At 42.8% G+C, this 144,179-nt stretch overlaps 3 protein-coding genes and 1 long non-coding RNA gene across 8 annotated transcripts in view; 2 read left to right on the top strand and 2 right to left on the bottom strand.

The window, feature by feature from the left end:
• Nucleotides 1-10,190, top strand: part of ACAD9 (acyl-CoA dehydrogenase family member 9) — a 22,775-nt gene extending 12,585 nt beyond the window's left edge. For all 3 annotated transcript variants that reach the window (XM_028718958.2, XM_028718955.2, XM_028718956.2), the window contains 7 exons: nucleotides 356-484; nucleotides 4,917-4,996; nucleotides 5,879-6,005; nucleotides 7,462-7,539; nucleotides 8,131-8,259; nucleotides 9,527-9,599; nucleotides 9,934-10,190. In XM_028718958.2, the coding sequence (XP_028574791.2) occupies nucleotides 356-484; nucleotides 4,917-4,996; nucleotides 5,879-6,005; nucleotides 7,462-7,539; nucleotides 8,131-8,259; nucleotides 9,527-9,599; nucleotides 9,934-10,034 (717 nt within the window). In that variant the 3' untranslated portion in view covers nucleotides 10,035-10,190. The remainder of the gene's footprint in view (nucleotides 1-355; nucleotides 485-4,916; nucleotides 4,997-5,878; nucleotides 6,006-7,461; nucleotides 7,540-8,130; nucleotides 8,260-9,526; nucleotides 9,600-9,933) is intronic.
• Nucleotides 8,271-64,018, bottom strand: CFAP92 (cilia and flagella associated protein 92 (putative)). 3 transcript variants are annotated; one of them, XM_077924853.1, is made up of 20 exons: nucleotides 63,543-64,018; nucleotides 60,175-60,434; nucleotides 59,047-59,240; nucleotides 54,748-54,810; nucleotides 52,266-52,473; nucleotides 51,196-51,321; nucleotides 48,894-48,996; nucleotides 35,643-35,821; nucleotides 31,393-31,557; nucleotides 27,068-27,252; nucleotides 25,051-25,934; nucleotides 21,884-22,078; nucleotides 20,385-20,667; nucleotides 18,821-18,985; nucleotides 17,936-18,148; nucleotides 15,509-15,653; nucleotides 13,551-13,708; nucleotides 12,113-12,279; nucleotides 10,940-11,040; nucleotides 8,271-9,317 (listed from the first exon to the last, which is right to left on the bottom strand). In XM_077924853.1, exons 1-20 carry the CDS (start codon nucleotides 63,566-63,568, stop codon nucleotides 9,289-9,291), a joined length of 3,849 nt encoding a protein of 1,282 aa, XP_077780979.1. In that variant the 5' UTR covers nucleotides 63,569-64,018; the 3' UTR covers nucleotides 8,271-9,288. The 3 variants fall into 3 exon arrangements, with proteins under 3 accessions (XP_077780979.1, XP_077780980.1, XP_077780981.1); XM_077924854.1 differs by lacking the exon at nucleotides 54,748-54,810; XM_077924855.1 differs by lacking the exon at nucleotides 63,543-64,018 and having other exon boundaries at nucleotides 60,171-60,301.
• Nucleotides 64,019-76,099: 12,081 nt separating this feature from the next.
• EFCC1 (EF-hand and coiled-coil domain containing 1) lies at nucleotides 76,100-140,230 on the top strand. Its single transcript, XM_077924852.1, is given in 9 exon segments — nucleotides 76,100-76,182; nucleotides 76,184-77,008; nucleotides 79,712-80,121; nucleotides 115,537-115,676; nucleotides 122,187-122,322; nucleotides 123,290-123,455; nucleotides 131,342-131,500; nucleotides 136,004-136,073; nucleotides 139,152-140,230. Coding segments are annotated over 9 exon segments (2,091 nt in total). The 5' UTR covers nucleotides 76,100-76,131; the 3' UTR covers nucleotides 139,286-140,230.
• Nucleotides 107,247-143,909, bottom strand: LOC114591652 (uncharacterized). Its single transcript, XR_003705308.2, has 3 exons — nucleotides 143,802-143,909; nucleotides 143,591-143,697; nucleotides 107,247-107,419 (listed from the first exon to the last, which is right to left on the bottom strand). It is a non-coding gene; the product is annotated as an uncharacterized LOC114591652 (long non-coding RNA).
• Nucleotides 143,910-144,179: the final 270 nt, after the last annotated feature.

Raw genomic sequence — 144,179 nt, 5'->3', positions numbered from 1 at the left:
ATGTGTGTGTTGGGGCAGGGTGGTGGTAGAAAGCAGTTGTGGCAGGTGATACAACTGAGTGTTCTGGAAAGAAGGCATGGCTTGCTAGCTGGAACCCTGGACATTTTGCTGCAGGTCCCTACCCTTTTTATATAGCCTCACAAGGGCTCAAAACTGGGTGGTATAAGGTATTTACATTTTCTTCCAGAGAACTTGACATTGGCGCTAACGCTTTTGCATAGCTCCAGCTTGGGCTTCATTTTTTGGTCATGCTACAGTGTGACAGCCGTTGAGGTTGACCAATGAACTGGCTTTTTATATTGCCAAGTTTAGAAATAAAATAACATTATTTAATAATTTCAATGGTTGTTGACAGGTGTTTAGTTCGGAAGGCGCATGGGTTTGTGTGAGTGAAGCTTTACAAATTCTTGGAGGTCTCGGCTACATGAAAGATTTTCCGTATGAACGCTATCTCCGGGATAGCAGGATACTTCTGATTTTTGAGGTAAATATGAGTTCTTCTATAAGTTGCATGCAATCTCAAACCACTAGTATAAAACTAGTTACAAGTAGATGGCATTCTGAGGGCCATCTGAGTGGCTTTGAAGCATTGCCTCAAATAGTCACAGTTCTTTGCATCACTACCTTTATGATATGTGGACTGCCTAGTGATATATTTTAGATAAATGTGGAAAGGAGGATATTCCTATTCTATATGCATTAATGTTAGAAGTAACTGTTTTTAAAATCTGTTTAATGGCACATTATTATTTTTTATACTGATTGCAGTAAATAGAATACAGTTGTACATTGGAAGTCGAATGGAATGCATTCTGGAAGTCCGTTCGACTACCAAAACGTTCGGAAACCAAAGCGCGGCTTCTGATTGGCTGCAGGAAGCTTCTGCAGCCAGTCGGAAGCCCTGTCGGACGTTCGGGTTCCAAAGAACACTCACTTCTAGGCTTGCGCCGTTTGGGAGCCAAAGCGTCCGAGTACGAAGGGATCCAAGGTACGACTGTAGTCCATTACATTGGAAATGTCAGTCTCGGCTGGGTAAATTTTATACATTTGTTGAACTTGTCCTGTAGTAAAGTGCAAAAGGGTTGGACTGATAATGCAGTACAAACGAATTGGGGTGCTGCTCTATGAAGGGGACTGTCAACAGATACCAGAAATAATGAACATACAACAGAAAGGAAATCCCATTACATGATCATGGAATAATCCTGCTTGGAGGCTTCCTGTAGCCATCTGGTTGGCCACTGAGAACAGGCTCCTGGACTAGGTGGGCTTTTGGTCTGAACCTTCATGGCTGCTGTGCCAACAGCAGTATTATCCACCTTTTAAAAATATAAAATAAAAATAAGGGGACTTGTCCTAGCAAGTAGAGTATGTGAGACCGCTCCACCTCACTGGCAATGGAACAATTGTGTGTGTGCTTATGTGTGAGATATAAACCAGTGCTTGCTTTGCCACAGCAGTCGGAGCACGCTATTTGGTGTTGATGTGCCTCACATTTTGAATTGGCGTCTGTGCATTTCCCTCCAGTCATCTAGGCTGACCTGGTCACTTTGGAAACATTCTGCCTTGCTTGTCAGAACAAATATAAGTAAGCCTGCCAAGGGAAATTTCTGTTTAAAATGTGTTTGCTTTTTACAGATTCATTTAGATAAGTAGATAACAGAATGAATAGCGTAAAGTTGGGGGTAACCCTCCCACTGTTGTGTGACTGCAGCTCACGTCAAGCCCAAACAGCATGGTCAGTGGTCAGGGATTATGGGAATTATAGTCCCAACATGGAGGGCACCATGTTGGCTACTGCTGGCATGGAAGATGAGCACTATGCCACACCCAATGGCCAGAAGTTGTTGTCTGGGGCAATTTTCAGAGGACTGGTATATGTGGTGGTGGTGGTGTTGCATGCCAGCAAGTTACTTTGTAAGTTGGCGAAAGTGTGGCAATGTTTAGAAGAGAGAGGTCAGCCTTCTCTTCCATAGCTGAAACATATACTGGGTTCCTGTGACCTTCCACCATAGAACTTCTCTTTCCGTACTGAGCCATCTTCGTTGCCCTCCTGTTTTACTTACTCCAGTTTATATTCTTCCTAAACTGTAGCTTCCAGAACTGGACTTAGTGCTCCAGATGGGGTCTGACTAGTACAGAAAACAGTAGAACTATTGCTTCATTTAGAAACTATGATTCCATTAATGCAGCCAAAGATTGCATTAGCCTCTTCCTCCCTCCTCCCAGTTGCATCACACTGCGGACTTGCTTTTAGGTTGCAATTGGCTACAACCCCAAGTCTTTCCTCCATGTTCTACCGCCAAGTGTCCCTTGTTCTATACCCTGTGTATTTGGTTTATTTGCTTTTGCTTTTATTTACTGCATAAATGCAGAAACTTTGCAATTCTCTCTGTTAAGAACACAAGAGTAGCCCCTGATGGATCAGGCCAATGGCCCATTGAGTCCAGTATCTTGTTCTCACATTAGTGTTTCCGGCCATGGAGGCAGAGCATAGTCATCACGGCTAGTGACCACCAATAGCCTTACGCTACATGAGTTTATGTATTCCTCTTTTTAAACGACTCAGATTGTTGCCCATCACTACCTCCTGTGCAAATGAATTTGTCGTCCACAAGTTTTAGTGTTGGGAAAGAGAAAGAAAAACGTTTCTCTATCCGCCACTTTCTCCATGCCATGAATGATTTTATGAATTTTGATCATGTTACCTCTTAGCCGTTATCTGAACTAAAAAATTCCCATATGCTACAGACTTTCCTCAAAGGGGAATTGCTCCATCCCCTGTATCATTTTGGTTGCCTTTTTCAACTAAGCAATATCCCTTTTAGGTGAGGTGACTAGAATTGTACAAAGTATTCTAAATGCAGTTGCACCATAGATTTGCATAATGGCATTGTGATGTCGGCAGTTTTATGGAATGGAAGGTGCCTTTTTCACAGCTGCTGTGCACACCGGGCCAATATCTTGGTTAAGCTATCCACTGTGACCCCAGGGTCTCATTTCTGGGCAGTCACTGCTCATTCAGATCCCATAAGTGTGTTAAGATTAAGAAATTGATAATTTTTTGCCCTGACTTTCATCACTTTGCATTTGTTTACATTGAATTGCGTTTGCCGTTTTACCACCTATTCAGTCAGTTTGGAGAGGATCTTTTGAAGCTCTTCACAATCTTTTGTTTTGTTTTGTTTTAACCACCCCAAATTGTTGAGTATCATCAGCAAGCTTGCCCATCTCACTGCTCACCTCTAACACTTGATCATTTATGAACAAGTGGAAAAGCACAGGTCCCAACACCAAGCCTTGAGGGACTCCACTGAATTTCATTTTCTTAGTCTTGACCTAGTTATCCTTTCTATCATGATGGTTTTGAATTTTATCCCTGTCTTCTAAAGTGTTTTAGTTTTTCTCCCAGTTTGTCACCTGCAAATTTGATTCCTTCCAGTCCTTTATCAAAGTTATTGATAAAAATGTTGAAGGGCATCAGGCCCAAGACAAAACCATGTGTCCCCCAACTCAAAACCTTTCTCCAGTGGTGGACCTAGATATAAGACTATACTGGTTTACATAGAAGTATTTTTCATTAAATAAGGTGAAAGAATGCTCTAAAGTAAGTTGATAATACATTCTGATTTGGAGACGGCTAGCACCTCGGCTCATTCTTTACTCTCTGCTACAGCAGTAAGGTGAACCTGCAGATTCTCCTATTGTTGATGATCCACTTTAAAAGGTCATTTTTTGCCATTCACATATCTAGTTCTGAATGCTAGTAAGCTCCACTTGCTGCCAAAGAGTGATCCATAAAGAATGGTGTTTATAATTAAAACAAAGTATGCAACATTTATGCATTTAATTTAGCATCCCCAGTCAATGTATGCAGTGATTTTAATTAGCTTGTTGTTTAGCCATCTGTTCATTCTGAAAGCTTTAATTGCTAAGCAGCACCTGCTTAAAAGCGCAGCGACTACTCTTAGTCCATCAGCATTTTTTTATCTTTTTAAAATCAAGCACTTCTAAAATGTAGGTGCTTTGCTTTCAGCTGTGCAGATGTCGGATTTTTCTTTCAGCCTCCAAAGAGAGCGGTGTAACACTTCAGGCTCACTTTTCTGCATGTAAATTGCAATTCATGATACGCATTACTGAGAGAGGAGCCTGTTCTTGAAACTTTTCAAAACTACAGTTTTCATCTTGTTTGCTAAATAGTTTTGAGCATTTGTTGTAACTAGTTTGTAAACTTTACAAAGGCCATTACATCAAATGGAATTTAGCTAATGTTCAGGAGCTGAAAGGTTTTTCCCCACCTCAGCTTAATACTGGTCAGTGTGGCTAGGAAGCCTCAAGGGCCTGGTGTGGTGCTATTAAGGCTATTTCTGTTACTACGTACAAGGTGCAAAGGCTTACAGAATGTGTTTTGTGGGAGGAGTTTGCAGTGCTGTGCAAGCTAGCCCTATTCCTGATGTCTCCAACATATACACACTCTGCTGTTCATGCATTTGGTGTGCGTGAGAAGTGGCCATACACACATACCAGAGCATGCAGATTTTGGTTCAGTCAGGAACCTTCTTCACATGAAAGTACTCTATGTGTGTACATTGGTATTGGTGTAGAGCCCTTTATTGGGTGTCCAAGGTGCAAACCTTTCCAGCCCTATGTTCCTCCTGTAGTCCTTAAAATTTTGGGGCTGGTGGATGATGACTTTATTAAAGCTTTCAGGTGAATTAACAGTGCAGCTATAGAGATATTCCTAGAATTTTATAATGACAATGGAATTTTCATTCTTGAAGATAAAATAAATATGCCTCCACCTTAAGCTTTAATAGGAAACTTACACTTGCATATAGAAAAAAAGAAAGGTATCTGTCTGGCAAATCCATGTTTAAGTAGCCTAAAAGAATCTCTTTTTTTCCTTTCTGTTTCAGGGAACAAATGAAGTTCTGCGAATGTATATTGCTTTGACAGGCATGCAGTATGCCGGCAAGATCTTAACTGAGAAAATAAAGTATGTGCTTTTTTTCCAAATAGCCATTTTTGATAAATGATTACTGACTACAGATTGAAAAGTTGTAAAGGGGAACAGCATAGAAAGGGGGGTAGCAAGATGAAATTTTATTGAACGTTTCAACATGAGCAGAAATAAGGCATTTCTTTATTTAAAATGCCGATACAGTGGTACCTCGGGTTAAGTACTTAATTCGTTCCGGAGGTCTGTTCTTAACCTGAAACTGTTCTTAACCTGAAGCACCACTTTAGCTAATAGGGCCTCCTGCTGCCACCACGCCGCCAGAGCACGATTTCTGTTCTCATCCTGAAGCAAAGTTCTTAACCCGAGGTACTATTTCTGGGTTAGCGGAGTCTGTAACCTGAAGCGTATGTAACCCAAGGTACCACTGTATATTGTGTAGATCTTAACTGTGCTTTTAAAAACCAAAACACTGAGGTTATTTTAGTATGTTCTCATCTCTCATTTACTATGTGGTGATGATACCTACTTAAACTTTATTAAAAACGCTTCCGAATTGGTGTTTGGTCAGTTAATCACTGCTGCTCTGTGAACTCCATTCATTTCAATGGGTGAGGGAGTATGCAAGCTACATTTAAAATCAAGGCAAGTTAGTTATTCTGCAGTCTTTCAGGCTGTTGGTCATACTTTGATGGCTATCACTAATCACATCATTGGTAGCTGTTAATGTAGCTCTTTCCACTCCCTGTAGTACACAGCATCAGAAAATTACAAAGAAAAAAAAGCATAATTTTTAGGGGGGAAATATTTAGAAGTTCAGCTACTGTCTCTGGGGCGGATGGGGAATTGACTTGTTGGGGAATGAAGTGATATTGGATAAATGGCCTAGTACTAAGGCAGCCTATGTATCTAATCTCACAGGGAAATCAAGAAAGGAAACGTAGGTCTGGCATTGAACGTGTTTGTGAACAAGTTCCGTGACAGCATGGGCCGAACAGTAGACTTAGGATTAGTTGGTCAAGATGGAGTGGTGCATCCTAGTCTAGAGGTAAGTACTCAGTGCAGATGCTGTAACACTTTCAGCCGTGCTTGGAAAATTTGCTTGTGTTGCATTATAAAAGAGGGGTTTCTTTAGGCTTCTTGGTCCTGGTCCAGTGTCAAATCCTTTCCGTGTAGAAACATAGGAAACGACCTTGTAAGATGTCGGACTACTGATCCATTGAGCTCAGTACAGAGTATGTTGACTGGTTCTTTAGGGTTTCACACAACACTCTTTACCAGCTGTGTACATGCATGTGCAGAAAGCTGAACTTGGAATCTTCTGCATGAAAAGCGTGTGGAGTACCAGAGAGTTATGACTCATCACACACAACTGCTCTCAGAAATGCTAGTGTGAGCTGCACTGTATTGCTGTGCAGCCAGCTCACAATACTGCATTTGTGTGGGATTGTATACCTACACCTATACATGGAGAAATTTTACACTGCGGTCCTTTTTTGAGTTTTATTCATGTAGCCCAAATAACTGCTTAAACTTTGAAAGTATCAGTATTCACTAAATCAAAACAAAACTTTTTGGATTTCATGGCTTAAGGAAAACCTGAAGCAAGCCCTGTGAGAACCCAAGTGGAATGCCATTTAGGTTGCTCTGTTAAACTGTACCTTGCAATGCCCCTGTTGCCTCGGTCACGCTTCCTTCTGACGCACTATGCACTAATCCTTATTATGCACACTATAATCTGTAACGGCATGGGACTTAGTATGGAAAACAATTTGGATCTTTCAAATGCTGTGATTGGGAAAGGGTACAAGGGGAAGTATCCAATGTTGTATAAGTGGACTTTCCCTTGGATACAGCTCAAGGGTTCCAGAAATTAGGGCTGAACTGGCTGCAATTCTAAAGCTGATAATGCACATGTGAAATGCTTGCCTTGCCAACTCTCCCAGTTGTTGAACCTGTATGTACAAGTGTGTGTACATGCATCTTCAGTGCCAGTTAAATAATACAAAGAACTGCCTCTTGGAAAAGGCTTTGACACTTTGCGTTCGTCTTCCTTCCAAAGAATGCCAAATTCATTATCTAACGCCTATTTTTGTTTGTGCTCTCTTTCTCTTTTAGAAAATCACCATAAAGCACAGTGTGGGCATTTTTGTTTTGTTCAGTCTCCCTGAATTAGTTCAGTCATGGCGCTAATTCATTAAACCACTATCAGGTGGAATCTGAATATTTAGGACTGAACTTGACTGCCCATCTTACGGTGTGAATTCTAGTATATAATGTAATCTGGGGTAAATTACCAAGTCATTTGTTGGACTCGGCAACTGGGAGCTCCAAAGTGAAACCCCGTTCCTCAAGGAGTACCAGCTGGCTCCACGGTTGCAACACATTTAAAGATTGTGTGTGCATATATTATTTATACATAGAGGGAATGATTAATGAATTGTTTGTGCAGAATTGACAAGTCTAAACCTGTAGTGCACTAAATATATATTTTTTCCTTGCAGGAAAGTGCCAAGAAACTTGAACAAAATATATATTATTTTGGTGTTGCTGTAGAAGGCTTGTTGAGAAGATTTGGCAAGGTAGCTAGAACTTTCTAATGGATAATTAAACCAAAGTTGTTTTCTTTCTTTCTTCTCTGCCCTTCCTTCCTTAGAGCCTAATCAAAGTGAGTGTTTGAAACCAAACTCATTTCTAGCCTAGAAATTGTCTTCAAGATGTATACTGAGGAGCTGTCAGGGAAGATAAATATTTAAAGATCATGTAGAAGCAGATGAAATGCACTGTGAGTATCTTTTCTTCCCCCAGCAACCTGAAAGACACTCTGCAGGTTCTGAGACTGTCTAAATAAAAAGGCACAGTCAAATGCTTTGATTTAGTACAGAGCTTTCCAAACTTTTCACGTTGGTGACACACTTTTTAGACATGCATCATTTCTTGACACAGTAATTCAGTCTTACTAGCAAACCAGGTTAAACTTTCCAGCCCCAGGAGGAGCACGGGGAGCGTTTGCGCAAGTCGTGACACACAAGAGTTTGGAAAACTGTTTTAGTACATGTGTGAATACTGCCAACTGAGGGCAGCTGTCTTCATCTGTTGAAACATGTTTTAGATTGATCAGGCAGTTCAGGATAAATCACTAAACTATTTGTGTGTTCTTTGTTTGGCATTAGACTATTGTGGATGAGCAGATGGTTCTCAAAAGGGTAGCAGACATCCTCATCAATCTCTACGCAATGACAGCAGTTCTTTCCAGAGCTAGCCGATCAATCAGTATTGGTTTGCGCAATCATGATCATGAGGTGAGTACCTAGAGGTTTTACGCAATTTTAATTAATGTTGTAATCATGAATTAAAATCAGTATTAAGCAGACTGGTCAAGAAGGGGGAAAAACAGAATTGCTTTTGAGAGTATTATGATACTTTTGGATTCTGACAAGGGATATTTTGGACTTGCAATTATAGTTTCTTATGTCTGAAAATGTATTTTGTGTCAAAAGGAACCTGGAAAACCCTCACCAGATTATTTCTATTCTTGTGCTCCAGGGGAAAAAAATTTTTGGCAGAGTAAATACATGGTGATGCCATTGGCTTTTTAGAAACCATTAGATGTATTCATGATGAAATGTCCATTTTCAAAGCTATTGGGTACATCCACTGTGTTGTGTCAAAGGGTGAGGACAAATAAGGCAGGTTTTACTAGCAGGCCCTGTTTCTAAGTCTTCTGGGTGCTAGGGCTAAGCAATGTCAGCTTTTCAACTTTGCAATGTATCACCAGCCAAACATGGTGATACATCACAATGTTGAAACAGAGGGGGTGCAACACAGACCGTTAGGAGAGGGGGGGAAGGATGAATGCCGCCTCCCCACTTTGCATCGCTCACTAGCCTCTCCAGCGCCACAGTCCTTTCCTTTCAGGGCAGCCGATTTCCCCTCTTGACTCCTGTCTGATTTTAAGCACCCTTCACCCATCCACCCAATCTCAAGGCTGGGGCCACCTGTTCCTGCCACCAGGCTCGGAGGTGGTTTCACTTGCAGTATACTGCCGGTTGAAGCTGCCTTTGCACTCTGGCCCTCATCAGTACATCGCCCAAGCCTACTGGGTGCAGCAGGAGATAGAATGTTGTTAGCCTTCTAGTCTGAACCACCCTGCCAATGTAAGTACCTAGGCACGCTCTGTAAACTGCTGGGCCATGTGTATTTCAACATATTTCACAACAGCCAGGTATCAAACAAGTTTTGTATAGCATAAAGCTCTTTAGAAAGTCTGCAATCATGATCAGGTTCCAGCTATTCTGGTGCCCATGGTAGAAAAGTCCCTTTTGTTAACTTCAGCCATTCAGCTCTGGGGCAGCCGTTACTGTGAAAAAACAGAGGGAGGAGAAAGGATTATTAACGTCTACTTAAAGTCTTTTGCTGAGTAAGTATGTAGAACAGAAGCTGGGTGGTTTTTATTTCCATGAATTTATAATACAGAAATAAACGATAGTACATGGAGTTGAATTCCAGTGGTCTATTTTAAAGACAGGCCTATTTTCCAATTTGCTAATGATTTAACTGACTTCCTAGGTGCTGCTTACAAATATTTTCTGCACTGAAGCTGGCTTCCAGAATAATTATGCTCTGGCAGAATTAGAAAAAAGTAAGTGTTGCACTCGAGTCAAATGTTAACATCTTATATTGCCCACCTTGATACCAAATAAAAACTTGCTTTTAGCAAAGGCACAGGAAACCCAGTCAGTACTCCTGCCACAGTTTGTTCATAGGCTACAGCTTCAGTTTGTGCTAAGAATCTAGATGCCAAGGCAAGCCTCGATAGTCCCATGGTTTGCTTGTTCCTATAATTAGTGATAATGTGGCAGATGCTGCTAGTAGCTCAACAGCTTGTGTTTAGTGTCTTGGATCTTAAAAAGTCTGTTGCTCTCATTTAGATGTGACGCTAAAGGAATTGTTACTTCCGTTTCCATTATTCCTAGATGCTCCTGAAAACATGGATGACAGCATTAAAAAAGTGGCAAAGCAGGTGCTGGAAAAGAGAGCATATATCTGTTCCCATCCACTGGAAAGAACATTTTGAAAATTAGGAAATGGTGACCGACCTGCTGTGGAGCAAGATGCTCTGCGGCGCAAGTGAACTTTGGGGCAGAATGTGCAACTGGCAACTTGCTAACAAACCATATTATTTTCCTCAACGGATGTGTTGGTTTTATAAAATAAAACGTCTTTGATTTTATGTACCTGAATGAACGTGAAAATCCCAAGACAAAATCCAGGCATATGGCTTAAGGAGAAGTGCACAATCAACCTACTTTCTAGTCTTATATTTCATTTTAGAAACCCTATGCTGCATAATACTTGCTAGAACGCCCTATCCAGCTAGAGATAAATGAAAATGAGGCTGTAATAGCAAAAAGGGGGTTCTACCCCCAGGAGCCTCTCTGTTTCCCTACACTTAAGACTTAAAGATTCAGTAGAGGGCCCTGCCATTTGTGCCTGAGTAGCCAGTTGAAGCGCCCACGAACAATTTGCACCCATCATTTGGGTGCTTCTCACAAGCAGAGGGACACCTTAGCACAGCAGATTGGACCTCCAACACTACAGGGTAAATTTTGCTGTGGTAAGCCAAGCATAGAAATAGCTCTGGAAGAACTGAAAACGCAAAATAAGAACTTGCACTGCGTCATTATGAGTAATCTTTCCCCCCTAAATTACTTTGAAAGGTAATGCTTTGCTTCAAACAACTGACTTCAGTCTCACCAGACAGATCAATTCTTTTGATTCCCATAGCAATATTTCCAAGTGCAAAAGCTTAATGCTATCTCTGTACCCTAGCTCTTCTTCAAATTAACTTTAGCATTGCACACAGAAAAAAAGCAGAGTGACTATCACTACTTTAGCCTATTAAACTCCTTAGCAAGACACAGGAAAAAGATCATTGGTTTGTGTACCACACTGTAATCAGTGCTTAATTCCCCTCATTACCTGCAGTCTGTGTATCCTCTGCTATTTGGATTTCTTCCTTAAAGACCAATTTCTGCAGAGGCGGCCCCCTGTACCGAAATGAACGCTTACGACAAATCAATCTGCAAAACAGAATAGACTTTTAAAAATGGGTGAAAATTTACGATTACGGTATCTTTATTGTCATTGTCCCTTGCGGAATAATGAAATTGAAAAACTACATAAAACCACATAAAAACTGCATAAAACTACTACAAAACTACATAAAACATTCAAAAACCCCTAAAAATTCTAAAACCCCATTTTAAAATACACTATACTGCAGAGACCCCTTATGCTGCGTTTAGAACCAGAATTGCATTAGCGTAGAAACTGTTTCTCAGGCGGCTAGTCCTGGGTTGTATAACCCTATACCTTCTTCCAGAAGGCAGAAGCTGAAAGAGATCATTTCCGGGGTGCATACTATCATGTGCTATCTCTGCCGCTTTCTTATGGCACCTGGCAGCATAGATTTGATCTAAGGTGGGAAGAGTGCACCATGCTTAAGAGTATAAGCTTTCATATTTATGTGCTAAGTTTTTATTTAAACATTCACGGTACAAAATATGCATAAAATAATGGCCTGACCCTACTGAAAGAGAAATGTCAAGCCTTGCACTGTAACAGATTAAAGCTTACTCCCCTACTCTTCCAATATATTAACTTAATTTACACATGTTTTTAGCAAGGTGGAGTATCTGGGTTATTCAGGTCTCCCAACTCCAGGGATGAGAGACCTCTGGCCCGCCAGCTGCTGAACTACATCTCCCATCATCCTTCACCATGCTTGCTGGGGTGGCAGGAGTTGGAGTTTTAACAACATCTGGAGAGCAACAGGTTAGCTACCCCAGCTTACTCTGTCCAAAGCTAAAAAGAGAACTCTGGATGACAGTTCAGAATTTCTGCAGTAATTTCCGATGGCTAATGCCTTTCTATGATTCGATCTGCAATCCTGCACAACAGGGCTGGGAAACCTGTGGGGCTTCACATGTTATTGGCAGCATGGCCATGGCCAGAAATTGTAGCATAGTAATACCTGGCGGGCTACAGGATCTTTACCTTTGCTGTACATACATCCTAAGTACATGTGCCAGTAAACTACCTGTAACATCATCTTGCCACGCCAGTGTGTGGTACAGCAGCTAGATGACTTACCGGAAATCTTCTCCCTTCAGCGTTTTAAATGTATCATGTTGCCTGTCATAGCATGGAATTATATTGTCATTCCTCTTCAGGCTGAGGAGTGGATCAGCGCCAGGAACAAATCCTTTGCAGATCCTGTTCTCTTCCATTTGGTCTGCCATTCCAGCAACTGGGGTAGGCTAGTGGAACAGGAATAACAGGTTTCAGAACATTGCTTCTAAATATACAGCTCCATGTGTGCGTTCCCAACACTAGGAATCAGAAATACAATTCAGATCAAAGCTGCATTGAAGACACTGCAAGGTCATGTCCATAGGCTGGTACAGTGACCTGAAACAGCACTGAAATGAATAAATTCAGGACTGGTGTGTCTTTGAAGTATATTCAAAGAGTAATAGTGTGTGTGTGTGTGTGTACACACACACACATATACACACACACACACACACACACACATATATATGTGTGTGTGTGTGTGTGTGTGTGTGTGGTCTTTTTTTATATACTTATGCATCACACAAACAAGCATTAATTAAATTAAATTAAATACCAAAACGGGTGGGGGGGGATACAAAAGCAAAAATACAAGGATATAATCATAACATAAACTATAATAAAAAATATAAACATTATATTCTCCTAAAAAAGAAAAAAGAAGAAAATTAGAAAAAAGAAAAAGTGACTTCCAACTAACTCCATGCAGATCTTTCTTTCTCATATCACTGGTTATCTGTAATGATTACATTTTTTGAGAGATATCCTAATTACCTGTGAGATTTTTATTCTAAGCTAAACCAAGTATGAATCTGGCAAATATATTGATGCCTTAGCAAATATGTTGATGATGGGGGGGGGGGGGGGAGGAATGCAAAGCATATCACCTTAATATGAACTCCGTATGTGCTACAACAAGGGTATGGACTGGATCCAGCTGGCTGGCCAGATCCTGGGTTCTCAAACCTTTGGGCCATTATACAGGTGGATGGGGCCAATCACCAAATGTCACACCGTCTGGTGACCCATTTTCCTTTGTAGTGTGGCAAGCCCAAGCGGGGCTTGAAGTTACTGCCCTTCAGCTGACAGGCATTGACTTAAACCTCCTTTCTGCTGTGCTAACATCTTCCCCTCAATGGTACAATTGTTCCCAACCTGCTTGCTCTCACTGCCTATCAGCTGATGGGCAGTGACATCAAGCCTCCCTTGCCAATGCACAGGTAAAAGCAACCTTATGGTACCAGATTGTGCGCTAGCAGCAGCATTTTTCTTTGTTCTGGACCTGCCATCGCATTTGATGATGTGTGTGGTTTGGGGAAACCAAACCTTGAGAGCCAAATTGGGAGCCATGCCAGGTCTGACTAGGCATGTAAACTGGCGGTTCCCCATGACTTTGGCAGAAAATCTGGCTCCTTTAGGACTGCCAGCTTTAGGATTTCTAAAAAGTCAATGTTACCAGCATTCTTAGGGACAGCTTGGCCGGTGCATCTTTCAGGAGTCCCTGGAGCCGGGCTAGCTGGCAGCTGGCTTTGGGTCCACTTGCAGTGAGCTCTGTCGATGGGCAGCATCGATGAACTTTCAGTCCAGTGTTGCATCGTATCTCTTTTGGAGGCTCTTTTGTTCAGAAACATGCCAGTTGAAAAATGATAAAAAAGAGAACTATATTATGACAAATTTATATCCTTAACCCACTTCTAATTACTAGCTGTTAACGACTTTTGCCTCATCAGTTCTGGAAATGCATCTCTAAATCATAAGCGTAGATTCTTTAGATTACATGATTAGGGACTTCCGCTCTGCCACGGACCACAAAGGAGCGCGGGTTTAGCCCTCCGGGGAAAGCCCAAGCTTTGTAGAGAAAACAAGGTCACACAAAGGCGCTGTGGACCTCAAAAAACCTGAAAGTGTTAATTTGAGGTGCAGGGGGATCTGGCTGTGCCATTCATGATCTCTCTTGCCTCCCGGATCGCTCCGAAAGGAGCAGAGAAGGAAGGTGAGATTGAGGTCTGGGCGCTTGGATTCATATTTTATCTCTGCAAAAGCGAAGGCTCTGGCTTCTTGTGGATTATAGCAATAGAGTCTCCGTGATTTAAAAACGGTAAAGGTAAAGGGACCCCTGACCATTAGGTCCAGTCGTGGCCGACTCTGGGGTTGTGGCGCTCATCTCGCTTTATTGGCCGAGGGAGCCGGCATACAGCTTCCGGGTCATGTGGCCACCATAACTAAGCCGCTTCTGGCGAACCAGAGCAGCGGACGGAAATGCCGTTTACCTTCCCGCCGGAGCGGTACCTATTTATCTACTTGCATTTTGACGTGCTTTCGAACTGCTAGGTGGGCAGGAGCTGGGACCGAGCAACGAGATTCGAACCGCCGACCTTCTGATCGGCAAGTCCTAGGCTCTGTGGTTTAACCCACAGCACCACCCACGTCCCACCGCTTTAAAAAAACCCAAATCCTTAAAAAGAACTTGGAATCGATTGGATGTAATTTGTTTTGGAACAATTTGGTTAGCAGCAGGGTCAAAAAAAGAGGTCCGTCCCAACTGCAGTGAGATACAAAATGCATGGAAACTACTTACAAATTGTAACGTCATAATAGAAGTCTTCTCTACTGTAAGATTTAAAACTAAAACTTACTACAGAAATCTTTTTATACTCATTTCCATACCGCTGTCCGTAATTTTTGGGAGGCTCTCCTAAAATTTCATTAGCTCAAAGGCTTACTGCCAAAATCATCAATTGCATTTGTTCAGACAAATACATATTAAAGGTTGCAGTCCTTTTTACTGTAGGACTGTTGCAACCATTTCCCTCCCTCTCTGCCTGTGCAACCACAGAAAATACAACCTTTGCAATTTCATTAAAAAGGTTAGCCAGCCTCTCCAGGAGAAAAGCCTGTTGCTGAAGTCATTGGTGACATTTCCCCACCTCCATCACAACACATTCAACAACAAAGATCCTCATGCATGACAGCCTTCTCTGGGAGCTGCTGCAGCATTTGAAAGCTTGCAGTTGTGGGGTGCAGTAATCTCTGCAGGCCATTCCCACAAAATTGTTATTTTTACACATAACAGCTACTGTAGGATGACCCCCTGGAAAAGTAGCTCCTGCACCACTGCTCTCAATTATGTAAAGAGAACCTGGATTTCCTGACAAACAATGGCTAGGACCTCCTGTAACTGCGTAGTAGAAACGGGTATTTTGCATCAACACCCTTACCTCAAACATGTGCCTTGTGTTAACACACACTTTTTGAGATGCTGGATTAAGATGTAAAAGCAACTGACTGCATGCCAAAGTAGCTCTTTCGAACCTGGACAGTATTTCTATATACTGAATGTGTACTTGCAGAGATGCACCACTTCTTAAAAGAGCTAAAGCCGCTCCAAGGAAAGGTATGGAAGCTAGCATATACCTTCTCTCTGAGTATCAAGAAGCACATGGGCACATGGAGGGTTCTTTTTGTAAAGCTCAAAATCTGCATGTCTCTTGTCCCAAGGCCATCTGTCCCGGTCCGGAATTGTCGTCATGTCACTGGCTTTCACGTGCTCCTGCCATGTCTAAATGAACATTGCAAATCTTTTAGCACAAAATCTGTCTTCCTGAAACTTCGACAGTATAAACTTCAAATCACACAGCAATATATGAATATGTCAAATATACCATATTGACGGAGGACAAACGTCGCTTCCGTTCAGCAATTTCCTTAAGATGAAAAAGAAGAAAGCCAGCACACAGATACCAATATTTTGTATGCTGAGATAACGCCTGTGATCTGTTAGTTCTTAGGGTCCACTTGATCTTGTTTCTCAAACAGCAGGTCCCCATGCCAGATGGCAAATGTCTTTTGAACCTGAGGGGACTTTCCAAACCAGTTTGCAAAATAGCATGGGTGAAAGCTAGTCAAAGCAAATGGTGTCTTTTAAAAAAACCCACCAAAAACCCACCTATTTGATTATCACAGCTCCTGTTGTTATTTTAATTTATTACCCACCTTTCGGTCCAAGGGTTACAATAATGTAAAATGCAGTTTAAAAACTTAAGAATTAAAAAATACAGTTTTAACGGTGGGTCCCAGTCAGTGTCAGTGGTAGATAACACTACTGAATACATGCTTTAGCTGATTAATCAGCAAGGACAAATTTTAATTACCGTATTTTTTGCTCTATAGGGCGCACTTTTTCCCCTTCAAAAATGAAGGGGAAATGTGTGTGCGTCCTATGGAGCGAAGATGCCATAGCCCCGCGACCCTCTCCCGGCTGGAGAGGTGACGCGTGGCTATGGCAGCAGCCTCTATAGCCGCATGCCACCTCTCCAGCCGGGAGAGCGTGCGTGGGGCTAAAGAAGCCCCGCTTACCCTCTCACGGCTGGAGAAGTGAGGCGCAACTATGGCAGCAGCCTCTCCGCTGCGCCCTTCTGCTGCTCCCTGACCTGCTCTTTGGGGCTGGTGGTGGGCTTCCCCCCGCCAGCCCCAAAGAGCAGGTCGAAAGGAACCTGAAGCCTGGAGAGCGAGAGGGGTCGGTAGCCTTCCAAGGTAGCCGCCTGAACGCACCTTAAACGGCACCTTGTTTTAGAGCGGGAAAACAAGATGGGGAAAATTCTCCCCCTCACTGCGCAGCGCCTCCTACAACTACGCTGAAGGGGCGCTGGGCAGAGAGGGGGAGAATTTTTTTTTCTTGTTCTCCCCCCTCTAAAACAAGGTGCGTCCTATTGTCCGGTGCGTCCTATGGTGCGAAAAATACGGTACTTGACCTAAGATTAGAAGATGCATGACTAGGCAAAAAAAATCTTAATTTCACGAATATACTCATGGGATCTTCTCACAAGCTACCAGCAGGATGCAGAAATGCATGTGCAGTTCTTTTTCACAACCAAAGCTGTTTTCTACCCCGCCTTTCTACTATATAAAAGTCTTCAAACCAGCTTAGAATAAAAATGGGCAGAGTAATTCTACTGGATCTGGGCCAGGAGCACTATGGCAAATCCAGAGCTCTGTGGAGAAGCGTTTTGCCAGCATCTTTTATTCCTTGGCTCTCTGTTTCTTCTTTAGAAAGTGTTTATTCTTCTGCTGGTTATCTCCCTCCGTTCTGGGAGTGTTGAAGGTACAGGAGGGATATGGATTCAGCAGATCCAAAGCCGAGTCTCCCATTCACCTCTGGTACACAGCCTTCCTACTGATTACCCCAATTTTTGCCCTCTCTGCCGGTAGAGACCTAATGGTAAAGAAGTGATGGCAGCCAACATTTTTATTGTGGCTGGATGAGATTCCAGGGGCAGACCCCTTTCGCTCTCTCTCTCTGCCTGTGGAGAGGGAGAATCTACGAAATGCTATAGTCCCTTGGACAACCTCCCAGGACCACAGGACTGCACCAAAAAGTCACAAAAATAAAAAAGATCTTAAGGGTGCAATCCTGCGCATGCTTATCTGGACGTAAACCCCATTAAACACAGCAGGGACTTGCTTTAAAGTAAACATGCACAGGGTTGTGCTGTAAATCTACCAATAAACACAGCAGTATTGTTTAAAATACAGCATATACCTGGGAGAATAAAAGCAGCAAGTTCACACTGTTCAAGGACACGCAGAATGTGCCTAAATGATCACAGAATCATAGGATGGTAGAGCTGGAAGAGACCCTGATAAGAAGATGTATGGTAGTGGAGAGTGAATACTGGGCCTTGATCAGAGAGACGAGTGTCAAATTTGCATTTGCCACAAAACTCACTGGATGGCCTGCAAGAAGACCCTGTCTCTTAAATCTTCCTCACAGAGTTGTTGTGAAGATAAAATGCCACATGGAGTAGATTACAGATGTGGCAGGAATTTAAAATCCGCCATTACCTCATGCAGCTCCCTCACTCGTGCTTCGTCAGGCTTACGAGGATGCCGGTTGGATTCCATGCTGCTCTTATATCCAGGATACACAAACCCTCCTGGTGAGAGCCACATCATCTCCGATTGGTGCATGGACTCCTTTAGTTCGCTGTCTTCATCTACTGGGTCAAACATGGCTGACAGATATTCATGATTGTAAGCAAACCTGTTGCCTGGATTCTAAGAAAGAAAGACAAATGTTTCCCTCAGAAAGAACTCTCATCCTCTATGTTTCTCCACAGAGAAACAAGTTTTGCTAAAAAGAGCAAAGCCTGAACTTTACAACAAAATTCTGTACATGTTCCTAACACAACAATGATAACTGGGTTGGATTTAGAGTGTACAGAAAACACTTAAGAAACATGGATGTCTAGAAATCCCATAGATACTTAAATTCACTTAAGAAACCTGGATGTCTAGAAATCCCATAGATACTTAAATTCACTTTAGAAGATAAAGCAATATTATCATGAATTCAACGACAAAAATCCAGCCCTCCAAGTAAGACATGAGGGATGCACTCCCTTAAAATGCAAAAAGGTGAAATTCTGGAGTATTTTTAATATATATATGTAAAAAATTAAAATATAAATATAATTATATATATATATATGTAAAAAATTAAAAATACTCCAGAATTTCACCTTTTTGCATTTTAAGGGATTGCATCCCTCATGTCTTACACATATACACACATATACACACAAAACACTATGAATCTGAACCACTGGACTCCCAAAATCTTCACAAAATTCTTAGAAAAAAATTCCAAAATTTTACCAGACATACCAGAAATCATTAGATCAATCTTTTACTCTAGCAGAAATCCAAAATGGGATGTACTAATCTCACCTCTGCCATCTCTTGACGAAGCAGCTTCTTTGCAATTTCTGCAGAATTTAACGTCTGACAACTGTAATTAAAGATGGACTTGCCATCAGAAGGGAAAGCCCTGATGATTTTGCTGCCTTCCTTTTTCACCATCTTGCTGAGCAGATGTATATTCTCAATATTAGACTGGAAGAAAAGTTAACACATGTAGTTATTCTGGTCTTGTTAGACAAAAAGAAATGTACTTTTGAAAATAGACACAGGACTTCTGCCATGGAAAAAGTCGGTAGCTGGACTGGCAGGTAAGTCAAATCAGTAAGCTGTAGCCAAGTTTTTCCAACTCAGCCCACTGTCAGATCTTCTAATCCAGCCTTTCTCAACCATGGATCCTTTCACCCCCAACCACTGGTCCTGCTAGCTAGGGATGATGGGAGTTGTAGTCCAGCAACAGCAGGGGACCCAAGGTTGAGAGAGGCTGCTCTAAACAGTCACCAGGCAGCACATAACTGAAGGCGAAGATGTAAATGGAGTTGGAGCTCTAGCTGTGGGGTCCGATGTCTTCCTTCCCTTGGGGGAGGAGAGCTCACCTTGCAGATTGCCAGCTGCCAACCACTTTTCTTTGGAGACATTCAGCTTCCTATTTCCCACTATCAACCAAGCTAATTTATTCACTGTAATAACGTTCATATTTTAGAAGTGAATACTTGGAACTTCTAGAAAACATACAGGGCACTAAAGACCATCACCTGCACATCTTTCACAGAGGCTCTAAAACCCAGCTGCTTGCTTAGTCTTTGTTGCCCTAAAGGTGTCAGAATCCACAAAGGGCTCCTTCCCTTATGAGCTGGCTTTTTAATGAACCCTCAGGCCTACTATCATAGGGCTCACACAAGTCCAACTAACAGCTCTCCTTTCTGGGGGGCGGGAGATCCTTGTATCCATTTTGTTCCTTTTCCTTGTTAAATTTGCTAAATAAATAAATCCTCTATGCCTGTGACCTGGTTGCTGTTCCTAAGGTGTGAGTCCCACTTGATTCAGAGGGACTTTAACCAGCTTATGATTTCTGAGAGGGAACAATGCAGGGATGGGGAACCTGCTGGCTGTCCCATTGTCCCTGACCACTGACTATGCTGGCTGGGGCTGATGGAAGCTGGGAGCCCAACAGAAAATGGATGGCTGAAGATTCCCCATCCCTGATATGTGTATATGTGAACCACAGGATGACAGAAGACCTCTTCACATGAGCAAACTGTGAGAAGCATCAGGAGCTTGCACCAAAAATAAATGTGGCGGAGTGGGGAATTTGAGCATTTTCTCGCTTTCAAACTAAAAACCCCTCATGTGCATGCTATAATATCACAGCTCCAGTAAGAAGGCACTTTGTTATACATAGACATTATCTGAACAATCTCTTTAGATAGGAATAGGCAATCTGTAGCACTCCAGATATTGCTGGACTACAACTCCCATCATCCTTGGCCATGCTGGCTAGGGCTGATGGGAGCTGTAGTCCGACAGCATGTGGAGGGCTACTGTTTCCCCTTTCCTGTCTTAAGGCAACCTTTCATTGCTGCAGCACACACACCTGGATAAAGTCTTCTGGTGTCTGGCTTTCCATTTCCCTTTTTCTAAGTAGATACTCTTCGTTGTGGTTATCTAGAGGGAAACGCCTATATTTTCTCACATACGAATACTTTGGTGGAATATCAAACATCCCTGAGATATCTGGGTGTTGCTGGATGAACAAGTCATCCTTTTTCAATGGGATCCCAAACTCTTGGCTCAACACTGTGATCATTTCTGCAGATGGCAAGAGATCATGATGGACCACATCTCTTAACCTCATACTGCGGCAGATAGAATCAAGCCTGAAGAACAAGGCAGAGAGAGAGAGAACATAAGCATGTGAATAAGGGTGACCCAGCAGACACTGTGTACTTGGCTTTCAAAAAGCTTTTGATAGACTCCCTCACCAAAGATGATGATGATGATGATTTGTTGAATTTATATACCACCCTATCCCCTGGGGTCTCAGGGAGGTTCACAGAATAAAATTAAGATACAAAATGCATAATAAAAACGACAACACAGTAACACCCACCCACCCAAAAAACAACATTCGTGAGTATGCTTAGAAGACATGAAGTAGGAGGATCCTCTTATGGATCATAATCATCTAAACAACAAGAAGCAGAGAGTAAGAATAAATGGGCAGATCTCATAATGGAATAATATAAATAAATAAACAAACAAATAATTAAAAAACAACACACAGTATTCCAAGCATAGTTGCACCACAGACTTGTATAATGGCACCATGTTATTGGAAGGTTTTCCCCCCTCAATCCCTTTCCTCGTGATCCCTAATACGGATCAACAACGGGTCAACATGCATCATAAACTCAAGAATCCTTTCCTAGTCAGTCACGGCCAGTTCAGGTCCTATTAAGTTCAGGACCTATTAAGGTCCTATTAAGATGTAAGTGAACTTGTGCATTGCTTTACAGCTGTTTACACTGAACCACATATGCCATTTTAAGGCCAGTTCACCCAATTTGGAGAAATCTTTCTCGATTTCCTTACACTCAACATGTGATCAGGGACCCCAATACCGTAGGAGCCCTGATTACGTGAAGTACCGGTAGTTCAAGGGAATGAATGGAAGTAGAAGCCCCCTGCAGTCCTTCTCCGTGCAACACAGGGAAGTTTGGGGACTCAAGGGTATCTGCTATGGGCACAACGACATTGGGGACAGGCCCTGTACATCTGCTCTTCCCCCATTTGCATATTCAGATGACTTCCTGAACATACCCTGAAAGGATTATATCATTATGAAGCACATTGCCAGAGCAAAGGATCTCAAAACTGAGCCAAATCCAATTATTAAGGAAGCATAGTGTGATGAGACTATGGAGAATCAGATGATTTCACACACACCCTCTACATAGAACAAGATAATCAAAAGTGCTATGAAAATTCTCTCCAAAGGATCTAGTGGAGGTTCCTCCACAACCAACAAAGATATATACACCAAACTCTAAATATGTACAGAACAGTAAGTCAGAAATCCAAGAACAATCTAACCTGATGAGAGCTTCAAAACACGGAAGGGGAACCATGTCCCTGATATATAACAAAGGCTGATTCACGATATTAGAGAGTGGCTTGCAGAGACGGATATGAAGAAGGATGGCTTCAAGGTCTACATACAGGCGCTGATGAAAAGAGAAGTGTGAGTTATAGAATATTTGTAATCTTCCAATTTTAGATTCACGCAACCTGTAAGAGAGAAGAAATAGGACAGCATTGGCCAAATACTTCATAATCTTGTGTGTCCTGACATTTCATAGCACCTTTCCCCTTTCTTAGTCAAGGGTTTTTGATTTTAAGTATTATAAAGCTCAGATTAAAACCCTGTATGATAAAGAAGAGAAGCAGGTATCATATCAAGAGCAACTAATGCAAGAAAACTTGCATTGTTTTTAGATGCATGCATGCACTGCAAGAGGAATCATTTTAAAGGAGGCATTTCCTCCTATGGGAGAGATAAAAGGAATGTCTAAGACGGTGTTTATGAGAACTTGTAGGTTTAAAAAAAACCAACAACTTAAAAGTGCTAACTTGAACCAAGCACATCTTGAATCAAGCGAAAGGTTTTTTTTTTTAAAAAAATCATGAATACTGCTCCAATAACATATCCCAGTACTGGAAAGTTGACCCTACTATATCACCAGTAAGGTAAAATTAGCCAGTCTCACAATTATCTTAATTCCTATCTTTCCTATGTGTTAATTTTAATAGTACTTTAGTTGCAAACCTATAGAAGACTCATTTGGAGTAAGTCTCACTGAACTCAATGGAACTCCCATCTCTGTAGGATTGCACTACCAAGCATATTTAAGAGCTCCATGTCAAAAGGCAGTCCTAAACATTTTCTTATTCAATTCAGATTATGCTTGGCATATACACAGATGCTGACTTGGAAAAACTTGAGTGACTCCTGCTTTGCTGTTTTGGTAGCGCTAGTCCTGTGCTGTATAGAAATCTCATGGGGTGGGGAACCTGTTTGCTCTATTTCCCTCTTTCCCATTTGCAGCGGCATCCGTAGTCCCATGAGTTTCAAAGGAGATGTGAGACTGACGACACCAGACTACAAAAGGGCTTTGATTTATTTTGTCAGGTCTCTAAGACCTAGCCCTTTCTGAAAAACAGCTAGTGGGGTATACCATATCTGGAATCCCCAGTTTGGGTTGGGAGCGTCCCTTGTCTGAAAGCCTGGAAAGTCACTGCAAGCTAGGGAGGGCAATCCTGAGCTAGAAGGACCAATGGCCTGATTCAGTATCAGGCAGCTTCCTATGTTCCTATATGTGGAAAGGCACTCATCCATCCACAGACAAAGGAAGGGGAAATTTGGAGGAGGGGTAACGTGCTACTAATCCAACAGGCATCCTTAGCACTCCCACCTGTATTTCTGGGGATTTTCTAGGATGCAGCTTGTAGCGCTCTGAAAAACTCCAAAACCAGCCTGAAGCAACAAGCATAAATTAACACATGGGTAAGCAAACAATGGCCTGGGGTCCCGATCTGGCCCAATCGTCTTCTAAATTCGGCCCGCGGATGGTCCAGGAATCAGCGTGTTTTTACACGAGTAGAATGTGTGCTTTTATTTAAAATGCATCTCTGGGTTATTTGTGGGGCATAGGAATTGGTTCACCCCCCCCAAAAAAAAAAAATAGTCCGGCCCCCACAAGGTCTGAGGGACAGTGGACTGGCCCCCTGCTGAAAAAGTTTGCTGACCCCTGAATTAACATATGAGCCCTTTGATAATGAAACCTGTTCTCATTCTGCCTCCAAGTGCATGAAATGACTTTCACATAGCCTCGGCCTTCTAAATTCTTTTCCTCCATCTTGCATTCCACTAGGTGACTCCTTTAAAAGTGACTGGCACTGTAACGTGTTAACATTTGTACATTATGACGCTAGCAAGGAAGAATGAAATTAAAAGTGCTCCACAACTTCTTAGTATTGTCTGTGAACTCCGATTATTTGGTTTAGGAAAGATTGTTGGAAGTGAAAGAGAAATAAACCAGTACATCACTGAAAATACAGTTATAAAACAAAATTAACATTAAAGGAAACAGTTTGATTACAAACAGCTCAACTGGCTGTAAAGCCCTTAAGGGCCAAACTAGATGAGATACCATTAGAAACTGCATGGCTGGCATTCTAAAAGTAAGGAGAAAGACCCAGTGCAGATCAGAATCCCCCTGGCGGCTGAGGGGAGTTAATTATTTGCCCCGCAGTGTGGTCCCAGGTCACATCAAGTCCCCGGCACCTGCAATTTACATCAGACATATACCCCAGGTTGCTGCAACCTGTTGAAGTCCATCTTGCAGCAACTTGGAGGACACTCTTTCATGGAACAGCCTTGCCTCTGAAATAAGGCAAACACTTGCTAAAAATGTTCATGTTCATGGCATTTCCTAGCCATTGAAACTCGGGTTGTGGCAATTGTTATGCATTCTTGTTTTTAATGTTGTTTTTATCAGATTCTTTTATATTATTGTGACAAGCCACCTTTGAATTGATTTTAAATGAACGGTGGCAGATTCATTCCATTAGCATGAAAGGGAATTCTTTCAGTGCAAAATAGGAGGCATGCAAGAACTCTGCCATGAGGGGAAAGAGCTAATGCCTTCCTGCAAACACACACACCACCTGCTATTTACTTTAAAAAGATATCCACAGCAACTGCTAACTGCATAAATTACCATCTAATCTACTTTCTCCCTAGGAAGCAGGAACTGTAGCTCAACATCAGACATAAGGTGTGTGCCTCTTCAGTGCCAAGACAGCATTGCACTAGCAAACTTCTAATGGGCAAAATGGGAACGAGGAAAACCAAAGTGCTGCATTAGACTAGTCTCATTATTTTCATAATTTGACTGGTGCATTTTTATTAAAACATAGTGAAACAACCAAAGTACCCCAAAATCCTGGCGCTGAAATTTTGGGCTAACTTTCAATTTTGAAAGCATCTTTGAACAGATCCTGAAAGTCCTGTCTTCTATCCCTACGTAAACTAGTCTGATCACGACAGACCAGAAGCACATTGTAAGAAATAAGAAGCAAATAAACAAATGCTTCTCTATATACAAAACAGTTATATGAGGTTGAGTCTGACAAATCAGCTTTATAAAAAGATCACAGCAGAGGAAAATAGGCTTTAATTGCAAAATGTTTCTGGTTACCTGTCTATTCGCTTATTCCATAACCTCTTGAGGGCTTTGTTCTTTAAGCCTTCCACGATAAGAAGGTGAATGGATCCGTCCAGAATATGAAACCCAGTCAGAACGTCCAGCTGAGAAATCTCCTCATAAGTCATCCTGTTATTCAGTTTTAACGCATTAAGAGATTTATGAATGATGCGTAGAGGGTACGAATCCAGTTCTAGAGCCTCTGCGTTGATCTTTGTAATCTCCTGCAGCAAGTAACCTATGAGAGAAGTGTTTTTAAAGTCGAAAACATAGATGATGCAGCCATAGGGGCAATAATCATCTTTAGTGTCCTCTGCTTCATCTTCGGGAGTTAACGGTACAGCTATTTCAACTCTGACTTTAAGAAAGGCCCCTGAGCACACATAATGCCCCACTGGCATCTGGGCCACCGGAGAGCCGTCGGCAGCCTTAGCCTTCCTAGTGGCACTCGTATCCTGAACAGAGCAGTTGTGAATTGGAGCACAAAAATTCAAGGCCTTTTCCCCTAGCAGTAGTTCAGCCAAGCGGATTTTGGCTACCCCATATGGGTGCCACACTTCCTCCATGCCTTTCATGGGATTCTGGGCCACGTATTTCGAAGTGACCGAGCTCAAATGGCTGAGCCTGCGGTCTCCTGGCTCCTCTCCAAACAAGGAAGGCTTTACATCGACATCTTGCCATTTTTTGTCCCGATCGTGAACCTCGATTTCCAAGGGTGGCCCTCTTAGATACTCATTCAGTTCGTCACGTCTTATTGTTCCTGCAAGAATCACGTTGGTATCTTTAAAGAAGACATGAGAGCCATGATCCCGGTCTTGCGTTCGATGTGGCTCCATATTATGGAATTTGTACTTGCAGTAAATAGGAAGGCATGAACGCTATCAAAAGGAAAGAGCAGACAAGAAAGGTGGGAGGGGCTGTTTCGGTCTCCTTTATCTCTCAGAAAATATATATACACCTTCTTTCAGTAAAATTAATCAAGTATGAAATAAAAATGCACCTTTGATTGAGGTCAGTTTAGGCTAGCCCAGTACATTTTGCTGCCCAAGACACAGCAGCATAGTGTCAGTTGCCGGTGCCCAGGGCAGGCAGGGGCAGGCACATACAAAGCAGATAGGGGGCGCCACCTCAGCCCTCACCACCGACAACGATGGAGCAACCCCACCCCCACCAAAGCAAAGTGGGGTTGCACTAAGCTGCCTGCCCACCCACATGGGGGAGCCAGCCAGCACAGCCCTTGGCGGGTGGAGAGGAGCGCCAGACCATCCTGGAGGCACCTAGTTCCACGGCCCCCCTGGCACCCCCATGCTACGCCATTGCCAAGGCCAAGCAGCAAATGACCCACCCCACCCTATCATGGGTACCCAAGGCTGATTAAAACTATTTTGGTACTCAGGGCAGGAAAATCCCACAAGCATCTCTTCTCTTCCCTGGCAGTAAAAGCACAATAACAAATTAATTATCAATTTGCTGTCTTTCATGTTGCCCAGATAAGTTCTGCCTGAGGCACCCACCTCATTCTGTCTAGTGGTAGGGCTGTCCCAGCCATGTAGCATAATCCAAGGCAGATTCGTGTCAGGGATAGGCAATTTGGAAGCAGCAGCAACAACCTGGTGGGGTCAATGGCAGTGGCAGCAAGAAGGTGAGAGTGGCTGCCCTCACTCTTCTGTTTCCCCAGTCCACTGCCTGAACTTGCATACTTTGGGAAGGGCCTGCCTTGAGGCGAGTGGGCAAACATGCTTCCTCAATGATTCTATGTGTATATAAAAAGTGCAAACAAGAGTTCTGGATGGGGGGACTTAAATGCGCTAGGTTTTCTACCACCACACGTTACGTAAATGCAGCGATCCAATATGGCCACAAGCTCACTTCCGGTTGTCTTTAGATTGTAACTGTTTTGCAAGTAAGAAATGGGGAAATTACAAATGTGAGAAGCAGGAGCTTTTCAGAATTCAATTGTTTCCCCCAGAATGTCACATGTAAGTTACTTGAGAAGAATGCTCTGAATTACCTGTAGCACTTTAATTGGAACAGGGGTGTCTGGTAAGCACCTTGCAGAGTTAATCTTAATGATCAGTGGGTTTAATTCATGTTTCTGTTTCTCACTCATCAGAGTCCCTTCAACAGAAAAGCTAAGATATGCGTCCCAAAGTTTAGGGGATTTCTCTCCTAGCTGACTGACCACGCAGTGTTGTCCTGGAAGTGGAATTACATTATTTATATAATCATTATAGCAGCAGTACTAAAGAAGCAATATGTTCTATGTCATTGCCTAATAGGCTTATTAAACCTCTTGGGCTGGCTGATCAGAAGGTCAGCAGTTCAAATCCCTGCAATGGGGTGAGCTCCCGTTGCTCTGTCCCAGCTTCTGCCAACCTAGCAGTTCAAAAGCACACTAGTGCAAGTAGATAAATAGATACCGCTGTGGCAGGAAGGTAAATGACGTCTCCATGTGCTCTGGCTTCCGTTGCGGCAGAAATGGTTTAGTCATGTTGGCCACATGACCCAGAAAGCTGCTTGTGGACAAACACTGGCTCCCCTTGGCCTGAAAGCATTATGAGCACCACACCCCATAGTCACCTTTGACTGGACTTAAACATCCAGGGGTCCTTTACCTTTTTTAGGCTTATTCTCTGGAGAAACCACACCACATCATTTGGTCATTTGTGCCACTTTAAGAAATGCAAGAACCTGCAGAGAAAGAAGCAAAGACTAGGGCAACCTAGCAGTGCGTTCTGTTCAACCCGTCACAATTGCAAAGGAAGGAGGGAGCTCCTTTGGGGAAGGGCCACAGCTCAGTGAGAGAGCATTTCCTGAGCATGCAGGAGAGCCTTGCTTCAATCCCCCTGCTTCTCCAGGCTAGAGAGCTACTGCCAGTCAGTGTAGACCATGCAAAAATGATGGACTCATGGTCCTCCTGTCTCAGTATAAGGCAACTTCCTATGTATGAATATGACCACCATGTATGACCATGAGTGGGACACATGGTATTTTTTTTAAAGGTTTCCTTGGCCTAGACCTGACCTGCTCCCTCCCTTTATTGCTCATGTGTGCCCAACTCTCTAAAAATGCTTCCAATCATTGCAGTTCTGCAACGGAACAACATGTGAAATCAACAAGAAGCATCGAAGAGCATCTCTCCCCACTCTCCCCCATTACTACCTCCTTTCCAGCTCTCCTGTTGCCAACACTTTTAATACTGAATTTTAAATTGATGTACCCTGCTTTGACACCTGCTGGTGAAGGGCGGGCAGTAATTTTAATAATGGTGGTGGTTGTGTTAGTATCTGATAAAAACATACTACTTAGGGGGAAATGACACATAAAACTAAATTGCTTCCATTTTGTAAGCGTGATCTTCCCCCCTGCCCCGTTGCTCTTAACCTTCTGACTGGACCATTTCTTACTCATCTGCAGTTTGTAATTTTGTCTTCCATTCCCCTGCTCCAGCTTGCTTATTTTTACCTCTCCAAAGTTAGTCCCTAATTCTTCTCTCCATTATGTCAGCTACTGGCTTAAAAAGAACCCAACTGTCCATTAGCATCGGTCTCTCTCTCTCTCTCTCTCTCTCTTTCTCTCTCTCTCTCTCTCTCTCATTGCCCCTGCCACATATTTTCAGCCATCTCCTTATCATCAGTCCTCACATTCAATGAATGGACAGGCCTTGAACTCAATAGGGAATCCTATCTCTCAAGGGTCATTTTTAGAAATTGTCACTGGAAGTACTGCAGATCACCAGCAGGGGGAAGGGAAGGTAAAGGACCCCTGGACAGTTAAGTCCAGTCAAAGGCGACTCTGGGGTTGCGGCGCTCATCTCGCTTTCAGGCCAAGGGAGCCGGCGTTTGTCCACAGTCAGCTTTCCAGGTCATGTAGCCAGCAGGACTAAACCGCTTCTGGCGCAACAGAACCCCGTGACACAAACCGTTGCACAGCAACACCGTTTACCTTCCCGTCACCTATTTATCTACTTGCACTGGCATGCTTTCAAACTGCTAGTTTGGCAGGAGCTAGGACAGAGCAACGGGAGCTCACCCCATTGGAGGGGCCAGCAGGGGGAGCCCACATGCCAGCAGCAGAACTTCATATTGCACATGAAAACAGGGTGCCAGAAGAGGGAGCACTCCAAAGGAGAAATAGAAGGCAAAGGCTTTGCAAACCTCACTTGCAACCACAAGGCATGGAATACTTTTAGCATTCATTGTACTACATCTGTTACAAGTATGCACTAATCTGAACAGAACTGAAGGGAAACAGCCTGTATCAGTAGTAGTGCAGATTTGCTGAACAAAATTACAAAGCGCAAGAGAAACTGAGAGGAGCTCTGAAGGTGCCAGAGTGCCGTCCAATTAATGCATTAATGCCCTTGAAGCCTCAGCTTCAATTAAAAGCAAAACGTCCGGAAGCATGCAGCAAAAAGATAATTTGTATGTAAGCTGTCAGCTGAACCAGCAAAGCAGCATGCAGTCTCAGGGGGTTGCTGCTATGTACCTTGCATTCCTAATAGAAGTGAAATCACCATGAGCTTTTACCTTTCAGGCTTTTGCAGTTTGGGCAGCAGTGATGTCAAAAAAGAAAGTGCACATCTCTGCAAATTGTATTAGCTGAACCGTTCAACAGCACAGCAGGCAGGCAGAATGTTCCTATCACCCAACATGCAACATTTTAAAGCCTTATTGAGGCCGTATTTCCTGTAAGCTGCTATATTTTTCCTACATGGAAATATACAACAGTAGCTAAATTGCATGCACACTGGCTGCAGGAAGAAGAAAAAAACCTTGTGCTCTGTATGTGTGTTTTTCTATACAAAGAATTGTTTGGTGGGGGATATATGAAGCAGCTCTAAGATTAACCTGCACTGATCAGAAAGAAAGAAAGAAAGAAAGAAAGAAAGAAAGAAAGAAAGAAAGAAAGAAAGAAAGATTCTTGAACTGCAGCCTTTTAACTATATTTAAAAATTTAAAACCCCACAGACAATGAAACCTTTTCCTGACATTTTATTTTGACAGATACCAGACTGTTTTTGCAAGAAGAGTTATGTTTGCAAACACTAAGAAAAACCAAAGGGAGAAATCTCAGTAATTTTAATGTCTTTCTTAATTTGCAATACAACAAACCCTTATGAGGGCCAGTCAATTCACAAAACCACAATTCCTGTTACTGGCTGAGTCCAGACAGGAAAATGTACATTAGGAAATGGCAATCTGAATCCTTTGATCATAGATCTCCCATGCCTGTTATCCTTCTAACCAATACAGCAGCTGTGCCTGTACCTCTATGCCTTAACCTTCTCATTTCTAGCCTCTGAGCATGCACGATTCCACTTCTGTACAGCGCCTGGCAAACTGCCAGCACTAATTAAATACTGACAGGAGTAACATGTTCAACATCATTCATAAGCAGTATCACAAAGGCAGGGGTAGATGATAACGTAGGAAAAGTGTCACTCAATTGTCTACAGCAGCTTTCCCCAATCTTGGAGTCCACAGATGTTGTCAAAGAGCACACATACCCCAATCTCCACTCAGCGTGGCCAACTGTCAGATATGATGGGAGTTGTAGTCCAATGATATCTGAGGGCTCAAGGTTAAGGAAGTCTTGTCTACAACATGAGGCAATATTTCCACCCCCAAGCCTCACCTTTTGACTTCCCCCCTCCTCCAGCTATTTTAAATTTTGAAAAGTTTGTCCTTCCTTTGCCTTATGGGGGTCAATTACTAACCTAAGTGTACACAGATGGGCTGGTAAGTCAGTTCATGCTTGTGGATTTGTTTACAAGGCTGGTCTACTTCAAATCCACAGCAGCTTTCAGAAATCACTAGATTTTCAGCACAACAAGATGCCACCCCCTTTTCTACTCACAGATATATGCATGTTATGTTCTGACTTTACAGACAGGACCGCTTCGGGCTATCTGAATTTGTCCATTTCGCACACTCTCTTGGCAGAGCCAGCATTTGTCCCAGCACTTAAATGCAGCTTCTCACAATAAAACAAGCCACCCTCTCATTCACCTCTGCGACAAGCTGCTCAAGCATTTGACAATACCAAACTACATAACATCTAACCCAGGCTTCCTCAACCTCGGCCCTCCAGATGTTTTGAGACTACAATTCCCATCATCCCTGACCACTGGTCCTGCTAGCTAGGGATTATGCGAGTTGTAGGCCAAAAACATCTGGAGGGCCGAGGTTGAGGAAGACTGATCTAACCATTTCGCCCTGCAACCTTACCCCCCCCCAAGTAGTGGGGTGTGAGGGTGGGGGTGTGAGGGTGGGGGTGGGGGTGTGAGGGTGGGGGTGGGGGTGTGAGGGTGGGGGTGTGAGGGTGGGGAAATACCTGACAAGAGGGGCATGAGGTTCAGCTCTAAAAAAGCTATTCCAAACTTCTTTGTCAGAGATGTTGAAGCTGCAGTTTCTTTAGTAGTTGATTTCTGGGTGCCCGATGCAGATCTTTTTTCTAAAACTCGTGAGGGTTTCTTTTTTTCTGGTAACTGGTGGTGCCCTGAAAGAGAACATATATTTCAATGGTCAAGTGTCTGATAGAGAACAGAATTTTATCCGATACCATCCATCAACATTAAACAGTACTGGTTTGATATATTTAAGAGAGCAACTGCTTGACCCGAAAAAAGCTGGGGAATTAATGCCTAGGCCCATTAGCCAGGTTCAGCTATAGGTGACACAGTCACACAGAATCACCTGCACTGAACACCTTGCTGCGCTTGGGTAAAACAGCTTCATCCAGTCTGCGACCAATTTCCATGCACTTGCAGCCTTACCCACTGCCCTTGCTTCGCAGGTAACCAGTGTGTGCCGCCATGCACAGGCTTTTCCTTTCAGCAAGAGGGAGGGAAGAGAATGATCTCGACACACAACTTGATTTGCCTATCTCTGGATTCTGCTGAATGCATTGTGAACAGGTGTATGGATCTGAACTTATTTCTACGGTTTATCTCTATAGATCATAGCATAAGTGTAAAGGTTGACATAACTTAAATACAGTGGTACCTCAGGTCAAGAACTTAATTCGTTTCAGAGGTCCGTTCTTAACCTGAAACTGTTCTTAACCTGAGGTACCACTTTAGCTAATGGGGCCTCCCGCTGCCGCCGCGCGATTTCTGTTCTCATCCTGAAGCAAAGTTCTTAACCTGCGGTACTATTTCTGGGTTAGTGGAGTCTGTAACCTGAAGCGTCTGTAACCCGAGGTACCACTGTATGCTGTGAGATTCACTATCATGAAACTTGCTTGACCTTGGTAGAAGCCCAATACCTCATCTCAAAATGTGCCATCACACTTTGTAAAGATCAGCACATGCAAATTTAGTTGCCAAGCACAGCCTATTCAAGCTCCTGAATGAGGGCCATCAAGACAAGGGTAAGGCAGAGAGCACACAAAAAGATGGCCATGTCCTGTCTGGTTCATTTCTCTCTAGGAAATTAAGAGTTCTTTCAAACTCTTAAATCTGCAAAATAGGCAAGGTGAGAAATGGGCGTGGGGGGGGGGGGAGAGAGCCAGGAATGAGTCACCTCAAAGCCCCTCCCTCCCTTCCCTACTAAGAGACATTAGCTAAAAAACCCAGACTTTCAATAGTTAGCTGGCTATCATAGCTATCCCTAGCTCCAATGAGAAACTCTCTTTTTCTCTGTGATCTCAAGGAACAGCACATGCCCGCTTCACTTTAAGGACAGGTGTACTCTTCCCTTTCCATTTCTTACTCTTAGTGTGGGTGCTGCTGGCAAAACTGTCTCACCCACATTTCTGTAAATAACTTCACTCCTTAGATAAAGGGGTGTGGGTGGGTGTATTGTAGGAGTTGCTGCTTGCTTAAATTGCAATTTTGCTTTCTGAAGTAGCATTTATGTACTCTATTTCGTATAATAATCCAATCTTTCTTTATTCCTTTGGTGTGAGATGTTCTTGCGGGAATAAGGTTAAGGGTTATTCATAACAAGCGCATGTTGTAATTCCAGCAAAAGACCTTAAATTTCTCTTTAGCGTATGCGTACTTGCACACACATGTAGGTTCAGACACATACTGTTGCAGTGTTAATTTACAGGAAGGAAATAAACTTTGAAGAAAGCTACAAAACTTATTCTATGCACCTGTAGCTGTCTGTCGTTTGTAGCGAAAGTTAAAAGATTTTGCTCTCTACATTTTCACATTCGTTTGAATTTTACTTTATTTTATTTTCAAAAGAGTCCTCATGAGAATTCACCAGCATTTTAGTGTGAATTTTTCCTGATATGCATATATTTATATGTAATCTTGCCCCATAGACACATTTTTGGAAGGAAATTATCCAGAGCACAATGGATTTTTGAACGCCATTTTCACTAATATATGACTCTATATGCATCCTTTACCCAATATATACAATTTGCACACATTAATTGGTTGAAAACCCGCATTGTAAGTTTCAGAGAAGTGTGCCTTTCAAAGCATGGGTGTGCTTCAGTTCACATGTTGTTTCAGAAAGTCCAAATTAAGTACGTTCTCCTTTAAATATGAACAGAAATGAATTTCCTCCCCATCCCCACCCTACGATTCAGATGAAGAACCGTGATGTAAATTATTATTGTATCTTTTTTATTTTTATTTTTAAAAAGTGAAAACTTGGGGGAAATAACTACAGCACGGTAAGCAACTCTGGGAGAGAACCGTCCAATCATGTCTCAGCAGGCTTGAATATAACAAGCAAGCAAAACTCCCCAGAAAAGTGTGTAAATGCTTATCAAAAGTGTATAGAAGAAAAGGCTCCAACTGCCTTCGATGTAAAGGAAATAGCAGCTTGAAGATTAAGACACAATGTGTGGAACTGATCTCATAAGTCACGGGTCCCTGGAGTCATGGGAAAGAGGGACTTAAACAGAGCCACAAAACAAACAAGGCAGACATGGCGAAGGGCTGAGCTTCTCAAGCAGAGACCCTGCTGCAAATCTGCATGCGTGAGAGCAGGCTACAAAATGCTCTCTATTCTCTTTGCTTTTGCGTCAGATAAAGGAAGTGTCTGACCCACAGCAATACTGAGTTCTCCAGCGTTAGCAAGCTTCAACACTGACTCTCGGGTCAGGAATCAGAGCAGGGAAAGTGTCACTGAGAAACAGAAAATTGCAGGGAGATCCCACACAAAAAAACAAAAAACCAGTTGCATAGAATGGGCTATTTGACAGGATCACCACAAGAACAGATTTCTAGATTATTCAGGGAATGCAGTAGTCACTCACAAAAGTGTGTGACTATTTGTCTGATTGTAATATAAATAACTTGCACCATAATAAGCTGTCAGACTATTTGTCCAATTAGCCCTGTATCATCTACTCTGACTGGCTGTCCAGGGTTTCAGGGAAAAGTCTTTTATATCATCTGATCATTTTGAATGGAGATCCCAGGTATTGAATCTGGGGCTTTATGCAGGCAAAGAACATGATCCATCACTTTAGCTACTAGCCTCCATGCACGAGGTGTTGGAACTTTTAAGTTTTAAAGTTAGGGGCAAGTTCTGCAAGTGGATGAAGATTCCAAGGTCAAGAGTCTATGGTGTCACAGCTGGGGGATTCCTAATCAGCGGTCTCGGAATTACAACAAGCCCTGGATAAGGTTCAGGATTGGGGCAAGGGACCAGGAGCCTTAGAGGAGGCTGAGGACAAGCCGTAGGCACCATGGGTGAGTATGGCCTCTGATGCTGAGGCTGAATGAATCCTGAGCCCAAGGGAGAGATGGCACCTCAAATGCCAGACAGAAACCCACCCTATCAGAAGGCAAGGACACCATGGAAGTAATATCCTCCTATTGAAGACAACTGGCAGCAGTCAGCTGGATCTACTGTGTTGTTCCAGCAGCTCCAGCTCAAAAAAGCCCAGTGCCTGGCTGGAACAGGAGCTGGAACAAATGTTTTTTTCAGCAGCACTGTGACCAATCTGACTGGTTAGATTGCATCTGACCTTGGACTGCCCAGGACCTGGTCATTGCCTATGCTCTCGACTGTCCACAGACCAACTTGAACATGACTTTGACTGCCCTGACCTTGCCTCTCACCTCAACTCTTATTTTGGACTCTGATGACTTGGGCTCTGACTCCAGACCAGCCCTGGATACCACTTTTGCACAGCACAGTCACACTTGAGCTTTTAGTACAGCTCTTCAAATCCTACTCATTACCCCCATTTCTACACCGCAATCTGACTAAATTAGTTGAGCTAATGTTAATTCCTATGGGGTAGGGGGCAGGGAACAGACCTAAAATATTTTTCTTTTTTACGTTCTACCACCCAAATGAAGGCATGTAACACAAACAATTTAAGAATATTTCAGCAGGTGTTAGCTTGTGGGAGAATGCATTGTTTTGAGGTTTTGCATTATTTGTTGAATACCCCTTATTAAATGACCCAGTGTCTACCTATTGCATAAAACATTTGTCACCCATTACAGGCAAACTTTCCTCCACCGCTACCCTATTATCTTAAGTGGTTTGCTATTTCGCCTAAAGCTACAATCCTATATACAGGGTTTTGGGAATAAGTCCCAATGAACTGAGTGGGACTTTAAACATTCATAGGATTCCACTTCACATCCTTTCTGCACTCACCTCCATCTGGTGTCTCCTTCCTTTCTGAATGCTCCATTTTTCCTATATTAGTTTTCATAATTGCCGAGGCTGTTGCTTTAGAATGAGGTTTCGAATGCAATTTCTGCTTTATAGCTTTGGCTTCCTGTAGAGTTCTTTCTTTCAGAGAAGAGGGTATGCTCCCAGAAATACTGACTGCACTTGAAGAAAAATAATTGTTTTTTGAAGAAAAAAAACATCAGAGGCATTTGGAGTATTAAAAAAATATACACAGCAACGATAGAAAAATGAAATTAAACTCAACACAGCAAATTATACAACCAAGGGAAACATCACAAACTTTTAATTATTTTAAAAGATGTAGCTGCCGTTATAAAACTATGTACATTGTAAACCAGGGATGGGGAATCATACACATGAGATACAACAGCTTTTGTCTGCTTTAGGACGGGCGCATGTGAGATGGCTGCCAGTTGGCTTTAAAGTTCTCTCCATGTTTAGGGCCTTCATGCAGCAAACCATCTGCATACAGTGATGTGCCAAGGGGATTCTCTCTCTATACCATTTCAGTCTTCCAATAGAAAGCTTTTCTGGTGCCACAGAGGGGAAACATCCGTCCTCCCCTGTGGGAGGCACTGCACACAGACAGCTTGCCATATAAAGACAGCCATGATGGGGATGGCTTAGCGCCCTCTCAATCAAACCCATGATGCCTCACTGAGCACAGGACAGAGCTCTTAGGTTCTAGATCTAGATTCTGCCTTCAAACATCTCCAGTAATCTGTCCTATCCTACACAGGGTTGTGGTGTCATCATGTATCAACGGTACTTCTTTCACAAGGAAATGTTTTGCACTAGCAGGGTGTGATGCGCTTTGCTTACAGAACAGACCCAACTTTTTGTATAAACCCTGCAAATCTTTGTTGGAGGATAACACACTTGGATCTTTAACGTGGACTAGGAATATCCACGGGCTTTTCAAGCACTAGTTTATACTTAGAAAGCTAAGTCATCTACAATGCTATTTTCCGTGCCTTTTCTACATGCCTTATCTTCTATATTCCTGGTTACAGGTAGGTAGCCACGTTGGTCTGCCATAGTCGAAACAAAATAATAATAAAAATTCCTTCCAGTAGCACCTTAGAGACCAACTAAGTTTGTTATTGGAGCTTTCGTGTGTACCTGAAGTGTGAATGCACATGAAAGCTCATATCAATAACAAACGTAGTTGGTCTCTTAAGGTGCTACTGGAAGGAATTTTTTAAAATTATTTTGTTTCTATATTCCGTTTTCCTAAATAAACTGTATTTTTTGCTTAACTGGCTTCTTCTGGGTGGGTGGGGAAAGGGGAAAAAACAAAAGGCACCTCATCCATTCTGCCACTGGGAGCATTTTGTGAATGGAGCTTTGGTCACAAGGCCCTCTCACCAACAACTAGAACCTCAGGTTCCAAGCCATAATTTTGCCAATAATAATCTTCAAGACTAGACAGTTGGAAGTATAAAAAGCCACTGGATAAGCAATTTCTACATTGCTCCTCTGACACCCTTGGAAGAAACTCCCTCTGGGAGAAAGGATACACAAGGCATGGTGATCTGTTGCTCTAACAGAAGAAGGCTGTCAATCTGTTTAATGTTAAGAATTTTAAAAAAACAACAACAACACCTCAGAACATTCTCCTTGCCTTTTTGAAAGCAGATATATTGTCAGGATATAATGAGACAATTAATAAGGTGTGTGCTATTAAAATGTTGGATTCTTAATTAACCCATTAAAATAATTATACCTCCCAAGGGAGGTCTCAGTTTTAGATATTGCTTTACAATATTTTGGAACAGTGATGGCACAGGATTGTTAAAAAGATTCTGATAAAAAGCTCACTAAGAGCTATATTTTTATTGGCGAGAATTAATTATGTAATTAATCATCACATGACATTAAGTAGACTACTCGTATAATGTAGATGAAATATGACCAGTGTTATGAGATTTTGCAGAAACTGACACACCAAATAATCAAGTGAAAATTGATTTATGCTAATACTAGTCAAGCAAATAATTATGCCAGGCAATTTGTGGAATAGCCAACGTGAATGGAGAAGAACCTATCAGGCTGGCTAACAGTGACCCAATACCAAAACCCAGCAAATTGTTCCTTCAAAATGTCTAAGCAATCATCAGACCAGTCAAGTTTTAGATTCCTATTCAGGCTTTGATGATAAAGAGACATACCGTATGTCTAATGTGATTGAAGGCTCAACTAGCTGAAAAACTCAACAATTATTGAAATTCTTTCTGAAGCACAAAACCTAACTAGCATAGTTAAGGGGGAAAGAACGGTTAATGGCCAATATATCTAAGACCTCTAAAACATATGTTTTGGGAGACAGCTGTGCTGGCTGGGGTTGGTGGAAGTGAGTGCTAGACCAAAAGCATATGGAGGGCACCAAGTTGGCAAAGTCTGCATTAAAATGTGCCTCTCCTAAAATCCCCTGTCATTCTACATCCATTCAATTAGGGTTGCCACCTTTGTTCTGGCAAAATACAGGACAGGGCAGAGTAGGGAAGTTGGGGGGCATTTCCCCCTCATCTGGCGCTGATGTGAAAGCAATCCATTCTGATCTACTGCTGTCTTACAGGATGCCCCCTCTGGAATTTCACACACACAAATTTCTCAATCTCTCTGCTCTTGGCTACCTAGAGCTTAAATATGGCTCAGTTAGTAGAGCATGAGACTCTTAGGCTGGATCTAGACACATCAAAGAAGCGATTCAGTTAAGAACGTTGTAAACTTCATAGAGGGAAATCCCGTTGGCGAAAAATGGGATTCCACAGTGCCATCTGGTGTCACAGAGTTATTGCAGGGGATTGGGCCAAAGGACTCTTGAGGTCCCTTCCAACTCTACAATCCTATGGTTCCTATAACCGTTTACACACCCTTTCAAACACATACATTTGGAGAGGATTCCTAACGTGGGAGACAAAGAGAGAGTGTGTGTTGAAATACAGGAAAAAACTGCATCAATACAGGTCATAGCATTTTACACTGAAAAATGGGACAATCCTGTATTATACGGGACAGGTGACAACCTTACATTCAATGAATATGTATCAAGGGTGAGGCACTAATGCAGGCATCCCCAAATTCGGCCCTCCAGATGTTTTTGGGACTACAATTCCCATCATCCCTGACCACTAGTCCTGTTAGCTAGGGATGATGGGAGTTGTAGTCCCAAAACATCTGGAGGGCCGAGTTTGGGGGTGCCTGCACTAATGCAAGAAACATTCCCTCCCACCCGACCTTCACCATATGGCCAAAAAAGCCCCACTTCCTGCATATACAAGCAGAGGGCTCCCTCTGAGTTTGGAAACCTGTAACAGCAGCGCTCCCAACACAAGAGAACTTGCTATATGCACAGGGACCTCTGTATGAGAACTGCAGTGTGCACAGCCAGGACCAATCTAAGCTACACAGAGCAGCACTCTTACACATACAGGGAACAATGCAGATACAAGATACCACAAGAAGCAATTCTGTAAGTGGAGCTCAATTTAAAAGGGCATGCTTGAATCCAGAATTATCCCTGCATGCTAAGTACTGTCAGTGACTGAGAGGAACTTTCATGTTCTCTGGCAGGCTAACCAACCACAATCCTACATGATTGGTGTGTGTGTCCTCAGTTAAAAAAGGTAAAGGTATAGGACCCCTGACGGTTAAGTCCAGTTGCAGATGACTCTGGGGTTGCGGCGCTCATCTCGCTTTACAGGCCGAGGGAGTCGGCGTTTGTCCAGTTTTTCTGGGTCATGTGGCCAGCATGACTAAGCCGCTTCTGGCGCAATGGAACACTGAAACCAGAGCAGCGCATGGAAACGCTGTTTACTTTCCCGCCAGAGCGGTGCCTATTTATCTACTTGCACTTTTTTGCGTGCTTTCGAACTGCTAGGTTGGCAGGAGCTGGGACCGAACAACGGGGGCTCACCCCATCGCAGGGATTCGAACCGCCAACCTTCTGATCGGCAAGCCCAAGTGGCTCAGTGGTTTAGACCACACGCATCCCTTGTGTCCTCAGTTACTCACGCATTAATTACACCCAGCTTGAACTACTGCAATGGTCTCTACGGGGCTAGCTTTAAAAACAGTTCAGAAACTGCAACTAGAAGAAAATAACACAGCTGCCAGAATCTTCTAGGTGTACGGTAGTTGGAACCTATTACACAAATCCAGTTTCAATTTAAAGTGTTGTGTTAACCTTTAAAACTCTTGAGTTGCCTGTTGAGTTGATTGTTTTTGTTTCATTTCTATCATGGCTAAATTATCTAACACTTGGTCCTGGCTCTTACTCAGCTCCCCAACATTCTCTTTAAGTTTCTCGACCTCTTTTCTCTGGTCTTTCATTTCTCTTTGCACTCTTTTGTTTGAGTCTTCTAAGGATTTTGTTCGGGTTGTTAGGTCTTTTATTTTGTTTGATAGTTCCCCTACTATATCCTCCATTTTTCTGTCAAAAGATTCCTGCATCTCTTCTAACTTTTTCTCCATATGTGTTTCATTCTGTCTAAATTCTTCTTTTATTTTTAACCATAATGCATCCAGATCTCTTATTTCCTCTTGCCTTGAGGTTTTCCTGTCTGCTGGCGTTCCTGCTACCTTCTTCCCGTCTTTACCCATCATCCTCCCTCTCTTCCTGTTTTTAAACAGGTGCATTTTCTTCTCTTTATTTTTAATTGTTGTTTTTGTTTTTGTTTTCAAGCAGGTAAATTTTAAAGCTGATTTCCATTATTTTTGTGCTGTCTCCTTTAGCCTTAATGCTTCTTTGTTCTGTACCATTTTATTTAAATTGATTTTTAATCTTTATTTTACTGTAGTCGGAGGCTGGGGTTTTTTCTGGAAAATCACTTGGGGGGGGGGACGGACTAAGTGGGGTATACAATAAAATAACCCTTTAAAGGTCCACAACAGTGGAAGGGACAATGCCTAAAAATAAGCAAGATGTTGAATTGGCTCCCAGCACTGTGTGCCAACTTAATGTGTGCAGTCATACAAATTGTTCAAGTCACGAATATAATGCTACCATAATGGGGTTCAGAACAAATCTCTGAACAAATGCAGGATTCCTCTGCACCCTAATCTAGTTTCACAACACGTGGCTATCTTCTGGTGGATGAATGCATATAATTTAGGATTATAACAACATGCCACAAGTCAAGTGCAGAAATTAACAAGGTGCTCTCTTTCACAGTACAATTCCAGAAATCTGCATTTTTAATATGCCCTGAAATCACTGAACAAGGGATTATATTTTATTAAAGGACTAGCACAACTTGAATGTTTTATTTCTAAAGGCACAACTCCCTCATAAATTTACAGCTCAGACATTCTGACTTAAATCACCTGGGAGAAAAGCTGCTTGCTTTTTTAAAGGATTCAAATGTCATATTTGAAAGCCATAATCTGTCTAATTTATAACCATATCATGAAGAATTCTTTTTCATCACAAAGCTTACTTTCAAGTCAGATCCAGTAGTTAACACTTTAATTATATGAGGCACAATTTATAACCACATAATGAAGTATTCTCATTCACACCCCAAGTGATATCATGTTACTTTATTTACAGGCAACAACAACAAAAAGAGACTAGCATTCAAGACCACAGGACCATTCAGCTACTCACAACCTACACCATGGGCTGCATCTAACAATATCATCTGATTTATTCAAGGACTTCTGCTTGTGCAAAAGAACTACTCCTCACCCTGCATACTTCTCAGATATGTTCTGGGTGTCCTCTGCCATTCTCCAGAGCAGATCTGAGAGACGGGCAGGGGAGGAGAGGAAGGGGAAGTTCTGCCAAGCAGAAGTGGAAATGGAACAACTGTTGGATACAACCCTAAATCACCAATATCAGAAAATATATGCAGGCAGAGGAGATGAAATTAATCAAAATTAATCTCTTCTTGTTGAAGCCAATTGTGGAGCCACACCCATGCACTTAGGACTTCCATTAGGCCAACAAAGCACCAGTGTGGTTTAGTGGTTACAGTGATGGACCAGCACCTGGGAGACCAGGGTTCAAATCCTGACGCAGCCATGGAGCTCCCTGAGTGACCATGGGCCAGTCACTGTCTCTGAGCTAACCTACTTCACAGGGTTGTTGGTGGATAAAATCGGGAGGGGGAAAACCATGTGTGCTACCTTGAGCTCCCCTTGTAGGAAAGGTTGGGTATAAATCTGAATAAATAACTTTCCCCCTTTCTACACACATGTATGTGTGCAAATGCAGGCAGTGCTACAGGACCATTATGGGAAGCAGGGGGCCTGGGTGTGCCTTCCACACTAAGAGGTAAAAAGGTAAAGCACCCCTGGATGGCTAAGTCCAGTCAAAGGCGACTATGGGGCTGTAGCGTTCATCTCACTTTCAGGCTGAGGGAGCCAGCATTTGTCCACAGACAGCTTTCCGGGTCATGTGGCCGATATGACTAAAGCGCTTCAACTAAAGCGCTTCGGCCAGTATGACTAAAGTGCAACGAAACACTGTGACAGAAACCAGAGCGCACAGAAACGCTGTTTACCTTTCCACAGCAGCGGCACCTATCCATCTATTTGCACTGGCATGCTTTTGAACTGCTAGGTTGGCAGGAACTGAGACAGAGCAATGGGAGCTCACCCCATCACAGGGATTTGAACCACCAACCTTCTGATCGGCAAGCCCAAGAGGCTCAGTGGTTTAGACCACAGCGCTACCTGCTTGTTGCACTGCTGTGTGTGTGCTTGCAGAGGAAGGAAGAAGGCTCTGTTGAACTTATGTGAATCCTCCTGGTATGGGTGCTATAGCAATGGTTAATCCAAACACATTTGATAAGAGGGACTGCAGTATTATGATGGCTTTTGCATGTATCTTATGGTACCTCGAAACCCTGCCCCTGAGACTTCCAGTTACTTTCTTTACTAGTGGGAGCAGAGAAGACTGAGCTGGGGTTACAAGTGTTGCAAAATCAGAATGAAGCGTCAGAAACAGGCTGCAGCTTAAGAAACCATATTTGATATGCTAGAAATGGCCAAGAGTTGACCAGTGTAGAACTTCCCCCTATTATGCCATATAAAAACGAATTATTTTTGTGTGAAATATTGCAGTGAATACTTCAGCATCTCCACTTGGCAAGAGAAAGCCAAGTCTACCCCCTTGTGGCCCACACAGTTCTCATATAGAAGGTGTTTGAATAATTCAAATGTGTACCACAATTAGGCATTAGTCAAAACAATCAGTTCTATGCCTCAAGAGCGCCCTAAATATAAAATAAAACCTACATTTACTGGTGGATATAAACCAGTATAGTAGGTAGGAAATAGGAAACATTACAATTCAAAGCTGAAATAACTATGGTGGTTTCATTTGCATTAGTGGCAGAAATGAATCCTTCCTGCAGCACAGTGTTAGAAACTGAGATATGAAAGCTAAATGGCACCTTAAACCTAAGTTATGGGTGCAACAATGGAATAGGTACACTTTTTTATGACAAAAATACAAAGCTGAAAATGAATTAACTGTAACTAAAATCTGATGTTCATTTTTCACATGACCCAGTCCTCATCTGAAGCCTTCAAAAAACAAAGCCATGCTTCGCCAGCCTCCCTCCCTCATACTCTTAAGAGGCTTCCTTCTGCAGTCTTCAGAGAGTGGTTGGAAGTGGGGAGGCAGAAAAAGGTCCTCCTTTCCTTCCACTTTACAGACAAGCCCTGGATTCTCCCTACACCCCATTTCCTTCATGTAAACAGATCTTTTTGGCACCACAATTAACGCATATTAAAGGCCTATACAACTGATGGCACAGACACCCATCTTAACTGTCCAGTTCGCAAACCTAAGACTTAAGTGTCCTTCAGTGATCCCACTCCAAAATTTGTTTTGACTTTAAGCATCACTGTAACTAACTGGCTAGTGTATTTCAAATTAAAAGTACATTATACATTAAAAGTACATGAAACAAGGCAACTAAAACCTAAACAAAACATGTTGGGTTTAAAAGAAAAGAAAGTTTTCAGGTCCCCAATCCATGCACGTTTTACTTAGGAGGAAACCCCATAAAAGTTGGTTGGAATTTACTCCTGAGTAACAGTGGCAATTTTAATCTGAAATCTTTGGCTCAGAGCTCAGAAACTGCTCACGTTTATGAAATTCCCTGTCACAAAATGCGCCTAGAACAATGGGAAGTTCAAACGCTGCTGCAACAGGCCGGAATACTTCTGAGATGACCAATAATAAATAAGAATCTCCAGGTGTTGCAATTAAAGCAAGATGCTAATAGGTACACGGTATGTGTTACAACTGTCACAATTACGGATTTATTGCTGGGCTTCTTAGAAACAAATTCTCACCTGCCCATTACAGGCAAAACACTACAGAGGTTGCAATACCATCTGTGGGAGTTTACAATCCCACTGAGATTTTTTTGCTGGAGCTGAAAGGGGAGGAAAAACCCTGAAATACTGTGGTTGAAATGTTCTTCATCCCCCACGCACACCAAGACTGTGTGCTAAGACAAAAATAGCATTTCTGTCCAGGAATGTATGTTGTTCGCCAGATGTGATATTTGCAAGACTTTTTTGTGACAGTAATCACCGGTACAGAGTAGCAGATTTTTTCTGCTGGCACTCAAAGCACTTTTATCAATTTAAGAGTACTGGCAACTCGTATTTTACCCCCCCCCCAAAAAAAAAATCTACTGAATATATGTAACAAAATTGTGGATGTGATAGGGCTGCAGCTCTGACTTTTGGAAGACCATATGTTCATGATCTTTAGCATGTCACACATTGCAAAAAAATTATTTGTTATCACCAATTATATCAATAACAGTACAATGTCAATATTCTTTTTTAAACTGACTTTTCCCCATGACAAACTTAATAAGGTACCCCACCTATGAGACATCATGGCGGACATTATAGTACTTCACTTCATGGCTCACAGGGGTTTGTTGCTACTTGTCCTATTAGGGTGTTGCCCACAAGCCACTGGTCTTGCAGTTTTACTGTGGAAGCAGCAGACTGTGTGCTATGCCCTCCTTAAGATAATTATTTGGGCAACAGCAGACCAAGTCAGATCAGATGCTTCCCATGTGCACAAATTCCTAGAAGAAAACTGTGGACAACAGCTGTGTTGACACGGCACAGTAAGCCATAGTTAATAGGGGGGTGAGGCTTGTTTCATTTCAAACAAACATGATGTGAAACAAACCACAATCCCCACTTCAGGCATAACACTAAGGTAGGCATGATAGTTTATTGTTCCCACTAGTGCTAAGGGAGAACTGAAACAGGAACCATCCCGACATTCACAGTAAACTATTAACTATGACAGCACCATAGTTACTGTGTCATGCAAACTGGGCCAGAGTGCGCTTCCAATGGCAATGGCCCCCTTGCTATAAATTTTCAACTGCCCACACTTAGTTACTGGTGACACATCAATGGCCAGACAGAAAAAGGCTTTTAGCACTCTCCATTTCAAAAAAGTGTCCCTGCCCAATTGCCTAGTGTTATTTCTTCCTAACTATGTCTACCTACACAAGAAGGTATTTACAAGCCTCACTTAAAATGTACCCATGCATTTTATGTCAACCAACTTGCTTTCCGATGTCAGTGTCCAGAACAAGACATAAATGGTAAGTGGCTGAGGAGTGGCTTGGCGAAACCCAACCAGATGGGCAGGGTATAAACAATAAAACGATGATGATGATGAAGAAGAAGAATAATAAGTCCCACTTCTGCTCTACTCTCCTTCCATCCTGGAAACATCTAGCAATACAAAATTTGCAAATGATGCTTCTCTCCACTGTGAATTGCCCCATCACATATGAGGAGCTAATGATGTGAAGTACAGACAAGGAAACCTGCAGTGTTTTGCATTATCACATTTTACCAAGTAAGGAACCAGATTTATTAGCTACTGCCCATTAGCTTTTCTTCGGAAGGTTTAATTCAGTTTTTTGTTTTGTTCAGCGGAGGATGCTCTTACCTAAGACCATATCCCACACTTAGTGAAACTGAAATGTCATGTCTGGCATGCCTTACCGTACAAACTGCCAAGAATAATGGTTCTTGGAATATGTTAGCTAGATGAGAGGAATTAGACATATACAGCAACTTGGATCAACTTGTACCAAGCCACTTGTGATTTATGTCAATGCCAACCATCTGCCACCATCCTCCAATTATAGAATCAGGGTGTCCTGCAGTGCAAAGCGTCATTAATAGTCAAAGAACTATTAAATGAACTTTAAATAGGATTTTAGTTTCTGGCGCTCTATACGAGCATTTGTGCCAGCAAATCTGTTTGCAATGACAGGGGAACATTCCTGTGATAGCCAGTATAGCATAATGTGTGATGTTGCCCTGATAAAGACAACATTTTGTTTGGCTGCAAACCTTATGTCTGTAAGGTTTTTGGAGATGCCAAATCTACCACACCCACGTTATCTGGCAATAAAATGGTGTAACTCCATTTTCTAAGTACCAGTCAAAAATAATGTAACTTGTATTTTAAAAATGTCTACAAAAATTGGACTCTTGGGCTTTTCTTAATATGCTTATTATCATCCTGTGAGACTGTTTTCCTACTGGGAAAATAAGAAGAGAAAATTATTGAATTGGCACGGACTTCAAACGACAAGACCAGGAAATGAGTATTTAGTCTACAAAGCAGGAACTAAGTACTGCTGAAGAAAGGAGACGCAGCAATTCAAGAAATCTTAAAATAGCAGCAGGAGGAGATTAAACACACTGTACAATTTTCTCAAAAATCAAAATAAGCTTAACCCCATGCAACAAACATTTATATTACCCAGTGGCTTAAAGCAGTATTTTACATCAACACCTCTGTCCTATGAACATTATTCAACTGTTTACTAGGAGTCGCTTTCCAAGTTGCAACAGATAGCAGCAATCCATGGTCCTATGCACTCACCTGAGCTTCCTCACATCTTTCCGATTCAGAAGCCCCTTCCCCTGCTAAACTGCATTCAAGCTTCCTTTCACCTAATATAAGCCACTCTGTGGTTCAGGGGGAGAGCCGCTAACGAAAAAGATTTACAAGGCACCAGATGCACATGCAAAACCTGCCTGAATGTCTATTAGCAGCTTCTCCACAATGCAGCCAATATACATTGAGCTAGGCTGGCAAGATAGTATGGGTGGGGGAAAAACATTTTTATGCTAAGGATCTCTCTCAACTCTCATAAAACATCTCTTGAAATAAAACCAGTCATGTTACTTGCATACACCCCTACAGTGTGCCCGTCATCAAGCTGTATTTTACAACACCCTATCAGCTGGGTGGCTGACAAGGAGAATAGCACTACAATAAATCTGAAGTACAGGAATGTGCCTGAAATGAAGAACGTTTTCAAAAGTTCAATTTCCCCCTATTTTTCCAAGAAATTAAAGGTCATCTGAAAATGTCAAAGGAAGAAAGTAACAAACGATAGCCAGCTCTGTAATCTATCCCAAGATGCAATGATTAAAAAGTGAGCATGTTATGGCTGCTGCCTCTGTCTCTCTATCTAGCTACCAACAGAGTACTTAGACTGAGTGCAACCTAGCCTCTCCCAGCTTCCTTCCCTCTTGCTTTTTTCCAGATATTAGGCCTTGGCCAAGCTTGGAGTCAGGCTGCCACTTGCCCATCCTGGTACAAGCAGACTGAGATCCAAAGGGCCAGAGGTAGGTAACATAGCCAAGGAAAGACAAGGGTCACGTTCCACATCACATAAACCAGGGATGTCCAACAGGTCGATCAGGATCAACGGGTCGATCCCCGGGAGGTTCTGGTCGATCGCAGGCTCCTTTTCCTTTGCTTTTGCCTAAGAGCATCTGCCCCCGCCCCCTCGCCCCGCCCTCCATTTCCACATGATCACTCGAACGGGAGACGTAGTTTTGGTTATGAGGCAGACTGTTTCCATAGCGATCTTTTGGTGAGTGACTAAACCCCTTTTCCCTTTACTGTAGTCTGACATTTCCCTCCCTAAAAAAACCTCAGCAACTTTAGCCTGAAACACCCCCCACCCAAAAAAGGGGTAGATCACTGATCACTGCCAGTATTCTTTTCCTGTGAGTAGATCGCCGTCTCTTGGGAGTTGGACGTCCCTGACATAAACCAACAGCAAGGGCTGGATGCAGGTCACAGACAGGCTGGTGGTAGCATAAACACACTGGACAAATGAGATGAGGACAGGCAAGAAGAGAAGCCTGCACAGCTATTGAGCACAACATGTTGCTCAGACTCAAACAAGTGATACAGAGTCAAACATGCACCCATTGGTTCCTTAAGCCGTCTGGCTTGGCCACAATGATGAGCTGTATTATCATTTTGAGACATTACCAGGTAGTGTCAAGAAACTACTTCAGTCTCCAGAAGCTGCTTTAGTGGCACTGGGAATATAAAGCACTTGGGCCCTGCTGCCAAGAGCCCTCGGCAGTTTGAGTCCCACACTGCCTTACAAAAATTGTGGAGAGGCGCATGAAAGCAGCCACAAAGTGTTGCACTATGGAGAAATGGCACAGAGCTGGTGGCAACAAGCAGTCCTGGCCCCCTTTGTACCTCCTGGATTAAAGTACTGGAGACAAGAAGAGATCCATAAATAGGGTATGTGTCGTGACCCACCACTGGAAATTTTGCAGTTTGGCTGAGGACTTGGATGAGGACAAGTTTTGTGCAGCTTCCTCGAGGGAAGAACCAACGGTACCTTACTTTGGGCCCTCCCAGCTAGAGAAGGCAGCCTTGCCACCATCCTCTGCCTCAGAAAATGAGGCACTACCTCTGTCTGCCCAGACTTGTAGAAGCTAAAAACTACAAGATAAACCCCCTTGCTTTTTTTAAACCAACAAACTTAACTAAGTCTAGTGCTTTGGCAGCTTGCCAAAGGGGAAATGTTGCAAATTAAGACGGTAAACAAGAGTTTGGTAGTGACAAAAGCTGTTGACTCAATTTATATATTAAAAAAGAGACAAATTTGCTTGCTGCAAAATACGTCGCTATTGGTCTTGCATTTTAAAGCTATAAGTACTTTGCAATCTTAAACAAGTTCTATAGATGTCAATGTCTAAGTATAAATTACAGCCCCGGGTTCTTTTGGGAGTATATAAATCAAATCAATAAATAAATGACATGACATGACATCTGGAAAAAACAGCCGACTTAAGTTTTCTTTAAAGGTGTACGTGCATGCCCCAGTAGAAACAGAAATTGTTCCAATGGACCTATGACCTGAAGAGATTTACCTCACTGAGTGAGCTGGGCCACCCACAATAGATTTACGGGAAGTTTTTTGTTCAATGAAAGAGTCTTCATCCAGAGGCTTGCTTGCAGCCGAACCAGGAGAACCTGTAACATATACAATACTAATTAGGGCTACACTGTTCGATTAACTGGTCATAGGTTAATTAATTTAAAAAGCACTTAATTGACTAAAAGTTTTTATTTTATTTATTAAAGTTCTATACCACCCTTCATCTGAGGATCACAGGGCAACTTACAATATAAAAACTCAAAGATAGCCAACAAACAAAATCAACCACTAATTAATATGGAAGACATTTTTAATGATGATGATAATGATGGTGATGATATAACAGTACATATAAAACCAGGAGTTGGAAAGCACCATCGTAAAGAGGCATTCTTATGGAAGGCCCATAGTTCAGTGGTAGAGCATGTGTACTGATGAAGAAAGTCCCTGGTATTTTCAGGTAGGCCTGGGAAAGACTCTTGTCTGAAATTCTGGAGAGCCACTGCCAGTCAGCATGATGTTACTGAACTAGATGAACCAATGGTCTCTCAGTGTCCTCTCTTAAATAGGAGAGAATGTATTTTCTAAGATGTTGCCTGCTGTGAGACAGAGTGCATTTTCTCTTTGAAACTAGAATTATCCCCTTTTATATTTTCAAATTTCTCAAATGACTTCTAGATGAGAGTTAAATAATGTCTTTTCTTCTTGAGTTACCTTTAGAAAACTCAAGGTACACAAAATTTATCTGAACAGTTCTTGAGTCATTTCCAACCAACTGAGCCCTTGTGTCCCAGCCCAATCACTGGGATCATCTTGAAGATCACCGCGAGTTGCCCCCCCGTATTACAAAGGCCCAACTGGCCTCAGCCAGAAGTCAGGCATTTAGTCCCTAGCTGTGGAACACTATTCCAGAAGTGATTCAGCAGGCATCCTCACTTGTGACTTTCAGACTTTTGAAGACTTTAATGACTACAGGCCTCTGCAGTTGTTTACAATTTTCTTGAACAGCCCATTTTTTAAATTATTGTTCTGTATTGGTTTTAAATGTTTTTATGTTGCTGATGTGTTGCAAGAGAATGGCATATAAATACTTTTACAAATAAATACGAGCAATTGTAAATGGACCATTTACAGATACATACTTCATTGATGCAAAGGAGGCATTTGACAGAATTGAGTGGATGTACCGCGTGAAAATTATGGAAACACTTAAAACTGGAATTAATCTTTAAAATTGAGTGAATTATTTTACACAACTCCAAAGACAAGGTGGTTGTTAATGGAAATATAATCACATTAATTCTCCTTAGCCAAAGGGACTCTGCAATAATATCATTTGTCTGCACGTTTACTTGCTTTAGTTATAGAACACTTGGTAATGAGTTGGGATGGATCAGAGCATAAACGGAGTTAAAATGGGAGAGCAAGAGTGCCCCCATGAAGTAAGGTGTGGTGGGTGATTGTAGGAGATAGCAGCCAAACTTTGGAATATCCTCTCCAGATAAATACACTGATGCCATTTTGTAGCCAGAAAGATCTTATTTTCCCAGATTTTAAAATCTGTTTTAGCTTTAATCTGTTTTTTACTTTCTCCACAGTTTTCATGTTTATTTTTATTGTTACTGAACTTTCAATAGTTATGAGCTGCTATCAGAACTGTGCCATAAAAGAGACTATAAAATAGTATCTTGGATTGGATCAGAGTTTGTCTCCCACAAATGAAAGGCATCCTTCTCTCTGCAGAAAGCTGTTGATCCAGTGGAGAAATGCCTCTGATGGAGGAAAGGAGGAGACAATTTTGGCTGATTCCTGAAGGGGCTGCAGATCTGCTCCAGAGGGTTGGGGAACCTCCCCGCCCCCAAATAACATGGAGATGGCCCTGGGGGAGTAGGCAAATCAGCGAAAGACATCTCCACTTTTCCAACAATAGGAGCAGGTCTGGATCCAACCCACTGTTGCTAAATACAGTGGTACCTCTGGTTACGAACGCTTCAGGTTACGAGCTCCGCTGGCACAAACTTGCTCCTGGGCACAAACTTTGCCCCAGGATGCGAACGGAAGTTGTGCAGCAGAGGCACACGTGCAGCAGGAGGCCCCATTAGCGAAAGCACGCCTCAGGATAAGAACAGTTTCATCTTAAGAACGGACCTCCAGAACGAATTAAGTTCGTAACCAGAGGTACCACGGTAACATGTTATACAAGTTCAAAGGACAATGAAGGCTGAAACAGTGCGATGGCTCATAGTTTCTGTAGAACAGTCAGATAATGTAGCACCATGCTCATACTACTGTACCTGTTATAATGCCAATTGCTGACTTCTCTGATATGGGGGACACTTCTGGTGGTTTAATTTTTGTGTAACTGGCTTTGGGTTGACATTGTTCCAGGAAGTTTCTTTGAAGCGAAATCATATGCTTTACTGTACATTGAGGGGAGGAAAGGTAAGAAAAAATTACATTCAGGACTCGTGAGTTTTTTAATATGCGGTTACCTTGTCATGTTCTCATTCATTTATGAGGCCATAGTCAAAAATAAACTATGGCTTACTATGAATGAGAAGTTTGCTGGTTTGTTCCTATCTTACTACTCAGAGATGCTGTGGGGGGGGGGGCACAATCCCTGGTTCACTCATAATGCTAAGCCAAGCCTTCTGGTTGTTTCTTCCAAACAGGAGAGCAAAAAGAACTGTTCCATGTTTTATTTCTGAATATGGATTAATGTTATGTGTGAAGAAGGCCCGGTATCCAGTTTTTCTGATTCACCTTACAAAGCAATCATCCCTGAAGCCTACCAGGCTATGTTCCCAACAAAACCCTAAATAAGAACAGAAGCTTTCTGGGGGGTTTTCTGCAAAGTAAAATATATCTATACTAGCAAAGCCTCAAGAGTTCACCAACAGATATTTGCATGGGAGGCAAATATATTGGGTATTCAGGAGTAGGATGGAGGAAGAATCCGTTTTAAAACTGATTTTACACATGGAATCTGGCAGTTCTGAATCCTGCAACTTGCAAGAGACCATCAGCATCTGTGGAGGAATCTCTTTTCTCATAAAGTTTTAGAAGAAAATTGGACAAAATCTGATGGGAATCTTTCAACTGATTTGGATGGGGCTTCAATATAGTCTTGCATCTAGGCAGTGACTAAACTGAGACCAGCTCAGGGTTAACCACAGCAGCCTGTGCCCTCCAAGGACATTCTTCAGTTTTTTGTTTTTTTTTTAAACCATGCAAAATGGGAGGAAAACCCATTTTAGCTATGTCACAAATGCATCACTGCACTCAGTTGGAAAACCAAACTGCTAATTCCTTTATCTGCACATAGCATTTATAAAGTATTTTATTACTTAAATACTCTGCTTACCTTCAAGAGATCCTTGATCCGATGGTGGTACAGCAGTCTTTGCTTTACTATACTTGGCTTTTGAACAAACCTTATCCTTGGTGTCCCATAATCTCAGCTTTATACTATGATCTCTTAGCTTCATTAGAAAGTCGGTGGTAACATTAATTTCAACACTATGATTCCATGACACCCATATCTGGTCATGTTCAAGCCATGGTCTCACAACCTATTTTTTTTATTTAAAAAACAAACACAGGATTTTAAAAAAAATACATTAGGGGCCACAATTATTCTTTTTGCATTTCAAAAGAAACTTAAGATGTATAAACTGGGCAACTTACAGTGGTTGCCAAGAACTACTGTCCCTTCTTTAGTACCCACCAAAGCCCTCCTGGACATCCTGGTTTTTGGTGCTTTTTTATTTTATTTTACCCTCCAATTGCTCCACTCTATCCCCCATTTCCCCACATTATGTCTCTGGGCTCCATGTGCCACAGAAGCTCACAAAGGAAGAGAGAGTGGTCAGAGTTGTTAAAGGCCTGGCCTTTGCTTTTTTCTGCATGAGGGCAGCCCAATTTGCCTTTTTTTAAAAGGGGGGGGGCTGGGACAAAAAGGGACTTCAGCATCATAAGCAGGGAGTTGTTGTGGGTCAGTGGAGTGTGGCGGAAGAAAACCTGTAGCGGGGGGAGTAACAGAAGCCAAGAAGCATTTTTACATATTGTCAGCATCAGTATCCTAGAGCTTTAGGGTAGGAGAATTTTATCTCTTTGCCTCCGCTGCAGTCCTCAATTTGACTAGGCCCACCTTGCATTGCAAAAAGAGGTCTTACTGAACCAAACGGGTCCTTTTCTATATTGTAAATTGCAGGTTTGGGAAGGGAGCCAGTTTGGATTGAGACCATAGTGGGAGGCCAGAGAGTTAAAGGCCCTTTATGCCCTATGTCCTAACCTGGATCAGTCCTCAAGTTTTGAAAATTTCCTTTCCAAAAAAGGAAAAGGGCCCTATTTGATTCAATGGGATATCACCATCAGGAGCATGTGAGTGAGATCCTCAATTTTCCAGGTTGGGGGTAGGAGGGGGGCAGTGTGGAGCAGTGGAGCATTTTATCTTGCATGTGGTTACAACGTGGCGTGGCTTGTAGTTTTGCTGGGATGTGATTGCTGGATTGTGGGGTGTGTTTGATCTTTATGTGAGGAGCATTCCATTGTCCTTTTTAGGGTCAAACGGTGGTTTGGGCCTCAGACTCAACCTCTACCTTGTTTTATGGGAAAACCATTTCACCTTTGTGACTGGGCAATAGCCTTTTGTGACTTGTAGGGCTCTAACAGCAATCATTTTGTGGTGGCGCCCACAATGGTTTTTCCAAACATGCTTACAAGCCACAAAAGCCTGACAACTTTACTGGAGCTTGAAAATATATTGTATTAAACACCAAAACATTAAAGAGAAGAAATAATGATTTTTTAAAAGCATTAGTAATTCCTCTCCTTGCCACCAACTGGAAAGACATAAAACTGCAATATTCATAACTATTAAAATCCACATTAAGATTGAGCAGGGTTTAAAAAATTGAATTCTCTCAAAATATTGAGTCAGATCTTACTATGAAGGTTGTGTTCTGGTGATTTGCCTTCACCCAAAACTATGATTCATAGCCATCCGAAGCTGCCTTATAACTATGAGAAATCCCACTTTTCCTGCTGTGGTCAGATCCTGTGAATTTTATTTTTGCAAAACTAAAGCTGAAGTTCATGGGATCATAATGAGGAAAAGGTACTGGTTTGGATTTACAGGAGAGAGAAAATATATTCTAAGGGGTAGGAGCAAAATACGGTAGAGTCCAAAGTCCAATAGCATTTGCCATCTTATTTCACAAGTTTACCATTTTCTTGCTATATTTGGAGATCAGCTGTAGCAAATGAACAAAGAGACAACATCTTGTTGGAGGGAAGTAGGGAAGAGAAGCATTTTTCAACAGTTCCCTCTGCAGCCTTCTATCCTAATTCCCATGCTATTCCAGACGATACTCCAACCCTCTGGAGCAGCCTCTCAGGAGAACAAGAGGAAGGGGAAATCGGCAAGTCACCTTTGCTCCCCACTTTGCTCCAGGGAATAGTCCTATATAGTACACAGTGATATCATTATGGTTTCATTATTGCCTGATGAGAGCCTTTGGCAATAGGTATTGTGTGATGTCATAACAAAATGCTATCATTAAGAAAGCAATGTTCGTAAGAGAAACTACGGCGCTCTCTAGTCTCACTGCTAATAGCCAAATATAATCAGCAATTCCTTGGAATGGAACATGGCGCTGGCCACATCTTTCTAGCTCAGCATCAATGGAACAGTCGTGATTAAATGGCACCACCACATAAGAGAGTGTTCTGCCACCGTCCTTGAGCGCAGGCCAACAGGATAGCAAGCTCCTACATTCTCCACCTCAGATTTAGCAGGCATAAACGCATTTCTAGAGCTGTCTTACAACCTTATACACACTCACTGAAATACGCAGCGCAGATCCCTTTTTCGACTTGGGCCGCTCACTGTCTTTTGGAGTCTCTGGCTGATATAGTGAATAGGAAGAAAGAAGCAAGAGCAAAGGAAAGGAAGAAACAGGGGAAATGTAAAAATGTAAAGAGGTACAGCAGCATGTTTCAGTTATGCATCTCATACAAACTACACTACAAGAGCTTTCCCTTCCCAACAACACCCCTCCAAAGCATTCACCACACCACTCTAATCTTTCCCAAAACCTATATGGCCTGTACGGATTCTCCCAAAGCCTCCCAGAGTGGCTGGAGCTGCTCAGAGTGGCTGGGGAAACCCAGTAGGATAGGTGGGGTATTATTATTATTATTATTATTATTATTATTATTATTATTATTATCCCAATTTCTTGTGCCAACTGTTTCCCACCATCCAGACTGCTGCCCCTGCTTCACAATCCCTGCTCCCCCTTTTCTCCGTTCTCTCCCTCCCCTACTCAGGCTCTCTCCAAGCTCTCTTTATTACAATATAATTTGGGGAAGGGAGGGGAGGGAAGGAGAGGAAGGACAGCACAGCACAATCATTGCTGTATCCCCGGCACAGGAACTATTGTGACACATGCTTGACTATGCTACCACTCAGTGGATTTGTAACTGGCTGACTGACCGAACCCAAAGGGTGCTCATCAATGGTTCCTCTTCATCCTGGAGAAGAGTGACTAGTGGGGTGCCACAGGGTTCTGTCTTGGGCCCGGTCTTATTCAACATCTTTATCAACCACTTGGATGATGGACTCAAGGGCATCCTGATCAAATTTGCAGATGACACCAAACTGGGAGGGGTGGCTAACACCCCAGAGGACAGGATCACACTTCAAAACCACCTTGACAGATTAGAGAACTGGGCCAAAACAAACAAGATGAACTTTAACAGGGAGAAATGTAAAGTATTGCACTTGGGCAAAAAAAATGAGAGGCACAAATACAAGATGGGGGACACCTGGCTTGAGAGCAGTACATGTGAAAAGGATCTAGGAGTCTTGGTTGACCACAAACTTGACATGAGCCAACAGTGTGACGCGGCAGCTAAAAAAGCCAATGCAATTCTGGGCAGCATCAATAGGAGTATAGCATCTAGATCAAGGGAAGTAATAGTGCCACTGTATTCTGCTCTGGTCAGACCTCACCTGGAGTACTGTGTCCAGTTCTGGGCACCACAGTTCAAGAAGGACACTGACAAACTGGAACGTGTCCAGAGGAAGGCAACCAAAATGGTCAAAGGTCTGGAAACGATGTCTTATGAGGAACGGCTAAGGGAGCTGGGCATGTTTAGCCTGGAGAAGAGGAGGTTAAGGGGTGATATGATAGCCATGTTCAAATATATAAAAGGATGTCATATAGAGGAGGGAGAAAGGTTGTTTTCTGCTGCTCCAGAGAAGCGGACACGGAGCAATGGATCCAAACTACAAGAAAGAAGATTCCACCTAAACATTAGGAAGAACTTCCTGACAGTAAGAGCTGTTCGACAGTGGAATTTGCTGCCAAGGAGTGTGGTGGAGTCTCCTTCTTTGGAGGTCTTTAAGCAGAGGCTTGACAACCATATGTCAGGAGTGCTCTGATGGTGTTTCCTGCTTGGCAGGGGGTTGGACTCGATGGCCCTTGTGGTCTATTCCAACTCTATGATTCTATGATTCTATGCATGCAGAATTAAAAGAAGCAGCTGCTACTAATTTTGATTGTTTTCTTAAACTGCACAGGAGCCACCACCTGAATGGATTAGGGAAGTGGTGTTTCTCTCACAATCAGGTTTGCAAACCACCGAAAAGGCAGAGTCAATAGTAGTGATTTACAAACCCATTTATGAGAGAAATAACACTTCCCTCTTAAAAACGAAAGCTTTACTTTTGTTCTGATTTTAAACATCAAGAATGGCAGGAGTTAAAATTGGATAGGAGGTGTGAGAATCCCACAGGAAAATGGGTTTCGGAGATCTGTGATAGTATCTCTTGAGGTCTTTTATCAAAGCTTTAAAACAGCTTTGAGGGAAGAAAACTAGTATGAGAATGCACTGAAGAGGAGGGTGCCCCCTGAAGCTGCTTTTAGCAATGGGGGATGGGCACGTACCACCCGAAGTGCACATCTCTCTTCCTCAGCAGCACTCATAGCAGCCAAAGGAGGGATATCCACTGTGGAAACACCATGGCGGGAAACATCAAGCTTTCAATACTGCAGTCCGTCAGGCCTCTCCACTGACCTGCAGCCGCTTTTAGTTTGTTCTCAGTGGTCAAAGAAGCCTATCCAACCAGACTGCCTTGGACAATCCAGGAAATGGATAGCAACACTGTTGCCTAACTCCTGTCAGCCTCAGTTGGCATGATCAGTACCCAGGGATAATGGGAGTGATAGTCTAGCAACATCTGGAAGGCCACAGGAAATACATAACATTGTGAGCTGGGAGTGGGAAAGAAGGTGGGCGCCTACTATTCTCCCACTTAATGGAATTCTCTGTAGTGAATGCCATAGTGATAAAATACAAACCATCTTGATTGCAGGAATAATTTTTAAGTCAAACAACCCCTCATGCAACCGCTTCCCTTCCAAACACCCCAATTCTATAATTACACCTGCATAATCTGCCTACCCATCTTTTCCTGTGTGAAATCAGAAAGATTGAGCCTCCTAAAATCCAAGCAGACGCAGCAAGTTACCAACAAAAGATGTACTTGACAAGAATACTTACTTTATCAAAATAATTTTTCAACCTTCAATCTAAAAACTTTGTTTTATTTACTAGAAAAATGTTTGGAAACTGTGTGGGTTTAGAAACAGGGGGGTGTCACTACTTTTACTCCAATTGTTCAGGCTGTGGTAGCTCTGTGATGCTTATTCTGAGCCGAGTAGTCTGTAAACCACAGCAAGCAGCTCCCCCTTCCCAAATTTCATATGAATAGGATGACTGCATAAATCAGGCATCCCCAAACTCACCCCTCCAGATGTTTTGGGACAACATCCCCAACCACTGGTCCTGTTAGCTAGGGATGATGGGAGTTGTACTCCCAAAACATCTGGAGGGCCGAGTTTGGGGTTGCCTGGCATAAATGTTATGGGGAATATAGTTGTTATGCTTTAAAACTGCAGAATAATTGAATAATTGGCAGCAGCCTCCCCAACCAGATGCCCTTCATATGCTTTGGACTAAAACTCCTATGAGCCCTGTGCCAGCTGGGGCAGATGAAAATCGTAGTCCTAAACACCTGGAAAGCACCAGGTTGACGAAGGCTGCTCAACGGAGTTCAGTCCTTGCCTAAGTATACAGACACTCCAAAATCAGAATACCATTTGTATCAGCGTGGAAAAGCACTATTTGAAATTAATGGCTATTATTTCTAAAGCTGCTTAAATTGCTATGTTAGTATCTAACTTCTTCAGAATCCATAGATTACTTGCACATGTTCCAGCTGAAAAACAGGACTTAAAACTAGAGAACAGGCCAGGAAGTGGCCTGTGAAGGCTGTGTCAGGTTTCTGCCTGTTCAGGGGCTGAGTGATTCTTATATAAGACGCCCTAAGCTTCCTGAAGGAGGAGTAGGGAAGATGTGTAACAAACACAGCTGAACTTTTCAAGAAACAAATCATAATCTCCTCTCGCTGCATATCAACAGTAACATAGGACGCTGTCTGATGCCAGGAGTAAATATTTGTCTATGTAGCCTATCTAGCCCAGGGAGTGGGAACCTGTGGTCTCTAGATGTTGCTGGAATTCAGCCCTTACCACGGGCTGCTATGCTAGCTAGGGCTGCTGGGAATTTGAGTCAACAACATGTGGAGGGTCACAGGTGGCTTTCCAGGGTCTCAAGTAAAGATACCAGGGAAACTACCTGGAACTTTCTGCATGCAGATCATGTGCTTTACCACTGAGCCAAGTTTCTGAAACTAGCTGAAATCTAGTCAACAATAAGTGACCTGGATCTACTGAACCCCCTGAAGTTAGTGGGAAACAGATTCAGAAGAGACACATGGGAACAGATGCTAGGTTCACCTGATAAGATATAGTCCAGGTTATTGTCATATGTACTGAAGCTGGAGACAAAGAAAATAACTTTTGGAATATCTACTGACAATCAGGGCAGTATTTTGTACATAAACGTTTGCTATAAGTTGTTTTATAGAAACCTCAGAAGAACACAGAGTAAGTATTTCAAAAATCCTTTGAAACCAGTCTGGAATCCAAGGAGACCAACCATATAGGATTAAGTTGCTATGCAGATTTCCTCAGATTTCAGTAATATTAGTAAATGTTGCTTGTTCTTCTTACCTTAGATTCTGATTCCAGAAACAGTTTAGCCACTGGACCAAATAGCACCAAATCTAATTTTCGGGGTTCAACATCATCGGGCAGAAGAAAATATTCAATATGATAAAAACGATGCATTTTTGGAATATACGTGTCTCTCATTTTAGATGCTGTTCTTGAAATATCTTGTCTAGAGGCCATCGCAGGCTTATTTGCTAGAAAAATACCCCAAGAGAAATTGGAAGTGGGAAGAGAATCCAACTGTTACAAAATACCATTTTCCACATTTTATGTAAACAAATCTTTCCAAGAATCTTATTTTTCTCACACACATATGAACACACACATCTTCTGCAGAGCTGTTGGGGTCCCTGCTAGGATCTGGCCTTCATTTCTAGTGGAAGTTGTACATTCAGTTTAGCTCCCTGGCAAAACCAGTAACTCTCTTCCCAAAATCCTTTCTCAAAGGTAGTTCCCAAGCTGAGCAGGAGCATTAGTTCCTAAATTCTGTAGGCATGATACACGATAATCTTTCCCAATTCTTCAAACGTCAAGAGTTAGCAAAAACCATTCCAATATAAAGTATTTATCTACACCAGCCACAAGCCTAACCTAATTTTTCCTTTCCAGAAGGAAAACATGTTAAGCATGTTGCTGAAAAACAACAGTCTTGTGGTACTATGACTGTGAGAATGTGTAAGGAAGCCCACACTATTGGAAGATGCTAAAGGAACAAGAGAGTGGCAGCTACAAAGGGCCACATCAGGCCCAGAAAGGTGTTAACAGAGCATGATGCTCCATAATGGAGGGATCCACACCTTAAACTATTAAGACAAGAGAACACACGAACTAAAAATTATGCCAGTTTCAGGCTCACAAATATACAAGACTTGGTGCAATCAGCCCAGTCACACAATATGCCAACATGTGGGCACTGACAAGAACTCAAAAACAGTAGGTACTCTGCATCACTATCAACTGTGAGACAACCAGCAATGTAACCATTGGGCAATGCAGAACAAGGCTTTTACATAACTATTGGGGGGGATGAAACAGGTTTTTTTTGGTGGGGGGCAATGTTCTCCTTAATATTTTGGGACAACATCTTCTGAAAGGAATGAAAAGGACTGATAAATGCAATTTACCTACTTGGAGCTACAACTGGAACAGCCAACGAGACTGAGAATGTGCAGTTAATCCGGTGCTCAGAATCAAGCCCTTCACTTCTCATGGATTGAGAGCATGTTGTGCTTCCATCTTCAGGGGTAGGGTGACCACCCTCACCTGCCTCTGGGCTTTCAGTTCCAAAGGTGCTGTCCGAACGCACTGTGTTATCTGATCCTTTTGACTCAACTGGCTCACACTCATCCTCATCTTGCTCCTCAACATCTGGCAGTCTACTTGCCATCCTGTGATAAAATTAAAATTATTAGTTCTTTGGACTTCCAATTCCTTCTGTTCTGTTTCGGTTCCCGGAAGGGAATGTTCTGGTTTGCGAACATTTTTTGAAAGCAGAACATCAGATACAGCTTCTAATTGAGTGCAGGAAGCTCCTGCAGCCAATCGGAAGCTGCGCCTTGGTTTCTGAATGTTTTCAGAAGTCGAATGGACTTCTGGAATGAATTACGTTCAAGAACCAAGGTACGATTGTAATTTATACAATGCTTTTCTTAAGCACTTCAAATACTTCAGATACATTATGAAAGTGCAAATTCACATCACTTGATAGCCACAACATCAAGTGATGAGTTGCACACTTGAAATTGCCAAATCTAACAAGACTACCTCAGGCACATTGTTATTTCTGTGCTCACACATTCAGCTGAGGCTTAATAGATTATAACCAACTGAGTGATGAGATGAGAAATCAATTAGCATGTGATTCGGCCACCGGTTAGTTATCCTTAAACTTGTAAAGTAGAATTATAAATAGCTACTCATCTGGTCACCTGTGGCAAGCAACAATTGCCTCCAGGCAGCCAAAAAGCAAAGCATTTGTAATTTGGTAGATAATTATTTTCTTCTCCAAGGTTATAAACATACCAGAAATGGCCAATATTTATAGGTGGGCATTCTGGCCATCTAGCAAACATTTATGTGGGCTAGAATGGAAATGTTGCAGTAAGATATACCAGAGTTAGTCTCACAGATCCAAGGGCAAACCTTCTGAAGCTAAGCTGGTCTAGGCCTGATCTTGAGAGATCACTCTGACCACCACCACCTTGAGTTCCAGGAAGGAAGGAAGGAAGGAGCAGAAATGTAACCAACAGTAAACAAAATATTGCACACGGAACACTAAAGCTAAGAAAGGGAGTTTGCTTAAGGCTGCTTTCAGAATGAGCTGAGATTTGACACTAGGACTTCGTGCCTCATAGCTTACAATTAATCACTATGCTACTCCACCCTCTCTAATGTTGACTGAGCAATGTGCCAATCTGATGAAGACATATCACTTCTCCCACAAGATCTGTGGAAGTTGAATTGAAGGGGAAAGGGGTGGGTGGGAAAACGAACACCCAGGCAGCCACAGGCAAAAGAAGTAACATGGAATAACCAATAGCTGAGCACCCCAAACCAATGATGGAAATGTGCATATAAAAAGCAAGCTTCCTTTCACATTCCCCACTACATCCAAAAGGGTGTCATGTACATTATTCCCATGGCTGTATCGTACTTAGCTTTCCCACCGTGTGCATTCAACACACAATAAACACATTGCCTAATTTAAAACCGAAACCATCACACTCCCAATATGCAAACTAGGCAAATAACACTGCCTAGTTAGATGGGAGAATTAGTACCACATTAAACGTATGGGGTGGGGAGAGCACAGACATCTGCTCAGCTTTGCCATTTTGAAGACTGATTTAGGTGCTACCCCCATCTGTAGCTTTGTCTCCTGTGGAAGCTACAAGTGGTGAATGCAGTATCAAAAAGCTCTTTATCAGACGTACAGCCACTAGCCTGTAAAGCAGCATCTGCCTTGCAACCTTGCATACCACCTGTTGGCAGGGGCGATGGCAGGCAAATGCTACATGTGTTCGAAGCTGAAAAAGCACATCGCCAACGGAGAAGAATCTGTACATCTGCAACAACAACAAAAAGCTTGACTGGAATTGAGGTTTCCAAAGTAGAAAAATATTTCCAGTCAAGCCATTTCTTGGTTGTTAGTACAGTGGTACCTCGGGTTACAGACGCTTCAGGTTACAGACTCCGCTAACCCAGAAATGGTACCTTGGGTTAAGAACTCTGCTTCAGGATGAGAACAGAAATCGCGCGGCAGCAGCGGGAGGCCTCATTAGCTAAAGTGGTGCTTCAAGTTAAGAACGGACCTCCGGAACAAATTAAGTTCTTAACCTGAGGTACCACTGTATGTATGTGTGAACCACCACCATGTCCACATATAAATCAAGAGTAGTCAACATGGTGCCCTTCAGACCAAGGTAGGCGGACCCTGAAGTTTTGGATTACAACACCTATCCCCCCAATCACTGACTATGCTGCTGGAAGCTGGTGGGAGTTGCAGTACAACACCTTTGCAGGGCACTAGCATTGGCTTCCTCCCCCCAAATAGGTGGGTTGTCATCTACAGTAATCATGCGTAAGTGTGAATGTCAGCTGGTGCCTGATGCACTACAATATGGAGATTCATACCTTAACAAAAAGGTGCACTTTCAGGGAGTCTGAATGTATGTGTTGGCAATCCAGCCACTACCTCACAGATAAACTAGAGAACCCAGAGTACTGGGCTTGTCCCAACAAATCAAATTATTAGCTACTGTTTCAGCTTGGCACTCATTGTGGCCATCAAAGATGAAGGTTAAAGCACAACACATCCTCAATACACTCATATTCAGAAACACACCCTTTCTCTCCTTCAAGAAATCACACTATGTGCACAATCAAGTTTCTCTTGATTCCAGGCCCTCGGCAGGGGAACTTATCCTCAAACTCCACAAAGAGGTGTTTTAAAAACCCTAAATACTAAAAAAAAAAAAAAGCACTCTGCCCTTCCTCCTTTTGTCCGCTAGGATTAGGTCCACTAAAAAACAGAGGCAGCCAAGATGTAACAGTATATACACAGAGAGAATGGAGAGCATCTAACCTTCATTCAGACACACACCTGTGCTAATGGTGCGATCCCTACTTACCTGAGAGTAAGACCCACTGAATTCAATAAGGCTTAATTCTGAGGAGGGATTTAAGTTGGGTGGGAAGGAGCAACCGAGTCCAGAGGCCTGTTCAGAAACCCAGTTAGAGAGAGGCAAAAAGTGCTTCAATAACCACAGAGATGTGAGATGAAGTTTTCTACTGGGCAGTTTACAGGGCAAACCTATTCGGGTCTACTCGAAAGTAAGTCCCAGCGAGCTAAACTGGGCAGAGCTCCAGCAGCTTTCGTCCCCTTGCAAAGCCAACCAAGCTACAAGAATTATTTCACTTCACAGCAAATGGGGAGGAAAATATAGAGGCGCGGGAGGTTGCTCAGCGCCTTTGAACACCAGAGTCCCCGCGTTTACCTCGCCCGACTAGCGTCCCGAGCCATCCCGCCAACCTCGGTAGGAAACTCGCTCTGGCCTGGAGGCGCGCGGCAACACCAACAAAACTAAACGCGCCTTAGGCGTGGGCGTTCTCCATTCCATCTCCATCCGCCACTCTGAAAAGAAGTCCCACTCCCGCCCCTTCCAGCGCCGCAATACAGCTGCCCCGCGTGCTCGTCGTCCGCTTTGATTGACGATCCTCGGCGTAGGGATCCCGAGAGAAGCACAAGTTGCAGCTAACGCATTCGTTTGCTCGGCCGCAAGAGGCTTTGCCCGGGAGCCCGCTGTTTGCAGAGGCAACAGCTGTGGGTAAACCCCAAGGGGAGCAGAGTAAGTCGTGCAGAAGCCAGCGAGGAAGGAGCGCTGGGAGCCCGAGGAGGGTCCCTAGAAAAGGGGCGCAAAACGGCGGGAGCCAGGCCGCAGGCAACACGAAAAGCACGACCTCAAGCAGCGGCCTGGGATGTTGCAGACGCGTTGCTAAAAGGCTGCCCTGCGTAGTTCCACGTGCAACGGACGCGTTCCAAACGACGCTCATGAATGTTCAAGACTGCTGAGAGAACACTAGGAAGCCCCACAGAACTGGGACATACACATGCTTATGATGTGAAAGCATGTTACTTGGTGGAGCTGCCAATGACACCATAGCAACCCAATGTATATATGATGTCACCAAATATGCCGTTCCCCACAAATTTCAGTGCCAGGGCCATGCACACTGCATGGCACCCACAGCCACCCATGGTCACAGGGTCAAGCTGGCACTCCTGCATAGTGTCATCAGTTTGTGGGTGCCAGACCTTTTAACCCCTGGGTGCAGCAAATCTTAAAACTATAAACCATTTTAGATTATAAGCCAGTGTGTGACAGATTGTGGGGGGGTGGGGAGAGGAGGGCCTCTCCCATCATGAGTAGTACTGCTCATGATGGGCCACAATCCAAGAAAGGTAAAATGGCTGCAAAGATAATGATTTTAAGCCTCCTGGGTGACTTGCTTTGATAGGCTCATTGCTGGGTAATGATGGTTTCTTGATTGCCAGACATCCTTCTTGGCTGTTTGATATTACATATGCATCAGAATTTGGAGTCGGTGGCTCCCCTGCAGCTTGAGGGAGGGGCAGGGAGAGATGAACATTTCAGCCTGGCCTTAGTTTGAAACCTCCTTTAGTGGAGGTTACACAAGTTCTCTGGGGATCTGCTGCCTGCTGACAGCATGCTCTGCTTGCATACTTGTAAGTAAATACTGTGGTACCTCTGGTTACGTACTTAATTCGTTCCGGAGGTCCATTCTTAACCTGAAACTGTTCTTAACCTGAAACACCACTTTAGCTACCGTAATTTAGCTCTTGCTGCCGCTGCGCTGCCAGAGCACAATTTCTGTTCTCATCCTGAAGCAAAGCCGAGGTACTATTTCTGGCTTAGTCTGTAACCTGAAACGTATGTAACCTGAAGCGTATGTAACCCGAGGTGCCACTGTATTGCAAAGATGCCAGTATCCAACGTACTCTAAAAGGAAACCAAACACTCCACTTATCACTCATAAAAGTGCATATCAATATATCTATCACAAGCTATCTTATTATATAGGTAACATTTGGAACATTATTAACCTGACTTTTTCTTTTGCTTCTAGTTTTTTTTGCTAAGATCAGCCTTGCTGTAGTAATTAAACTCTTTTAACTCACTGTGTTGAACTTTTTGAACACTTACATACAGGCCTGGCTAGAACATTGTCTCGACTATGAGCCAGAGAGTACAGTCAACACCCATCATACACACCCCTTTTGATTCTCTCACGTTATTCCCATCTGGATACAAAATCTGCCAAATCCTGCGTAAGGGGTTATGAGATTGGAGAAGAATCCCAGTTGTTAATGGTATGATGAACACCAGTTCTTTTTGGTATCTAGTGCATGGAAAATGAGTCATACAATGGGAAGGCTTTGCTCTTGCATTAAATTCTTGAAAGAAGGGGTACTGAGTTATGCAGATTACTTAAGAAACATAACAGAGAGTGGGATTCACCTAACATAATCCATCAGTGAAAGCCCTGCAGAAGGACTTCTGCTTGCAAAAAGGACTTTCCTCCTTCACTCCTTACCCCTGCCCCAGACGTCAAAAACATCAGCCTTCCTACAGCATCTTTGGCTGAATTAAGGGAAAATGAGAAGGAGCCATGGGCGTGGTCAGGATTTTTCTTAAGGGGGACAGAACCTCAGCTGTGTATTTTGATTGATTTAGGGGGGCAGCTGTCCCCTCCCTGCCACCCCTTGGCTACGCCCATGGAAGGAGCTATAAAAGTAGAGGGTGACCCTTCTTATGTGGCTTTTCCATAATACAAGCATTGTCAATCACACACAGCTTAGCAATTCCATAAACTGTTGTTCAAAGGACTTGAAAGAAACAAACATGGCCATGCAAACCTATAATAAAGACAACATGGTGGCCGGTTCTCAGAGACTGAATGACATTACTACTGGATTATGACATACAGTACAGCCCTGGTTTATGTCTTCTTGTGTAAACAAGATACTGTGGTCCTTGATGCTGACAGACCACCATGTAAATCCACTGAGATCTATGGTTTGACTGTAGATAGGAGACAAAACGATGCTACGTTGCACAATGTCCCAGCAAATTGGCAAGGGGGTAAATAAGCAGATCAAGAGGCTCAAAGTCTCTTTATTTGCTCTTTGTGGATAGGAATCCCAGATGCTGTTGATTACTGTGAACTCAACAGTGGTGGATGAAAGACAATGCAGAGAATCTGAAGCAAAATGAACAAAGTGACCCTGGACAAAGGAACAAACAATGTAGGAAATACTATTTAGCCAGCGACTAAAGCAAGCTCCAGTAGAGTTGCCTACATTGCAGTCTCCTTTTGTATCCCCCCCCCATAAGCGTATCAGTTTCTAGGGGGAAAGACATAAGAAGAGTTTGGATTTGATATCCCGCTTTATCACTACCCGAAGGAGTCTCAAAGCGGCTAACATTCTCCTTTCCCTTCCTCCCCCACAACAAACACTCTGTGAGGTGAGTGGGGCTGAGAGACTTCAGAGAAGTGTGACTGGCCCAAGGTCACCCAGCAGATGCATGTGGAGGAGCGGGGAAGCGAACCCGGTTCCCCAGATTACAAGTCTACTGCTCTTAACCACTACACCACACTAGCTCTACACCTGGAAACAACAGGTTGGTGGAGAGACCTTTTTATGGAACCCATCTGTTACTAAGAAGGTACAGAAACCCTGAAAGCCTAGCTTGCTGGTGTGGTATAGTGGTTAGAATATTGGAGATGGACAGGGGAGACCCAGGTTCAAATCCACCCCCCTCAGCCAAAAAGGTCACTGGATGTTCTTGATCTGTTCACTCTCAGCCTACCCTACCTCATAAGTTTGCTGTGAGGATACAATTGGTGGGACAACTGTGTACATAGCCCTCAGCTCTTTGGAAGAAGAGTTGAAGGAGTCAGATTCCCTTCCTGATATCAAGCAGCCTGTCTGTTGGGAAGCGTATGTATATTATAGCTATAGATTAGTCAAAGCCATAAATAATGGACTTTAACTTTCAGTGTGTCTGTCTTTCAACCGTATTGGTGATTTAAAGAGCTTAGTAGTATTTGTGTGGCTAAGTCACTGATGGTAAAGCCTGAATCCTATTGATGGAGAAAAGGAATCCATTGTCTCCTGTAGCTACTGGTCTTGAAGCCACATCTTAGTTCTGCTGCACATCAGGCAGAATCCGTCTTTTTAAAATAAGCCTGGTAACAGACAGATTTATTTAATGCAAGTTCTTTAATGTCAAGATTTTCAGCTACAGCTTCCTAGATGCAGCTTCTTAATCCCTTACAATACAGTTCTTTTCATTTGTTTCCACATAAGCAGATTGTTTATCTGCAGTTGCTTTTACAACATTCTAGTATCATCACATTGTTTGGCACCAGCTGTCATATTGTAATAATTATTGCAAAACATTTCCACAGCAGAGAAGTGGCACTCTAGCTAGCAATAGCAGAAACCTTCACAGCAGCTAAATGGTGTTGATGAACTGGTGGTATTTTACCTTTGTGTTGCTCAGTCCTGCTCTCAACAGGTCTGTAGGGAGTCACATGGCTTGGCCACCTTTCTACACAATAATACTGCAGTCTTGTCCCCACTTACCTGGGAGTAAACCCTATTAAACTTACTTATCAGTAAACAAGTAAAGGACTGCAGCACAAGAAAGGCTCAAAAGCCCATAACTATGTGACTCTGTGTGGTTAATGTGTCTTTAAATTGTTCAGGAAAGGGGATTTGATGCAGCTAATATGTGCTGGGACAATTATTATTTATTAGTCCTCTACTCACAAATGTGACTCAAAGCAGCATACTACACAGTATAAACACTAAAACTAATTACAACAAACAAACCAATAAACCCCCCCCAAAAAAACACCCCACCTCCATACAAATAAAAGACAGGTCTTACAGTTCCTGCCCCATCAAAAGAGATACCTTGGTTCTCAGAATTAATCCATTCCGGAAGTCCGTTCCAAAACCAAAGCGTTCCAAAACCAAGGCATGCTTTCCCATAGAAAGTAATGCAAACTATATTAATCTGTTCCAGACTTTTAAAAACAACCCCTAAAACAGCAATTTAAGAATTATTTTACTATCTAACAAGACCATTGATCCATAAAATGAAAGCAATAATCAATCTACTGTGCTATAAAATAAATAAGACATTATTGTAGATTATAAAAAAATAAATTATTATTTTTTTCTTACCTGCACTGATGATAGTCATTGTTTGGATGCTTTTATCCATTTCTGCAGTCACACAGTCAATCAAGCAGTAGCTGAACTGGGTTCCACACAGTCAGAAAAACAATTTAACTGAAAAAGCCTCAAAAACAAAAACGCAAAATAAATAGCAAAAGTAAAAGTGCCAAAGAATCCATTCTGGAAGTCCGTTTGACTTCCCACATGTTCAAAAACCAAGGCGTAGCTTCTGATTGGTGCAGGCGCCCCGGAAACAATAGCCAACAACTGCATCGGACGTTCTGCTTCTGAAAAATGTTCTGAAACTGGAACACTTACTTCTGGGTTTTCTGCGTTTGGGAACCAAGGCGTTTGAGAACCAAGGTATCACTGTAATGGATCTAAAAGTACTCGCAAGGCTATGTAGCTTTAAGTAGCTACAGTGGCACCTCGGGTTTCAGACGCTTCAGGTTACAGACTCCGCTAACCCAGAAATAGTACCTCGGGTTAAGAACTTTGCTTCAGGATGAGAACAGAAATCGTGCTCCAGTGGCACGGCGCAGCAGGAGGCCCCATTAGCTAAAGTGGTGCTTCAGGTTAAGAACAGTTTCAGGTTAAGAACGGACCTCCGGAACGAATTAAGTACTTAACCCGAGGTAACACTGTATATGTAAATACATGTAGATAAGTAGATATAAGCATTGATACTGGACTTGGATTTTTAAATCTCACCTCAACTAGCTATCACTGGGTAGATTTCAGCAGGCTGGCATCTCTACACATAGGTCAGTGTTATATGAGGTGGCTTGCTTCCCATGCTATTTGGCACATCCTCCTCCTTGCAGATAGTTGTGCTAGCATGATTCTTTAAATCATCTGAACCATGTGGAGTCTAGAGACCAGCTTCACATGTGAAGGAACAGCATGCACACAGCATCAATTGCAAGTGACCACCATGGCACCGGCCTTCATTTGGCTACATGAACAAACACATCAAGTGGTGATTTGCCACCTGTAAAACTAGTGTAGACTTTACCAATACTGCTGTCCAGATTCTGAAAGTCACAGTGTGGGTTCTCTGACCAATGGGTTACATGCTTTGAGGAATCCGCATTGAAATTAATGAGACTGAAGGTGACTAACACTGATTTCAGTGGATATACTCTCAGCAGGATGCAATCCTAAACCTGGGAGTAAGTCCTATTTAATTAAATGGGGCTAACTTCTGAGCAGTCATAGCCAAAATTGCACTGCTAAACAATTGTCTGTTGTTGTTTAGTCGTTTAGTCGTGTCCGACTCTTCATGACCCCATGGACCAGAGCACACCAGGCACTCCTGTCTTCCACTGCCTCCCGCAGTTTGGTCAAACTCATGTTGGTAGCTTCGAGAACACTGTCCTCTGTCGTCCCCTTCTTCTTGTGCCCTCCATCTTTCCCAACATCAGGGTCTTTTCCAGGGAGTCTTCTCTTCTCATGAGGTGGCCAAAGTATTGGAGCCTCAGCTTTATGATCTGTCCTTCCAGTGACCACTCAGGGCTGATTTCCTTAAGAATGGATAGGTTTGACCTTCTTGCAGTCCATGGGACTCTCAAGAGTCTCCTTCAGCACCATAATTCAAAAGCATCAATTCTTTGGCGATCAGCCTTCTTTATGGTCCAGCTCTCACTTCCATACATCACTACTGGGAAAACCATGGCTTTAACTATACGGACCTTTGTTGGCAAGGTGATGTCTCTGCTTTTTAAGATGCTGTCTAGGTTTGTCATTGCTGTGGTAAAATTTGCTGTCATTGTCTGATACTTTACAGCAAATGCTTCTTGATAAGAGAGGTTAGCCCTAGAAGTGTTGTATCCTCATTTCAGGTACTGCATGATCTAGTAATGGTTCCTAAGGAAAACGTCAACTAGAGATTTGAGTTTTCCAGTTTTGTTGGAGCAGTGACCTGTATGCTATGCAGTTATATTGTCTGCATTGTGCTGAATTATTTCAATTACAGAATAATCGTGTTATGGAATGGAATCTCATGCCCTAGAAATAAGGGGAAAGAAGGACAGAGAATGTATTGTATCTCAAAAGGCTGTATCAGTTTATTTAATTATGGATTGTCATCATGTTGACCTACACTTTTCCTTTTTATCACACTGAATAAAAAGTAAAAGATTTACCTTCAAATTATTCATCCTCTATTCTTTTAAATCAAAAGACCAGCAGATGGGCAGTTAGCAGTTCAACAAAGGCCCAGTGTCCTTCAACACCATTTTAATGCCTTTGTTCCAGTGAGAGAAGCGACCAAGAAACTCAATCACCACTCATGTGGAAACTGCAGGTGTTGTGGTAAAATTTACGCTGACACTTTTATCGCCTGGTAAAGATTTTGTTAGTCTTTAAATCAATTATCTCCACTTGGGGACATTTTACTATTTAAAATAGCTGAGACAAACCAAATGTAATTGTTTCAACATCTGCCCCCCCCCCCCCAGGATCCTTCTGCTGTAGTTCTTGCCTGAGAGCCATTTAGTCGACAAATGCAGAAAAACAGATGTAACTTTACACAGTATTTGGTGGAAAAATTAAAATCAGCGAGGCTTTTCTACTTATTTTTCCTTTTCATATTTAATTATTAATCAAAGGAATATATTTGACTCAACCTAAAAATGTTGTACAAATCAAGTCAATACAAAAAAGATGTACAGCCTCCTTAGAGAATTGTTCAGTGTGACCTGGACTTTTGTCAGTACAGCCTATTTCCATTTCCTTCCTTGTATCTGCCAACCCAGCCTTTGCAGTTTTCATGGAGAGTCCTTCTCACGGACCCATCAATGGGTAGGGCCCATTAGTCCTTAGGGTCTTTTGGCGGTTCACTTGCTTCTCTCCAAGTCTCCTTCACTTTTCTGCATCAGCTTAAGACACATCTCTTTTACCTCCATTGCTTATTTCCTTTATTACTGGATATTGTGGCTTTAATAGTGTTGAGAGCTATTTGAATGGGATCCTATAGAACAAAAAGCGCTTTAAAATATAATACATAAATGAATGCTGCAGAATAGCTTAGTGTTATGGGCCACCCAATCTCTGTTGAGCATTTTGGGATTCCAGGGGTCTTGGGCTGTGTTTCCTTCAGAAATTGGGCACAGTGGAGACAACAGTGTCTTTCAGCTACAGTGGTGCCTCGCAAGACGAAATTAATTCGTTCCGCGAGTTTTGTCATCTTGCAGTTTTTTTCGTCTTGCGAAGCACGGTGTCGGGAAAGTTTTGGAAAAGCTTCAAAAATCACCAAAGTCTTTAAAAACCTCAAAAAAGGCTACCACACCACGTGCTATGAGTTGCTCCTCGAAGTCAAGTCGCAACTGTATTAACGGTGTTAAGAAAAAGGAAACAAACTTGCAAGACGTTTCCGTCTTGCAAAGCAAGCCCATAGGGAAAATCGTCTTGCGAAGCAGCTCAAAAAACAAAAAACCCTTTCGTCTAGCGAGTTTTTTGTCTTGCGAGGCATTCGTCTTGCGAGGTACCACTGTATATGGTTCTAATTACACATACATACAGGTGAGTCTACTGTGGAGAGACTTCAGAGCATTTACATCTCAGAAGGACTTGCTTCCTGTTGATGTGAGACAATATTATCTTTTGCAGAGTCTGACCACAATAGATAATAATGGGTGCAAAAAGGGGACCCAAGCTTCCCACTTACTGAGCTATGCAATAGGCAAACAGACAATGGGCCCATTTTCCAGATGGATAGACACACAGCTGGCCCAACCATTAGACAGAGTAAAGCAATCACTTCAGGTAGCTGATTCTTGGTGTCCTGAAAGGGCAACAGACTGTTGGTTATTACAGTATTTTGTTATGGTATTTTCACTGCCAAGGATGGGAAGAGAGACACTTTTGATGTTTTCTACCTTAGGTGTCAAAGCAGCTTGACCTGTATTGGGGTGGGATGAGGTAGGAGGCATCATTTACTGCCTTTCCTTGGACACCAAAACGTATTAGGCCAACCCTGGCTGGAAGGATAAAGGTAAAGGTACCCCTGCCCGTACGGGCCAGTCTTGACAGACTCTAGGGTTGTGCGCCCATCTCACTCAAGAGGCCGGGGGCCAGCGCTGTCCGGAGACACTTCCGGGTCATGTGGCCAGCGTGACATTGCTGCTCTGGTGAGCCAGAGCCGCACACGGAAACGCCGTTTACCTTCCTGCTAGTAAGCGGTCCCTATTTATCTACTTGCACCCGGGGGTGCTTTCGTACTGCTAGGTTGGCAGGCGCTGGGACCGAGCAACGGGAACGCACCCCGCCGCAGGGATTCGAACCGCCGACCTTTCAATCGGCAAGCCCTAGGCGCTGAGGCTTTTACCCACAGCGCCACCCGCCAGCTAGAAGGATAGATAGGCCATATAACACAGAACTGAGAAGACCTTTGCTTCAGGCTGTAGTTCACTAGAAGAACATAGGCTTAAAATAGTCCAAGTGCTCAATCACTGGCTTTTGCACCACAGGCAAAAAAAGCCAGATAGCCTTGAAGCAGTACCTTGGCTTTGATCCTAAAAGAAAGTTTATACTTGTATCACCAGCAATTAATTATTGTTGTCTACAAGCAAAAGATGGCCATGCCTCTATGCCTAATCTGGCTCCCAAGGTTGCTGCGGGGATTAAATGAGGGAGAAGAACCAGGTGTATCACCTTAAGCTCCCTGGAGAAACAGGTGAAGTATAAATGCAGTAGAGTAAAGAAATTTCCAGTTCAGAGTGATGTCACCCTATCAAGCACACCATGAATGGGTATGGGATACTTGCTAACCTGGTCCCCTTTACACTACATCATAATTCCATCCTTCACTAGATCTTCATGCACTGGCACATGGTTCTGGCATTGTGTTCCCGCACTGCATAAAACTAGTGATATAGTAACACACTGCTGCCATAAATCCACTACATGTTTGGTTGTTCCCTTGTCATCAGGGATTTAGTAGTAACATTTCCACCCAGTGAATGTAACATGCAGATAGAAATCTGTTAGGAAGATGTTACTAGCATTTCCTTTCAGTTTATGGTCCTGTCAACCTACAGGACTCAAGTGCATATGGGAACACAAGGAATTACTCCTGCCATTTTGAGCTGCTGGGGAACTAATGGAGTGGGTGAGCCTAAAAAGTGCTTATGTTATGAATGTGCACATTTCATCATATGAATAGCCAGAAATCTGAATTTTATTGAAGCAGACAGGTCAATGGGCTCCTTTGTTCCTCAGAAACAGTTTGCTGTGGATATTCCCAGACAGATGAAATTAAGTAACTATCCTCAACTCGCTGTGAAAGGACAGTCATTTTAATCAGCAAACATTTATTATACCATAAGCTGCCTGTCCTAATTGGGACGGGAAGCTCAATTTATTGCAACTACTCATGTGAAAGAAAGGGGACAGTTTTAAAATCTGTACAAGCACAACACACATGCTTTCAACCACTTTATGCTTTGCCAAACATTTTGTAGGGTTAAGGGGCAAGTTACTTCATCAGTGAAATATTTCTGCCTTCACAGCTTTTTCAAAAACATGTTGATTTGAAGCAAGGTACTTTTAATTATATGCTGTGGTGGAGTAAATAAACATATTTTAGAAGTTATAACCAGCAAATCGTAAGATGCATAATTATTTTTAACCAGAAGCCCATGAAATCCACAACATAGTGCCGAAGAACTGCAGCAAGAAACAACAGTGTGACAGCAAGATGTTTTAAAGTGTTTGGCTACGTGTAAACATCTGAAAGCCTGTCTCCATCCCTACCAACCTTCGGGTACTGATATTTCCAGGGGTGGGGGCTCTCTTGGTAGTTTCACCACTCTCAGAAGTGCTGGGAAGTGCCTGGAGAGCACTTTTCCTGTGGCTGCCCCTAAATTGCTGAACTCTCTTCCCAAAGAGGTGTGTCTAGCATCCTCCTTGCAAAGCTGAAGATGCATTTATTTACCCTGGCCTGTGACAGTTAAAGTAATTTGTTTAGTTGGACCCACCCCTTTTATACGGTTCTGTTCCATCTGGCACTGTTTTACATGTTTTATTATGGCAACGGTGTTACCAGTTTTTATAATTATACACTCTGTTGTTGAATCCTATCTGGGAATTTATGGTGAAGAGCAGGTAACAAATAAATAAATGCCCAAGTAGTTTCGTTGTCTTCCGGGAGTCAGTTCAGCTTTGTGAAATGTTAAACATACAGTGCAATCCTATGCATGTCTACTCCAAAGAGAGTCCCCTTAGGTCCACTGAGCTTGACTGCCATGTAAGGTAAAGGTAAAGGTACCCCTGCCCGTACGGGCCAGTCTTGCCAGACTCTAGGGTTGTGCGCTCATCTCACTCTATAGGCCGGGAGCCAGCGCTGTCTGCAGACACTTCCGGGTCACGTGGCCAGCGTGACAAAGCTGCATCTGGCGAGCCAGCGCAGCACACGGAACGCCGTTTACCTTCCCGCTGGTAAGCGGTCCCTATTTATCTACTTGCACCCGAAGGTGCTTTTGAACTGCTAGGTTGGCAGGCGCTGGGACCGAACGACGGGAGCGCACCCCGCCGCGGGTATTCGAACCGCCGACCTTTCGATTGGCAAGTCCTAGGCGCTGAGGCTTTAACCCACAGCGCCACCCATGTCCCCTGACTGCCATGTAGGTGATTGTATATATGACTGTCGCCTTATGTGCCTTGAAAAATGGGCCCGTAACATTTCTGTTCCTAGTGACAGCTTAATTATTGAAACTTTATGAAGTTAGAAATGAACACTGAGACCAGCGCAAATGCAATAAAATAATAATTAAATAATGAGCTATTTGCTGACAAAACCCAGGAATGAATAAGCTGAGTCATTTACTTTCATCCTTCAGCAAAAACATAGTTGAATTTATTACTGTTGCTCTTGAGTGGTGCTACTATAACAAAAGTTCTGTAAACGCTCCCATTCTAAAGTCCTGTTTCTGAAGATTAATTCTACTGAAACAAATTGCTTCAGGTTGACAATAGTGGGAATGTTTTCAGAATGAATAGGCTATTTTAAACGCTCAGCTAATTAGGAGACTGAGATTTACCAGTTTCAAGTGCATTTTTAAATTGCCTGATCACTATTTATTTTTCCAATTGCATTTGGCTGGCCTTGGTGTTAATTTCTAACTTCACCCCCCCCCCAAAAAAAAAAAGAATGAAGGGGGAGGTATTTCACGCAGAAGTACAGATGTGGGAAGATCCGAAAACTGCTGTCAGTCTCATGTGCAAAAAGTTTGCAGAGTTTATTGATCTGAATCAGGTGCACGGCAAGCTTCTATGCTTGCAAGTTTAGAGTTATGTGGTGGATACTGCTTTTTAATAATCACAACTCCTTTTTTTATTTGAAAGAAGAACAAACGTTTAGCCAGAAGTATGAAGGGCTCGGCTTGAGTAAACAAGTTGTTTACTGCTAAATACCCGCTTTCTGTGCTGGGGGGGGGAGGTACTTGACTGTAGGAGAAAAAAGTGGTGGGAAGATCCGCAGCTCTTAAATCCAAATTTTTCTGCCCCGACGTGCTTTCTGATATCTGATCCCCCAAGTTTCTCGAGGCTGCTGTTGCTCATGTGATGTTAGTTGGTGTTTTTTTTTTGTTTGTTTGTTTTTTTTTTTGCTTTGCTTTGATGCCTAGCGGTTTTTATCATGCCTAGAGCCGTTTAGCAGGCCGGCAGGCGTGGTGCTGGTTGCTATTATAAACATCCAGCAAAGCAGGAGGGAGGCGCCTTCTCGTTTCGCCGGGGAGGGGCGGAGCGAGGCAGGAGGCGTGGCCCGGGGAGCTCTGCCCGTCCCGAGCCGGGGAACTCGATTGCGAGCGGGAAGCATGGTCGGAGGGAGCGGCGAGCAGAGTTGCGAGGAGGCGGCGGCGGCGGCGCGCCAGGATGGAGCCGTCTGATGGCTGGGATCCCTACGGCCGCCCGGCGCGCCGGACCCAGTGGCTGGTCAGCGCCCTGGCATACCACTACGGGCTGGACCGGGGCGTGGAGAACGAAATCGTGGTGCTGGCCACGGGCTTGGACCAGTACTTGCAAGAGATCTTCCACCACCTGGACTGCGAGGCCGAAGGCAGGATCCCCGGCGAGGACTTCCGCACCCTGTGCGGGGTGCTGGGGCTGCAGGGGGACGGCGGCGGCGACGAGGCGGCCGCCGACCCGGAGGAATGCGCCGGCCTCTGCGAGGACGTCGCCGCGGAGCTGACTTTCCGCCAGTTCCACGCCAAGCTGTGCGGCTACTTCAGCGCCAAGGCCGGCTGCCCCGCCACGGGCCGGGGCGTGGCGGGGGTGGCGCGGCTGCCGGCCGGCAAGGAGAGCGAGCACATCGAGACCCAGATCCGGCTCCGCAGCCCGCTGCGCCGCCGGCGGGAGAAAGAGGCGGGGGCCGGGCGCGGGCCGTCGAGCAAGAAAGAGGGCGGCCGTCGGAGCAGCAGCAGCAGCAGCAGCAACGCCAGGGGGTCTGCTTCCACCTCGTGCACGTCGTCCTCGTCGTCCTCTCCGCCACCTTCTCCCCCCGGGCCCGGCTCGGATCGCCGGCTGCTGCCGTCGGGCTCGTGCTCCCGGGAGTGCTACGAGGAGATCGTGGCCTTGGAGCAGGCGGAGGACCGCATCGTCAAGCTGGAGGACGAGAACGCCAGCCTGCGCGAGCTGGTGGAGGACATGAGGGCGGCTCTGCAAAGCAGCGACGCCCGGTGCTTGGCGCTGCAGGTGAGAGGGCCGGAGGGGGGAGGCTGTCCAAGCGTGGGCCCACTTCGTTGGAATTGTGGGCACGTGCAAAAAAAGAGCCTTTCTCGCAGCACCCTGGAAAGTTTCATCAAATAGTTTTCAGGTAGTTTAAGGACTGTTACATCGTCAGCGCGCGGCCCTCTAGGGCTCTATGGGCGTGGGAAATCTCCCCAGGCCACGCCTTCTCCATAGGCACGCCCACTCAAGGTCACGCCCCAAAGCAGTGTCAAATTCCACCTTCTACTCTGACTTCTCTTCAGATCTTATAGATCACCTTTTACTAATTCCCCCTTTTCTTGAGTGTTTTTACCTGAATGGAATGTGTCCTTGATTCTGAATAATGGTTCTTTTGGTTGCTTGGAGGAAGGAAAGAGATATGGATATGGGGGTGGGTGTAGAAACTAGCCCACCAAACAGAAGTAAACTTTTCATTTCTTGCTTCATGCGCTTTGGTCTCTGGTCCTGCCCAGCACTATCATGTGGCTGCCAGAAGGTTGTCTAGATGGGAAGGAGCCCCTTGATGTGAATGGAGTTCAGAGTTCTGGCACAGGTGGTGGAGCAAATTTGCTTTTTTGTTGCCCAGAGGGCGGGACCTGGAGGGAAAGGCCACCAATTAAAAGAAAATGGATTTTGACTAAACATGAGGAATAACTTTCACTCTGTAGCACTCTCTGTCACTCTCCACAAGTTTTCCTCATCTTCTCCTTCCCCAGCTCAGGAGATGGGTGGTCATAAATATTCACCAAAGTTACTACCAAATCTGACTCTGCTATGCATCAGGTCCTACACCTGCAGACATCTCTGAGAAGGTGTGATCCCACTCTGTGATAACACAAGGCTTTATTAGTGGGAGCCCCCACTTTGTGGAGCTTCCTACCCAGGGAGGGCCCTCTGGCGTCCATGTTTCCTCCTCTTTTTCATATCAAAATCGTCCCGTTTCAAAAAAAATTTTTGTTGTGTGCATGTGTGAGCACACTTTGAATTTGCTTTAAAAAAGACCCACTGTGCCATTTTTGCTGTTTTATTTATAAGTGATGATAGGTTGGAGCAACTCTTTTGAAAATGGAATATAATTGTTTTAAATAACATTTAAAACTCCTGCCTGTGCAACAGGACTTCCTTCTTCCCTCCCCCCTTCCCCAGCTCTGTCCCAGAGGGTCCTCCAGCTCCCTGGAGCAGATTGTGAGGAGCTCCACTGCACAGGCCAAAGCCTATTCTCATGCATGGACACCACTGGATATAGCCCAATAAAAATAAATAAAACAAAAAAATTCCTTCCAGTAGCACCTTAAAGACCAACTAAGTTAGTTCTTGGTATGAGCTTTCGTGTGCATGCACACTTCTTCAGATACTTCTTTTGACTATGGCAGACCAACATGGCTACCTATCTGTAACTAAAAATAAATAGTCATAAAAGCAGCTTTATCCTGTACTGATGTGTGGGTATATTTACCTTGAAAAGGTAAACATAAATACAAATTCAAAACAACTTAAGTTTGTGTTCATAGTGATGATACAGTCTGCACTTCTACATTTGGTGCAACAAATCATAGTATGGGTAGCCTGATGCACTTCTGAATTTCTGGCAAGCTATTACATCATAGTGTTTGTGACTTTGTGAGAGTCAAAGGTACACAGAATACACTCTCAATTGTGTGTTCCGCACGTTTGTTCTTGTATGGCTTCTAATGTGTTCATTGCTTAGCATGCTTCATAATGACCAACCTCAAAAATTGGTTTTAGTACCATTCTCCTAAGAGCCTAAGACCCTCTTGTTCACGGGTGTATGCCTTGATCAGTTCTTTTATTACAAGGAAGCCGCCCCATGTATTGGAATGGAGCTGGGGAGGGAAAATTTGAGTACAGTAAGCCCACAACTTACACACTTAACTACAGGACATTCAGCTTTGCACACTTGACTCTTTTTTGTAATTTGTTTAAAAAGAATAATAATTGGTGGCAGGCGTCTGGGGGGGGGGGGACTTTGGCAATCCCACCTACCACTGAACCCAATATTTTTTGACCATATGTGATTTTGGCTTTAGGTGCGATCCCCGAAATGTGACCCTGTGTAAGTTGCGGGCTGACTGTATTCATATTAATGTAAGAAAACGTAATGTACGGTAGTCACAGGTTTGTGCATGGGTGGTTTAGGAAGGAACGTAAAATGGCAGCAGTTTGCTTTCCAGCCTGTAACCATCACAAAGCCGTACTGTTTCTGTTCCACTGCAGTTTGCTTTCCACCAAATACTAGGTTATTTGTCTGACTGCCCACTATTTAATGCTACTGTTTGATGTAAGCTATATAGCATACATTGTTTTTACATTTCATTTACATTAGAAATCAATGTTAAAAGAATCCATTAATTATGTGTTGTTTGGGGACTTAAAACAATAGTGATGTTAGCAAATATAGGTCATATTTGCTGACTGATTTCCATTCGTGACCATAGACTAAGATGCAAACTATAACAATTTCCTTTCCTTTTCTTGTTCATTGGAAATTTCTGGCATCTATAGGTCTATGGTTCAGTCTTTGTGGTACTTTAGCCTTGTTTGAGACCTATATGAGCTGGACTTTCTAAAACATCATAGACTAAAGTGAATTTGAAACAAATCTGCTTGATTAAAGTGTAGCTTCTTTCCTTCTAATTTATATTTCTGCCTCTCCCCTGTTGATTGTAGGTAGGATTGTGGAAGAGCCATGCTAACCATAAGAATAATGGGACCTGTTTTATAAGCAACCGGAGACAATTAGCTAACAGTCAGTCCCAGACTTCCAAGTGCCTTCAAAGTGTTCTAAAAGAGGTTGAATTAATCCGAAGTTCTAGGGATGGACAAATTGAAGAAGCAATTAGGTTTAACCAAGAACTGGAAAAAGAACTGAGGAATTCTCACGAAGCTCTGGTCACCCTGGAAGACTGCAACCGCAGTCTAAAGAGAGAGCAAGCGGAAATGAGGAAAAAGGTTGAAGAAGCACGGTATGCTGTCCTTAACAGCCTTGGAAAAGTAAAGGAACTCGAAGCTAAAGCCCATAAAATGCCACAGCTGCAGATCTATATTCAGCAGCTAGAATCAGAGCTACAATATTATAGGTAAGCCTGAAATCGCCAAAAATAAATATCAGATGCAGCGTATATGTGTGGTTTGCAAACTCAGTTGTAAACGTCTTCTAAAATGTGGTGGGTAAAGAATTGGCCTCTACCTAGTTATTTTCTTAGTAGGGACTCTCAGCAAAGCGTCACTTATCTCCCTTCTAGTTAAGGCCACAGCAAGTATGATTTAGTGGGAACAGGAAAGGCTATCAAAGAAAAGCCCAACACGCCATTGACAAAAATCAGCAGATGTTAACAATCTAATTTAGGAGACATTATTAATGGTCTTGTGGGAGTTGATGTTTAGAAAAGGCAACATGTAATCTAATGGGAGAGGCTGCGGGGGGGCGGGGCGGAAACCACCAGCTGGTTATCATTAAGGGCATTGGTTGCAGGCTGCATTTTAGCTTTATGTGAATATTTGTACAGCGCTACCCATTGGGATTCCTCATGTTTTGGCACTTCATAACTTCTCTTTATGCTGTTATACCAAATATTTTGGGCCACGCTTGAAGAAATTTTCTCTAGGAAGTCAAGAATGGTCATTTATATTGCTGTTTTTTAGGTTAGGCAACAGCTGCTTTGTCAGGATGATCTTCTGAAGTGAACTGCATTTGTGGGTTTGTCCATTTAAAACTAGTTTTAAAACTTGAAACTTAGTTATCAATATATTCACTGATCAAAACGGCAGTACGATGTGATATGTGCTAGCATCTCGTTTTGTATATAGTTGTGAGCAATTATTCCCATTTCCCCAGTCATGATGAAAAGAGCTAAGTGATCCTGAGAAAGGGGATCATAACACTACATGGATGTACTATGGAAGCTTATTACAGTGCAATCCTATATGTATGCCTAGTCAGAAGGAAGTCCCATTCAGTTTACTGGGACTTGTTTTCCAGGTAAGTGCATATAGGATTCTTGCTTTAATGACTTGACTTTCTTTGCCTTACAGAGGTGGGGTGAAAATTTAAGAAGCAGTGAGCCACCTCTGCTTGAATTGTCGAAGGGCTGTGGCTCAGTGGTAGATCGTCTGCTCTGCATGCGGAAGGTCCCAGGTTCAATCCCTGGAATCTCTAGGATGCCTAAGAAAGATACCGGCTCCAAACCCTGGAGAGTTGCTGGATGTTAGCGTTCGTAGACAGTGTAGTGACAGATGGACCAATAATTTGATAAGGCAGATTCCAATGTTCCTAAGTAATTTGACATACTAGTATCAAGAAAGCCAGTGTGGTGTAGTGGTTAAGAGCAATGTACTCGTAATCTGGGGAACCAGGTTCGCTTCCCTGCTCCTCCACATGCAGCTGCTGGGTGACCTTGGGCTAGTCACACTTCTCTGAAGTCTCTCAGCCCCACCCACCTCACAGAGTGTTTGTTGTGGGGGAGGAAGGGAAAGGAGAATGTTAGCCACTTTGAGACTCCTTCGGGTAGTGATAAAGCGGGATATCAAACCCAAACTCTTCTTTTCTTCTTAAGTCCTAAAGATCTGCAGTGGTGCATCTGATTGTATTAGCTGTGCATTGCCCTTCCAACATAACCGTAAAGGAGCTTTGAAATTTATTTATGCATGCAGGCACACATTTATTTATGCACACATGCATGCACATACATTGGGGCTGTGTTTGGCACACTTATTTGCAGATGCAGTACATTTTTTAGGACTGGACTGTAAGTGCCATTAGTAGACTATAAATGTCTGCTTATAGTCCTTTTTTCAAGGATCAATCCTTTCTCATGGTTAAACTCAGTTCATTGATAAGCACCCTTAGGCTCCATAGATTCTGGAGAGACAAGCATCCATAGATATGTGTAGAATTATGGCTAGTGTTTACTACTGTAAAGAAGGCATTTTGCTGCTTTGTTCTGTGCTCCACGGGTAAAACCAGATGATGACCCTCCAAGACAAAACGAGCCAAGGTCCATAGCTCTCATTATTGCTGACATAGTACACTTGGCTCTCCAAACAAACTTAATAGTGACACCAATTGTGGATAGTACCGATTCCATGCCTGGTAGCCACTAAATAGGCTTTCACTCAAGACGGACTAAATCAGACACCAAAGCCAGAAGCAACTGAATAGACGGCTTTGCATTTTTTAATATACCTGGGAGCTCACTTTACCGTTTTTCTTAATAATGAGAACAATTACAGCATTAATTTGTATGGGGTATATCTGACCAAGCATGTTGTACTGAAATCTCATACAGCCCTAATGTAAAGAGGGTTGAGGGGGGTTGTGGGCCAAAGATCTTTTAGTTGGTTATTTCCAGTGTTTTTTTCTAGAAGAAAACACCTCCCTCGTTCTCTTAGAATGGCAATGGCACCCCGTTGAGAAGTGCCGGAATTGAGTTCCGGCTGAAAAAAATCCCTGAAATCCCTGAAAAATTTCCAAAGTGGCCTAAAGTGCATTATGTTCTTAGACCACTCAAACATACTATATATGTGCTAGATGCATTTATACAAGTTATTCAAAAGCAGAGATTCTGAAATCTCTGAGCAACTACAATAGCCATTTCCCTCCGTAACCTGACATTTCCTCTCAGTCGGCTTACAAGAGTTCCAACTGAGTTATATGGGGAATCAAAGCTATTGTGTCCTGTAATTGTGAGGTAAAAGAAGTTTTAAAAATAGCCCAGTGCCATTTTTATAAACATTGTATACATTCTCATCTAGGGGTCTGCAGTAATGAAAGAGTTTGTTAAATGGTTGGGGTTTTTTAAAAAAAAGTTAATCAAAGCTTTTGTCATTGGCAAGTGGATTCTTTGGACTTTCATCCCAATTTTAAGCACATTTCTTAAAATTTAGTTCCATTAATTTTAGTGGTGGACATTTTCCAGTGCTGTGTAGAATTGGGGCACTGTACAATTGTCAGAAGTGGGTGTTGACCAAGAATGCCCTTTGCGTCATTGTTGGGAGAAAAAAGGCTTGCAGGTGGGTATGTACTGGCCTCGGTATTGAGGACTGAAGCTCAGCTCTAGAATCTTGCAAAGTTGTTTTTCCATAGTTTAATGGTGCATGAAATTCATCTTTTAAGAAAAGGGAGATTAACTGGTTACAGATCAATGGGAAATGAAGCCTGGGCTTGCCCAGGGAACACTTCAGAGAGCTAAAGCAATATGACAATCTATGGCTGGAGTGTTTTATGTGTGCAGCATGTGAGTAAAGACATGTTCCTTGTATTAATGATCAGCTCCTGGTAGGAGGAAAATGTGAAAGCGTGGGATTTGGGAAATTCAGACTATGGCTTCCAATGCACAGTGTAGCAGGGCCCATAGAAACCTGGAATCTTTACTTCAAAAGAGAGAGGAAGTGAAAGAGGAGGTTTATGTGTAATTTAATAAACTGTAGAATTGTGGAAGAAATTGTAGGAACCAGAATACTGTATGTGCTTACCTCTGTATCTAGCTAGGGCAGGTGTGGCTCAGATCTCTATTCACACTTTATTATTTGATGAGACAACTCTTCCCCTTCCCTTCCTTCTTTTTTCTTTTTGGAAGCCCCTTTAGAAGCTTCAGAATTTAATGGCAGAAGAGGGGAAAGGAAACAGGGTACACAAGAGCAGGCCATGCTTCCTATCCTGTGTGCTGCTTTGTTCTGATGCCCAAAGCGAAGAGAGGTGTTAAGCTTGTTTTGTATTAACAGCTTGCACATTTTACCACTGACGGAGTTTCAAAGTTTATGTTTTCAGCTGTTCTTCTGGCCGTTTTAAAGACTTGCAGAAAGCAGATGCGATTGACGCAGTCACACCTCAAAGCCCTCCAGAGCCCAGACCTGTGCTTCCAGCCTATAGTTGAAAACATTCTGTTTGTTTTAGCTTTTGCTGTTTCTTAGAAGGCCATCAGTCACTGTTTGCAGCTAATCCTTTGATTATTAGATTGTCTGCTGGAACTTCAGCCTGGGAGTGAATTACCCTTGTATTGGCTGGAGGCTGCATTAACCTGAGCTGGATAGGACACAGTGAGAGCTATATAAAAGGAAGCACTCCGTGTTTCAGGGGTCGGGATCATGTTTCTCTGAAGTGGGCCCAGGGGCTGATAACCTTGTTTATTTGTTGTGCTGAGAAACGAGGTGAAACTAGAGCACTTTCATGAAGAATGTCCATGGAAAGCATTAATTATAGCAAAATGTTTCCATTGTGGTTTTGCAGCACAGGAGCAACACCACCGCTGCTACCTAAACTGGGTGCACGCCATACATTTAAAGCACATGGCTTCCCCTGAAGAAACATGGGAACTGTAGTTTGTCAAGGGTGCTGGGGATTGTAGCTCTGAGAGGGGTAAATGACACCCGTTTGCTCAGTCCACATGGCACTGAGGCAGGCTGGAGGACAGAGTCTGAAGAAAAGATCACGTGTTCCCTTGTCCATCAGATGGGAACTCTAGAACCAACATTTTTGTTATCGTTTCTGTTGTGAAGTTAATTTATTTGAGAATTTACCCTTCCATGATGCTAAACTGTGAATATGTTGCAGGAGAGTCGAGTGGTACAATTCTACCCTAGTTTTCCCCCACCTTCTTTAAATCTTGCTGTTCTTGGAGTTTGTCTTTCACAGCATATGTACAAAAGTTGGTTATAGCATGAAAGCAAGTAAGTATTGCCTTGGAGGGACGCGGGTGGCGCTGTGGGTTAAACCACAGAGCCTAGGACTTGCTGATCAGAAGGTCGGCGGTTCGAATCCCCGCAACGGGGTGAGCTCCCATTGCTCAGTCCCTGCTCCTGCCACGTCAAAGTGCAAGTAGATAAATAAGTACTGCTCTAGCGGGAAGGTAAACGGCGTTTCTGTGCGCTGCTCTGGCTCGCCATAAGCGGCTTAGTCATGCTGGCCACATGACCCGGAAGCTGTATGCCGGCTCCCTCGGCCAATAAAGCGAGATGAGCGCCGCAACCCCAGAGTCAGCCACGACTGGACCTAATGGTCAGGGGTCCCTTTACCTTGCCATCCACGGAGACAAATCTCTCGAGTACTCTACCTGTTTAAAGTTTCATGTTGGAAGTGGTCACAAATAGCAGTAGGATTAAGGAGTTTAGGGGAGTCCTCAACTATTATTCCAATTTAATTTAAAGCCAGAGGTGGGCAGAATAGATGGGAATCTACTGGTGGATATCTGGGTGATTTGTGCAGTCTTGTCAAGGATTTCTTGCTTAATTGTTCAGCAACAGCAGCAACTCCCCCACCCCAATTTAGGTTGCTGCAATTAAAAAAGCTTTTTTGGGGAAAAAGAATGGATTTTTGTGAGAAAAGACAGTGAGCTCACTTCTGCCACAGAAGGACAGTGAGCACACTAATTTGTATTTGGCTTCTGTTGGTGAACCTGTGAGTTCTAGGGGGGAAAGCAAAGTAGATCTTGCTAGCTTGCAGGCATGTAGACGTTACTAGCTTAAAACACAGCATGCTCCATTACATCGTTTCTGATGTCATGATCTCCACTTCCTTGATCCGAGAACCAAGGTCTGCAAGTTTTCTCTCTGATCCTTAAGGGCTCTCAGTTGTTGTGCCATTCCTTTCATTGTATTAAGAGAATAGTCTGCCTGAGTTCCTCTGGTGGCTAGCTGCCATTTTGGAAGCACCTAGAAGAAGAAGAAGCGTTTGGACTTGATAATCCCGCCTTTCACTCCCCTTAACGAGTCTCAAAGTGGCTAACAATCTCCTTTCCCTTCCTCCCCCACAACAAGCACTCTGTGAGGTGAGTGAGGCTGAGAGACTTCAGAGAAGTGTGACTAGCATGTGGAGGAGCGGGGAAGCAAACTCGGTTCGCCAGATTACAAGTCCACTGCTCTTAACCACTACACCACGCTGGCTCTCAGCAGCTACAGCAGATGGAGACCTCTGGGAGGCATTTTTATATTTTAGTCTAAAAAAGTCAATAAGATAGGAATCTTTACCTTTGCCTACTTCTGTCAGCACAACGTACCCAGAGCTGCTGTTTATAGGCAAATCGGCATACGCAGGTCTTTGTTGTGGGCCAGAATTGGTCAAAATTTTGAGGAGCTCCACCACTGCATGTCTTTCGACAAGTTCTGCCTTCTTCACAAATTTCATTCCTTAAATTTCTTTTCAGTTAATATATTCAAGGAGGTGTCAAATTTTGTCTTCTCTCAGAACAATTCCATACTATTTTCATCTTACTCAAGTGGGACCTGAAACAAGATGTTGAAGTGTGGAGTACTCCTGTCCAGGTGTACTCCATACCCTTTCCCAGGATACTCTGCAGAGCTGGACATTTAATGAGGAACGCTGAGACACATGCCTTAGGCAGCAGATCACAAAGAGTGGTGGATTATGCCCAGCCTATTTGCCCACCCATAGACCTGCCCTGACTCCCTGCTGCTGCCACCAACTCTGTGACTAGCTACTACCTGCCCCCACCCCTGTGGCTGTTAGTGCCATGGCAGCTGTCACCACCTCCACTAATAATCTCCCTCTTGGACAGGCACCCCAAACTCGGCCCTCCAAATGTTTTAGGGCTACAGTTCCCATCATCCCTAGCTAACAGGGCCAGTGATCAGGGATGATGGGAATTGTAGTCCCAAAACATCTGGAGGGCCAAGTTTGGGGATGCCTGCTCTTGAATGTGGCTGGATGCCATATTGGCTGCATAAGGATCTATACTTGGAAAATGAGTTAGCTATTGGTTTATATAATTTACTGATAAATTGACAATGGTGCTGTGGGCATGGACGTTTTGATTGCTGTATTTAAAGCTGAAAGAGAAATGTGGAACTGGGAAATGAAAATATGAATACTTAAGAACAGCTGACGCGGCTACCATAAATACAATCACTTTCAAGGTTAATGGGAAAACACACTGAATGGCTGTTGAGCTAAGCACAGATTTCTCGTTTTTAGTTTGACATTTCAGCTGTTTACAACAAACCTCCAACCTTTTCTAGTTGATTGCACCTCCCTTCTTTTTTTCTTGCCACCCTCATCCCCTCCATTGTTCCCATGGTCTGAGTGTAGTTTATAATTAATTTGCATGCTGAACATCAAAAAAGAAAAAGTGATTTCATGATATGTGAGTGCATTTTCTGGTCTGTTAACTTCAGTTATAATGTTGAGCTGTAAAGAGAGTATCCATTATACTAAGTTATCTAGAATAAGGGATAAGAGTGTATTATGTGTGAGCTAATCACATTTTCAATATGCCAGCCTTATCTATTGTTGTCCTTATCTGTTTAACATGACAACTGGACAAAGCAAAATCTACCCTTCACAAGCCTTTTCAGTTTTGGAAATTTTATGGAAGTTGCATTTTGTTACACAGCGTGTTATTTTTAGGTAAGATTGCTAGACTTCTAATTAAATCTCCAATTTTCTCATTTGTTCTTTGTAAAAAAAAGGGGGGCTGGGGGGCATTGACTTACTTGGGTTGGAGCAATTCCATGGAAGCACAATATAGTGTCACCCACTGTTCATTCAATCAGTTCTACATTTGCACAGTCTGAGAGATTCCATAAGCCTGTGTGGGAGCTGTTCGTTGCACATATTGTAACTGTCACTTAGCAACCTGCATTGTGATGCACACCTTCTCTGTGCTAAATACTAAGGCTGTGGAGCATGAATGGAATGGAAAACGGGGACAAAAAAACATTGCAGGCCAAAGGATCAAGGGAATTTTGTCACAGTGTGTGTGGTACATTCTTCACCATAACAAAGAACCTTACAAGGTTCTGCCTTAAAAAAAAGAGAAAAGAATAAAGTATGCATATATCAAGAATTAGAATGCACACCATGTATATTTATTTCTTTTTCTTTTGTTTTCTGAAAGCCATTTTCAGTTTATTTGCTTTTATAACCGTTGTACTTTGTTTTGTTTAGTATTTTAAGCTAAGTTCTATTTTGCGATTAATCATGTACTACCAGTGCATTGGGTTGTATATGATGTTAGTTGAAATAGTCCCATTTAAATTAATGGACGTTGCTAACTTTGGTTCATCAAGTTCAGTGGGTCTTCTCTGAGTAGAACTTAGCTGGATACAGTTGCCTGAAGATGATAAGTAGCAAGGTCCAGTTACGTTTCTCTGTTGACTCTATGGCTTGTTGTATTTTTCTTCAGGAAGCGATCTTATTTATGCAGCTGATGTTTCCCATCTTACATGTGTGAACTGGAACTAACAGTGATACAGCATCAGAAACCTAAATTTCCATGTTCTTAGCATAAAACAAACACATACTTCACTTCTACTAGGAATGTTCCAGTTGCCAGGTTCATCGTATGCGGTTCTGAACGTTTGTGGTTTAGCAACAGAGTGCAACTCCTGGTTTGTGATATAAGAATATAAGTAAAACAATAAAAGCCTTTCCAGGCTTTAAGCATTTTCATGATACCAACTGTATCATGCTGAATGCACTTGAATAGTATCAAACTACAAACACATGGCAAGTTGATGAAGATTATAAATGAGTGGAGCAATTGCAATTGCCACATTGCATTGTAGAATACCAGCTCTGCAAAACTACTGAAAATTTGCACCCCTCTTTTAGGCAAGTACTGCCTTCTTGTTTAATAACCAAGGAATTTTAGCACTCGCATCTCAGTACCTATAGTCACTGAAAGTTTGGACATTCCCTGTAACATCTAATCTTCGTGTCCCTATTTGTGCAGCTGAAAATGATCCAATAATGGCTTTTAGCCCTGATTAAACTTTGAGAAGTCTCTGATAAGTTAATGCTCAAGAGACTGGGAACACACACAGTAGATGTGCATGCTATTGATGGAGATGCTCCTGAGTTTCCTGGGTGTACAGAATGCTGGACCTTGGGCCAAATGCATAAAAGTGATCCATATGGTCTTGTGATTGAATGGTCCTTTGAAAATGCCTCTTTAGAACCTACTGAACGCTTCTATGTGTCTGTGACAAGCTATGGAAAGTTCCCACTTTCCAGGTACTAGCTGACAGCCCCTATCATTGACATGGATGATAGAGGTGCTAAGTACTAGGTAGCAGGTGGCTTTGGAAAACCTCCAGAGATTTTTTTTATTTTTTGCCACAGAACAAGATGAAGGTTGAGTGCTCTGTTGTGATGGAGTGTTTGTTTTCATAGTGCAGTGATTTAGTGGCGACTCATGATGTCACATTAGTCATAACACAGAGAAATTGGCACACAGTGCGTATCTGCTCTGTTTTTTACTCTCTACACTTGACACGACCCCCAACCCAGTATACTTGGCAGTTGTTCATATAACACACTGGAGGTATTTAGTAAAGCATGTTGTGAGGTTAGCCAACTTTTAAGGTCTGGGAGATTTGAGTTTAGCTACTGGTTGCTTGAGTTAAGAATAATTGAAAATTCTTCACAGCAACCCAGTAAGTCTAGCATTGTGTTTAATGTCAGACTTGAAAGAAGCCGTTGAAGATGAAAACCAGCCTTTGGCCACCTGGTGCCAGCCAGATGTTTTGGAAAGCTGATGTAAACAATCCAGCTTCATGTAAAGCAAAAGCATCAGCTTATGCTATTTTGGATTGTAAATAAGAGAACACGGTGCCTAGACTTACTTACAGTACTTGGCAATGAAACTTGCTGCAGAATTAGGTGGAGGAAGTTGAACTCAAGACCCTATGCATGCTGATAGCACTATATAAGTAATGAAAGTAATATTGGGATTTTGAAAAGGAACAGGACCAACTTCTGCACGGGAGCAAAGAGGATGTCTTTGGCAACTTCTACCCAAGAAGCCCAAAACAAGATCTAAAGACGTTGGTCTTTCTCACAAACAGTTGCATACACACAAACCAGGCTGCACATGCAAATGTTGGCATCCGTTGAAGCCAAACTGCTGCGTTAGCACCAAAGTGACCTCCCCGGGGTGCAAGGCTGGGCAGTGTGTATGGAGGTCCTAGGCTGCCCAGACAACAATTCTCTTAAAATCGTAAGGTGACTTTTCATAAAAGAAAAGTGAGTTGCTGTGGAAAGGGATGGAGCCAAAGTTCATTCTCTTCCTCAAAATACTCAATGGCAAAGTCCAGATTCTGGGTTTTTCACCTGCTTTTAAATAAGCGTGATAGCCCGGTTTGCATGTTTATCTCTACAGTGGTACCTCAGGATAAGTACTTATTTTGTTCCGGAGGTCCGTTCTTAACCTGAAACTGTTCTTAACCTGAAGCACCACTTTAGCTAATGGGGCCTCCTGCTGCTGCCGCGCCACCAGAGCACGATTTCTGTTCTCATCCTGAAGCAAAGTTCTTAACCTGAGGTAATATTTCTGGGTTAGCGGAGTCTGTAACCTGAAGCGTATGTAACCCGAGATACCATTGTATTCTGGTAGCAGGAAGTATACATCTCCTCTATCCTCTCCAGCCCCTCAATTCCTGTTTTGAATTTAAGCAGGTGAACTTGAGGGTGCAACATTAATGAATTTGTGAATCATCAGGCAGGTCTATACAGGCTGCTATTTTTATTATTGTGTGAGTTAATTCAATTTCTTCTCTTTTCCACTCAAGAAACTCTTAGCTGGCTGCTTGCATCCTGATTCTGGCTTCATTTCTGCCCTTCAGTGGAGCTGGAGTACTTTATGTTATCCCTATGATTATTCTGTTTCTTCCTTCCTTTGAATGCTTTGTTTCTTTTCTCTCATTTCTTTTAACATAAAAAGAATACGAAAAAAAGACAAATCCAGAAATAGCAGGGCAGCATCTTCAAAAAGGGACATGGTGTAGAATTTCATATAAATAAAACACTACGTTTTGCAAGAAGATGGATTGTGCAGGGATTCAAATCTCCCAGGATGTAGAGTAGTATTAATCATTGGCGAAGTGTTCTTGAGTGGACAAACCGCATGTGAACAAATCATTGCAGGGAATCCTTATGGGATGATACCTATCAGAAAAGCTATTATGAATGTGCACAGATAGAGGTCATGCATTGGGAAATGGTACTGGAAGCAGAAGAAACCACATTTGCTATTTTCTCCATTCTTATTCTAGTAGCTTGTGTGCATGTGTGTTAGTTAATGTTTGGTCGGATCTGGTAGTAGCACACAGCAGAGGTCATGCACTGGAGAGCCCATGTGGAGTGGTGGTTGGAACTAGGACCTGAGAGGCGAGAGTTGAAATCCCAACTCAACCATGAAGCTTGATGGGTGACTTTGAGTCAGTCAGTGTCCCTCAGCCTAATCCAGGCATAGGCAAACTCGGCCCTCCAGATGTTTTGGGACTACAACTCCCATCATCCCTAGCTAACAGGACCAGTGGTCAGGGATGATGGGAATTGTAGTCTCAAAACATCTGGAGGGCCGAGTTAGCATATGCCTGGCTTAATCAATCTCATAGAGTTTCTAGAAGGATAAAATGGGGGGGGGGGCTCTCCCACCACCTGCAATTAGGTAAACTTGGCTCTGCTGGGAAGAGAAGCCCCTTGCTTCTGGGTGGGAGGTCTAGCAAGCTGTCTTTGATCACAGCCCTCTGAAACCTGGTGCCTGTGCTGACAAATATCAAAACACAAACAGCTGTTAAATTAAATGGGCAGTTGCTAGGAAAATAGAGAACTTTTCTGTGACCAGACCCAATATTGTCATACACACTGCCCCCTTCCAATATGTACCAAACAAAATTCTGCTTATTCAGTCTCTTTCTCCTGCTCTCTAGCTGAGAACTCTCACATTTTCTTATCTTAGAAATCTTGGGCATTTTCTTTTTTTAACTTGGAAGCTTATCACGATCAGGCTTGAGAAGCCATATTGTAGACAAATCATGACAAAAAGTATATAATTGATTCTGAAGTGAAATTGGAGCAGACCCAGTGAGCAAAGAACCCCCCCCCCCCCAATTGGAACAGTTTCCTTAAAACAACTTAATTTAGAATATTGATTTTGCCAAAGACTCTAAGAGGTTGTGGACCCACTTGCAGCGTGCCCCCTAGGCAGAGTCATGAAGTGATAATGGGTGGAACAAACTTGACACAACTTTCTGCAGTTAAGACTCGGCCACAACTTTATTGATTACAGATTTAGGTAGGCTTTGGCATAGGCATCGGGTGTGTATCCTATATCAGCCTTCCGTGGGAAGGCTGAAGTTTGGACAGGGTCATGCCTGGGTTATGGACCACCTCAAGACACAGGTCAACTAAGCTGGTCCTCCCCAGGCTGATTCCAGAAGTTCTATGGCACTTCTACACCCGCTTGGCTTCAGGACAGAAACTTCAACTCAGACTCCTTTACTAGGGTACCCTGAGATTGGTTATAGATGCAATAGCACCTGATATTGGACTGGGGGGAAAAATCTGTGTTTTGCTTTTGTAAAGCAAAGAACACAAAGCATCCAATTCCACAAAGATCGCCTCCTGTCTTCCTATCCCATGCATGCAAATCTGATTAATGGATTAAAGTCTGACTGATACTGGAGATATAGCAGTTAACCTTTTAGATCATTTAACAGATCTGAATGTCCTGTTTGCCAATGTAAAGAAACTTTGTTTTTGATGAGAGCCAAAAGTCATTGGTGTACAGCCTGCACGCTTTCTGACTGCGAGGTACCCTGATGAAACTTTAATGCCATTTGTCAACAGATATCCTTTTATTGTATACAGGAAACAAGCAAGAGTTAGATAAGCTAAAAATAATCCTCGGGCTCAGCAGGGGCTGCATTGGAGAAGCCCACATGTGGAGGCACAGAACATTATATGTGGAAGAGACTTCTGAGCTGATCCCCCAACCTGTCCCTCTGTCCCCTCGGGGTTCCTTTATAGAGGAAGAAAAGACGATAGTAAAAGGCCGGCGGGGAGAAGAGAGTGCAGTTTGGTTCATTACTGTGAAAAAGAAGCTGTCAATGTGTCACTTTCTTTCATTCTTCCTCCCTTGCCAGGCCTTTCTTGATCCAGGGAATGGAGACTTAAATCAAACAGTCAGGATGAATGATGAAACCGCACAGTGTGTGTAAAACAAAACAAAGAAGAAGAAGAAGAAGAGGGCAACCAAGAGCGGGGCTGGATGTGGGGCACCATCTGGAGGCAGTGGAGAACAGTCCGCTGATTGTTTCCTTTATTTCGCTGAGGGCAGAGTCTGGTAGTTGAAAGGCCTTGGTGGGGAGGCATTCCCTTGTCTCTGTGTAACAAACAATAGCCAGGCCTTGTAAAGCCCTGGTATCTTCGAAGCATAGGTACTGTTTTTTTATGATACGATAAGAGACCAGAGGAGCAAAGAAGTCGCATTGCCTATCAGCCTTCTAGGTTGGAGGGACAATGCCTTCAGTTTTTAAAATGGAGCCTGATAGGTCCTTCTGTGTAGACTCTTCCTTGTTTTTGTTTCTATTTACAGTCGTACCTCCGTTTACGTAACCCTCTGGTTACGTAAACTTTGGGATGCGTACGTGGCAAACCCAGAAGTATTTTACTAGGTTTCGATGCATGCGCAGAAGCGGTCCTCAGGTTGCAGAAACCTTGGGATCTGACCGGACCTCTGGAAAGGATCCCGTCCGCAACCAGAGGTACCACTGTACCTGTACAGTGGTACCTTGGGTTACATACGCTTCAGGTTACATACACTCAGGTTACATACAGACTCCCCTAACCCAGAAATTGTACCTTGGGTTAAGAACTTTGCTTCAGGATAAGAAAAGAAATCATGCTCTGGCGGCATGGCGGCAGCAAGAGGCCCCATTAGCTAAAGTGGTGCTTCAGGTGAAGAACAGTTTCAGGTTAAGAACGGACCTCCAGAACGAATTAAGTATGTAACCAGAGGTACCACTGTATTTATTTTGCAAAGACATTGGTTCTACTGGGCAGATGATTGACCTGCAGCACCAACAGGTTTCTTGCAGCATATGTAACCTGGTGCAGAGGCACATTTAAGGGAGTGCAGCCCATTTGCCCACACTGGGCACCGAGTCGAGAGGGTGCAGCAGTAGGCACCGCAACAATGTCTAATGACGGGGTGGGTGCCAAATTTTGGCATCTCAGGGCGCCGCTGAAACTTTGATACCCAAAATCTGCCATTTCCTGGTGCCCTCCTTGTTCAACTTCTACATTTCCTTTTAGTCCAAAACATGTGGAAGGCACCAGGCTGACAAAAATTGGTATATGCTATAAAGATTGCTTTATGGAGATGTTGCAAAATATACGGTAGTCTCTTTGCAAAATCCTTTGCAAGTGCAATGTATGTTCTAAATTGCCAGTGGTGCTAATCATAATGTTTCCAAATAAATAAATAAGCACTGAAACCTCCTTGAGAAAATGGGGTTGGGAGTCTGGGCCTCGCAACAGAAGAGGCCCCATCTCCGGTAGCCACCCACTTAGCCTTTGAAGGTGCCTGAAGCTAGGCCTCAAATAATGTCTCAGCAGGTTAATACAAGCAGCCCTCCCTCAGTTTGCAAAGTAGTTCATCAGGAGTGTGTCACTTCCAGACGTAAGAAACACTAAGATTAGAAGCCTGTTGGTGAAGTTGCCAGAATCTCTTGTGTGTTGTTTGGAGATCAGGACTGTTAATTTACCTTTGTTTATTTTTATTGTTTTCTGACTGTTTTTAATATATTTTTCTGGATGTTTGGGGTTTTTGAAGTTTTGAGGGGTTTTTTAAAAAAAAATTAAGTTGCTGAGCTACTTGGAATGCTTCTGTGGAAAGGCACACTATAAATGTGATAAATTGAACAGGGTATTTTTTTACCTCTTTTTAATGCATCTGTTGATACCACAATGAACTGTGTCATTACGCAAATATGGCAGTTCTGTGGCTCATAGTTTCCTCAACTGTGTGCGGTCTAAACTCCCCTCATTATTGTTCACAGCCTGCCTCCACTGAGCAACCAGCAGAAGGACTTTTCCTGTGTTTACATTCAGCTTCCACAAATCCTAGCTTGTCATTACTTAGCAACAACTGCCATTTAAAACAAACTTGTAAGTTTCCAGCCAAGCTATTTCCAAACCATGGCTTATGAAGCTGGCTTGTTAAACTAATCCAAGTTTGATTTAAACCACAAGCCCTGGTTTGTACATAATAACAAACCAGGTTTAGTGGATATTGAAAGTAAACACAATAGTAGGATCCTCCCTTCTCTCTCTCTCTCTCTCCCTCCCTCTCTCTCTCTCTCTCTCTCCCCCGCCCCGTGTGTGTGTGTGTGTGTGTGTGTGTACATACATGATCCCAAGGTTTGGTCAGACTTAGTCTGGCTCACACATGTAGCACTAACCTATGGTTTAGTGTTTTGTACAAAACAGCCCATTGATTTGAGTACTGCATTTGGTTTTCTGTTTTCAGCTTTTTTATTAAAAAAATAAAATAAAGGCCACTTAAAAAGTAGCAGGTTATATTTAACTTCCTTGTATCTTTTATTTTTTTTTCAAGATTTGAGGAAACTCATTTAAATTCTTTCTTGCCTAGATTAAAGGCTCCATGGTTAGTACTGTTAAAAGGATGAAAGAACAAACATTTGCAATGTATTATTTTATTCATCTCAGAAAATAACTGAAAAAAATTATATGCACCAGAGCTTTCCATTGTGTTGTTGGGTTTATAGTTTCCTGTTCTCTTTCTGTGCATGTCCCTCTCTGTGTGTGAACAAGTCATACATACATATATATATATATTCATAAAACAGATGTATGTATACACACAAAATATTTGTGTGTGTGTGTGTACACATTCTGTAGACAGATGAAATATGGTCCACTGGCAATTTATTCTGCATAATTTTGGCTGTGTTCTTTGCAGCATATTTATTAATTTATATCTGCTAGAAAAAGCTCTGATATTCCATATATCAATATGTTGTAATGGACATTGGCTACACCCCCCCCCCCAATGGCATGCATGGTTTTCTGCCTCTAAACAGGTTTAAAGATCTGGTTCAACTTTCCTTCAGGAGACAAAATGATAATTTCTAAATGTAAAAATGAAATTCCTTATTATTTTAAGGTACTCATTCTTGAGATCCGTGTTGGTGCATATATATATGCGCACCGAGATCCCTGTTTAGGGCAAGTCTTCTTTGGTGAGAGAACCACAGTAGAGATTTAAAATCACAAAATATGCAGCAAAGTAAAGCGTGGAAATATAGGTTGTTGGACCTTTAAAATACGCCCTTCCAAGTGAATTGCAAAATGTCCCCTTAAAAAATTTCTGTCCAAAGTTTTCTCATCCCTCAGCATAGGAAAAAGACCACATGCTTGGTATGTTAAAAATTGGTTTACTTACAAACTCTTCAAAGGTCAGGTTCATGTGCTGCAGAAAAAGTTGCCCAGGCAGTAGCTAGCTTAGCTAGAAGTGGTAAAAGTTCCTAGTTTATTGGTATGGGAACTCAAGAGAGGCTTGTTAAAGCTATGTGGCTGGAAGGAGCAGCTCAGAGCTCACACACTGAAGTTCACATGTAGACTGGAGGAGAATAAAGCTTGATTACCCAGCTCCTCCAAAGGTGAGGGGAAGCGGACATAGCTAAGCCTGGCAGCTTACTTTATGGTATTAACTCTGTCATGTGTGACTTAAGCATGATGGTTATACGAGTCTGGTTATCCCACAATCCAGAGATACTGTTAAGTTAAAAATACATATTTTTAATACATACATGTAAACACACACAGAAATAATGGTCTGGAAAGAATAAAAAGAAAATCTAGAGTGAGTCTGGAATCCAGGCAATGTGCAAAGATATCAACTGCTGCCTTTGTATTAAATGGCAAGAAGCAATAGAACTGAATTCCAACCAGCATTTTGTTAGTACCTCACTCCAAATAAGCTAGCTCAGTTACTTCATGTAGATACAGTGGTACCTCAGTTTACAAACGCTTCGGGTTACAAACACTTCAGGTTACAAACTCCACTAACCTGGAAGTAGTTGCTCCGGGTTGCGAACTTTGCCCCAGGATGAGAACGGAAATCACGTGCCAGCAGCGCGGTGGCCATGGGAGGCCCCATTAGCGAAAGCACGCCTCAGGTTAAGAACAGTTTCAGTTGGGAACGGACCTCCGGAACGAATTAAGTTTGTAACCCTAGGTACCGCTATATTAAAAAACAAAATGGGGGACAAGCCAAAACCCTGTGGGGACACCATAGTGCAAAGGCTATGGCATCAAACCATAGCCCCCCCCCCCCGACCTGACAGGCCCAGAACCACTGCAATACACAATGCCTGAAAGGCTCCAACTTAACCAGGCAGAATAATTTAACAATCTATGGTATTTAAAGCAGCTGAGAGGCCTTATAGGTCAAAAGAACATCAGAAGAGCCTACAGGATCAGGCCAGTGGTCATCTAGTTGAGCATCCTGTTCTCACAGTGACCAACTAGATGCCTATGGCAAGCCCCAAAGCAGGAACTGAGCACAACAACACTTCTATCCTATGGTTACCACCAACTGGTATTCAAAGACAGACAAGCTCCCTTTAGTGGAGTTATATTTTAACTAATCAGCCACAGCGGTCTTAGTCCCATATCCCGGCCAAAAGCCCAATGGAAATAGGTCTAGATAATCATTAACTGTGATGTGTCCAGAGTTGTGCGACCACCACCATATATTTCAGCCTAGATTATGTGATTCTAATCACACTTCTATGAAAGCTCTGAACTTCCTAGAATATCACCTGCAGGTGATGTTTTAATTTCTTCGGAACGATTTGTTTTGGCCATCCTTACATTACGGTCATGTTCAGTCACGGTATCTTCCTGTTTCCCATCTTTAGAAGGTGGCTGCCTCTCTATTTCTTAGATATGTATAGCACACCATTCTTCTCAAATGTGAATAAATGTTCCATTGCTATTTCTGGGCGAACCCTTTCCTACCCATCTTCTAGCACTCCTAATTTTTTGCTGTTTTCAATTATGTTACTTAAAACCTGGAGTTGTCTTTAAAGTTGTTTTGTTTTTGGAATTTGTATTGCATTTCTTGTGTTGTTTCCTTTTAGTTAGGAAATGTAAATTGCTTTGAGATTTCTGTTGAAATGCGAAGCGGTATGTAAAATTAAATAAACGTTATTTCTAAAACTGACACCTGCTTTCACATCCTCAATCAGAGGCTGAAAGTTATATACAGGCAACTCCCCATTCACGTGCATTCAGTATGTGTGTGACTGCGCATACATGCATTGTGCCCAGCCCTGAAGTGACTCAAAAATATCACAGAAAGGGGTGGGGTGGGCAGAACGGAGTGTTTGCACACTTTTTCAAATATACGTGTTTTAACTTAAACGCATGTTGTGCCTTGAAACCCCCACATAAATTTGGAGTTGCCTGCATGCATATGAAGCTCATTTGCTAAATTCATACCATCTAACATTTTGAGGCCAATCTTGCACTGCACAGTGCCCTTGGTGTGCCTCAACAATCTGTTGATTGCACAGAATGAGATGCATGGGGAAGGTTTAACGTTATAATTCAATGTGGTGTAAAAGTATTGCAACCTTTAGAAGTTTGGGATAAGGTTTCACTCTTATGTGAATGGGGCTAAGTTCTTCCATGCCCTAGTGAGATGGATGGTCACCTGTGGTGCCTTAAGAACAAAAGGTTACCAAGGCTGTTGATATAATTAAAAGTTCATTTAGTCCTGCCCTGAGGAAGTAGATAGATGTGTGGCTCTTAAAATTGGATTTCCACAAGAGAATGCAACCCCACACTGGTTGCAGCCCAAACCTCAGCAGGGTGCGTGCATTTGCTGCTGTGTTCACTGGAGTTGTTAGTCTGGAGCAGTTCTGAATTCTTATGCCTTCAGAATCACAATGTGAACTTGTGTACTATGGCTTCCATATGGAGGAACCTCTCCTTGGCAGCTGTTACCACAGTGTGCCTTGTTCATGGGCAGCAATTCGCCACATGGATCAAGCAGTCTTCATACCCCTTCAAACATCCAGAAAGCAAGATGGTATGAGCATTGCCAAATCTGCATGTTGAGCCACTGTACACAAATGATTTCAAGTGTCATATACATGTTGGTCATTGTGTGCAAACCAGGCCTTAGAGAATGCCTCTAGACATCTTGAAACAAGTTTATATATGGTCATTTCCCCCCATGTTAAACTCTAGGCAATGATGGCAGAACCCTGCAGATAATATCTGGGTGGAGTGGTGATGGAGAGGGGTTATATTTTGTGGGACAGGGATATTTAATGCTTATTGTGAACATTCAAGATGAGCTGCTTATGAAGTATTGCTTATGTGATGCTCCATTGACTGTGCATGCAACATAGAACAGGAGTTAAGTAAAGATATATTATTTCATGGCAGGTGAGTTGAGCATTTCAAATGAATGCATGCCCCACATGATATTTAGGACAAGTCTATTGATTTCAGTGGAAGCACATGCAAGAAACCAGTTTCACCTATAGCTGGGTGTAGTATATAGTAAGTCCTTTATGAATTGAGAGACACGGTCAGCAATAATGTTTTTGGGAAAAGCCATATACTATGGGGTGGCTATCCTAAACATTTCCAATACATAATCTATGAACCACTACATTAGCATGCATTATTGTGTATAATGGTCTCCCAAAATCTGATGAGAGCTACTAGTGAGTCAGTTTGTCCAGTCTCTGTGAATAAATAAATACAAATCTTTAATATAAGTATAACTCTTATTATTCAGTGGGACCATGAAAACAAAGAAACAGCCTGGAAGCTCTATAATATATAGTTTCTTTTTTTAAAAAAGTGCCTTTGGGTCCCTCCAGCCCCATGTATAAGATCACAGTCTGGGTTTATTATGATACTGTAAACAGAGGAAGTGGTCTGTCTATTCAGCTAATAACTACGAACAGCTGGCTGTCTAGTGTCCCCTGATGCAACTAAAGCTGGAAACAAAAAATAAATAACTTATGTCCGATTTCCATCCTGTATGGGGCCACCATTTTGTACGTTCCCATCCACTGCCATTAAACTTTATGTGTCCTTGTAGTGTTGTATCATGCTGGCTAGAACAGCTATAATGGGAAGATTCCATGAACTTGCGAAATTGCTTACTGAACAGCCTTTAACACAGATCACAATGCTCAAACTATTAACCTGATAATATATCAGCAGCCCTTCACCAACACCACAGACTGATACATGACTTCCTTTAATTTAGCTCTTTTGGTAATTTCATTTGTTGTTCTTATTATTATCCCTACTATATCTTTTCTCCAACATAATTGCCTCACTGTGGGTTTTCCTTATTCTGTAGCCTCCTTTCTTACTCGTTCTGTAGATGAAGAATATGCTGGGTTTTTTTCCAAAAGTTGGAATTTATTTGGGGCAAAACAACCTCTCAAATAATTAGCAGGAGATGCAGATGCAAGGAGACTTTTGTCTTGGAATCCTATTAATGTTAACATTTGAATTCTAAAGTAAAGTGTGAGGGAAAAGTGAAGCTTCTGTTGTGCTGTCCAACCCCCACTACTGACAACATCTTTGACTTTAGAATAAACTAAATTGCAAAACTGACACTTCCCCCACCATCTGGAATTTTATTGCTTGGTATGGAGAGCCATTGCTGTGTTAGTTCTTTGAGCAAGGTGTAGAACAGGCAATGTTATGCACCAAATAAAGTGCCTTTTTATTTGATCTTATTTGATCCTGCTGATTTTCTCATTGTTGTACATTCCTGCTGTGTGGTATGTGTGTGTATATATATATATATATATATGCAGGTTTTGGTGTCCTCGGGTGTCTTCCCGTGTAAAAGATGGGGTGACACGGGAAGACACCCGAGGACACCAAAACCTGCATTCCTGTACCCGTGAAAATCTACGAAAGCATATATATATATATATATATATATATATATATATATATATATATATATATATATTGCTTTCGTAGATTTTCACGGGTACAGGAATGCAGGTTTTGGTGTCCTCGGGTATCTTCCCGTGTAAAAGTTGGGGTGTCTAGGCGACGTTTCGACGAGGTCTCACTCGTCATCTTCAGGCTGGTGCTTTCGGCTTCTTGTTACTGGAACAGAGCAGGATCTCAGTGTTTGAGTTCCTATAAATACTGTTGAGGAGGTGTGGCCTCCTATGTTCTGGGCAGAGAGGAAGTTCCCAGGCTAGTGTGCCTTTTCTTCTTTTGTTCCTTAATTGCTTGAGGGATATCTTGAGTGATTTCTTGAGTGATATCCTGAGTACCACTTAGGTGGGTCATTAGGTGTGGATTAGTTGCTAAAGCCTTTGTGTCTTGACCTCTTGAACTTTGTGAAGAGTTTTTCTGAGAAGATGGGTGTACTACATTTAGTTGTGCTCTGGCTTGGCTTCGTGTATAGGGGCGAGCTGTGGTTTTGTGGCCTGTGCCAGCCAGATCTGTGTAGGGATTGCAGGGGGGTGCAGCATCCGGAGGTGCCACCATGGTTTGGCTACTGGATGGTGTCTGTAATTTATCTGTGGAGAGGGTCTGGGTTTGGGTCTGGTGTGGTTGATTGGTGATGGCGTTCTGTGTGCCTCTGGATCTGGTGTCAGTTTTTGTGGGGAGGGCTAATTTCCAGATGTCTGGCAAGCGGGATGTGTCGTCACGCTTGTTCATGTTGTGAGGGTGTTTCTCTATCTCGATGGCTTCCATGATTATTCTCTTGTGGTGATGTTCCATGTTAGAGAGCAATTTGGAATCTGCAAAATTAATTTCGTGTCCTGTTTCTTTCATGTGTTGGAAGAGAGAGGAAGTTTTTTCTTCTTTTTTGACGGCATTCTTGTGTTCTGCGATACGTGCATTTATTCGTCTGTTTGTTTGTCCAATGTACGTGGCTGGGCAGACTTTGCAGGGTATTTCATAGACCCCTTGGTTTTCCAACTGGATTTTATCCTTGGGGTTTCTGAGGATATTGGCTATTTTTTGGTTGGCGCAAAAGGCTGTTTTGATATTGTGTTTATGGAGGATTTTGCTAATTTTATCTGTAGTGCCCTTGATATAAGGAAGGAGGGCCATGCCATTGTTTTCTTCTGTGTCTTGGTTTTTGGGGTTAAATATATATTTAATCTTGATTGTTGTTTCTATTTTTATCACTCTGTGAATTGTACAAGCCACCCGGAAAGCTAGGGTGAGCCCCATGTAAGTAAAGACAGCTCATTTTCAAACAAAATTCAATCTGCCAAACCCCAAAGAAGGGCACATTTGATGTACTGGTTAGAGTGACAGACCCTTGTTGATATTCCTCCTCAGCAATTGGGAGCAGAACCAGGCAATGTTTGCTTCTGTGTGTGGCTTCCCCATGTGGTGAACTGCTAGAACTTCGACTGAGAACATCTTCCTGGTAGTGAAGTATTTCTCATAGTCTACATTGCCACCCCACCCCACCCAGGGTGGCACTGGACCCTCCTGGAGAGGGTAATAAAAGGTGTGTTGTTTTTTTAATTGTGGCGGGGCAAGTCTTATTGACTTTGATGTGTTTCCATGGATTCCTTGAATGTGACTCACTGGTTCAGCTCCTGACCTGAAAGATGGTTATGGGTTCAGCCTTGACAGCCATGAAGCTCACTGGGTGGGCCAGTCTCTCAGTCTCCCTAATCTACTTCCTAGGGCAGTTTGGGGGGGAGGAAGGGAGCTGCTCTAACCTACCCACCCCACCCCTGCAGACTGCCATTCGCCAACAGTGAAAAATATATGGATACTAATATCTGTTGCTGATTTAGATTGGAAAAATGAGGAGGAGGGAAGGGGTGAAGTTTTCCTTTCTCCTATGTACCATTGGTGCCTATAAAAGCAGCTAGGAGATCTGTGGCTTACTTATTTTTCATCATTTGTCGGATTTCTTTGCAAATTCATTCAGCGTGAATATATGTTATAGGGAATTCAGATTTGCCAAAACATATTAGTTTATAGACTGGAGAGAAGGCAAAAGAGTAACCAAATTGTAGCACACACGGTACTATAACCTTTTCTCCCTCTGTAGATTTAAGAAATACTTGCATCCTATTAAATGTAGCAGTTCAGGTTTTTTATAATTGTAAAGGGAATTGGTTTAGACGAATGCTGTAGTTTTGATCATAATATGCCCTTTAGAAAATGGGAGCTGATAAATGACTTCAGAATGATATATGATATCTGGTAAAGCCATTTGAAAAGGGAACAGTGGCAATGAATCACACTTTTCAGCGGTGTGGTTGCAAATATTGAATGTAAAACGGCACATTTCCCCTCGCATTCAGAAGCAGCGTCCTTTGCTGGATTTTTCTTCCCTGTTTGTTTCATTATTTCATTTTTATTTCAAGAGAATGGTTGTCTGTTTTCTGTAGCAGTTATTGCTGAGCTCCATAGCTTACTTAAACAGACTGCCTACCAATTATATTTTGCTTAGAGAAATTTATCTGAGGTGATTTAACACATGTAAACTTGGAGGGGTGCACCTCATGTGAATATATATGGGTACCATATTGTGGATAGAATTATAAATCAAGATAACTCTCCCCCCCCCCCTCTCTCAAATATGGCAGACTTTCTCTAGAAAACACAGATTCCCTAGCTTGAGCTTTGACCTTTAGGCCTGGGCAGGAGAGCAGTGAAGTATAGAAAAGGAATGTGATCCTGGGCCAGCCCCACCTACCCAGACTGCCTTTGGTTCTTTCGACTCTGGTCACTGTTGCTCTGAGCCCTTGGGATTGTCAGTGCATCAAATAAATAATTTTGTGTGCAGAATCTTTGTTATTCTTGCCATGTAATTGCTTCCTTTTCACAGAATTTGTGGGTTTGATACACAAAGATAGAACAGCCTTTGTACTAAGGTACTCCCTGGGTATGGCCTAGCTTTTAGTGTTTTTATTTTCTCTATGTCTGAGGGGGGGGGAAACCTATTGCCAAACTGTTGTTGGTGTTTAACAGTAATGATACCCTTTGAGCTATCCTTTGATCCAGCCTAACTTTTCAAAGAGTTTGAGTAAACAGGCAGATGTTTTGAGTACTCATATTTTAGCTATAGCTTTGCACTCCAGTAATGTTCCTTTCTATTATTATTATTTAATTTAAAAAATTTGCATTGAAAAATAATGCGGGGTTCGGCAGGTGACTCACTGCAGTCTGTACTGCGCTCCTGTTTTCTTGTCGCCAACAGTGTTTGAAATGAAGCAGTTGCAATCCAAATGCAAGTGGTCTTCAGAGGAGATTGGGGCAGACTTGTATATGGGTGGCGCCTTCACTTACTCTGCCAATAATTAAACACTTTAATTAGAATTTTTCAGTCAAAAACCTGGATACCTCACAACTAAACAAACAAACAAAAATCCCGCAAACAAAGTTTCCATTAATTTACAAGGCATGCCAATCCATAACTAACGATTTCCATCAGACAGTTCTTAATGGAAGTTAAAATTCAATGTCAGCTAGTACCGTAGTTCCCCCTTAGATTTGAACTGGGATCAGTTATAGAATGATGTGTTCATTCTGGTGTTTCCTAATTTTGAACAGGACAAACATTAAAAGCCCTCCCTCCGACCCTCCTGATGGAATCCAGATTTCTGAATGCTTATGGGATGGCATCATTAATCCCTTAAGGAAATGAATTTACAGCTGGCTTCAGTTACAGACAGCAGTTTCCCTCCTCAGAAGCATAATTTCTTGTGAAATATTTGTATTTACATAATATCCTATTCAACTTGCTTACTTGTAAATCATGTTATATGGGCAGTTATAACTATTAGCCCATAGTTCCTAAAGGAGGAAGTCCAATAAAATAAAACTTTTTTTTTTACAGCTTATTTAGGTTGCAGTCCTGTCCACATTTACTTGGAAGAAAGCCCCATTGAACTTGATGGGACTTACTATTGAGCAGGCAGGCATAAGATCCATCCCATCTACAAACATTAAATTATATGATCTCCTCCTTGTACCTCTGCCCCTCTCTAGTGGCCCCAGTCTTCTGTATGTGGACCCAGGAGATTATTGGGATTTGTAATTATTGAGAGTATGTGAGTGAGTACTGTGACTACCTTAACCAGAAAGCATAGACTCAAAATGTCAACATACAGGGTTGTATCCAATAAAGTCATTACAGTGGAACATCCCCTTCCTCTTCCCCCACCCCCCAATGTAACTCCTGAATTCTAAAATCTGCTTTGTGGGGTTAGGGAAAACCCCAGTGATGATTGGGAGGGCACAAAGGGGAGAGAGAAAGGGGGCAGAGAAAGGAGGGTGTTCCATTGCGGAAGCAGAAGTTATTCCACTCAAGCAATGACTTTGTTGCATGCAGCAACACATTTTTTTGAGAATGCTCACATTCATTTTTCCATAGTTAAAAATGAAAGGAAATGCAATATTCAGAAAAGATAAGATATATCACGTTGGGAGAAAAAGTAGTTCTCTCCTTTCTGTATTGTGATGTAGCTTTATTGGTTCCTTTTGCATCAAATGTTACCTGTGTTTTGTAGCTTGAATTACATTTATTTCAGGTTTTCCTCCTATCACTGTGGCTTCCCTTTTCCGAGTGTTGTTCTTCTGTTTTCATCCATGTTTCCTTCTTTTCCTGTGGATATCCACTGAGGAAATTACCGAAAAACAGGAAAAAGCTGTGTCTGGGAACTTGCAGGGTTGTCAAAATGTATTTTTAAAAATAATTTCCTAAATTCATGGTGATCCTACCGTTTTGAGCTCAAACTCAAATCAGGGGAAGTTGTGATTTCCACATATTTGCAAATGATGGATTAGAACTCTGCAGGTCAGGCACCATTTCAGATTTTATTGATGGGGGTGAGGAGAGCAAAAAAATCCAGGGACAGGAATATTCTCAACAAGGACTAAAGGCTGACTCTTGGTTGCGTTGAACAGTAGGCTTCAAAAAGTAGTGTTTTTTAAAAGCATGTCTTATGGCTGATACAGAGCGACGTTATCGACACCGTGATTTGTGCATTTGGCATGTGTACCTGGCACATGGATCCATTCCATTGTTATGGTAATAGTTGCTCAGTGTATAAATTCAGAGAATTGGCTAGAACTCTTGGCGCCCCTGAAGAATAATTTAATGGGATTCTGAAGCCTGGGAGAAGGCCCTCCTCTTTTTTCTCACTCCCACTTTCAGCAGTGGATTGTGTGAGTGGACTCCTCAATGCGGTCAACGTGCATGAGAGACTGTTTCCTCTTCCTGCTCAATACCTCTTTGCATTAGCTCACCCTCTGCTTTACTGACTGCTCCCATAGGTATTCCAATGTGACCCTGTGATGCCGAAAGATATATACTGTCACTTGCAGTGGTGTACCTAGAGGATGGTCAGGTTGGCCCCTGCCAAGGGCCCAGGTCTATGGGGGGGGCACAAAAACTGCACCTCTCTGCACTGGCTTGGAGTGACTAGGAGTCCATCCGCCTGCTCTGCGGGCTGCTCCCCTGCTGCTCTGGGTACATGGTGTGCTGGTTCCTCTGGGCGCCTAGAAGGAAGAATCTGGTTGCTGTTGTAGGCCATTGCAGCAGCCCTGCTGGGGCCCCTCCCCAATTGACCAGTGGTGCTATTAGAAGTGTGAGTGGAGCATCTGGAGGGGCTTAGAGGGAAGAGAGAGAGAGAGAGAGAGAGAGGAGGAAAATAGAAGGGAGGGAGAAAGGAGGCAGAAGGGATAGTAGTGAATAGAGGCAGAAAGACGACAGAGGAGGGGAGGCAGACCCAACCCCAATGGCCGCAGAGGAAATCACTGGTGGAACGCAAAAGGCGATGAAAGCAAACTTTCTGAGTTTCTGGTCATGGTCTCTCCTGGTTTTGGAGACACCAATACATCTCCTTGTCTAGGCATGCCTCTGGTCAAGTGTCATCTACTGTGATTCCAAAAGGTTTTTGCTCCCCCTCTTCTTTTGCCCTCTTCATTCAAAAAAGAAAAAGCCTGTATCCACATTTGTGATTTGGTCATGCCTTCTTCGGCCACATCTGCTTTCATGTGTTGCCCTAACCCTGCAAATGTTGCTCGTGGGTCAATGTGCCAGCAATGTATAGTTGAGTGATTGAGTGATTCGTTAGAGTAATGCATTAAATATTTCTGATCAACTAAAAAAGGTGCCATCAATTGAGCAGCAGATTTTAAGTACTATTTAATGCAAGTACATGTATGTACCAATCCGTGTGAGAAAAGGGGGAATTCCTCTTCTCAGATGATGCCTCTTGTACTTGTGTGCATCATGAAAAAGAATGCATTTTTCTTTCTTTAGAACAGTTGTAAAAACTTGTGTTTGACAGATTAATAGTGTGATATAATGGTTAGAGCAGGGACCGGGAACCTGTGGCTCTCCAGGTGTTGCTAATCACTTACCGTTGGCCATACTGGCTGATGGGAGCTCAACTCCAACTACATATGGAGGGCCACAGGTTCCCCATTGCTGAGTTAGACATGGTCCCGGGAGATCCAAGTTCGAGTCTCCACTCGGTCATGATCATCTCTCAGCCGAAGCTTCAGGGCTGTTCTGATAGTAAAGTGGAAGGAGAAGAACCATGAGTGCTGCCCTAAGTTCACTGGAGGGAGGAAAGGCAGAATAGAAATGTTACAATGAAATAATTAAGTTGTTATCTGTTTAATCTGATGACTACCTTAGTGATATTGCTTATAGTTCTGTAGCTGACTTCCTTGGCCTATTTCAGTTTTCTATGCTGGCCTGTATTATGTTACAGGGGCCAAACATAGTAATTACAGATAAGCAAGATATACCTTGGATTAGATAATGTTTACTTTTTGGTTAAAAGACAAATAATTGAGAGCAAGTGGGCTGGTTGGCAGACATGTCTCCTCAGCTCCTGACCTTTGTGAACATGACAAATGTTTAAAAATCACATGTGATTTCAGTACAGCACAACCTACTTAATGGCTCTAGCCTGAAATGAGTTCTTATCCGAAATCTCTTGACTGTGTGACAGTGGCTATTCACAAGGAATGCTAACCCTTATGAATAATATTATAGGGCCACTGTTGTGGGAGAGAACAGAACAGGCTATTTTCATGTTTTGAAAACTGATATAATGGGGCAAAATTTCACCAACAGTAGCTAATGATGTACTGAATGAATTGAAATGAATTAGTTTAAACGAATTCAAACAAATCCTATATCTAAATTTTTCAACTAGATTTAATTTATTCTGCCTGTCCAATATATTTAAAGTGCCAGTAAAATTGGAAGTACTTTGAGTGTACTCACTCCCCATTATAACTGAATTCTCTCCCACCCACCAACCCCTTTAGGTTAGTCTCTAGTTCTGCTTCCGACTTCTCTGTTTCCAAACTCTGGAGCAGCAGCAACAACAAAAAACCTAAATAAACAAACAAAATCCCGGGACAAGATATTGCTACATAATTTACCATCTGTTTCTGGTTTCTGACAGTCTGCTAGGCTCCACAGAATCTGGATGAAATGTACTCCTGAAAGGATTTGTATTTTAGCTGGAGATGAGGATTTTTCAAAACCAAGTTGAAAGCAGTCAGCATAAGCACCCTTCCAACACTGCCCCCGATTTCCAAGTCAAATTCTCTTTCATCTTTTTTTGAGCACTAACTCACCTGTCCCCAGTTAGAGCATACCAAAATACATTAGACCAATGATATAGAGACCATTAATTTAATTATTTATTAAGGAATTTCTACATGGCTTTGGCCAAAAATTGGCCAAGACTGCCTTGAAAAATAACAAATGGCTCCAGGTAGGTTTCATCACCACTACATGGTCTGTAAGGTACATGTTTCTAACTTGGTTCCATCCTTGACAGATAATGAAATATAAGAAGACTCCGTTTAATAATGAAGCAAAGCCAGATGGGTGGGAGAAAAATGAACGCGAAAGCAATAGTAAGCTTTATTTACAAACCCGTTCATTAATTGCTTTGAGCAGTTGTCTCTCTTGTCTAAGTAGAATTTCAGACCCAAACCCCATTCTTATAGGTATTCTATTAGAAGAAGCAAGGGAGAGAATGTCAGTGGTTTGTTACTTCCTCATGCAAGACCGCAGCAGCCATTTTGTGGCATAGCTAAGGCATAATCACTTAAAGATTTATAAGCAGTACTTAAGTATGCCAGTCTCCAAGAGTAGTCTTCTGGAGGAATATAGATTGAACCCTGGGTTTAGACAGAAGTATATGTGTATCTATTAGGCACTGAAACACTTCCCCAGATTTCTCTTACTCACCAGTTTGTGTAGTAGTGCATTAGCTGTAATAGGAGAACTCACTGAACTGTAACACGTACCTTAATCGAAGTAAAGGCTTCGACAATAAATTGTACACAATGCATTAATTAGCAAAATGGATTGGACTTATTTTGAAGGCATTGGAACAAAAATCCTGGCTTCCCTGTTATTATTAATTGTCTGAATGATATGCTTAGCAGCAGACACATTGGCTGAGCGAGTGCTGTTTGGAGAGAGGATGCTTGATTTTAAATATTAGCTTTAGATTGTGGTTTCTAAGAAGAATGTGCTCATGAATAGTTGTGTTGAGATTAGAGAGAGCTAATTTGTATACGGCTACACTATATGGTGACAAATTTCTCAGGCCCCTCGCAATGATGAGATGCTTCTCCTGTTCCTAAATTTTATTTTCTTTAGACCCATTTATCAGGATATTTAAAAACCTCTGAAGCAATTTATCACAATGTAATCAAAGTAATATCAGAGTGACGCCTAGAGGAGAATGAAATAACACCATGCTCTCTTCTGGCTACATAACACAAAAAATGGTGGGCTTCTCAGACTTCTAAGGAAATAAGGATAGGATCCAGCCAAATAGCTTCAAACTTTGCTAGTTGCTAATTTGTTAGGTTCCCTCTCCCCAGAGGGGAGAAACTGGCCCTTGAGACAGTCAGAAAGCTGCTTCTCTTTCCCTGGGTCTAAACAGCTTTTCAAGCAGGGGGGGAAATGAATTGGCTTAAGAAGAGAAGTGCCAAATAGCCAGGTGTCAGGGACGAGGGAGGGATTAACCAGAAAGTTAATCCTGGATCCGGTCAAGCATGGGTGGTGTTACAGAAGCAATGGGTGGGGAGAGGAATGGAGCCTCCTATGTTAAGGTGTTAAGAAATAAGAGAATTGCAGCTGTAAACAATAAGTTAAGGAAATAAGAATGTAATGAAAGTGAATTAATTAATCAGTTGGAGGGTTGCTGAAGAAAGGTAAAAACAAGGATGCAGAAAAGGGGAGGTATGGGGAAGTCCGGGAAGCAAGGTGCATGAAAATAAGATTATGAAATTATACATGTTTATATGTTTGTATGTTTTGTTTTGTTTATTGTTTGTTTTTATTATGTGTTTGGAAAATCAATAAAAATTTATTTTTTAAAAAAAGGAATGGAGCCTCCTAAATTTATGAAAACCCCGTGGGGTTCTAAAAGCAGGAATTACCATGAAATAGACAAGAGCCCCTTTTCGTATTAGCACCTGTGTTTCATTGTAGAACAGATGTCTGTAAGGAGGAGGTCTTTGCCCATATAGCTGTATGCCCAAAAGGTTTCCACAGAATGTGGCACATCCCATTGTTCAGTGCATGTCAGGGGACAAGCAGAACACCAGTATAGTGCTTGGTACAGGCAACAACAACAACAACAACAACAACAACAACAACAACAACAACAACAACACAACAACAACATGGGAGTTAGCAGCATCTGAAGGGGGCTCTTGTTGCTTCATCTATGTAAGAGTTGCTTTATTTTATTGTATTTATTTCCTTTGTATCCCACACTTTTCTCCAAGGAGCCTAAGGTGCCATATGGGGTTCTTCCCCTCCTTGTTCAAGCCCCACAACAGCCCTGTGAGGTAGGTTAGGCTGGGAGGCAGTGACTGGCCCAAGGTCACCCAGTGAGCTTCATGGTCCAGTAGGGATTTGAACCCTGATCTCCCAGGACTCTAACCACTACACCACACACAGTAGGATTTAATAATGGAATATTCTATGCAATTTACGTGCCAACGAGCCCCACTCAACACAGCAGGACTTACTTCGGAGTAAATGAGCATACGCTGTTAGCCTTGCAAGGCATTATAATGGATGTGTGAGAATCATATAGTGCTCTAGAGCAGTGTTTCCCAACCTTGTGCCTCCAGCTGTTTTTGGACTACAATTCCCATCATCCCTTGCCACTGGTCTTGCTAGTCAGGGATGATGGGAGTTGTAGTTCAAAAACAGCTGGAGGCACAAGGTTGGGAAACACTGCTCTAGAGATCTGCGCAGGTTATATAACAAATGATTCTGTTGTGGAAGAAAGCTGAAGTCAATACGGTCATTTTTGTCAGAGAATAATGCTTTCAAAGAGCAGGAAGTACGGTATGCCTCAGAGTATTATTACTATAGAAGGCAATATAATTCCAGCAGGTCTAGTCAGTTTAAATAAATCCATTAGGCTCAAGTGCTCTGCATTTAATTTGCTGCGAAAAAGCACTATTTAACTCTATTTTAAGATGCTGGATAGAAAGGCTGAAAATTTAAAATGTTTTTATTTCTAGAGGAAATGCTAGTCAGTCCGCCTGCTTGTCTGCCTCTCACTCACTCACTCACTCACTCACTCACTTACTCACTCACAAAAAGGACCTAAGGGCAGACTTCCCCAACCTGATGCCCTCCTGATTTTTTGGACTACACATCCCATCAACCGAGTCAATGTGGCCAATGCTGGCCAGAGCTGATGGGAATTAAGTTTGATGCACCTGGAGGAAACCAAGTTGGGGAAGGCTGACCTATGGAAATCACAGCAATGCAAGAACATTGTGATGTTGACGTGATGAAGCCTTGAAGAATGTTTACACCAGTTGTGGTTGGTTTGCAGAAGATAAATTATTTCACCTTCTGCTGGAGAGATGTTCTTAGAGAAGGGAGATCTTGGTAGACACAAGCACCCCTCAAGCTTCATTATGAAACCAATCTACCAACTATTTTGAAGTGATAGTATTAAGCAAGTAATTGTTTAGTTGAGCAGTTTTCCATTAGAGAAGAACTGCTAAACCAATATCCTCAGATTTAATGACTGGAGGAAAACTATCATTGGATTGTGACATTATTTAAATTTAATTCACATCACCTACTGGCTTTGGCTGGATCAGACCAAAGGTCCAGGTAGTTCAGCTTTCTGTCTTCAACAGCCAAATGCTTTTAAGAGGCCATAAGCAGAGCATGTTGGAAAAACTGGGCCTCTTTATTCAGAGGTTGCTACTCAAATTACAAGATGCTGGAGGCAAACAACCCAGGGCAGTGGTATAGTGGACAGGGAATACAGGGAACACAACTCTGGTACTTCTTTCACAACAGGAACAATGATGTCATCTGCTGAAGTGGTGTTTGGCCATATCCACACCACAAATTTAATGTACATTTAAATTTAAGTATTGGGAACTGCAGTCTGTTAAGCGTGCTGGGAATTGTAGCCCTGTGAGGGTAAATTATAGTTCCTAGGAATCTTTGGGGAAGCCACATGCTTTAAATGTATTGTATATGCTTTAAATGTATTGTATGGATGTGACCATTCTCGGTGTAGGAAACTTGGGCAATTAGAGGACAGGCCTGACTTGGCACACAGTCCCTTTTTTAGGTCACCTAGGCTCAGTTAATGATTGACCCAAAGGCTGTTCAGGGATCAGCTGACCAGGGATCTGAAGTCATGTCTTCATAAACAAAGTCCAGCAGGCTAACCAGTTCACTCTATGGGATACATGGATAGATAGATAGATAGATAGATAGATAGATAGATAGATAGATAGATATAGATAGACAGATACAGCTGCCTGCAACCCTTTGGGACATTGTTATGGAATTCTTGGGCTATGAGGACCCCCACCCCATGACATCAGCTTCTGCGTTGCAACATTTCCCACAACACCACTGCCCAGCCACTGATAGCCCTGTCCTCTTTAAACACATAAGCATATATAGAAATGTACTTTTTATCCAGTTGGGCTAACAAGCCAAACTAATCTCAGTTTTTACGCTAGTAGCAGCTGCCTCGAGTTGCAGCTAAACGTTTCACTGATAGTGGAATAGCCTTAATTAAAAGCCAATTAGTCATGGACATTACTTTGAGGTCCAACAATATGCAGTCTTCTCTGCTTCTAGATATTCCCTCTTTCATGCTTCTCATTATCTTCAACACAAAAGCCTTAAAATGAATGTGGTCTATTTGGCTGTCTCTATGGAAACCTTGCTATACTGCATGGTACACACGCACTTCCCGGAGCCAGCCTCTCCTATGATCTTTGCTCCACACAGACGTGCTGCTTATTCACTCTTCTTCGATGTTTATGAGATGTTTTATGAATGCTAATGAAAAAGAGCCAAGCCCAGATTTATTTATTTATTTGGGGGGGGGGGATGACAGAGGTTCAATGAGATTTATAGTGCTTGCCTTAGACATTTTCACATCTAAAGCAAAAAAAGCTAAAGTTGTTCATTAAGAACACACACACACACACACACACACACACACACACTTGTAGAATGAGAATTTGTATGCAAAAAACAGACAGCCCTTTTTGAAATTTACCACCTAGATTGTGGCTTCCCCTCACTTTGCAGTGAAGCAGGTCTTGGAAATTTGCAATGGACTGGTACAGACATTCAGACCTATGCTTGACGTAGCATATGACACATCTGAAAGTCTCTCTTTTGGGAAGGGGAAAGATCACGTATTTGGCAACCCAACCAGATGGGTGGGGTATAAATATATTATTATTATTATTATTATTATTATTTATTTAATTATCATCTATCTTATGCTATATCCAGCTTCTGCAAGATACTGAATTTAATGCTGCAAAATATATTAGGCAAAACAACAAAACTAGTAAAACAAGGGCTCCTTGGTGCATGTGCTCTAACAGAGAGAGGGAAAGAATGAGAGTTAGCTAGCTAAAGCAAATAAGGCACTGTGGGTAAGTGAAAAAAAGTAAATATCTAAGTACATGTGTCCAAAACCTCATTTTTCCCTAGAGCAGGGTTGTAACTGGGAGAGGGGGCTTAGAGGTCTAGGTCTCTTAGGGGTATTCCAGGGCCTTGCCTACAATTTTCAGCTTTCTATAAGGGTGGCGGAGAGTGGTTCCAGCTTTTCACTTATTGTGGCATCAGAAAAAAGCATGTAGGCAATATCCACCCACATCTGGTTGGGTGCCCATTGGGAATGGCAGGGCAGAAATCAAGGAGGACAACAGTAATTGGAGTCATGACAGACGGAGCCAGTGAATTCTAGTTTTGTCCCCATCCTTCCAGCTGAGTTCTACAAGGGCAAAACTGAGACTGAGGAGCTAGGAGGAAGCTGACAGCCAGAGCCACTGCCTGGACTTAGTTGTAAGTAATAAGGCAGGCAAGGTGGGAGGCTGGCTGATGGCCAAGTGAGATTGGTGGGACGGTGCCCCACTTGTCCTAATGAACCAACCTCCGCTGCCCTTATGAATACTGACATTTGGACCTTCTCTTTGTAGCTGGCCTGGACATCATTTAACTCTTCAAGGTGAGCATAACTCAACAGCCATGTATAGCAGCTAGACTTTAGGAGCTTGGAAAGTCCTGTTTTTGCTGTCTGCCTGTGACTGCAAAAACAAGTGAGTTGCCAAGCACCTGGAAGGATGCAGTATTATCTCCAGACTTAGATGATGTCAGAAGAAGGTACCTTCTCCATCCTAAAGTCTTCTGAACAAGGCGATAATTGTTCACACTGAATCACTTCATACTGTCTGATACAAGTTCACAATATTTTTATTATTTCTAAAAGATATTTCATTGATTTTTCAAAATAACATGGAATAAAACTTTAGGATAATATTCAGCTTTTATTTATTTATTTATTTATTTATTTATTTATTTATTTATTAACAAACAAACAATCAATCTGGGACTCCACCACCCAATGGCAGTCAGTACGGTCAAATCCTAAAAAGGTTAACTACATATGGTGAGAAGGGTTATTTTTCATTACGACATTGAATGCATGGATAGCGTTCAACTCAATTATAGCCAGAATCCCCAGTGTGAGAAACCAGAATGAGCAGCAGGAACCATTAAACTGTGAAATGTTCAAATACATCTGTTAAAAAAGATTTTCACTCTGGCATGTGATGCTCAGTGTTAAACTTTAATTTGTGGGGTTTTCTTTGCATGCCCAAACAGTTTTTAGAAACTGTTACAAATGCCTCCCTAGTGTTCCAGCTCTGAAAATTCCAGATGAAATACAAATGTACTACCTTCACTCCATAATAACTGTAATATTTTGTTTGTTTGCATTGCAGGGGCAGAGTTAGTTGTTGTTAGTATTTTCGGCAGGGGTCTCTTTTTGATGCACTTCAAATTCTGCGGGACCGTACAATTGCTGAAGAACATCACATGTGTGACATTGAAACCACCCCCCACAATTGCCTTCGCAGGCTGGCGCCTCTGGTTCCAAGAGTCTGTGACACGGCCCTGACTAGCAAATTGTGGCTTTCCCATAGTGTCCGAACTGGGCCACTACTAACATGAACTGCACAAGCTGCTGTCAGCATATACAGAGCAAACTGTTCCAACATATCCTTAGTGAAGCTGCTTGGGTGTTATGGAGCATCCGGCCATGCAAAGTATTTATTTGGCTTTCTCTCCGTTTGGCTTATTTTGTCTGTTTCCCTTTGTGGTTTTTTTCAGGTTGGAAGTCCTGAAGCACCAGCTTCCTTCGCAAGGCAGCTCGGACCAGAAGACAGCAGTGGCTGGTGGCCAATATGCCTCATCGGTTGCGCAGCGAGATAGAAGTTCACCCACAGGAGGTGCAGGGATGTCAGAGAATGGTATGGAAACTCGGTGTGCATGTGGTACAATGGCCACCAGCTTGGATGGCTTTAAAATAGGTTTAGACAAATTCATGGAGAAGGCTATCCATGGACCAGCCATGATGGCCATGCTCTGCCTCCATGATCAGAGCCACTAATGTTTCTGAATACCAGTTGCTGGAAACATCAGTAAGGGAGAGGGCTCTTGTGATTGGGTCCTGCTTGCAGGTTTCCTACAGGCATCTAGTTGGCCACAGCGAGAACAGGATGCTCATCCAGATGGGCCATTGTCCTGACCCTGCAAGCTCTTTTTATCTTCTTAAAGGAGTGCACCATTTAGATCGAGCCATCTTTTGGAACGGCCATTTTGTGAGGGGATCATTTTGTGTGGTGATCTTCTGTATTAGCTCACGAGGAGGCAGCCATCCCAAGGAGCAACATGTTTCCTCCCAAACAGACAGCAGTTTCATTTGCACCATCTTTCTTGGGCTTGATAGAATTCTCTTTTCACCAGAACTAGCTGGGGCAATTTAATTCTAGTGGGTTTCTTCTGGCTTGCGAGCATGATGTGCTGCTGCTTGCTTTCAAATACTGGCCATGAACTTCAGGCACTGTTTGCTTCAAGAAAGCATTTTTGCAGTCCTTTTCCGAATGGAAAACGCATTTAGCACATTATTCATCAACCACATTCATAAAGAGAGTGCTCTGTGTTTGTGAGTCTTTGCCTGTTATCTGACAGGCGATACAGAGTTCTTACTCATGTCTGCAGGTTCACCAGAACTGCCTCGTTAATATTTTTCCAAAGCAGTGCTAGAGAGAAAAACACACTTGCAGTCTTCCATCGCCACCCCTTTTCCAATTTGTTCCCCATTCCTGCTTTGAAATGCATTGGAGGGTTTCATGTGAGTTTATGCCACTGCAGCAAAGTGGCCATGGCACAAGAGCCTCACTCTGAAGAAGGACCCTAGGTCATTTTCTCAGGGAGTCATTTGTCATCAGCACTTCACTGTGGTGGCTTATGCTGTTTAAAGTTTTAAAAAATGACTTGGAAAACTTTTAAACAGTTGGCAGCAACCATTCTAGTCAGCAACAGACTGCTCCATGGCCAGCAGGCATATCCTACCCCAGCTGTCTCTGCTGAGCACAGGACAAGCCGCTGACGCCAGGGCAGGGGGAGCAGATTGGCTGGTGGAAGCAGCAGATGGATGCCAACCAGTAACAGGCAGCCCTGTGACCAGCTGACAGCCGTGTGTGTGTGTGTGTGTGTGTGTGTGTGTGTGTGTTGTGAGGAAGGGCGATGTTACCATCCACCACCCTTCCCAATCCACTAAGAGGGTTTCCTGAATCAGATCACAGTTCACCACTTTCTGGGAAAGCTAGAAGAGTCTAAGCTGAGTCCCATTTCTCTACGTTAAAGCACTGCTTTAGCAGCTATTGGCAGCCCCTTCAGTAGCTGAACACATTCGTGCAGAAGTGAGGAGTATCTCCTTGAGTAGCAGGTGGCAGACAGGATGAAGCACAGAGGGCAAGACTGTTAATAGGGCAAGACTGGAGCATGATGAGAAATGTGTATGTTATAAAACGGATTACATGTGCTCAGTTTTATATGGGAAAGCGAATCCCAGACAGGCTGAAATCTCAAGTTGATACAGCTCAGTGAGTGGGATTTTACTTCTTTTCCTGTCTTTGTTCCCCCATTGCTAACATAAGCTTAGTAATCTCACTGCCAGCAACAAGAGCAACATTTGAGGAACTTCCAGACAGTGTATTTACCATTTTCAATAGTTATGATTCAAGCTGGTGTTTCGGTTTTAGAAAAAGTGAGACCCTGTGCAGGAAAAATGACAGCAACAACACTATCATCCATTATCTGCCTCAGTTCTTTCTACTGAATGTAAACCTTGGTAGGGAACCGTTTCAGGAACCACAGCAGACCTAGCATGCCTTGCCTTGTTCCCAATAAAAGGGAATTGCATCAGTGACACTCAGTGACAATTACATTGAAGCCATTTCCTTCTGCTGGCAGCAAACCTGTGTAAATTAGGGATTGTACACTTGTTGCATGTTGCATGTGAATAACCGTACAGACATGCAGCTTAATGACTTGTGTACATGAGAACACAGATTGTACACTCTTTGAATGTAACATGGGAACACCCTTCTAGTTATTTGCATAAGAAGAATCTTCCGATTGTGCTCCTGGCTGAGATGATGTAGCCTAAAACTAAGCTTAAAGTTTGGTGTGCTTTGACTAGCTCCAGAGCACAGACATGAAAGTAAGGAAACTTTCCCCAGTCTTGCGGGATGAACTACATTTTACCACGGTGCAAATCCCACAGTGCTTGCCTCTTTTGGTATTCCCTTTAGCTGCTGTTAATTCTTGCAGTCAGACAGAAGCAGTGTCAGTCAGCTTAAGAACTAATCAGGACTGACAAGGTACTGTATCTGAAGGAGAGGCTTGAAATCTAAACGTTCAGCTTCAAGGTCATGCCATGTCAAACTAAGTGAAAAGCATCGGCATAAACAACTGTTTGGTAAATGGAAGACTTGCAAATGAGAAATAATAATACTGGATCATGTCTTTTAGCGTACTGTGGGCTAATGTGGTCAGCAATTTGCAGAACAAACCTATGCAGAAAAGATATTTCCATTCTTGGGCAGGGGTGAGGGACAAGAATGATTGTTTAGCTGCGCAGGCAGGAAGTCTGCTTATAAGTTCATGCCTCCTGCGTGTTTGTAAAGAGCTAATCTGGGTGTCTACTGTACCCCAGTGACTCCTAAAACAAAAATGTAATCTTGGAGGTCAGCCTCATCATTGGCTTGTGGGTCAGTCTTCTCTGCTTGATCCGGCATTGACCATTCTTCTTTGAACTCTTATTACCAAGAAATGTAGACTGCTGCCTGGAGCGTTTTAAACTGATCTATCGCCCGGGTGAGCTGGCAGATGATGGGGATGGGGCAGCAAGGTACTGGGAGGACAGAGTCGTGAATGACACGTAGTCTGCCCTGCCCTTCCCAACCTCGCCTACTGCCCTCTGGTCCAATGGAAGACGCTGCAAGTACTGAAATAAGATTAAACTGCAAGTCTGGTTGGTAGTTGTACATGGAATTGGGGTGGGAGCTTGCACTTTGCCTCAGGCAGCAAAATGTCTTGAGCCAGCCCTGTCTATCACAGCTGGAAGAGCAGTGAGGATCTGTAGTGCCAAAAGAGAGAGGATTTATGAGGGAAAGGGAGACGTGTGGAGGAAATTTGCATCCATAGCAATAAGGATGCAGGCTTGTAGTACAGTATTCTCACTCTGCTCTTTTCTGTTGTTATCTTGCAGCCCTGCAGTGAATTGTTTTGTTCAGCTCCTGCTACCATGTTTCTATGTTTGCTATTAATGAAGAGTTGGGAGTTACATTGAAATGGAAGGCTGTATTTCTTCAGAATGACCCCCCCCCCCCCCGCTTTACGCTTTGTGATATGTCACTTCCGGGCTGAGGGCATGTTCTGTCAAATGATGTCTTTCCCCTGTGCCACCGACTTTATCCTCCTGTCTGAGTTTCTGACTCTCTCAGTTTCGCACGCTTAGCGTGTGTGTGTGTGTGTGTGTGTGTGCGTGTGTGTGTGTGTGTGTTGTTGCAGTAGAAGAGGAGGAAAGTTTACATGACACACTAACTTCCTTTCTGCTAAACTGGTCAAACTGTATTGGCTTCTTGTTCATTTGTTTGTTTTACAACAGTGCCCTCTCCTGGGCAGCATGAAAATTGTTCAGCATGTCTCATCGCTGGCAGCAAAATATGCATAGGAAGATATTAGAACCATAGAATCATAGAGTTGGAAGAGACCACAAGGGCCATCGAGTCCAACCCCCTGCCAAGCAGGAAACACCATCAGAGCACTTCTGACATATGGTTGTCAAGCCTCTGCTTAAAGACCTCCAAAGAAGGAGACTCCACCACACTCCTTGGCAGGAAGAAGTCACCCCCTCCCCCCCCACCTCCCACTACCACTCTCTGCTGCTTTCTCCATCAACCCAGCCTTGTGCCATCTCTTTTAAATGCCTGTCAAACAATTGGTACAAAACAACAAGCATGTGACATGATCCAAGAGGCTTCATTTCAAAATATCGTAGCTGAACATCTCTCACTGCCCACAACACTAGTCAATTATTTATTGCATTTGTAGCCTAAACCTTTCATCAGGAGGCCTTATGGAAGCATCTGCTATAAAAGGCAGTGAAACTGCAAGAACTGTACAAAACAGCAAAATGAGAATGGCCAATAAAACAACAGGACCAGAGAGTGAAAACTAGATAAAAGCAGCAAATAAAGCTGTTAAACTGGGTCATGGATATCACTTAAAGCAACAAAAGAACTAGGTGGAATTTGGCACCTCAAAGTTAGCAAAGGCAATGCCAGGCCAACATATTTAGGGAAGGAGACAATTTTGTCACTGCCACACACAAAAAAGACTCTCCTCCAGCTGGTCAACTAACCTCTGAAGGCAGGAACACCCAGAGAAGGGGCTCTGATATGGTCTTTATTATGCTGGAAGTGAGACCTTACTGTTGTCAATTGACATTGTCCATCTGCTGTTGTCAACCCAGCCCTTGCAGACACAGTTCTACTTTAGATTCTCATTATTTCATTGGGTTCCTAACACTTTGCCTTTCCAGTTGGGAGCCTTATATTCTCTGTGGTTTCAGTCTCTTTCTGCAGATGGATCAAACTAGCACATTTTTGAACCTGAAACGTAGAAAGATGCCACGAATATACATGCACATCAAATTCCACAGCTCTGTCTTAATGTTAAAGAGAGGCATCAAGTGTCAAACCGGCATAGAAAGAAAAAGGAGAAAACACCAAACAGGCTCGTTAAAGCGGAAGCCCCGTCTTGCTCAGCCAAGTACTGAGCAGCGGCAGTGCAGGTGACGGCTGACGGAACTCATTCTTTGAGCATATGTGGCAGAGATTCATCTCTCGAGAAGAAGGCTGTTTGTATTTCCCTAGCGACACGTACTGTGATTAACGGAAAAACCTAGCACTCCAGTTTGCAAAACAGCTACTTGCGATGAATGTGTGAGTAATGGCCAGCAGCACTCTTCCAACTCCAGTCTGTAAGGAAATCCATGTCTATAAAGCAGGCAATTATCTTAATCCCTCAGCCTATTTCTTTCTCCCTTGTGAATACACCCACATAGCCGGAATTGGAGTGACGCTACCTAAAAGCTGCAAGCCTCTCCTCCTTTGCGAAGCTTCTGTAACTTGACAGCATTGCAAAAATACGGTCCTTCCTCTGTGTCCCCACTGCGGAAGCTCTGCTTCACACCCTGCTCACCACTTGCTGGCCCCCCTGCTGCACTGACCTTTCTGCCTGCTCTTCCATTGCCTCACCTTAATCCTCTTCCTCTGTTCAGCATTCTGCTGCTACAGAACATAGGAAGCTTCACTGTACTGAGTCAAAGCCATCGGTCCATTTGTTTCACATTGTCTATCTTCACTGGCAGCAACACTCTAAGGTTTCAAACAGTAGCATTTCCCAGGCCCTATTGAGAGATTCCGGGATTGAATCTGGGACTTTCTGCATGCATGCAAAACAGACACTGTACCACTGAGCTTCCAACATTATTCCCTTCTCTCATCACTCTGACTATATCACTTCATAAACCCCTACACCGGTTCCTTATCCGCTACCAGATCCTGCACAAGCTTCTTGTTCTTATCTTTACAATTCTCCATGGCCTTGCCGCACTCCTTATTGTTATTTTATCTGTTTGTTCTTATATTCTGACTTCAGTTGCATTTAGAGGGCACTTCCGGACATTTCATTTCCTATTCATTTTTGTGCTTTACATGGCCTTTCACATACTGCAAAAGCAACCTTTGGAAATCCAGTGGAGGTTTAGTGCTCGTTTTTGTGTCAATTCATGTGCTCCCCAAGGCTAGTTTTACAGTATGTTTCGGATCTGGGGGAAAGGTTGGTTTATATGAAAAACTGAGAAATATATATATGAGAGCATGGGGACAGGATGTGATGGCTGTGGGCAGGGCCAAGGACTAGGATTTGGTCCTATACTGGAACAGGGCTGAGCATTCACAACCAGGAAGCCTTCTCAGACTCTTTTTGGCTTGCCACTAGTAGACTCTGATGCAGAAGTTGACATAGTATTTCACTTCCTCCTGAGCAAACTCCACTGTAATGAATGGGAATGGTACTTTAGTGTGCCTTCCATTCATTTGCAAAGGGCTTAGATAGAGGCAGTTTCAGACATATTGAGCCAACTGTTCTTAATTAAGAAAGTGACAGGAGCTTGGGGTGTATTTTTTTTTTTAAATGTAACAGAGTCATCATTTTGGCTAAGTCTTCCCAAGGGGAAGTTCTCTTCTATCTAGTAATGAAACTTTTAGCATTTCTGCCAATTATTCATTTAAGATTACCCACTTGATCTTGCTTAAATTGAATCTCATTTGAAACTACTGTTTGAAGACGGTGTTACGGTGAGCGCCGCTAGATTTTAGGAAGAGGTTGTTCTTTGTTTACAGGGGAAGAACAAATGTTTCGTTCTGTGGAAGGCCAGGCTGCTTCTGATGAAGAAGAGGAGAAATGGTCAGGGGAACAGCAATCCCAGGTGGCCGAAGTGAAGAAACTCCTCGCTAGACTTCCCTGTTGCAGTAGCGGGTATGTCCTAACGAGAGCTTTTGTAGGACACTTCTTCATTGTCTGAGAAAGCTACTGGGGGCAATTAATGATGTATCGCAGGTACAGTTGCATTTGAAGCAGAACATGCAATATGGTTGTATCAAATCAAAAGGGTGGTAGTACACTGAGTACATCAGTGATTATCCCCTGTAGTTGTAGAACATATGTTAATTAAATCCATCCGATTCAAGTAGATGTTAGGGATGAGAACGGAGCTTCCCACACTGCTTTCCCTGGCATCTACAAGGTTCAGATGGTAAATGAAATTAATCTGATTCAACGCCAGAGAGTAATGCCAAGCCCTATAATATTAGACAGCATAGCAGCGCGTCCGGGGAGAACTGTGCATGCAAGCCAAGGTGTCTCTGCAGCTTCCACTGTAGTCACTCACACAACTCGACAGGAAAGCTGACCTTAAACACGAAAACCAGCTTGCCTGTGAAACCCTGTTGCTGTAGAGATATCTCCAACTGCATGCCCCATGCCCCATTGTCTATGCACATAACTTTCTGGGATTGCAACTACAATTGCAATCCACAATTTGGTGAAGAAATTCTTTTACATACAAACAATTTCTTATTAGTTCTAAATTCCACATTTCATTAGCAGAATTCTTTCTCATGGCCTATTTTTCAAATGGTGGAGATTCCACAAGTATTATTATTATTATTATTATTATTATTATTATTATTATTATTTATTAAATTTGTTAGTCACTTTATCTTGACCAGGGCAACTTACAATCAAAAATAAAGCAAAAGACTGAGAAAGGCATGCTTTCATTTCTTGCCTATGCAGCTGAATCCTGTTTTGTTTCAGAAAGGGATTTTGTTCCCAGGGGTGCCCAGTTCAAATATTTTATGCTATGCAACGAAGGACATTCATTTCTAACTTTATGAAGCTACAGTGGAGAAACACACAGTCACTGGAGTCTTTCTGCCCACAGGTGTGATGACACAATTCTGAAGAAGCTGATGGCCTCCTTTGGGAACATCAGAAAGGACGACCGTGAGAACACCATTGTGGAACTAGTTAAGCGACTCTCAAAGTTAACGGAACAGCTTGAGATGAAAGGGCAAGAAGTGAAAACACTGGGAACAAATATGGAAGAGGTAGATGTGTGTGTATTATACCTTTGGGGGGGGGGGCAAATGCAGTGTGTCACTGAAGACTGGCTGGGATCCAACAGAGTGCATGAATATTGCTGATCTCCTTGTTTTGTCTCTGATCACAGCTTCTGTCAGAAGCGACCTCCAAAAACCCTTCACATTTCAGGAGTATTTTGTCAGGCAAGTGGTTTCAGCTGGAGGTGCTCAGAAGCTCTCATGTTCACTTTTTGCACAGTATCGGGGGCAGCTGGCAGAAAGGGACACCAGGGCCACACCTGGCTTCCCAAGTACCACTGCGGCTTACCAGGAGAGGGGAGGTGGCGGGGAGTTCGGTGAACTGGTGGAGCCAATGCAGCACTTCTCCCAGTGCAACTGCATTGTGCCAATCTCCCAGCCACCCATTCCATCACCTCTCGCCTTTGCCCCCTAGTAAACCACAGCGATGCCACCGGTAGGAGGACAGGTGCATGCCACTCTCTCTGCTGGCCACTGCACTGGATCACAGCCAATGCTAATCTCTATTTCTATCTCTTTCTCAACAAGACTCTGAAACGCGTAGGGCACTATCTAGTGAAATAGATCAGCTCTAGCGCAAGGACAGAACTTGCCCTCCCTCTCTTCTCCGAGAGGAATTCTCTCTGCACAGACACCCTCCCAAATCTGTTTCCCCAACTCTTTTGGAATAGATTTGGGGCGGGCACAGTGTGTGGAGGGGAGAGAAGAGGGAGGGGAACGTCCATTGCACAAGCAGAAATCCTTGCACTAGTGGAACTGTCTTGTTGGATATCACCCACATTCTCTTATGACATCCTCCATAGCTTGCTGGCAGAGAGCTGTTGCGTGACACTGTCCTGCCACTGTGGAGTGACACTGCATATATTGGGAATGTATATTTGTATGTAGATACAGTGCATGTAAATAATGTAAATAGCTTCAGCAAGAATGCAATATGAGGCTGCTTTGGGCATGTGTAGGTTGAAGTCCCAAAGCCCAGTAGTCTGTCCAATCTATGCTGATTACTGTTAAGAGGCAGATTTCATGCCTCAAAAATTGGATGGAATGATTCAGTTCTCAGAATGTTCAAATGATCTGTGCATCTTGGACTATGTGTATACAATTTTATAGTCTAACAATTATGATATTCGCCCCCCAATCAGTAAATATCAAGCATCTCTGAACCTGGAATAAAATCTAAGAGTGGGCTGAAATAGCATCCTCCTCAATTATACATAAAGCTTTTAAGTTAATATAGGAATTACTGCCAGACTGTCACTTTCTATAGGCAGTTTGCTAAAACTGTACCTAAATGGCATGGTGTGCTCTTATTTATGCGTTCAAAACCGTACCTTTAAAGGCCGTTCAAACAAATGAAGCACAACAAAATTCCCTTCAGCTGCAGGCCGGCCAAGAGTAACAGCCACACGTATGGATCAATAATTGATCCAATCTAAAAGTACAAAGGCCAGGAGATGAAAAAGGTTGTTAACTTTGATTCCTTTTTAAGTATGCTCCAGTACGTAGCAGCAGTAAATTCAAAGAGCTGTCCTCCAAAGAAAAAGCTTAATGAAGGTGTCAGGTCATAAATGATAGATTGAAGAAAACATTAGTAAATTTTGAAGATAAGTTGATGCTTTACCAAGCCGAAAGTGATAAAATATTGCCAGTGGCATAGAGACTAATACGTGGCTTTTGCTAGACAAATGAATCAAAAAGTGGAGTTGCTTTCATCCACCAAGAAGATGCCTAATCTTTATATGGGCAAAAGCAATTGGGCATAAAACCTGCTCATACACAAACATTGTCTTTGCATGGAGGAACCATGGTCGTGTAATAATGTCAAACCATGGTTTGGTGGTGTGTGAATGGACCCAGTACTCACATGTGCACATCCTCCTCCCTCCACCCACCACACTCTCATTCCCTTCCTCAGTTCCAATAACGCATTAAATCATAGTTTGATGTGGCATCCACAGTGGGCAATCATGGCCAAATCAAAAGTGAATGGGGGGCTGGAGCAGGAGAGGGAATTAGATGGACTGGGGCTTTGATCATGAAGCACCAAACTGTGGTTCCATTATATCAGAACCAATCTGTTGTCTTTATTTCCAAATGACCTTATGCAACATCAATTCTATATTCAACCATATTGTAGAGCTGCAATCCAGAAAACCAATTTTTAAAAACTGTGTGCCTCCAATGGCTGTTGGAGGGAATGTGCTTTTGGTATTTGGGAGGAAATGGGAGTGCGGTAGTAGGTTTTAGGTTATGTTATGCCTTTAATAGGTTATGTTATACTCTGGATTATGTTATGTTTTTATAGATTATGTCTGAATAGGATGAGAGTGTTGGAGATACGTGCAAATGTGTATGTGAACCCGGTCTTTGGGTGGGTGCTTGATTTTCGTTGTTGTGTATACTGTGTATATACGGACAATGACAATAAATTTATCTATCTATCGAATAGTCTAAATAGCCCTTTCTAAGCCTTGCATAAACCTAAAGGTGATAATCTGGATTGTGCTTCAAAGCTCTCTGTTTTCCAGTGGCAATTGTGATGTAACAGTGGCTTTCAGAGATGCCCATTACCAGCGTATGTGGATCCTGGCCAATACCAATTGCACTTCTTCCACCAGGACCTTTAAAAATCTGTAGCAGCAACCATGATTAAAAGGATGGAAGCATTACCATCTACATCCAGCCTGTAGTGTTACATAAACTTCAAAGAAAATTATGAACTTGTGGCTGCAGCACAGTTTGTACAATAATTACGGCACCATTCAATAGCATTGATCAAGGAGAAAACAAGCTGTGTGTGTCCAACATGATAAAGACCCCGAGTTGCTTTGTGGAATTTCTTCATTGGCTCTGAAAAGGCAGGTAGCAATTAGCTTCTTGATAAGCTGAGGACTAGCGGATACTTGCAAGAGAGCTCGTAATTGCCTTTGTTTATCTGTTCCAAACAAGGAGAAACAGGCAGAGAATAGAGAACACTGTGGAATATTCACACAGTCAAAGTAAGCATGTGTCGAATTGAAGCTCAAGAGATCGGACAGCGTGGCTAAAGAGGGACACAGTTTTTGAGGGTCTTGGTGTGTTGTCCTGTTAATTGCTTTGAGTGGAGCAAATGCAGTCCTGCTGGCCTCCCTGGCTGGCATTTGGGATTCTGTCCAGGCCAGATCCTTCTACAGACCACTCCTGTGGTTCCACCCACTATCTGCCTCTCCTTGCTGGGGACAGGAGAGAGATTCAACTTGAATCAAATCTATTGGATTTGTACTCTCTGAAACAGTATGCAAACCAAAACAAAACAATCCATCAAAATTCATGCATATCCAGGTTTTGCTATGTAGTTCTCCAACCAATGGTATTTATATATAAGGTAAAGGTAAAGGTACCCCTGCCCGTACGGGCCAGTCTTGACAGACTCTGGGGTTGTGCGCCCATCTCACTTAAGAGGCCGGGGGCCAGCGTTGTCCGGAGACACTTCCGGGTCACGTGGCCAGCATGACAAAGCTGCATCTGGCGAGCCAGCGCAGCACACGGAAACGCCGTTTACCTTCCCGCCAGTAAGCGGTCCCTATTTATCTACTTGCACTTTGATGTGCTTTCGAACTGCTAGGTTGACAGGCGCTGGGACCGAGCAACGGGAGTGCACCCCGCCGTGGGGATTCGAACCACCGACCTTTTGATCGGCAAGCCCTAGGCGCTGAGGCTTTTACCCACAGCGCCACCCGTGTCCCTATATATATATATATATATATGCAGGTTTTGGTGTCCTCGGGTGTCTTCCCGTGTAAAAGTTGGGGTGTCTAGGCGACGTTTCGACGAGGTCTCACTCGTCATCTTCAGGCTGGTGCTTTTGGCTTCTTGTTACTGGAACAGAGCAGGATCTCAGTGTTTGAGTTCCTATAAATACTGTTGAGGGGTGTGGTGTATAGCCTCCAATGTTCTGGGCAGAGAGGAAGTTCCCAGGCTAGTGTGCCTTTTCTTCTTTTGTTCCTTAATTGCTTGAGGGATATCTTGAGTGATTTCTTGAGTGATATCCTGAGTACCACTTAGGTGGGTCATTAGGTGTGGATTAGTTGCTAAAGCCTTTGTGTCTTGACCTCTTGAACTTTGTGAAGAGTTTTTCTGAGAAGATGGCTGTACTGCATTTAGTTGTGCTCTGGCTTGGCTTCGTGTATAGGGGCGAGCTGTGGTTTTGTGGCCTGTGCCAGCCAGATCTGTGTAGGGATTGCAGGGGGGTGCAGCATCCGGAGGTGCCACCATGGTTTGGCTACTGGATGGTGTCTGTAATTTATCTGTGGAGAGGGTCTGGGTTTGGGTCTGGTGTGGTTGATTGGTGATGGCGTTCTGTGTGCCTCTGGATCTGGTGTCAGTTTTTGTGGGGAGAAATTAGCCCTCCCCACAAAAACTGACACCAGATCCAGAGGCACACAGAACGCCATCACCAATCAACCACACCAGACCCAAACCCAGACCCTCTCCACAGATAAATTACAGACACCATCCAGTAGCCAAACCATGGTGGCACCTCCGGATGCTGCACCCCCCTGCAATCCCTACACAGATCTGGCTGGCACAGGCCACAAAACCACAGCTCGCCCCTATACACGAAGCCAAGCCAGAGCACAACTAAATGCAGTACAGCCATCTTCTCAGAAAAACTCTTCACAAAGTTCAAGAGGTCAAGACACAAAGGCTTTAGCAACTAATCCACACCTAATGACCCACCTAAGTGGTACTCAGGATATCACTCAAGAAATCACTCAAGATATCCCTCAAGCAATTAAGGAACAAAAGAAGAAAAGGCACACTAGCCTGGGAACTTCCTCTCTGCCCAGAACATTGGAGGCTATACACCACACCCCTCAACAGTATTTATAGGAACTCAAACACTGAGATCCTGCTCTGTTCCAGTAACAAGAAGCCAAAAGCACCAGCCTGAAGATGACGAGTGAGACCTCGTCGAAACGTCGCCTAGACACCCCAACTTTTACACGGGAAGACACCCGAGGACACCAAAACCTGCATTCCTGTACCCGTGAAAATCTACGAAAGCATATATATATATATATATATATATATATATATATATATATATATATATATTAGTGCACAGGAATGAATATATTAGTTAAAAAACTTACAAACATGCATCGTATTAGGAGTGATTGCTTGCAAAAATGCGTACGTTAGTAAAAAAATGTGTTTATTAGGATAAATTTGCACAAGTGCCGCGGAATTTTAATGAGAGTTTTTTGTTGTTGTTTTAAATGAAAATTTCCTGCAGAAATGTGGAGAACTGATTTTAAGTTTTGAAAAATGAAAACCGAGAGATCCAAAACAGGCAGTCTTGCATCCCTAGTCCCTGCCTACCATTGTGGGCCCCAGGAGATGGTCCATAAATGTGAGAACACATCCTTTGGTCTGAAAAAGGTTCCTTATTACTGGTTTAATGGATATAGGGAAATATAGACTTTGAAATGGATTCTGGATTTGGGGACACCTCTCTTGTAGTGTGTCAGTAGTGAATAGGAAAATAACCTTGCTAGACCAAGTGGGGGGGGGGAGTGCAGTGAAAGTAATCTACTACAGAGTCACACTGTTCTTGGGAACCGTAGCTACTTCCCTGGAGGCGAATCTGATACTGACAAACGCTGAGGGCAGCTATTTGTTTATGTGTTTCGATGCATTGGAAATGCATGTGGAAAAGGGAGTGCAGAAATCACTGTTTGGCAGACGTCCTCTACCCATGCTGCAGATTGACAGAGGAGCTGAGAAGGAGCATTTGCCCTAGGCTAAGACATGGTTTAACAACCTTGGGGGGCCTGTGAGGCACATTTGACCTGTCACAAAGTTGATTTGGAGCTCTTGTGCAACCAACATGCAACCAACATGGTTCCCCTCCCCACCTCACTCTAAACTGGCCTTTTTGCAAGAAGGAAAGTGATGGGGAAATGCATTGGAAAGCCTGGAACAATGGTTGCTTGATGCAATGTTGTCTAATCTTCCTGCAAACATACCTGTGGGTGGGATTCAACTGACGAGCCCCACTAGTGGAAGCCCACACAAGGATTTATGCTGGTACAAGGGGGCATACCCCCTCTCTTCCCCCTGTGCTCCTATGTTGCACAAATTGGCTCCACAAGGGTCAGGAGAGCCCCTAAAATAACACAGGGGAGTGGGGGGATCATTCCATCTGGCAAGCTTAAATGCTTGTGCTGCTTGAATTATTACCACGGCACTATGTTGGATACCTCCCCGTATAAATGCTGAATAAACAGCTTGTCTGGAAGTGTCCTCATTAAATAGGCAAGCTGTCACAGTTTGGGGGAACATCTTTCTCCTTTAAAAATAATAATGACAGTATTGCTTAAATAGAGCACGAACTGGTCCATGTTCAAGAGCATTGCCCCATGTTTAGCTGTTAAACTGAATGGAACTTGTGACCACACAGAAGATTCAAGATTAAGCTTGTGTGTTGAATTACAGTGGTACCTCGGGTTACAGACACTTCAGGTTACAGATGCCGCTAACCCAGAAATGGTACCTCAGGATGAGAACAGAAATTATGCGGCGGCAGTGGGAGGCCCCATTAGCTAAAGTGGTACCTCAGGTTAAGAACAGTTTCAGGTTAAGAACGGACCTCCAGAACGAATTAAGTTCTTAACCCGAGGTACCACTGTATTCAGCACAGGTGCCAAGATTCAGTGGAATTGCTCTGCTTCCTGCATTTTAACATTAACACAGCAAACTGCACTTACCTGGAAATAAGCCCCATTGAATTCACTAGGACTTACTTCTGAGTAGGTATGGTTAGGCATGTGCGCGTGTGAAGGAAATGAATATTTTGGTGACAAAGATGTTTACTTAGACCCAGCTGGGTGGAAGTGGGTATTGACATGACCTTCAATTCAATGAAGCCCTTGACTATGTTCTTAAAAGAAAGAGGCAACCAATTCTAAAGTGCATGTTTAACTTGATCACACAGGTGGTCCCCCTGAAGTTAATGTATATGCCAATATTTTCTCTCCTGCTAAATGGTTCATACACTTAAACTTTAAGCAATCAAAAGTGTTTCACAGGAGTGCAGTGAAGCATGTGTTTAGTTAAGTAAGGGCTTTGCAAAATACTAATGGCTCAAGGAGAATGAAAAACACCAGCTGAGATCTTGATTTTATTTCTGCTACAGCGGAACCACCAGCCATACAGGTGCAATAAAAGCCATGGGACAGAATTGGTGGTGGAAGAGGTCAATCCTATCTGAATTGCTTCTTTTTGAAAATATATGTGAACCTACAAGGCACACTCAGAAAACCTGAAATCCCCAGACAATCTTGGCTATGTTAAACAGCCCATGAAATTCCCATTATTATTATTATTATTATTATTATTATTATTATTATTATTATTTCATTCAGTGTGTATACCACCCTTTATCAAAAGATCCCAGGGCGGTAGACAACATTAAAAACACGTTGCAGAACATCAATGATAAAAACACAATAAGCAGCATACTGACAGGGAACCTAATAATAAGATAGTCACAATAATAACAGTTCTCTCCCAAATACTTTTACAGGCCATAGATTATTTAATAGCCTGGGTAAAGAGGAACGTTTTTGCTTGGTGCCTAAAGACATATAATGATGGCGCCAGGTGAGTCTTTCTGGGGAGAGCATTCCACAATCAGGAAGCCACCACAGTAAAGGCCCAGAATGCGGATCTTTGCCTTTACCTCCTACTCACTATATCCTTTAGTGACACTTTCCACTTAGCAAAATCAAGTTCATGTTCATAATGGGCATTTACCACTGATTAAAGTGTTGGGGAAGACATTTAATGCTTGTGCTCCAGTACTTTTCATGTCATCTATCGTTGTCCAGATGAAAGGCCCATTGCTAGGGGAACTGCAGCAGAAGGTGGAGGAGACTGAATTGTTGAAGATGGAGATGCAGATGTTGGAGACAGAGAGAGTAAGGCTGTCCCTGGTGGAAGAAAAGCTCTTGGATGTTTTGCAGCTGCTTCAGCAACTTCGGGACCTGGTATGGCAAGAAAATAGTGGGAGGTAGCCGAGAGTCTGGACCCTGCCCCTCCGTGTGGATACACAACCGTGTATCTTTCCATAAGCTTTCCGTTAGGTGGCCACATCCAGTGTCATTTTGAGTTTGCTGCAGGAAAGCTTGGCAGCGCATGGCTGCATTAGGAAATGACAGCCCAAACATCCAGATGAATAGCTTTTCCATCAGAGATATTCATCCTCTCTCTCTCCTAAGGAAGGTTTAGGTATAAGATTGCTTCAGATTGATCTAAAATAACTGTTAATCTGCTTCCCCATTCAGAGCTGTTGATACCAGGGCTGAGAGTATTTGGTTGGTGTGTCTGTGCTTCTTGCGAGCAGCTTTCTTAAGAAGGCTACTTCATGTGAACTGTCATAGCATCACAGTTAAAAGACTGAGTTGCAAATCAGGAAGCCCGTGGTTTGGATCTCACCTCTGCCATGAATTCGCTAGGTGGCCTTAGCCGCTCTTTCTCAGTCCCCACATATAATAATGCTGGGCTGTTGTAAAGATTGCAACTAGTTAACCCATGCAAAGTGCTCTGAACACTTAAAGCTGCTATGCAAATGTTTAGTGTGAGTGGGGCAAAACTATATATTTGGAGAAGACCCAAGTCTGGGAAAGTGGGTCTCCAGTGAAGATCCAAAGAGGGGAGGAACTTCTCATTGCCTCCCTCGCTTTGCAGAAACTGCAAAAAACGAGGCAGGAATTGGGTTTGTTTTTGTAGCTCAGGACGTGCTTCGCTTCTGGTGTGCCTAATGCGGCCGCCCCAATTATCCCCTAGCCCGTCTTTCCAGGTGCTGCCCCCCCTCCACAAAGGGCCATAGAACTGTAGAGTTGGCAGGGGTCCCAAGGGTCATCTAGTCTTAAGTTTCTCTTTCAAAAAGGAAACGTGGGTTAAAGCCGCGACGCCGCCCCCCACTCACTTTCCTGCTCTGGCTTCCCTAACAGTTTTCCGAGTTGCGTCACTGGATCCAGCCCCCTTTTCCACAGGTGACACGGGGCTGGAGGGAGGGAAAGAGGGCTTTACGTCGCGCACAAAGGCAGCCTCCTAGAAGCGCTCTGGGGCGGCGCCGTTTCGCCGAAGGCGCCGGAGGACCCCCACCCTCAGCTCCTTCAGAAAGGACTGGAGCGGAATAGCCCTTTCTCTTTTTCCCCAACCCTTGTCGTTGGAGGAGTCCCTCAGTCCCTCGCTTTGCTGCCTCCCCCCCCCCAAAGCTTGGAGGTTCCCCGGCAAGGGGGAGGGGAAAAAATTGAAACTTACACTTTCGTGCGTCCCTCCCGGCGTGACGCTGCGCGCTGACGTCACGGGGCTGTAATGGTGGTGTGCCTCGAGATTTTTTTCATCAAACAAGTGTGCCTTTGCCCAAAAAAGGTTGGGAAACACTGATCTAAACAAGCAAGGAAGGGAGCCTTCCCAAAAGGTCGTATGAATGCTCATGTGAATACATGAATTATGATATACTTGGGGGTAGGGGTAGGAAATCAATAAAACTTCAAAAAAATTATCTAGGCAGGCAAGTGAGTGGGTGATCTCATGGGATAATCTGTGCTTGGGATAATTTGCATGTAGAAGATCCCAGATTCAATCCCAGGCAGTTTTGACCAATGTACACATTTTGCAAGCTATTTTACCTAATGTAGCACAGTTGGCATGTTATTTGTGCTACTACATTCATTTTTATGCACACTTACTTGCAATGTGTGTATTTTTTATAAGCATTGGTTGGAGATCTGTGTCACAAAATATGGAACTTTGAAGGATTGTGTTTCAGTTCTCATAATTGTTTCAGGAAGTGCAAATATAACAGATACTCCTCTAAATTCAAGCTGAATCAAATTTCTCCCCATCCCTTCTCTGTGCACAATTGTTCCATCTGGCAGGCTGAAATTGCTTGTGCTGACAGAACAGTAGACACAGCATGGCATGGATTTCCTCCTTTAGTGGAACGGAAGACACATGTATTTTCCTGAAAGCATCCTAGGGCATTTAGTGATCATATGATTTTAGTTTCACCTGTTAGCACAGCAAACATATAACAAGCTGTGCAAATATTATATATACAACAAGACGTTAAGGGTAGATCATTTTTAAAAGTTGCTTTCATTGATTCGTAGGACTGGAGTCATGGTGACTGTGAGAAGCAAGGTCTTTCAAAACCATTTGAACAAAGCAAATGGACGTGCTCTGGATCTGCATCTGGAGTTCACTCCTCTTGCTTTTAAATGCATGCAAAGCTGTTATTTATTGTGAATGTGATTGACTTGATGATTGCTTTATCATGCTTGAAATATGCCTCCGTGCTCCTGGAGGCTCTCCAGAGTAAGTGTAGCTTTTTTCTATTATGTTAACTCGCTGCCCGGCTCGGCCGAGCCTTCATATCCCGAGTGTGGCAGTGCTTGCTCTTTGGATCAATAACAATCCCACAAAGGATATGCTATTAAAGCGCCATGACTGATTATGATTGGCAGAAAGCATTGCTGCGTTCTGTGTCAGGATTCTGTGACATGTCCCTCATTGACCGGCAGTCTCACTGAAAGTCATCTCGGCTTAGCAGACGATCCATCAAGCAGCGTGTCACACCACTCTGAGAACAGTGTCATGAGTCCTGTATGCTGTCATATATTGTAGCTCAAGATGGTGATAAGATCTGTCAATGAATAGGGTGAATTACAGCACCCTGGGGGAAATGCACAGAATGCCCCCACATTGTTAGGGTCTTGGGAATCGGTAAGGCTTTTGTTCTCTCACATGAAACTGAATGGCACTCTTGTAACCCTGAGGGAGAACAGTTTCATTTCTTGCTTTCACTGATGGATAGGACTATTTGAAGATGAGGGGGGCTGGGGGGGGATTTCTAGACACCAAAGCTGCCTTCGAGAGGACTTCTGCATCCTGAAAAATTCCTCACTCTCATGAGGTCCAGTCCTTGCTTCTGCGCCTCTGAGTATCTATTGCTGCCTATGACTCATGTATTTCTGCTTTTCACTCCTCTGTTTTCTTGGTGCCAGCCAAAATACAGTGGTACCTTGGGTTACAGACACTTCAGGTTACAGACGCTTCAGGTTAGAGACTCCGCTAACCCAGAAATAGTACCTCGGGTTAAGAACTTTGCTTCAGGATGAGAACAGAAATTGCGCAGCAGTGGCAGTGGGAGGCCCCATTAGCTAAAGTGGTGCTTCAGGTTAAGAACAGTTTCAGGTTAAGAATGGACCTCCGGAACGAATTAAGTTCTTAACCCGAGGTACCACTGTAATACAGTTTGATCACATAGGGATAAGCTGTGTTCAGATATCCATTGTTTCCATCCATCTGTCTCGAGAGACAATGGAAGAGTGCACCATCAGGGGTAAAGTTAAACTGTTGGAGAGTTACAGTGCCTGCTGTGGCTGTAGAGACCAAATGGGAGAGACATGTTTTATTGCAGGTGGGGCAGGTGAAGGTGTCTGGTTTCACTGTTACAGATGCATCATGGTGTTTCTTCTCTCTGCACTCCTCTTAGCTGTCATTTCTCCTCTGGGCACTGATGTGGATGCACAACCTGACTGTCTGTCTCCAGGCACTCCAGTCGTCTGCAAGGGATACCCACACAGTGGGGTTGATGTTCCAGCCTTCATGTCACATTTGTAGACATCTTTGTAATGCAGAGTTGGTCCACCAACAGGCCTGGTACCTGAAGCCAGCTCCCCATAGAGCATGTCCTTGGGGATCCTGCTATCTTCCATTCTGTGTACATAACCAAGTCAGCATAGATGTCACTGAGACACAAGTGCAAACATGCTGGGAATGTGGGCTTGGGAGAGCACGTCTTTGTTTGAGACTCTGTTCTGCCATGTAGTGCCCCCAAAACAGGTAGCAGGTTCACATGAGAGGCCTCCTTTATATATACTTTAGAAGTTTTACAAGTGATGTGGTAGGCTAAACCCTCATGTGCACAAAACTCATGTGCTGGGGCCATATGTGAACTGGACTCACTTATTCCATTGCAAATTGATATGCTATCCACTTACACATTTGCTTAAACTGCCATTAGTATTATGCCATTAGCCCACAATCACTTTGAATGCTTTTTTTATTCCATATCCTCTGCTTGCATTCTTTGTTGTGTACAACCATGTACCCAGGTGTGTCCATGCATCATTGCACAGGTACTACCCTCTGAAACTGCACTCTAGAATTTATCTCTTGGTCAAAACATGACAAAGAATAAAAGAATGCCAAAAATAAATCATGTTTCTGCCAGTTTATAGTTAGCAGTCTTTAGCTTTTTGTAAGGAAAAGGCACAGTATAGATCTTTTAAATAAACAAAATAATGACTATGAGGTGGGATTTTTTTTTTGTTAGATATAGTAATGAGTTTCCTTTTTTGTTTAGGGAGACCAAGTTTCCTTTTTTGTTTAGGGATTACTAATGTTCTTTCTCTTTAGAAGTGTGCATATAAGCCTCTGATGAAGCTAAACGTTCCCTAATATTTTGTGTTTTGAAGAACATATCTAAGCGCGCCTTGGGGAAAATCTTACTGAGCACTTTGGAATCCTGCTGTGACCCAGAACATGGTAAGCAAGTAAAGCCATGCATGGAGAGCCTTGCCATTAGGTGTCCATAGAGAGGCCACCTAGAGCAGCAATTTGGAGGGGAACATGATTTTGCTATTGCAGTGGATGGAAGAGACTTTTCATTCCAGCACTGCCTGGTACATTCTCAGAAATGGCTAGGGAAGGTATGGGGAACCTGTAGCCATCTGGATGTTGTTGGACTCACAACTCCCATCATACCTAGCCAACATGGCCAATGGCCAGAAATGGTGGGAGTTGGGAGTACAAGAATATCAGAAGGACCATCATTTCCCCATCCCTGAGATAAAGAGAAGATGCTACACTCTTGAGAGTCAGGGATAGGTCCAATTAAGGAAATTCATCTAAGCACCTGCTGATAAGCAAGGTTTTCTATGAGCTCAGGCATTGGTCAAAGGATAGAGCTCATAAAGACCCCCCATGACCGTTCTCTGATAGTTGGGTAAGAGAAAAGGTGAGATGGGTGAGCAGCTATTGGGGCTGTAGGAAGGCAAATGAGGTAGCAACCCTGATATAGAAGGCACCACTTCCTGTTTTTGGAGGGTCAGCATGTCTAATTGCTATCCTGGAATAAAGCAAGTTGCAGGGGAGATGCTTTTTGTCATTTGACACTTTTGGTGAGAAATAAATAAAATCTTAATTTCACCATTGCTGTGCTTTGAGAGACAGGGAATTGTTATTTGAAGACATCTATTAAATCGAAGGTCTTCCCATCTTTGAAATTACATGGAAATGGAAACATAACTAGATTCTGCCATTAGCATGAACTTTGTGCATAACTGGAGACACCTCCCTCTCACTCAGTCTTTTTATCATTGACTGTGAGCTTTGCCCAAATGCATATTCAACCTATTCCTTTTCATTGGGATTGTACAGATATGTGAGAAAATAGAACACACCCTGTAGGCTAATTTTTCTTCACTGCATAAAAGTTTCTTTCCTCCCTACAGTGTAACAAAAGAGAATATAGCGGAAAGTAGCATCCTTTAGTGAAGGAAGTGGGTCAGATCGTCTCTGTAATAACCTTTCATGTTCATATGCAAAGCCTAAATCTGCTGAGTCCTCTCCTCAGGCGGTAGCCCCACTGTGCATAAGCTGTTGTTACGAGAACCTTTATGACCTGATGGATTTTATTTGATTACTTGGTTTCTAATTGCAAAGTTTTTGCATTGACCTCCTTGAGAGGGAACTGGCATGTTGCACATGGACAGTCTGCAGGGAAAGGAAGAGCTTTTCATAGAGCAAAATGGGTTGAAGAATGGATGAAAATATATGAGATAACGATTCAAAATTTAGTCTGAATGATCTAAATGCAAGTAATGGGAGGGAATTAATGCATACAGAAGTTTTTTTTTTTCATTATCTCTTTGTCTCCAGCAGGGATTCCTTGTCCCTCAGTGCTAGGCATCTGGATATTTGAACGAGTCCTTCAACATGAGTCCTTCAATAAATGGCAAATAAACTAAGGCTGTGTCAAAATCCCCTCCCTAAAAATATCCTGCCCCCTATAAAAGTGAGGCCTGGTTTTCTGTTGTTTTCTTGAGGGAGTGGCATGGAAGAGAAATTTCTTTGAATTTTTTAGGAGATTTAAGCTGAGAAGACGCAATGGGAAGAGTTCAACATGATGCTAAGGTGATTGTCAGGCCAAGCATTTCCCCAGGCAGAATGACCACCCTCCTCCCCCTCCTGTGTGCTGTTCTAGGGGTTCTTCCATCCTGCCCCATTTAGGCAATTTAGGGGGCCTGCAGGGGGAAGAGAACAGGGAAAGGCCCACTGCACAAGTGGAAGTCCTTTTGCAGGGCTTGTGCTGATGGGGCTCCTTAGTTAAATCCTGCCCTGTACCTTTAAAACACATTCAGAACACATTTTACACTCAAAGAATTCTGGGCACTGTTGCTGGTTGCTGGGAATTGTAACATTGGCCCTGTCTGCACTATACATTTTAATCTGTATCATGCCACTTTAAACAGACATGGCTTCCTCCAAAGAATCCTGGGGACTGTGGTTTGTTAAGGCTGCTGAGAAGTGTCAGGAGACCCCTATACACCTCACAGAGACACCTTGGAGCTGTCTGTCGATCAATCCACATTCCCAGGGAAATCTAGGAATTGTAGCTTTGTGAGGAGACTTGCAGGAGAATGTGTGCACCTTGAACTTCTTGGAGATCTGCTGCTTTTGTCAACAGTCCCGTGTGGAGCTTACAGTGCAGTTCCCTCCTTACTTCCCATTTCTTCCCTTACTTCCCTCTCCTCCCCGCTTCTTTCCCCAACAAATAGAATTCTCTGCATCACAGATGAAAAGAAACTCAACTCACAAGCATTCTATTTTAAGTCTGCCTCATTTGCAACATCAGCTTTCTTTGTACTCACTACTGCACAAATTGCATCCCGAAATCTTTGTGCGCAGCATCTGCAGGACATCGCTGGCATTAAAATTCCAGCCCATATTCCCCCCCCCCCATTTTATCTGGACTTACCTGTTCCATGGAAAACTAGATAAGCTATCTATTAAAAAAAACAAACCATGTTGCCAATGACTGGGTTGCAAAATCTGATTAACCCATTTGCAATATTCAGCACCTGACTGGAAGCACCCACAATCAAACATTACCAGGTGGATTTGGTTAGCAATTTTCTCTCATTGTAGTGGGAGCTCAACTTTGATTTAGGCATGAGATTAATTTTACAGCCCAAAGGCTTGATCTGTGGCTATTTATTTGTGACTATAGCTTCAGGGGGTTTAGCTTTACAGCACACTGCCAACGTACAGAGACAGATACATTTCAAAACTCATCTTTGTGTGTTCAAGGATGTGGATTAACTGACCACAGTGTGTGAAGCAGAAGGAGCAACCAAGATAACTGAAGATTGCTCCACTCTGCTTCACTTTGATATGAACAAGAATGTGTTCGCAATGCAGTCCTTCAAAAAGTCTGCATCAAATTTTGGCAATTATGCCTTACGTTTTGTAAGAAAGGACATGTTATTGATATTCATACTGCTTCGTCTTTGTTTTGTTAACCTTCCAATTCACTATTTGCATTTTTTTTCTGTTTTAAAGGAAAACCACATATCATTGAAGTCTTAGATACCCTCTACCATGAACTGACTGCCTGTGAACTCATTCAAAGCAAACCACTTGAGAAAACTCCAGGTCACCAATCCTTGGCTAACTCTTTAGTTATCTCCTGTTGAGCAACAGTGCCACCCACAACGCATTGACTGTTACCACCCAGAGGGCTTAAAAGCTACAACACCAAAGCACAAGGTTCTCCACAATCTAGAAATGTGTAAAAGCTGGAAGAATAAAAGACAATTGCAGAGATATGAGGAGCCATTACAGAGCCCATGCACTGCCAGCAGTGACTTGCAGTGGGTCTTGAACACATCTCTGGGGTCTGTGGCCTGTGTCTTTCTCAGACCATGAGCCCTGCTCCACAGGAAATTCCAGAAATTCAAACTTGAGACCTTATCTGTATACAACCTGTGTTCTGCCACTTGTTCATTCTCTCACTTTGAATTGTGAAATTGGGTATGATACTTCTGGGAAGTTCTGTAATCTCTCATCTAATTTCTAAGCAAGCTTTATCCAGGAGACAGCTCCTTGCTCCCAAGGATAAGTGGCACCTAAAGCCTTCATGTTATTGGTACCAGAAATATTCTGATCCGTTGTATTAAAATTATCCTGTTACTAACCCTGTAGAGCTTTAGCTTCCTGGTTATAATAAGAGAGATTAATGTTATCTGCTACATTTCAGTAGTTTGTCTTCCCTGGAGCATCTAACAGGTGTGTGTGTCAGGGAACCTTCGTAATGTACAAAGGGAAAATGAGTGCATAATGAAAACACACCAAGGTTGCTTAAACTTGAGGTAGCTATTGGTTGCTATCACTACCTATAGTCATGAGGGACTATGTATCCTGCAAAGGGCATACATTTGTATGGTGTCAGTATGCATGCTTGTAAACACAGACCTTATTTAATTCTTATACTCATGTCTGCATTTCTGTCCAGCCAGATACTTTATTTAAAATGGTAGCCACTCTACAAATGTAGTTTTGCTTTGATAGTAGCTTTTTCACTACTGTCGTATTGCAAATTTTAGATTGCTATATTAAATGCTACCTTTATCCTGTTGAAATGATGGCAGTGAATCTTTTTTTTTTTTAAAAAAAATGGTTTTTTTCTATATGACATCACAATGCAAATATACCAAAGCCATCACCACATCCTCCCCATCCCCACATAGATTTATCATTTAAATCATCAACCAAACGCAGTATTCTTTGTCCCTCCCCCCGCTTCATCTTTTATTTCTTATACATTGCACTCTATTGTTTTGCAATTTCCATTCCGCAAAATTCAAATTGTAATACAATAAAATAAAACAAAACACCAAGAAGTTATAAAAATACAATTAAAACCCACAATGAGTATTTAATGTGCACATGCCGTGGTCCAGCTAATGAAGCATACAAACCACCAGTGGCCCAGGAACCACAGTTTGGGAACTCCTGATCTAAACCGTTGGCTGTACTGGTTTGATCCATGTTCAGTTATGCCTTTGTAGTAACTAAATTGTTAGTACATGACCTTGGTCTACATCCAGTGCACCTGATTGGGAAATTGCTTTCCACAGCAGGTGCTGCTATACCACACCAAGAACAGATTCTCTCCTGCGTGCATATCACTAAGGAACACACTTGATGCTTTTGCAGCTGAATGCTTGAACCAACTCCACTTAAAATGGTTGCGTTTTGGGCACTCCCTCCAGCACCACAGTCCAGAATTATTGGACTGCAAAAGTTTCAGCCAAGTCGTTGAAACAATGCATGGACCTAAATGCAGCCATTCTTCACAAAGTTCTCTGAATTTTGCAATGCAGTTCTCCAGTCAAGTAATGTGTACAAATATACACAGACCAGGGCAGATGAGCATAAAAATGCACATTGTAGTGAAAGTAACTTACAAAAAAATGCATTTTATTGTGGGAAATTGATTTGCAAGCTGATATGGAAATGTGAAAAACTGAGCTTCAGACTGGAAAAAATTAGAAGCCAAAAACAATGGATGTGCCCATCCCTATTCTTACCCCATTGTTCTTGAGCAAAGAAGAAATGAAAGTCAGGATGTCTTATCTTATTTATGAAATAATGTGCAATTTTAAATAGGCACTTTCCCAGTCCTTAATGGAATAAGATTTTGGATTTGGCTGCAATAGACAATTCAGGATGCAGAAGAACATCTAATTCAAAATTAAGCCAAACGTTCCCCGGGGGAAATAGCTAAAGTCACAGACTCATTTTGAATGTGATTTTTTCCCATAAATTAGTGATGTTTTGTTTTCACACCACAGAGCAATTACTGTATAAAATACATCCTGAGCTACAAAATAGTATGCAAAACTATGCCATGTGCTGACAATACTATGAGGTTGGTATGCAGATAGCGAAAGCAAGGTCATGGTCTGAATATATTTTCACTATTGTTCCTGTAACTGATGCATGTATATACAGAGTGATATTTTGCTCAGTTGTGCATAGATAACATAGACAACACAGAAAGCCTCAAGAGAAGAAGTCATTACGGAAACAAGGGAACTGGATCTCTCACAAAAGAGAAATATAAGTGTGTGCGACCAAATTAAGAGACCATATGTTTCCCTTCCTGCTTCATGATAATATCTTCTGAAGACCAGACAGTTTCCATACTAGAAGCAGCTGAGAAGATAAGCGAGAACAGCAAAATGCAGCATTCAGCCCACAGAATCTGAATGCCACATCGTCTTATATGCTCCTAGAGCGACCCACCATGCATTCCAGATGCAAGCCACCATTAATATATGATTCCTATATAAGCCTCACTGGAAAAAAAACCAGAGGTGTATTCTACTGCCTATGCTTTTCATAAAGAAGCAGAGAGGAGAAATAATAGCAGGGAAATATATGACATACCTGACAAGGTATATTGTCCCAAAGGATGGCTGTGCCCTCAGGTCATTTACATGTGGATTCTGGATGTATTTTTTGCTTCCCTTCGGGATATCCACTACATTAAGCAGTCATTTCTCCTAATGAGAAGCTGGGGAGCTATGTAACCCAGATGCCCTATAGCCCAGACAAAACACCAATTACGGTGTAACCAGAGAAAGGAAAAAACTGTCACTGAACACAGGTGGTTGCTGCTGTGAAGAGCAGAGTAATGAGCAGGTGCTGAGAGAAGATTCTGCTAATAAATTATACTGGAATAAGCTCGATGCAGGAAGCAACAGAGTCTGTTCTTGTGGAGCCGATTGTGAAGGGCCAAACTAGATGTGATGGGGACCAATGAACAGGATATTCCACATTTCCCCCCAAAAGTGTTAAGAGCAGCTGTGAGGAAAGGGTGATTTGAGCAGGGCCAAAGCACTGGCAGAAGCAGGGGCAAACCCTTTTTCGCCACGCATGCTATTTCGTCATTGGAAAGAACACATTTTCCTTAAGGCGGTTCAAGCTGCCCACTCTTGCCAAAACACACAGGTCATCAATCACACAGGTGCCTGCATGGTTTGCCCTGTGAGGTAAATAGCATAGGGCATAGGAGAAAATATTAGCCGCTCCCTCCAGGACCACCACACTGTATGAGGCCTCCCGTGCAGCTGCTTTAAAACAGTTTCACAGTTTTTCCCATGCCATGTCCTGTTTGGCTCTGTACTGTGACGACAAAATTAATAGAGCATACTTGGGCACTTTCACATCCTACATTTGGAGCACTACGATACCACACTGAACAGTCATGGCTCCCCACAAAGAATTTGCCAAGGGTGCTGAGAGTCACTAGGCAACCTCATTCTATTCACAGAGCTCCAATTTCCAATCCCTCTTCATAAGCAACTTTTGGAATTGCACCTCCATGAGAGGACTAGGGGGTCGCCTAAGAACTCTCAGCCCTCTTAACAAACGAGAGCTCCCATTGTTCTTTGTGGGGGAGCCATGGTTCTTTAAAGCGGTTTCCACAGTGCTTTGAACATACATTGTGAATGTGGCTTTAGAAAGATGGTCTAGAGGGTTTTATTGAACATGTCCAAGATGTCTAAATAAAATATTTGGAGAGAGAAAAATGGAGAGATGTTGTTTTTTAAAAAATCCAGAGACGTCCCATGTAACAACCATATTGAGAAATAGAAAGCATAATGTTCTACATGGAATAAAGACAATCCTTTTATAATAGGTATCTTCCTTTTTCTGCAGTGAGTTGCCCACAAAATTGCTTTTTACTGCCTGCAAACACTAGCTGTCTCTAACTGACTGTTAGAGGTAAATAAGAGAATTAAGAGATTTCTCCCATACCACCATTATGTATTCATTCTCATTTGAGTTGGAAGAATCAGAATTTATACCCGAAGTATATGCACTCCATGTGCCCCAAAAATCTTCCAGTAGTTCTCCCCAACCCCCCCTAGCCGATTTAAGGGAAGCACAGGGCACTGCATAGGGATGCTAGATCTCCAAAATATCCCTACCTTCCCATTCCTCTGATAGATTCTTTCCTCCAGGAAACCATCACTGTTGGATACCACACTTAGTCATTAAGGTGCTTCAAGACTCTCTTCTTATTTAGTCCTTGTCACTGCAAAGAAATTTGTAATGGAATGACTAATGAGTTTCCAAAATGGAAATGCATCTTTACACAGGAAAGTCACAGCACATTAATTAAATAGATTAGACATATACCTTGATCTGTGCCTTTTAGCAATGTGACTTCAGAAAGGAATTAACTTAAACTATATTGATAAGGTGCTGTGAAATCCAAATTGGTTTCCGGCGTGACAAGAGGTGTTTGCACTTAGTTTGTTGTTAAAATTTCTTTCCCCATCGATATGAAGTGGTGTGACTGCTGCATCCAAGCATCAACATATTCTGCAACTGGGTTGTTTCTCCAGAGGTTTTTCCAGTTTGTGTCATTATGGAGTGGGGGGTTTTGTCTGAGTTCAGGCTTAAAAAATGCTGGTCTTCTATTTGTGGCCACTCTGGAAGAGGAGAATGGACATTAGAGCATTTTTTCACACACCAAGCCATTTCTATGCATGTGCAAAGTCAGGAGATCAGGTT

This window comes from Podarcis muralis, chromosome 2 (genome assembly GCF_964188315.1).
Source record: "Podarcis muralis chromosome 2, rPodMur119.hap1.1, whole genome shotgun sequence".
NCBI lineage: Eukaryota > Metazoa > Chordata > Lepidosauria > Squamata > Lacertidae > Podarcis > Podarcis muralis.
Note: the sequence above shows the minus strand (reverse complement) of the source record. Positions and strands in the feature narration are given on the sequence as shown.

Bases quoted from the DNA above. Each gene is read 5' to 3' on its own strand.
- CFAP92 (XM_077924853.1), bottom strand. From the start codon at position 63,568: ATGGCTCGGGACGCTAGTCGGGCGAG. The intron at 22,079-25,050 runs GTAACCAGAAAC...TCTCTCTTACAG, and splicing joins TGGAATAAGCGAATAGACAG to GTTGCGTGAATCTAAAATTG. The intron at 11,041-12,112 runs GTAAGTCATCTA...TCTGTTTTGCAG, and splicing joins CTGAAGGGAGAAGATTTCCG to ATTGATTTGTCGTAAGCGTT.